Source organism: Saimiri boliviensis, chromosome 12 (genome assembly GCF_048565385.1).
Source record: "Saimiri boliviensis isolate mSaiBol1 chromosome 12, mSaiBol1.pri, whole genome shotgun sequence".
Classification (NCBI taxonomy): Eukaryota; Metazoa; Chordata; class Mammalia; order Primates; family Cebidae; genus Saimiri; species Saimiri boliviensis.
This window is the reverse complement of record NC_133460.1, coordinates 76316868-76461046: the sequence shown is the minus strand read 5'-3', so window position 1 is coordinate 76461046 and position 144179 is coordinate 76316868. Positions and strand designations below refer to the sequence as shown.

Below are 144179 nucleotides of genomic sequence, written 5' to 3'. Positions count from 1 at the left end.
TGTAAGCTGAGGATGATACCTGCCTCAGAGGGTTGGCATGAAGGTTAAGTGAGTAAATGCATTCTAAGTACTCTGGAACACATTCAGTAGCATTGTAATTACCCATAAATTAAATTAAAGGGTTGGTAGACTACTCTTGGGAAACCATCTGGGGGTGGGGTCTTTGTATGTGTGTTCGAGAGAATGGGTGGGTGGGTTTTTCCTGGACATTATAAAGTCAAATCCCAGACAGCATCTTCTTGCATTATATATGTAGTATATGCCTGTATATTGCAAATATTTTCAATATATGCCTATAATAGAAAAAAAAAACAAAACCCACCAATAGACAATATCATTATTACATATATATAATTAGTAATTCCTAAATACTGCTAGTATCCAGTCCTTATTCAGATTTCCCTGTCTCAATTTTTTGTATCCAAAATGTGTTCATTGGGATGGTTTCCTACTTTTCTTGAATCAGGGTGCTTTCAGTGCCAGAGGACCACCCTTCTGAGAGCCTTGCTTTTCATTCTGCAAACTGGCTGAGAGCAGCAGAGCACTCAGCACCCAAAACCACGGCGTGTGTGTGGCTGAAGACTGAGGGGACTGTTTTGTATCCTGGGTATTTACATCTGTGCAATAGGAATCGGGGCTTTACCTTGGGTGCCTCTTGGGTTTCTTCTTCTCCACCTGAGATAGATGAAGGTGATTTGTTTAAAGAGGCTTATTCTTGTGGAGACATCATCATAGCCTGAAAGCTCAATTACTCTTTATAGTTGGTTTTCAAATCAGAATCAAAGCCAAGCCCACACATTGTATCTATTTTATATTTTTTTCCCAATTTGCTTTCAATTGGTGATTATCTCCTTTTCTCTGATCTTTTTCCATGAATCATTTGTCCTATAAAGTTTTTACCTTCTGGATTTGGCTGATGACTTTCCCACAGTGTTGTGTAATTTATCCTCTGTCTTCTGCATTTCCTGCAAATTGATCCATTAGATTCATATTCTTGATTAATTTTTTTGTGTGAAAATAATTCAAAGGTGGTGCTGAGTTATATCAGCAGGCACATAGTATCTCGTTGTTTTATTTATGGCCAACCTGATCTCTTCGTTTAAAGTTCATAAAAAACATTCAGCCAGTGAACATCGCTCTCTAGATCATTTAATTAGAAGTTACACAATAGTGATTTTCTTCTTTCATTATAAAATGTTTATGTATGTTTTTCCATATTTGTGATTTTTTTCTTTTTTTTTTTTTAGATGGAGTCTCATTCTGTTGCTCAGGCTGGAGTGCAGTGGTGCGATCTCAACTCACTGCAACCTGTGCCTCCTGGGTTCAAGCGATTCTCTTGCCTCAACTCCCGAGTAGCTGAGATTATAGACATGCACTACTGGGCCCAGCTAATTTTTCAGTAGAGACAGGATTTTGCCATTTTGGCCAGGCTGGCCTTGAACTCCTGATCTGTCTGCCTTGGCCTCCCCAAATGCTGGGATTTCAGGTGTGAGCTACCATGCCTGTCCCGGTTTACTTTTATAACATAGTTTAATATCGTTAATCTTCCACTTATAGTTCTCTATTCTTAATTCTTAGTCCTCCATTATAGAGTCCCTATTGCTTTTCAAATATGAGCAATAATAAAATCAATGTATTCCTTTTCCTTTATAAACTTCTCATTCTCTTTCACCACCTAATTTTAGTCAATATTATTATTCTTAGTTTTTAATCTTTGTGCTGTGAAATGTGCTTTACCTCTCTTTCTTACTTGGATTGTCAGCTTTTAATGACATCCTTTTTGACTTGTTGAATTGTAAAGAAAAGGGCATCTGTGTATTTCTCCATTACCTACCACTCTGCTTTCCCTTTTCTTTCCTTGGTTAGTTGTATCTTTTCTACATTGTTGGAACACACAGTGTTTGCCTTCCTTTCTGTCACCTTAATCCCCACATGTTTTCTTCATAGACCTGTGGTTAAATGAAATCTAATCATTCACTGCCAGTCCTTTTATACAGTTTTTGTGCTCAGTATGTGATTCACATCAGTTGGTACTCCAGTATGTTCCTTGAGAGGGATCATGAGAATAATATTTCCTGTTTTTACATGTTCAAAACCACTTGCCTATTAGCTTTTTAACTGAAAAATAATTTGGTTGGTACAAAGGAATAGAATTTTTACCCTTTTCCTTCCCACCTTGCCTTCCTCCCTCCCTCCCTCCCTCCTTCTTTCCTTCCCTCCCCCTTCCCTTTTCTTCCTCCTCCTTCTCCTTCCTTCCTCCTTCCTTCCTTCCTTCCTTCCTTCCTTCCCCTCTTCCCTTTCTTTCTCCCCTTTCCCCTCCGTCCCTCCTTTTTTCCCTCCCTCCCTCCCTCCTTCCTTCTTCCTTCCTTCCTTTCTGTCCTATGTCCCTTCATTTCTCAAAACACTACTTGTACGGGGCTCTCAGGGCATGTAGGGGAAATTGGAAGTAGGGACGGTATGGGCAGAGAACTCATTGAACTGTGGCAACATGCAGCACACAAACACATTGTGGTTCTTTATTATTATTGTTATTTGAGACAGGGTCTTGCACTGTCACCCAGGCTGGAGTTTAGTGGCACAATCATAACTCATTGCAGCCTTGATCTCCTGGCCTCAAGCAGTCCTCCTGCCTCAGCCTCCAGAGTAGCTGGGACTACACTCATGTCACTATGCCCAGCTAATTTTTAAAGCAATTTTTGTGTAGAGTTGGGGGGGGGGTCTCACTATGTTGCCCAGGCTCGAACACCTGGCCTCAAGTGGTTCTCCCATTTGGCCTTCCAAAGTGCTGGAATTAAGGCATGAACCACCATCACCGGCCACATCCTGCTTCTTAAATGTTCCTCTAATAACCCTGTCACCCAGGACTTCTCACTGCTCTTTGCTACTCCTAGAAATCCTGGCCTCTTGCCATCTTGCCAGGTCCCCCATTTTCCCCTTGCAGCAGTGTCTCCCCATTCCTGTGCTCCTCATTGCCTCCTCTGGGGTTGTCCATAGAAACTTCAACGTCTTATATCATTAGGCCAGGAACCTAGTTCCTTAAGTTTGACTACTCTGCCTCAGCACCATGTTCTATGACTTCTTACTGCTGTGAGAAGACCCATCAGAGTGTTTTGTTAAAGTCAGAGTTCCTCACTCCCCAAGACTCCCACTTCTATATCCTCTATTGCTCTGAAACTATCCTATTCCAGGCCAGCACAATTGTTCACCTGGCCTATTGCAGTGGCCTTATATCTGCCTCCCAGATGCCATGCTGGGCTTTCTTCAGGCCATACTCTCCAGGCAGAGTGTTCTTTCCAAGACGATCATGTCACCACACCACTTGCCTGCTAAAAACGCATTAGTGGGGCTGGGTGCAGTGGCTCACGCCTGTAATCCCAGCACTTTGGGAGGCCAAGGAAGGAGGATCACTTGAGGTTAGGAGTTCGAGATCAGCCTGGCCAACATGGTGAAACCCCATCTCTACTAAAAATACAAAAATTAGCTGGGCATGGTGGTGGGCACCTATAATCCCAGCTACTTAGGAGTCCCAGGCAGGAGAATTGCTTGAACCCAGGAGGCAGAGGTTGCAGTGAGCCAAGATCGTGCCACTGTACTCTAGTCTGGGTGACAGAATGAGACTCTGTCATACACACACACACACACACACACACACACACACACACACACACACAAATCATCAGTGCCCGAGTGTCCTTCAGATAAGAGCACAAACCTTCAACATGCTCCCAAGGAAGGCTGTTCAGTTCAGGCCTGCCTGCTCCACACCCTCATCTCATGCGGGACTCTCTCTTGCTCTTGCCATCCACACTGATTTTCCTTTTGCTCCAGTGCTCCTGGTTCTCTCTAGTGGCCGGACCAGACCAGGGACTGGTGGTTGTGCCGTCTCCTACCAGCCCCTCTGTCCTCCCTCCTTTCATCTGGCCACCTCCCGCTCCTCCTCCAAGTGTCTACTTCAGGAGAATGTCCCTCACCTCTCCATGTTTCCTGTACTTTCCTCTCCCAGTGTAGGACTTACAACACTTACAATTTTTGTCTAATGTCTGCTTCCCCTGCTGGTGTGTGAGCTCTGTGAGGGAGGGACTGTTCAACAAGACTGTTGAACATAAGCGAGACTGCTACTGTCTTGTTTGTGACTCTTTCTCCAACTCTTGATACAGCATCTGGCACAAATAATAAATAATTATAAATGGAACTGAACATCTAAAAGAATGCTGTGACTGCCCACTGGTGCCATGGACACTGATGATAATGAGAAAATCCCAGTAACTCAGAAATGGAGTCATCACCCTTTTAATGAAATCAATAATGCTGCATTAGGCTGGGCGTGGTGGCTCACCCCTGTAATCCCAGCACTTTGGGAGGTGAAGGAGGATGGATCACCTGAGGACAGGAGTTTGAGACCAGCTTGGTCAGCATGATGAAATCCCGTCTCTACTAAAAATACAAAAATTGGCTGAATGTGGTTGTGGGCACCTGTAATCTCAGCTACTTGGGAAGCTGAGGCAGGAGAATGGCTTGAACTCGGGAGGTGGAGGTTGTGGTGAGCTGCACCACTGCACTCCAGCCTGGGTGACAGAGTAAAACTCCATCTTAGAAAAAAAAAATGCTGCATTACATTCAAATGCAGGTACCAGGATCCTGCCATTTCAAAGGAGAAAAAGAAAAAAAAAGTGCATTCAAAGCTGCCCAGCTGGTGCTTACAGAAACACTGCTCTGAGATGTTTCTTTCTCCACCCAGGAGAAAATATTTTTTAAGCTATGTTTCCAGAATTATACAGTTGCATGCGAAATGCCTCAGCTCCTGCTGATGAAGTGATTTCCGCATAAAACTGGCTGCCTTCCAGGAGGAAGGACGGGCTCCTGAGATACCTCAGAAAAAGATGAAAGAATTTCCAAAATAGCAGCTTAATGTTACCACATATGGGATTTTCAAACTTACAGCTGGTTAGAAAATCATTTCCAGCTTCAAACCATTTGAGTTACTGTCTCCATGGCTTCAAGCACCCAGAACTTCATTTGTCTCCTTGTTGCCAGGGGTTTCTCTGCCTTTTTCCTCCCCCGGCTGCTACCTTCCTGTTGATTATTTTCAGTCGTGTGATACTAGCATTTGACTAAGGGTCCACATAGGATATAAGCTCTATGGAGATGGTGCCACATCTGGGCCTTGTCCCTTTGGGCCTGAAAATAGCTGGATCTTAATATATAGTCTTGAATTAATGAGTCCCAGATCAAAAGGTTGTATACTAATCAAAAAACCATATGAGAAAGAATCATCCATTGATATAAAAAAGAACACTAATACCATCCTAAACCCTATATTTAAATACACTCACTCATGCCCATATTACACACACACCCTGTTTCAGTTACTGTTGCTGCTTAAAAAACCACCCCCAAACTTAGTGGCTTAAAACAACCTTTTTAAAATTATGGTCATAGATTGTATGGGTCAGGAATTTAGACAGGGCACAAAGGGTGTGGCATGCCTCTGCTGCATGACGTCTAGGACTTCAGCTGGGAAGACTCAAAGGCTAGGGTGACTTGACAGGTGGGGCTGGAATCATCCTGAGCCTCCTAAGCTGCTATGACTTGAAGACCAGGACTGCTGACGAGAGGACCTACGTGTGACCTCTCCGTGTGACTTGGGCTTCCTCATAGCATGCCAGCCTCTGGGTAGCTGGACTTCTTACATGGCTGGAAATGTTCCAGTAGCAAGATGGAAGCTGCATCACTTTTTATGACTCAGCCCCAGATGTCACGCAGGTCATTTCCTGCCATACTGTATTAGTCAAAGCAGTTCCAGGGCCACTGAGATTCAAAGGGAAGAGAAATTGACTCTGCCTCCAAATGGGGTCATGGCAAGGTCACATTGTAGAAGAGAATGTGGGACAGGTGATATTTTTGGAATCATCTTTGGAAAATACAATCTGGCCCACTCTCTCAAGCTTCACCTGCTGATAGGTGGTTAACCAACTTCACGTGTCAGATGCTGGAGGGTCAGACATTCAAATAACCTAAATCACCTGCAGTCAAGGTAATGTCAGGCTCATTTTGAATCTGTGTGTGTGTGTTTGGGGTTGGTGGGGGGGTTACGTTTTTGTTTTCAAGAAAGAGTCCCTGTCTTTTTCTTCTTAATCATGATTGATTTTGGCTTAGAAAATGATGTTTTTTATGCAGATATGTAGGCAAGATGAAACCAAAATTTCCTACCTGTGTTATTTATTAAGACTTTAATTAAATGTGCTGATATGGTTTGGCTGTGTCCCCACCCAAATCTCATCTTGACTGTTAATTCCCACAAATTTCCACATGTTGTGGGAGGAACTCGGTGGGAGTGATCGAATTATGGGGGTGGGTCTTTCCTACACTGTTCTTGTGATAGTGAATGAGTCTCACAAGATCTGATGGTCTTAAAAATGGAAGTTTCCCTGCACAAGCTCTGTCTTTGCTTGTCACCATCCATGTAAGATGTGACTTGCCTCTCTTTGCCTTCCACCATGACTGTGAGGCTTCCCCAGCCACTTGAAGATGTAAGTCTATTAAACCTCTTTCTTTTGTAAATTGCTCTGTCTCAGGTATGTCTTTATTAGCAGCATGAAAATAGACTAATACATGCACCTTGGGAAAAAAGGGCAAAAAGTTTGGGAAAAGTTTTATAAATGATATTTTCCCCTTAGAATTTAATGCATATTATTATTATAAAAACTCTAAGAAGTCTGGCAGTAGAGAAATCTTTCAATTTTATTTATTTGGGGCACCTACTGGACGGTCAGCAAAATATTTATTTCCACCCCTGGCATGACCTCTGATGAACTGAGGCTTTCTGGGCCTTGACTTCTTCATCTTTAAGGTGTGATTTGAATGTCTCTTTAGAATAACTTCGGTTGTAAAAGATGCCTAGTAAATGGTAGCTCTTATTAGCATTATTACGCTGGTCTGGCTTCTTTTGCAGGAAATCAACTGCCCCTCCATTCTTCCCCAGGCCTTCCCAATGAACAGAAAGCTGCAGTTTCCTCCTCTGTATTCTTTCTCCAGCCCCACTCCCCTCATGTGCCCCACTGACCCAGGTACAAGAAACCCAGCCTGCACCTTCTATAGCACCACATGCCTAGACTGAGGAAGGATCCACAAATGCCACTCTTCTTCAAATAGCCTACCTTCGCAAAGTCTCACCAAGTAAGTGGGACCATTTCTGTGAAGACAAGACACCTAATGAAAGGAAACTGGAGTGGAAGGTGCTTAATTCCATTTGCTTCACATCCCCCCACCCCCACTTCTCAGGCCCCAGAGCACTTTCCCGCCTCCTCCGCCTCCTCGGAGCAGGAGCTGCAGCCTCACTTTGCTCTGTCACAGCTGGGTTCATCCCCATCAAGGGGTTTACCAGGCAACCAGGGAGACTGCCACATATGCAAACAGTATGGTGGGGTGAGAGGAAGGTCTGTGGGGCACACCTGGAGCTGAGCCTTGAGGCTCGAGCTGATATATGGGGCTGGAGTAAACAGGCAGAAAGAACACAAATCCGGCTCTGGATACCTGGATGCCTGTCCAACTTTGCCCCTTCCTGGCTGTGTGACCCAGAGTAAGTCACCTGCCCTCACTGGGCCTTAGTTTTCCTCACCTTAAAATAGTGCTTGGGCAGGACTCTTACACACAGATGATGGATTAGTTTAATTTTTGAAAATAGTGTGGTATTACCTTCCAAGGCTGAGCATCTGCACATGCTATGACTCAGAAATTCCAAAAGACACCTACAAGAATGTGCAGAGCAGCACTTTTGTAATCGCACCAGACTGGAAATTATCTGAATGTCCATTTACTGTGGATGGATAAATATGTCGTACTATGTTCAGGCAGCAAAATACTATGTAACAATGAAAAGCTATGAGCTACAATTACATGCAAGATCACTGGAAGAATCTTTCAGACATGGTGTTGAGAGAAAAAGGTACAAATATTAATAGTTATATAAAGATCTAAACACAGAAAAATACCTCAATTTAAGACATTAGAAAAAAGGACAGTAGTTATCTTTGGGGTCTAGCATCTGCAAGAAGGTACAGTGGTGCTTCTAGGGTGATGTTTTGTTTTTTGATATGGGTGCTGGTTACTTAAACTTTATTAAAAATTTACCAAATAAAAATGTTCTGGGTGATGTGGGAAAAATCTCAGAAGTGGAAATTAGAGACCGGAGTCCTGTTCCCAGCTCTGCACCGACCATCTCACCACCTTGGGCAAGTCACTTCCTTGCTTTGGGCCTCATTTTCTAACACTTGTAAAATGAGAAAGTTGAGTTAGATGATATCAAAGGTCTGGTGGTCCCCAGGGCAGCTATCAGTTCCCTAAAACAACCCCAAATCAACCCACAGCGGTGTGCTTGTCATGCACATCACACATTAAGACAATTCTCCTTCCAGATCACTGACCCTAAGCAACACCGATTTAGAACCTAGAGTGGTCACTGAAGGTCCATTTACTCTTCCCATCAGTCTCGTGGGGTTGTTGTGAGGATCCAGTGTAACGGTGTATGGCAAAGATGCTGTGTAAAGTGGACGGAGATGACTTATTGTTGTATTACCATAACAGCTCTAAGGCAAGGTCACAGTCTAACTTGTCCTTAGAGTGACTGAATTGAGGAGTAGGTGTACTATTGATGATACCCCTGACTATTTGAACTTGTAAACAGTTTATTGGGAGAAAGTTTTAGAAAAACAGGCTGGAATTCACGGGATGACGGTAGGTGTTGAAATCAGTTCAGCAAACAGAAATTTCCACAAAGCCTTTGCAACATTGGGCAGAATGTTCTCTGGATGAAAGGGAGCAGGTGGCTGTGGCTGTCCTGTCTGTGGTCCCTATTGAGACCTTTATCTTGTGCCCCCACATAGAACATTTGGGATTTGGCCAGTGAGTGACACCTGCCAGTCAGCTCAGGCTGCATGAGCTCTCATGCAGTGATGTTTGCCAGTGTTTATTAAGTGCTTAATAAATGTCAGGGCCTGTGCTAATGTCTTAAGAGCTTGTTCCATTTAGCCCTCCTAATGGCCCTCTGAGTTGGGTTCTATTATCATTCCCATCGTATAGGTAAAGAAACTGAAGTTTGGAAAGGGCACATACTTTGCTAAGATTTGAATCCACATCTTCTGACTCCATAGCCCATGTTCTAGATCCTGCTGTAGCCCTTGGCCTCAGAGAATTTACACCAGGCGTCCCCAAACTTTTTACACAGGGGGCCAGTTCACTGTCCCTCAGACCGTTGGGGGGCCGCCACATACTGTGCTCCTCTCACTGACCACCAATGAAAGAGGTGCCCCTTCCTGAAGTGCGGCAGGGGCCGGATAAATGGCCTCAGGGGGCCGCATGTGGCCCACGGGCCGTAGTTTGGGGACGCCTGATTTACACTGTTGCCTCTGCCATGGAAATAAAAGTAATGCCTATTGAGCATCCACAAGAAGGCAAGCACCAAACACACAATTCCTAGGTCTTTGGGCCCTGTGAGGTTCAAGTGGGTGTTGCTATCCTCGCTTTATAAGTGAAACTGGGTTCCAACATGATAACAAGTACAAAGTCACACACAGGAAATGAACATTTTAAATCTGCTTGGCCTAGCCCGGGAGTCCTTGCTCTTCATCCTTCTGCCCTCCTGGTCTTCCCTGAGTTTTCACATAGAAATGATTGCTCCCTTCTTGGGATTCTGTGGCTCTTTTAGTCTCTTCTACAGGGCACACAACCATGAACTGTATGTGAACCAATGCATATAAATTACATCAATGGTAAAATGATATACTCTAGACTTATCTAGCACAAACTGACCTCATAGTAAAAAATAATTTACATAAGAAAATCGTATCTCCCTACTAGGTGGAAGGCTTTGAAAGGGTAAGGCCAGGGTTATTTCATCTTTGTGTTTTCTTTGTCCCCATGCCAGGGGAGCAGAAAAGACATGCTAAGTTGCATGGGGTTTGGAGCTGGACTATAGAGAACCTGATTGTAGAGTCCTGGGAAAGAATTTGGGGGGCTGAGACTACCAAGATGGATCCTGAGATCTTATCGGCAGAGGGTAGTGAATTGGGACAAAGATCTCAGTTGGAGGGAGGGTGGTAGAAATTCTAGTCCTTTGGGGATTAACTGCCTGGACAAGTACTTTGGAAGAAATAGGGAAAAGTAGTAGGGATGTGGGTGCAGGGAAAAGACATCAAAGAGGCTCCAACAGGTGATGCCAACTAGGAGTCATGGTGCCAGGCACTTCATAGAGACCCATCACTCTCACAGGTAGTCATGGTGCCAGGCGCTTCATAGAGACCCATCACTCTCACAGTTTTTTCTCTTTGGACTGCCCTTTCAGAGACACCAGGAAGACCGTGGCTTCACCACATTGCCCCTCCTCTGTCCACATGGTTTTTCCTCAGTGCTGTGCAGAGGCGTGGCTGGAGGCTTCAGGCATACTGAGCAGAGGCGGAAGGTAGATCATGGAGAAAGGGAAGGCAGAGCCCATCCTGATCACGTGATGCAGTGCTGGCCGCCCCACACTGAGAAGCCAGGGCTGCAAAGCCATCTGGCAAACTGTCTAGGGCCAGTAATGATACAACTACAGGCCAAGCTGTTGCAAGTTGACATGGCTCCAAGAGATCTTGAAAAGAGAAAGTGGCTTGATAAAGGTGAAGCTTTCTGGGGAACCAGGGTGGAGCCTAGTGTGGCCCTCACCAGGTATGTGTTGGGGCAGGTCATGCTCTTCTCTCCTGGAGCTCCTCCTGTAGCCTCACACTGAGGAGCTGGACTAGCTGGGGGACTTTTTCTATTTATTAGGGCTCTGGAATCTCTGAAGTTCTGCAAAGACGCCATGAGAGAAGTGAGAAGCTGGGTGGTAGGAGTCCTGAAACACTCACCCTCATTTCAGTGAAGCACCTCCTCTCTCACCTGCTTTCTGTGCTTAGTTGATCATGGTCCCTGCAAGACTCTCTCTTCCTGCCTGTGCTATCCATATAACTGAGGTGAGGGCTGAGCAGTCTTCCTCTCTCTTCTCCTTCTATGGATGAGTGCACACGCCACAAAATCACAAAGAAAGTTCACTCAGTTCTCTACTGTAGGTCTCAGTGATGTATTAGAAAGTTCAGCAGGGCATGGTGGCTCATGCCTGTAATCTCAGCACTTTGGAAGGCCGAGGCAAGTCGATCACTTGACATCAATGCTGTGCTGCTCACTAGTGCTGTATGTCCCCATGGCCAACATGGTGAAACCCTGTCTCTACTAAAAATACAAAAATTACCTGGGCGTGGAGGTGTACGCCCATAGTCTAAGCTACTCAGGAGGCTGAGGCAGGAGAATCACTTGAATCTGGGAGGCAGTGGTTGCAGTGAGCCAAGATTGTGCCATTGCACTCCAGCCTGGGCAACAGGAACAAAACTCCATCTCAAAAAAAAAAAAAAAAAAAAGTTCAGACTACGGGAAGGAATAAAAGGGCTTTGTCTAGAGGCCTCATTTGAGGGCAGCTCCACCAGTGTTGGCCCTGTCTGCCAGTGCATTGGGATGTCGCAGGTGAGCCAGCCAAGCAGTTTTCCCCAGGCTCCCACTTCTCTTCCATACACCCTTCTCTGCACCTACCCAGTGCCCTGGGCTAGTTTAGTCCCTCTTATAGTCCACTCCCCTAGACCAGGCCATCTTCAAGCCTTGGGAAGGGAAGGGAGTGCTGTGATGCTTCAGCTCACTCTGGGGCTGGAGAGGAGGGAGAAGGCTGGCAAGGTGGCCGGGGACTCAGGGAACCACTTGCTTTTTCATGTTTTCTTGCATATCCTGGATGGCTAAATGGAAAATCTGGTGAAGCAAAGGCAGTTACTCTCCTGAAAAGATGACCAGATCTTTCTGGGCTTTCTTTGTCCTAAGATCATCCATCACCTTTGCAATCTTGCTTACAAAGTTTCTGGTGTTGTGAACATTCCCTCCTGGGTGGTCCCTGAGTTCTGACTCAGCCTAGAGGGTCTGTGGTTTTTATGGGTTCCATCCTTCCTCAAAGCCAGCCTCTGATATTGGCCACAGTAAGACAGGCAAGAAAGAGAAGGCCTTCAACAAATCAACTTTCAGTGGCACAAAAATGACTTTGCCATAACTCCCTTGCATTTGCATATAGAAGCGCAGAAGGAACAAAATCCTTCTGTTGGAAAATAGCACCTCCTGAAGTCTCAGATCTTCCAACACTCCAACACTGCCATCACAGGTAGGATTTTAGGTGGAAGACCTGGGTGGGGACTGTCTCCCCATTTATCAAACACTGGCTTGTTAGCCAGTCGGGGAGTAGGGGCCTCCTTTTCCAAGGCCTTCTCTGTGCTTTTGGGTGGGATGAAGGACCAGCCCTTTGGTACAGAGGTTAGCTGATTGTTTCCCCCATCATTGTGTCCTTGAAAGGTGGAAATGATGAGAGCAGAACTCTAGACAGCTCTGGAGGCGCTGCTTTGGTTGTGAATGGAGGCTGAATCTGAATAGGTGCTCTAGTTCCTATTCATTTCACCCCTGTAGAGCAAAGCACATGCTTCCAGCTTTCAAGAGAATGAAGCAGCACAGTGACTGGATTCATATGGTGTCACTGGGATTCGAGTTTGTTGGAGACAAAGCTTGGTGACTTCCTGGGGACAGAGTTTGTTTCTAGGTAGTGAAAGCCTATTTTTTTCTGGCCCCTGGGGGTGTCACACAGAAGCAATCCTGTGCTGCTCACTAGTGCTGTATGTCCCCATCATCCTGTGTTGAATGCCCTGTCGTGGTTGGGGAAGACTATGGTGGCTGCACCAACACCAGCAAAGGGTGCTATGAGAAAGTGCTGGGTGGTGCCTCCAGGCTGGTTACCAGCTGGACTGCCTTTCTGCACAGACTCCAGGCCTTTGTGAACCCTGGACAGATGTCCTATCCTGAGCCCCTGGGTAGATCTCAGGCTTTTTATGTGACTCTTCCAGTTCATCTGGTGCTGGGTGGGTAAGGTAAACAACCTCGGTGATTTCTGGAAGCTGCTCCCACTTGTCGTCACCCATGTTCTCATTGGCCAGAACCATTCTGGGGTCTATGATCATATCACATTCAGTTCCATCAAGAGAATGGCCTGGTTGTAAAACTCCAACTTTAGGGAGCCAAGGCCCCCTAAGAAATTGTCAATACTACAGTGTTAACAAAGATGATGTGGCTTTGCAATGGTAACAGCCCAGCCCCTCAAACTTCTGATCCATTTGTTACACATGCATCTCTGAGCTAACTGCTAAATGCTCCCCATTACTCCCCACCGATCCCCAGTGTCCCAGTCCAAGGTGAAGAGAGGCATGAGTGGGCCATTACTGCACATCTGGGCCCAGTAAATTCTGAGGAGCCCCAGTTGGAATCCCAGGAAGGATCTGATTCAGTAGTTGACCACGGAGCAGCTGAGTGGGAAGAATGTGACTTTGGGAGCCCCACGCATCTGCCTTGAATCCTAACTCTGCTGCTGGCTAGCTGGTGACCTAGTTCTGGGCCTCAGGGTATGACAAGGGGGGCTTGTGTTTAGTGACCTCCAGGGTCCCTCCCTCTTGAAATCTTGGGGATTCTGCCCCGAGGAATAGGAACTGACCTATTTTGCCTTCATGTACTGAGTGTTTTCCAAAACAAAGTCTGGTTACTAATTACCTGACCTACATTCCCTGTTATTGCAATGGCAGGTGACATATCTGCACATTTCTAAGGAGGAACTGGAAAGGAGCTAATAGGAAGCACTCAGAGGCAAGGTCCTTAAGGCTCACATTGGTTGGGCAAAATTCTGAAAATTTGGTTGATGCTATTCTTCATCAATAAAAGGGGATTTTGGAAGATCCCCTTAGTCTTTAAACACAGATAAGCACTGTCCTAATATTTTCCTGGTTATAAAAAATAACATGAGCTTATTCTATGTGTTACATTGCAGACATGGTGGCTCAGGAAGCCTACTGCTGCCTTCTCCCTGCTTCCTCAGCCCCCAGGATAATGTGGTTAACAGTGGCTTATATTCTTGTGGGTATTTTCTCCATAGAAACAAACATATGAATCTATCATTTTATGAAAATGAGATCGCACAACACATGCTGATCTGCAGGTTGCTTTTTATACTTAACTGTGTATTTTGGACATTTGTCCATGTCTGTACATGCGATCTATTTTATTCCTTTTAATAATAAGACGTCTTAATGCATTGGGAAATCTAGAAAAGGGAGGAAACCATGAAGTATATAAAGCTTTTCTTTCATTTTAAATATTATTTCTGCTGTATTGGGAAGAGCAAAATATCTGAAATTGTTTTCAATATTTTAGATAGCATTTACATTTTAAAAATCACAGGAATGCCTGGTGCTTGTAATCCCAGCACTTTGGGAGGCCGAGGTGGGCAGATCACGAGGTCAGAAGATCGAGACTATCCTGGCTAACACAGTGAAACCCCATCTCTACTGAAAATACAACAACAAAAAAATTAACCAGGCATGGTGGCACGTGCCTGTAGTCCCAGCTACTTGGGAGGCTGAGGCAGAGGTTGCAGTAAGCTGAGATTGCACCACTATAATCTAGCCTGGGCAACAGAGCAAGATTCCATCTCAAAAAAAAAAAAAAAATCACAGGAATGATAGTTATACCGTTGTAGAAAATCAGTGAATACATGGGAAAGATTCAGTATGCTATTCTGACCATTCCTTATTATTATGTCCATTTTGTCTTCAATTCAACTATTCAGATAATAAAAAACTTTCTGTGGCAGGCAAAATACTGGCCCCCAAAAATGTTCATGCTTCAGTCTCCGGAAGCTGTGAATGCTACCTGATATGGCAACTGGGACTTTGCAGATTGGATGGAATAAAGGATTTTGAGATGGGTAAATTATCCTGGATGATTTGAGTGGGTCCAGTGTAATCACAGAGGCCCTTATGAGTGAAAGAAGGAGGCAAGAGAGATGATGACACTCTGTGGCTTTGGAGATAAGGGAAAGGGTCACCAACCAAGGCCAGTGGGCAGCTTCTGGAAGCTGGAAAAGGCAGGAAGCTGATTCCCTCCTAGAGCTTCCAAAAGGGAGGCGTCCTTTCCCATACCTTGATTTTAGCCAAGTAACATCCATTTTGCACTTCTCATCTCCAGAACTGTGGGATAATACATTCGTATAGTTTTAAGCCTCTGAATTTGTGGTAATTTGTTATAGCAGCCATAGGAAAAAATCCCACCTTCATTCATTCGTTTGGCATGCTTACAAATGCTGCATCTGAAACCATGAACCCATGGCACGTCTTGTGATTCTGGGTGACGAGAACTAACCAGGTTCTCCATATAACATGGTCCTCTGGGGGATCCAAAGTTGGTGTGTGGAAATCTTTTTAGGTTATCAAAATCAAAAAGAAAAATGACAGGAAGAGCCATTAGCTTCCAGGAGGATGCACACAGACCCTGGAAACCCACGGACTCAAGGATTTAGTGTGCCAGAAAGGAGGTAGGCTAGATATACTTAGCTTACTTAATGTTCGATTCATGGAGGCTCTGTGAGGTCCCTTGTCCAAGGTCACAGAGTGGGCTAGGGCCTGAGCAAAAGTTCTGTCTCCAGTTTTGTGATGGTTCCTTTTCTCTCCAGTTCTGTGATGGTTCCTCTGATCTTTAGTGGGAACATGATGGGACTTGCCACAGAGCCCATCAGCATTTTCTGTCAGTCACCCACTCTCTGCCAGGCTTCCAGTATGGGAGCCACTGAGGGGTAGCAGGTAGACAACTGGTGGGCCCAGATTTGCCCATCCTGGGGGGACCTTCATTTGCAACCTGCTTACTCCTCATTCACCTCAACTGGCAGCCTGCCAGTCTTCCTCCTCAGAATCACCAGTGTGTGTGTGTGTGGGGGGGGAAAGGGGGATGGTACCCCAATCTTGGTTCCTTGTGGGTCTAGATGACTGAGCACTAACCCAGGCAGTCTTCCTGAGTGGCCACAATTTGTATTTGGTTTGAATTTCCCAATGCCCTCCTTTGAAGGGTCAGAGCAGGGAGGGCTTGGCAGCTGCATCCTCAGCTGTGACGTGCACAGAGAGCTTTCCAACTTTTCCTTTGACCACTGGAACCTCAGAGGTGACAGTTGAGAAATAAAAGTAGGTCACTTGGTATAAAGTGGGGGATTTATTCCTAGATCTCCAGCTTTCTCTCTTGAACCAGGAAAGTGATCATAGGCTCTCGGCACCTCGGAGGTCAATGCGTAATAAACAAGAGCAGTTGTGTAACTTTTACTTAATAAATCACTGAGCTGTGATGAGGTGGGCTCTGGTTGGGGCTGTTCATACTCTCAAAGAAGCCCAGTTCAGCAACAAAATCTGGAGATGGAAGCCATGTTGATCAGACACCTCTGTCTAGGCACTTCACAGGCAATCTTGCTAAGGTTAGATACCTGGCATCCATCAGCCCTGCTCTGCTCAGGGTTCTATGGCATAAACACAAGGCTAACTGAAGGGCAAACTGTCTTTTATAGCATTCAACTCCCAAGTACGGGGCTCTTTTGTCAAATCAGTTTGGAGAATATGACCCAAGACCTTGCCTGACTGCTAGCTGTCGCCCAAATCTGCTTTCCCCTCTTCTTAGACAGACTCCTTTGCAGCAAGGTGTGGCTGTGGGTGGTGGACGTGTAGGTATGCCTCCAGACGGGCCTTGCTGCAGCAAGTGCAGTCAGTAAACAATTTCCTGCCATCACCTCCATCAGGGTCGGCCTCAGCTGCAGGGCTTCATCCACCTTGCCCAATATCACACCCTTCCAGGAGCCTCCTACCTCTGGGACCACATGAGGCATGGCTATTTTGGCCCCATAAAGGACACCTCCGGTGGGTAACATCCACGCTAGAGCTCCCCACTGGGCTTGTCAGGACTGTGCCATGGCTTGACTTCTCCTTCTGCCCGATTCTGTTTCTTCTCCCTTTCCTGTCACAAGTATTGACTCCCAGTACACTTTATGCACCCCAGATTTCATATTAGCATCTGCTCCTGAGAATGCAGTCTGCTCCTCTGTGTGACTGAGTTGTCTCTGACACAGTATGAGCAGGAGTAGTGTGCACTATTTTTGGGCCTGGCCCTTGAAACCTTCAGAGTGAATCCAACTTGCTTTCTCCTTCAGCCTGCTGAATATGGACTCCAACAATGCCCTGAAGCCACCAGATGGAAGTAGCCTGGTGATCCTGAGAAGCAGAGATGCCTCGCTGACCTGAACATCCTTCCAGAACCGTTAAGTGAGTTAGAAATGAACTCCTACTATACAAAGCCACTGAAATTTGGGCCTACTCACGCTTCTCTCCTCTCCTCATCTACCTCTCCAGATGCAATGGCAGGTCTTCTGGGAGGTGGGACATTGATCAGAACTGCCTGGAAGCTCACTACAACCTCTCACTATACCTAGGCTCAAGCAGGCCAGAGATTCCCAGAGAACTAGAGGGAAAAACAAAGCTTGAGGTGCCTTTTCTGTGCAGGATCCATACTTCATTAAAATGTGGCCAATTGCTACCAGGCTCTCATCAATAAAGAAGCAGCTGCCCTCCCTTGGGGGCAGGAGTTAGAGTGGAGAGAAAGTAAGTTCTCATTCTAACACTCCTTGAAGGAGAGGAAAATCAAAGGCCCGTCTTTTTATGTATGTCAAAGGTGGTATGCAGGAAGAGGAGCCATTTCCCCAACGATGGAATCATTCAATTCTTTCAACAGTTTGCAAAGAGATACATAATGTGAATGTATAGATAATATATATCAATAGATGGATTATAGATAGGTAATAGAGATGGTACACAGATGAGGATGATAGATATAGATAAATGATAGGTTAATATATACAGAGATGATAGGTTGGTAGCTGGATAGGTAGGTAGGTAGGAAATTGAGACTCAGAGATACTGAGGTAGGTTCTTATGGTCACATAACTTGTATGTGACAGAGGAGGATTCAACTCTAGGTCTCGTTTGACTCAGAAGCGGGATTCAGGTTGGGGGTGGTGACTGATGCCTGTAATCCCAGCACTTTGGGTGGCCAAGGTGGGCGGATCACTTGAGGTCAGGAGTTTGAGACTAGCCTCGACAACATGGTGAAACCCTGTCTCTACTAAAAATACCAAAAAAATTAGCCAGGTGTGGTGGCACACGCCTGTAGTCCCAATTACTTGGGAGGCTGAGGCAGGAGAATTGCTTGAACCCAGGAAGCAGAGGTTGCAGTGAGCTTAGATCACGTCATTGCACTCCAACCTGGGCTACAGAGTGAGACCCGGTCTCAAAGAAAAAAAAAAAAAAAAAAGAAGTGAGATTCAAAACCTAGCTTCACATCCTTTCTTCTGCTGAGGATGGCAAAGAACATGTTTCTTTTGCTCCATACACAGGGCTTCATTTGCCCGACATGATGTTTTTTTTTGCTTTTGTTCTATCTTATAATGTTAAGAATTCGTCTACTTATAGCTTGAATTTTGTCATCTAGTAGGTTTTTGTTTGTTTGTTTTAGGTGGGCATGTAAGGGCTGCATTCCCTAAATTCATGCATGTTCAAACATGTTTTTTCACTTTTTTGTTTGAAGCACAACTCAGATTGGTGCACAATTTCTTAATAACCCCTTTTCTCAGAACTCTTGTCATGGGTTTATGACAAGTTTTTGTGCTGTTTGGGAAAATTGTGGCATATCTGAAGGAAATGCATGAGAGCTAAGGTTGAACAAATTGGGCTGAACAGTTGAAAACCTTTCATCCCTGGCCAATGTGTTTTGACTTGGAGTTGTTGGCAATAGAAAACCATTGAGAGTTTCTTTTATTTTCTTTTTTCCATCAACTTTTTTTTTTTTGAGATAAAGTCTTGCTCCGTCACTCACCCAGACTGGAGTGCAATGGTGCGATCTTGGCTCACTGCAACCTCTGCCTCCTAGGTTCATGAAATTCTGTCTTAGCCTCCTGAGTAGCTGGGATTACTGGCACACACCACCATGCTTGGATAATTTTTGTATTTTTAGTAGAGATGGGATTCCCCATTGTTGGCCAGGCTGGTCTGGAACTCCTGGCTTCAGGTGATCTGCCCACCTTGGCCTCCCAAAGTGCTGGGATTACAGGTGTGAGCCACCACACTCAGCCTTTTTTCATCAACTTTAAGTTCCAGGGTACATGTGCAAGATGTGCAGGTTTGTTACATGGGTAAACTTATGCCATGGTGATTTGCTGTACCTAGGTGATTAACCTATCACCTAGGTATTAAGCCCAGCATCCATTAGCTGTTCTTCTTGATGCTCCTCCTCTCCATACCCCTCACACCAAAAGGCCCCAGTGTGTGTTGTTCCCCTCCCATGTGTCCATGTGTTTTCATTGTTCAGCTTCCACTTATAAGAAAGAATATGCAATGTTTGGTTTTTCTGTTCCTGTGTTAGTTTGCTAAGGATAACAGCTTCCGGCTCCATCCATGTCCCTGCAAAGGACATAATCTCATTCCTTTTTATAGCTGCATAATATTCCATGGTATATATATACCCTGTTTTCTTTATCCAGTCTATCATTAATGGGGATTTGAATTGATTCCATGTCTTCCCTATCGTGAAGAGTGCTACAGAGAACATACACATGCATGTATCTTTATAAAAGAATGATTTATAATCCTTTGGGTACATACCTAGTAATGAGATGTTGGGTAAAATGGTATTTCTGCTTCTAGATCTTTGAGGAATCACCACACTGTCTTCTACAATGGTTGATCTAATTTACATTCCCACTAACAGTGTAAAAGTATTCCTTTTTCTCTGAAACCTCACCAGCATCTGTTGTGTCTTGACTTTTTATTAATAGCCATTCTGACTGGTGTGAGATGGTATCTCATTGCATGTGTGTGTGTGTGTGTGTGTGTTTTTTTTTTTTTTTTGAGATGGAGACTCACTCTGTCACCCAGGATGGAGTGCAGTGGCATGATCTCAGCTCACTGCAGACTCCAACTCCCAGGTTCAAGCAATTCTTTTGCCTCAGCCTCCTGAGTACCTGGGGTTACAAGCTCCTGCCATCACACCTGGCTAAAATTGTTTTTAGTAGAGATGGGGTTTCACCATGTGGGACAGGCTGGTCTTGGAATTCCTGACCTCTGGTGATCTACCTGCCTCGGCCTCCCAAAGTGCTGAGATTACAGGCGTGAGCCACTGTGCCTGAGCTCATTGTGGTTTTGATTTGCATTTCTCCAATGATCAGTGATGTTGAGTTTTTTTTTCACGTTTGTTGGCTACATGAATGTCTTCTTTTGAGAAGTATTTGTTCATGTCCTTTGCCCACTTTTTAATGGGGTTATTTTTTTCTTGTAAATTTGTTGAAGTTCCTTTTGGACTCTGGATATTGACCTCTGTCAGATCATTGAGAGTTTCTGAGCAATGTGGTGGTGGGTTATATGCAGATGAGTTTGAGAGGGAAGAGACCTGTCACAGACGGGATTAGAGCTACTGCCAGTGATTAGATGGTCAAGAACTGTGAACAGATGTATGTGGTACTTTATAAGCGGGTACACTGTGGATACAGAATTGATGGGACTTAGCAACTACTTGGGTACAAAAGGGACAAGGACAAGAGAAAGGGTTGTTAAACAACAATGCCTCGGGTTAACCTGGGGTGAGCAGATAGATGGTGTCTTTTATAGAGCTAGAGTAGATGAGGAAGAGAAAGGGCAACAGGAGGGAGAGGAGGACAAGGGGAGAATATGAAACCTGAGTGGCTGCATTTTGGAGGAGCGGATGGAGCTTCCCAGAGGCTGCTGAAATCTAGAACTAGAGTTCAGAGGAGGTTAGGGTGAGGAACAGAGTAGAATTGGAAATAGCCCCTAAGTGTGTTGGATATGTCCAATATAGTTTCTTTCTACAGTGAAATCCTTAGCCGTTTTCTAGAAGGCATTGTGAAAACAGCCTCTGAAATTCGGTCCTACCAAACTTGTTTTCTTCCAGGCAGTGACAAAATTGCCACCCCTGAAGAGCAGGGGAATCCTGGGCTCCATGGCATCAGCCTGCTGTTTGCAACTGCATTTGATTCCACTTTTGTGTGTTTTCCCCTTTTTTTGTGATTAATATTTGCTAGAAATTTATTGATTTTTCAATTTTTTCAAGAAAAGTGCTCTTGGCCTTGTATCTCATTTATACTGGTTTTATATTTCCTCATTTAATTATTTATGGATACTTTTACCTTTCTTTCTCTTTTTGTTACCCATCCCCTTCCCTTGAATTTTTAATTTACTTGTTGATCTATTAATTTTATTTTTGGTAATAAAAACATTTCAAGCTATAAATTTCCCCACAAATACTGCTTTGTCTATATCTGAGGTAGTCAGATATACAGGTACTCACTGTCATGGTTTTATAAGTAGTCACTACTATAGACATAATTTCTCTCTTGACCCAGAAGAAATTATTTTGTATATTTTAAAATTCTAAGAATATACATAACTGCTTTTGGAAGGCAGAAAGAGAAGCAAAGGGAAGTAAATAAATTATACAAGGTTACACACCATTAAGTGTCAGATTTAGGACTAGAATCCAGATTGACTGACTTCTAGTCTAATCAGCAAGAAAATGTCTTCTCCACTTTCAGTGGAATGGTTCAAGCTTGGGAGTTTCTGGAAAGCCTCGTTAGCTGGGAGGGCATGTGAAATGGAAAACTGTGATGTTTTGAGTCAGACAAATGTGACTTCAAATTCTACCTGGGCTCCTTGATAGCTGTGTGACCTTGGGCAGGCTTCTAGGCCTGAGTTTCAACTCACTTCCCTGAAATATGGAGAAAATAACATCAATTTTATGCTGCTGTTGTAAAGACTAAATGAAAAGCAAAATCGTGTGCATAAAAGTGATCCATAAATATTTATCCCTGTTCCTTTAATTAATATCCTATAGATGCCTGAGGTACTGGCTAAAAATTAAGCAAAAGTAAAAGCATGCATAATCTGTGATAACAACTGTTAACAAAGTGCAATATAACCTTTTAGAACATACACATATGTATACACACAGTCATACATGCATGGTCTCATGCACATACACACACTCAAAATTTGGATTGTACCATGAAGCTATCCTGTAACCTGTTTTTTGTTTTTTTTTTTCCCTTCTTAGTTAATGCACAGTGGCCACCACCACTCACTGCTGCTTCCTTCAATGAATGAGCAACTTGATCACTGGAGGTGAGCATGTTGTGGCTCTGTGTAGTTTGGAGTGGAAAGGTAGCCTAAGACTGATGTGAACACAGAGCCTGGGGTGGGGGTTCAGAGGCATTTCCCAGAGGCTGAAACATTGAAGTTTTTTTTTTTTTTATCGTACTTCAGGTTCTGGGGTACATGTGCAGATCATGCAGGATTGTTGCATAGGTACACACATGGCAATGTGGTTTGCTGCCTCCATCCCCCTGTCACCTACCCCTGGCATATCTCCCCATATTATCCCTCCCCTACCTCTCCACCTCCTGCTGTTCCTCCCTTGGCCCCCACCAACAGATCCAGTGTGTGATGCTTCCCTCCCTGAGTCCATGTGTTTTTATTGTTCAACACCCGCCTATGAGTGAGAACATGCGGTGTTTGATTTTCTATTCTTGTGTCAGTTTGCTGAGAATGAAATTGGGATGTGAGCAGGTTTCTGTGAGTCAGGAAAACAGGCTATGAATTCAAGAAGAAACCACTTACCCACGCAGGTCTCTGGTTCATGACGCTGATTTGGTGTGTTTCACCTGCCCCATCAAGTCAAAAAGTCAGGCAGGATTTTACCTGAGTTTACTGACCCAGAACTGTGCTAGGTGCTAGGCAGGGACACAGGAAATACCTCTGCTCTCGAGCTGCTGATATGCACACATTTAACAATTACCAGTGTGAAAATACTACATCTGAGAAATGAAGATTAGTGTGAAGGGTATAAAAAGGATTTGCCTTTCAGCTAGATTTTTGTTTGTTTGTTTTGGGGGTTGGTGATGGTTCAGGATAAGGTTTGGCAGGGGAGAAAAAATTCTGGTCTGGGAAGGTTGTGGAGGGCAGGAGACTCAGCTGAGTTTGAATAGACAGGGAGGAGTTCATTGGTTGGAAAGGAACAGAAAGAAGACCACAGAAGGCACTAGGTTGAGCAAGCAGAGATGGCACTGAATGGGGTGTGTTCAGGAGTCAGTAAAGGACCTATCCTTTTGGAAGTTGGTATGAGAGAATAAAAATCAATTATGCAAAATAAAAGTGTAACTTATGCTACGCTTTGCAGTTAGAAGGTGGTGAAATAAGCACCAGATACATCTTTGATTTGTAATAGGGAGGCAAAGAATAAAAATAGAATTTTATAAAGATTAACTGTAGGGACCTTAGGAAAACTGGGAAAAGAATAAGTCTACAGACAGGGAAGTAAGTTAGTTATGAAGGGTTGAATATCTTAAACCACGGAGGAGGCTGCAGAAATTGAGTAGGACAGTGTAAAGATGAAGCGTGTTGACATGGATGTTAAAGAGAAGGTAAAGTCAAAATGAGAGCAATGTTTACAAACCAAAGAAATTAGAAGAATAAGATTGCCAGTGGCAGGAATAGACAAGGCAGGCATATTGAAAGTCTTATAAATGAGGTGGCCTATATAATTGGAAACACAGCACAAGATGGTGCTTGAGAAACTCTCCTGAAATAATTCTGTATATTTCCATTGTAATTTGTATATGTGTGCAAGTACACTTAGAAAAAGTAAAGTCTGGTTACAGAAAAACCTACCAGCTTAACTCAGTGGTGACTAATGCTTCTACTGTATGCACAAGTTTTTATAATCTCTAAAGTGCATGAAAACATTGAGTTGCATAATTGTCATGAAAACCCTTAGGAAATTTTCTTGCTATGATACACATTTAAGATTTCATAAGAGTCAGAATTACATCTGCTGCTTATGTTTATAAAGAATATGTGAATATGAAGCTGAGGATTAGCCTCCTGAAATATGGGCACTCAATAAACAAGTGTTAAACAAATTAGCAAACATTAGTGCAATGGGCATGCTTCTATAGGCCAAGCTGAAATGGAAGAGGCCATCTATTACTATCAACTTTTATAAATTTTGAAACACACACACACACACACATTATCTATCTGTCTGTCTGTCTGTCTGTCTATCATCTATCTATCTATCTATCTATCTATCTATCTATCTATCATCTATCTATCTATCTATCATCTATCTATCTTCAAGCTTGAAAGGAAGGGAAATAGTTAGATATGGGAAATAAGGAAGAAATGATAAGCCAGAAATAGGAAGCAAGTGCTGATATTAGGGTGATACATGATGATGAGCTCTCTAACGGATTTTAATGTCCACATGAGCTCAGAAGACATGTTGTAGGCCTCTTCAAGGTGAGGAGCCAAAACTAATTCTCTTGCATAAATCCTAGATCTACTTAGAAGGGTTGCTCTGTCTATGAAAAGAAGACAGAAGAACTCTACACATAAATCCCAACTGTGCCACTGTTAAGTGTGGGGTCCAAATTTACACAAGTGGAAAAGGAATTCTAATTGAAGAAGTTGTCATAAAAATCTGGAGGAAACCTGTTTCTGGTTGAGACCAACATGAAACTGCTTTGCTAGGCTACTTACAGTATTCAGGACACACAGGATGCCCAGAGGAAAAGATCATCCTTTAAACAGAAATGTAAAATTAAAAATTACAGATCACATAAGGAAATAAGCCACTGTGAGACAATGGAAGAACAAATAGAAAAATGAGTACTTCAAGGACTAACGAGAGTAGAACAATTTAAAAAAGCACATTAAACAAGTATGCCAAAATTATTAAAGAAAACTATATGAAGAAATGGTATGGAAAAAAAGAGCATGTGAATTTGAAAAGAAACCAAAATAATTTCTAGAAACTAAAAACTGGAGCTACTGAGATGAAAAACTCAGTGGGTCAGTCAAACAACACATTAGGTACAGAGAAAGAGATGGAAGGATTGAATGGGATGATTCAACATATGTTCAACAGAAAAAATTAGAACACGAAAAAGCAATAATAGTCAAAGAGGAAACAGCTGAAGAATTTTTCTATAATTGATGAAAGACACAAATCTATAGTTCAAGAACCATAATGAATCTCAAGTGGGAGAAAAAATACACACATACACATGTTGTCTTTGATGTTCTACCATTTTTTTTTGAAAAAAAAAAAAAAATCTTCAAAGTAGCCAGAGAACACTGTTTACAATAGCAAAGACCTGGAACCAACCCAAATGCCTATTGATGACAGACTGGACAAGGAAAATGTGGCACATATACACCATGGAATACTATGCAGCCATAAAAAAGGATGAGTTCATGTCCTTTGTAGAAACATGGATGAATCTGGAAACCATCATTGTCAGCAAACTGACATAAGAAAAGAAAATCAAACCCCACATGTTCTCACTCATAGGCATGTTGAACAATGAGAACACATGGACATAGGGAGGGAAGCATCACACACTGGGGTCTGTTGGCGGAGGCCAGGGAAGGCGCAGTGGGGGGGATGGGGAGGTTGGGAAGGGATAACATGGGGAGAAATGCCAGATACAGGTGACAGGGGAGGGAGGCAAAAAACCACACTGCCATGTATGTACCTATGCAACAATCCTGCGTGATCTGCACATGTACCCCAGAACCTCAAGTACAATTAAAAAAAAATCTTGAAGCCCCCCAAAAATAAAAAATTAAAAACTTAAAAAAAAGAACTTACTCATGTAACCAATTACCACCTGTTTCCCAAAATCCTATAAAAATAAAAAATATTAAAAGAAAAAATGTATAGATATGTCAGAAGTAAACATATAATTGCAAGTAAGAAGAAAAAAAAAAGTAGCCAGAGGAAAAAGAGAGATTACCAAGACATACAATTATACTAACAACAAAATCAGAGGTAATTGATTAATATATTAAAAACTTTAAGAGAACACAATCATCAACCTACAAATGTATGCTTAATGAATCTTTCATGAATAAAGGCAACAGTTACTTAAAATAATTTGCTACCAACCAACCCTCATTAAAAGAATTTCTAATAGATGTTCTTTAGGAGGAAGAAATTTGATCTCAGAGGTTGGTGAAGGATTATAGAAGAGGGAATGGTATGTGAAAAAACCATAAATGTATGGTTAAATCTAAACATCATCTACATAAAATAATAATGACATCTTATTTTATGGATTACATTAACATTAAAAATTAATAATATAATGAGTTTTCCTAAGCACTAGTTTAAGAGACATTATAATGCAAAGAATAGCTTGCATTTATAAAATATGTTAAACATATGGCTCTAATTGCCCAGTGTTAAAGAAATAAACTGAAACCTGACTGACTATATAATTTTAATATTTGAAAAATTTCATCTAGAAATTAATTTAATATAATACAGACTTGTACAAAAAAGGACTTAAAAACTTCTAATCATACAGACAAAAAATGACTAAGCAAAGATTTTAAAAAAGGAGAGGACATTTAAAAAATACTGATAAATACTGTGTAATGCTTTAATTTACTGTGGCAGATACAAAAATCAGGAATTCATCAACAGCTTACATATGTAAAAAAGTAACTACATGAATTTTCTAGCTTTTTAAATTAACAAAATGTAACAGTAGTGGTTTTTATTTTTTAAATGAGGTATTATTACACTGTAAACCAAAAACAGAGCATAAATAAAGGCAATGTGCAATTTTGTGATAAATGATTATAAATTTCAACTTAACAACAGATAACAAAAATTCTCTAGTTATTTATGGACTTTGTCATTAAAAAATTTGGCTTGCTTGTGTGGACTTCTTATTTAAAAGTGACACAGCAATGGATACACAAGCACATCATTAAACATGCAGACCAGGCCAACACAATTTTTCCATGAGTCATGTCTACCAAATAAAAACTGTTTACTTTTACTTAAAACACTTAAATCTGGTTTCTTATACATGATTCTCTTGTGCTTATAAGAGGTAACCTACGTTAAAAAGCTGATTTTCTAATTCAAGCAGTGTAAGAGAGAAGCAGTTTTATTTGCATACAGATTTCAAACAGAACAAAATGAAACAAAACCAGGATGCCTTTACTCACTTAGTCTTTCCAAAATTTGTAAGAAGAAATCCTCTTGAAATAATATACCCAAGTGGAAAAGCGGAATCACTTCCATCTCCAAGAGAACAGTAAACAAAGTAACTCCTTTTCCTCAAAGATTTGTGGGTTGGCTTCCGAACTGTTGTAGAACAAGCTGATTAGTTCCTTCACCCTGGAAGAATTCTGCTGGTTGGGTGCAGGAAGCATAGCAACAAAATAGCCTAGCTGAGAAAGATTTTGGGGAAAGTATTATTTGCACATGAACCATATGCTGGTACTAAATGCTGGTTTCATTATTATTGCAAATACAACTTCAGAGTTTTCTGAAGGAAAGCTGTCAAAGTATAGTAGCGAAGTCTTGGTTTGCTATTATTTCTACCATGCTAATAAAACTGCTTCATTTGCTGTAAATTAAAAAAATTTACTGTCTGACTTGAAGTTTATTTTTACATAGTACTTTATTAGAAACAGTAAAAAAAGGGTACTTTGAATTTATTATATTCAGAATCCAGTGAAAAACAAACATTTTGGCCAAAACTTTGAATTTTATTTTTATACCAAGTTATATCATTTTGACACAAATGTTATTATTGTATTCACTTTTGTCAAATGCTTTAACCTACCTTTTCAAAAATTAGTGTTTCGGTATAACCGGTGAGCAAAAAATGTAGATATAAGTCTTGTACATCATTCAAAATATTTATAAAAGCAGTTATATTCTTTTGTGCTTGTAACTGACATAACTGATCAATGAATATTTAGATTTCTTTTCTTATATCTTGACCCTTAAGAAGAAATGATCATTATACAAATATTACAGAGTACACAAGTGACTAGTTTACTGCCAATGTGCATGCAGACTAACAGCACTTAAAAGAATATAACCTTGAATCCAATTAGTCTGAAAATACTCTTGTACAATCATCTTTATACATATGTAAAAGCTGTGTACACATCTAAAACCCTGAATTTACTTTGTAAAAATAAATTTTTAGCAATAAATGGCACTATCAAAATCCCATTATTCTCAGGCTATTATGTAATTATTTACATGTTTTTCAGCAATAGCTGAAAAGAATCTTATAGGTCCCAAGCCAGTATATCAAAAAACCCTGTAAACTGCATTTGCAATGATACTGTGTTGTTTACTGCTATATGAAAATATGGCTACATGCCTTATGTTAAAGATAATGTAGCTGTTTGTTTTGCTACTGTGTGCTAGCAGTGTACAATCTGCCACTGGGTACAACTATACCATAAATTCATTCTTCACTGCACTTTGCTTTCCCAGTGGAATGCCTGTGACAAACTAGGTATAGAGAATGATAAAGTGCTATAAAAAATGAGGAACTGGACCATACCTGTCTCTGCCATGTGAACTTTTCCTTACTCAAGAAATATCTGTGTTTTTAGAAAATTATGCCTTTGTTGAACATACTTCATATTTGATTTTTTAAAAACTCAATACTTTAAAGTTGGTGAGCTTTGTGAAAGTGTTGAGACAGAAACATGAAAAGGCTAAAGGCACAGTAAGAGGGAAGTGAATGCTACATATAAAAGATTGTATTTCAAGTCTTCTAGGTTACTCAAGTCCAAAACCTTCTGAATTTGAAATTCCAATGATCAATTTCTGTTTCAGGTCTTTTTTGCTCTTGTAGGGGGGAAGGCAAAGTTGATTGAAGCAGGTATGGGCCACAGGTAACCTAGGGAAAAATTAAAAAACAAAAACAAAAACAAAAACTAAGTCTTAAAACACACACAAAATGACTGTTATGCAACTTTAAAAAAATACCAGGACACACACATTCAAATCTATTTCACTTTGTTAAGAGATGACTCATCCATTCCCTCACTGAACAGATAATTACTGAGTACCTAACTATGTATCAGGTACCACTCTAGACACTAAGGCTATGGTTACAGACAAGACAAAGACAATCAATGTTACCACCTTCTTGAAACTCATTTAAGAAGCATTTTGTTGGAGTTAGACATATGAATTTGAATTCTGCTTTTGCCACTTACTATCTTGTTTGAGTTGTGTAATATATCCAAATCCTAGTTTCCTCATCAACATGATAGGGTAAACCATCCAGTTAGGCTGTCTAATAACCTAATCAGGTTGTTTAATAACCAGGAGTTCCCAACCCCAGGGCCAGAGATGGGTACCATTGTCGGAGGCCTGTTAGGAACTGGGCCGCACAGCAGGTGGTGAGCATCAGGCCAGCCGAGCATTACTGCCTGAGCTTCGCCTCCTGTCAGATCAGTGGCAGCATTAGATTCTCATAGGAGCAAGAACCCTATTGTCAACTGCACATGCAAGGAATCTAGGTTGCATGCTCTTTATGAGAATCTACTGCCTAATGACCCGAGTTTCATCCAAAACCATCACCACCTCCCACTCTCCCTGCTCCTCCCTGGTTCTGTGGAAAAATTGTCTTACACAAAAACAATCCCTGGTGCCAAAAAGGTTGAAGACTGATGGTTTACAAGATTAAAAGAGTAATCTACACAAAACACCTAGCAGCTGAGGAGTAGATAATATAATGAATGATACTATATTCCAGTTTTTAGTATTAAAAAGTAATTTTAAAAAGATCATTCTGAGGACACTAGATGCCCCTTGATGCACATGTAACAATTATCTTCTGAATCCTTTTAGTCATCTCCTCCAACCCAATCCCTTTGGGCATCTCTTTCAACTATCTGATGATGTTGTTACCATCATTTAGGATTTTTACAGCTATCTTAAGACTCCTTCAGTCCTTATACACTTCCTAGCATCAGAACAGCTGTCAGAGAAGTCAATGTGTAAAAATGGGAATACACTACAGAAAAGGGAAAAAATTTTAAAGAAGTTTGTATGATTTAAAATTAAATTTTGAGCCCCCCTCCCATATTAAAAGACTTAAAACTATTAGAATCAGCATTTACTCAGTGTTTGGTCTATGATAAGTACTGAACTGAGTGCATTTACATGTGTTTTTTCCTTTAATTTAAGTCTCAAAGCAATCTAAATGTGGTTGTTCTCATTTTATTGGTGAGGAAAAATAGACATGTAAATATACAAGTAATCTGTTAAGGGATATAGAGCTGGCAAAGATATAGGCCCAATATTCAAACCCAGATTAGTCTGACTTAAAAAACTAGTGTTGTTAATATGTAAGATTTAACATTCTTATTTTTTATGTATCAGATATACATTTTATTTGTATGAAGTAAAAATATCATCAAATAACAAAGCAAAGGAAAAATGAAAATGCCAAGTCAGTTTTTTAGTATCATTTTTTCTAAAGTGCTCTTCTGTTTACAAGGTCCTAAGCTACACAACAACTTATGTTTATACAACTGTCTCATGCATCCATTCAATAACATTTCCTGAGTTATTTAAAACATTTGTTTTCTCTTCTTTCTGTTAAGGCTGAGCTTTCCAAGTTTATTTAATACCCGTCTACCTAGATACAAACTCTCTTAAAACTGGAAGAAAAGAATGTCAAGATTGTACCACAAGACCATCTTATGGAAATGTTTATTGAAGAAAACATATGTCCAGGATTATCTTAATCTATCAGGGGCTTCAGTAACATGTATTTGATGGAGTGCAGGACCAAATTGTGTATATCTTTTAAGCTTGACAGGATGATTTACAAAAGAAGCTGCTTACGGACAGGCAGAGATGGAAAAGGATGTAATTGGAAATTTGCTTTGCAATCTTGGCCAATCTACATTACACTCTACTAAATAATCAGGATAACCACAAAATATTGCCAAGGGTTCATGTCCTTTTAGGGGAAAAAGCATTCTCAATACAATTAATGACTGAAGATTACATTCTCCACGGACTCCATTCTAAGAGGCGGCACCTGGTCTTATGTATGAATTTAAAGTTGAAATCCTGCACTGGCTCATTGTGCCCATTATTATGTCCTCATTTCTTGGCCCTTTTCACTGATGCTATTCACTCTCTTTTCTGGACTCCTGTTATTCTGCTTCATTAACAGCTAATGAGTTGAGAAACAACATGTTTTTCCTCTTTTATTTTAGGTTCAGGGGTAAATGTGCAGGTTTGTTATATAAGGCAAATTGCATGCCATGAGGGTTTGGTGTACAGAGTATTTCATCACTCAGGTGATAAGTAAGTACCTGATAGGTAGTTTTAAAAATTCTTCTCCTCCTCCCACCCTACCCGCTCAAGTAGGTCTCAGTGTTTGTCATTCCCTTCCTTGTGCTGACATGTACCTAATGTTTAGCTCCCACTTGTAAGAATATGTGGTATTTGGTTTTCTGTTCCTGTGTTAGTTTGCTTAGAATGGAGCCTCCAGCTCCATCCATGTTGCTGCAAAGGACATTATCTTGCTTTTTTTTTTTTTTTTTTTTTTTTTGATAATGGCAGATAGTTTCTGTGGTATATATGTGTCACATTTTTTAAATCCAATCTTTGCTTTGTCAATAGTGCTGCAATGAACATATGCATGCATATGTCTTTATAATAAAATGATTTATATTCCTTTGGGTATATACCCAATAATGGAACTGCTGGGTTGAATGATAGTTCTGTTTTAAGTTCTTTAAGAAATGTCCAAACTGCTTTTCACAATGGCTGAAATAATTTACATTCCCATCAGCAGTGTATAAGCATTCCCTTTTCTCTGAAACCTTGTTAGGATCTGCTATTTTTGATTATTTAATATAATAATAGCCATTGTGTCCACTGCGAGATGGTATCTCACTGTGGTTTTGATTTGCATTTCTCTAACGATTAGTGATCTTGAGCATTTTTTCATATGCTTGTTGGCTGTATGTTGCCTTCTTTTGGAAAGTATCTGTTTGTGTCCTTTGCCTACTTTTTAATGAAATTATCATTCTTATTTAACAAAAATCCAGTGAATCTTCTATGGTGGGCCTTACAAGATGAATAGAAACTCCTCTTTCAGGTGGAGTGTTGTCCTTGTCTTTTGAGGCATACCATTATGGTGTTGGATTGAAATGTTCTATGTTTTTGATGGTCAGTTTTATTTAATATATGTGAGATTCCACTGGGAATCCCAGAGTTGTTCTCGATTCATGTTGAAGCCATGTTAGCTCATATATTCTTGAAATAATAATAATTATTGGGAAAGTTTGGAAATAATGTCACCTTTGTATTAAAATAATTAACCTTTTAAAATTGAAAGTGTTTTAAATATATTCTAAAATATTAATTTCTTTTAAGCAAATAAATCTATAACCTAAAAAAATCTCTTGAATTTTTTTGAAACTAGTTAGAACTTTTAATTCTTTTGAATTTTTTCGTTTTAGGACTTTAATTGTAAATTCTGTGTAGAAATTTTAAATTATATATAAATATTTTGTGTTTTAAATATAATCTTGATGATTATATAAATACTATTCAAGAAACAGCTATTGGACATTACCTCTGCCTTGAAGAACTAAATGATTCAGATATAAGGTACAATATGATAATTAGCACATAACTTCTACAATATATTTGCAAAACTTACTGAAGACATAGTAACATTTGGCTTTACAGAGGAAGTCAACATTAAACTGTGACTTTAATAGTGGTAGCTGGCACATGTCACATGTAAAGTGAACAACTGGAAAGCATGGAAAAAAAAAAAGGCATAAAGTGTATCTAAGGAATTAGCAAAACAGCCCGTTAACTAAAGCATGAGAAGAAATGAAAACTGGAAGGTGGCCTGGGGTAGAAGACTAGAGCTTTACTTTATAGGCTCTAGATTCTAGAACTTAAACTGGCAATAAAGTTGTTGCCCAGGGAAATATGATCTAAACAGTGTTAAAGCACATGAGTTTAATAGGATAAAATAAGCTAGTAATGAGATAAAAAGTAACTTTACCAGGGTCAAGGCAGTGGAAAGGCAAATAACAGATTCCAGTTTTAAAATGAAAGGAAGAACTGAGAGCTCTCAGGGAATGTTCAAGGTATGGGGCAGGAGAAAAAAATGATTATAATCAAAGTTATATCTATTCAAATTAGCTTTAGAAATGATAAGTTATTTGGGAAAAGGAGTAAGCTGATAAGCATTAATGCAGTTAACACTGCTAGAAAATAATTTAAATCCACCATCATCATCACTTCATATACAAAAAGCATGAGATTAAAAAAGATAAAGAGGACTAGTATTAGAGGCATTTCTGGTACTAATTATAGTATCCCTCCCTCCCTAGAAAAGAAAGAAAACTCCACAAACAAACCATATATTCCAACTTAATGATTTTCCTAAAAATAAAAAACACATTTCACTTTTAAATAAAAATGAATATTAGACAACATAATACAAAGTAGGTTCTAAAAGAGACAATGAAGCACTTATATGACCTAGCAAGGTAAAAAATTGTTAGAAATGAATTATTAGTATTAGTATGTCTCAAAAACTAGTAAGACAACTTTTATTAAAAATCTCTTATATTTCAAGGCCATGTTTACTCTGAAGATTTTTCTATGAAAATAACTTCAAATGAAATAAATCTCCTGATTCCAAATGTATTATTAGTAGTATTTGCAGTAACCCTCAGATTTAAAATAAAATTAGATCCAGAAATTTACCAGTTAGTAGAAGTTTCATTCTTTGAGATTTTAAAGTTCAAATCGGCCATCCCTCCTACAGGTACTCTGTCACTCCCTGTAGTAAAATGTAACAACTTCTTTTGAAGATCAAGAGGAAATCCAAGCACAACATCCCAAAAGTATCTAGAGAATACCAAAGGAAATTTACATCAAATGTCTTGATAAAAATCCTATAATAAAATAATATAAAGGAAGCTCTAAGGAAAAGATCTTCCTTAAACATACATATTATCCTGAATGTAAAATTAAGGAATGGTGAGTTTCTATATATGTATTAGACTTTTGACTAACATTATTATAATATTTTTATAAAAGTATGTAAGTAGTTCAGCAGTAGATAGTAAAGGAACCATTTTTCTCCTGTATAACTTTCAAGTCTGATTTTTCAACACAGTACTATTAAACTGTTATTTGTAAGGACAGCATCCATGAAATTCTAGGAGCAAAGTCATTTTTTTTTAAAGCAAAATCTCTATACTTTTGTAGAAATTTGTTTATGGAATTTTCTCCAAAGAGAGTGATTTCATATTAAAATTCTCATAGACTTTATAGAGATAAAATAAGAACGTGGAGTTCTCTAATATTTTGACTAACTTAATTGGTTCAAATATTGTTAAGTTACTCAAATAGATGAAGCACACTCTCTTCTGTTCCCTCTCCACATCCCCCCTATCAGAAGTATAAAGAGCTCACTTTATAGTTAAGTCCGTTTTTGCATAGCCATCATACTGAGTACTTCTCTGCAGAGCATACATATCCAGGTCAGGACTTCCACAGACCAAAATTTCAACCTCTTCAGGACGAAGCAGCTGCCAATAATTATCAAAAACAATAATTAAAGAGTGACGGTTTTAAGTGAAATTGTAACTATTTTCACTGGATCAAATCACAAAAGTCATGACTTCTCATAGTAAATCAAACCATTTTTGTTGAAGAAAAATCTCTGGGTATATTTTTCTTACCAAGGCAAGATGTTTTTGCTTCTGAAGTTTACAGATACTGTAAAATAGTAATTAGCAGTTTGCCAGAAAAACAAGCAAACAACTTTGCACAAATCCAAATTATTCTTCTCCAAAATCCTGCATGAAGCTCCAACATTTACTGATCTACCTACCTCCTTCCAATATCCCACACCTCCTGTGTGCACTGTAGAGTATGGGTACTTGGTTATAGTCTGTGTTGTGTCTCTCTTCCTTGTTTTTTCACCTTTTAGATGGGTTAGTCTACCGCCTATAGAGATTAAAGTTCTAAAAACAGACCATGCTATGCCATTTAGTTCTTATTTTCCCTCTGTCCACTCCCACAACTACCAGAGTGTCACAAACAAAACTTAACTAGAGCTTAATAAAGTGTTTCTTTATCAAAGGTATTTTCAACAGCAAACATATTAGAGTGGTTTCTCCAAAACAAGCTGGCATAATGTAAGCCACTTGCTTTTGCCACAAAGCAATTTCTATAGTCCGTTTCTCTCTCCCATAAAAAAAAAATTCAAAAGAAAGACCTTACTCCAATCTCTCATAATAAGAGATATTCTTATTAGAATATTATGATAATATTTCTCATAATAAAACTAAGGGAGATACAAGTGGCATGATGAAGTGTGCCCTGGGTAGCTGGGGTAACTGAAAGGTACCCTATGATACTTCTGACATGGTATTCTAAATAATAGCTGACCCATATTCACATGGCTAAGACAAGTCAGACCAATCTGAGTCTACCGTAACTCTGGAGACAAACCACTTCCTAAGGGTAAAAGGCAACTCAGAGTTGCTGAGGGAGCCCTGAGGTAGCAGGAAGCAGCTATACATAGTTCCTTAATTATTAAGGAGTTGTGGCTTTTGCCCTGGAGCTACATGTTAACTGTGTTGTGTGCCTTGTCCTTCAGTATTAAGATAAGAGTCCATGGACCCCTTTATCCACTCTACTTGGAGAAAGTTTGTAAAGCTCTAGAAGATGTTGTAGAAGGGGACAAAAAATGAACTGACTGAATTTTTCCCCTCTAGAAAATTAAGGCTGAAATAAGAGAACTATTTCTGTTATTAGTTCTACTTTTAAAAAGTAGAAAATATTTTCCATTTTAAAAGCTTATCTACTAAAATATTTAATAATTATTTGTTAACATGATAGTATTACAAAACCTAACTTAAAGCTTGATTTAAAGTTTTAAACTCACCATTAGGGCATTTGAAGCACACACACTATGAAATCCATAATAAAATGCAGCAAACTGCTTATAGATGGATTTGTTCAGAAGGAAGTCGGTATAAAGCTGTACATATTCTGAAAAGCAATTTTACATCTGTTAAACAGTAAAAGCAAATGGCAAATACGAATTCATTTTAATTAAAAATGGTATTAACTTGCCTTTCCTATTTTGATTGGTAACTGAAATTTTATCACCACCTGGCTTTAAATTATAGGACTTGATTATTCCAAATTCTTCTTGGAAAACCTGATGGGAGATGCCATCACACATATTAATAAGGTTGATATAATAACAGACTGATGAACAGATGTGTAAAATTTAAAAAGAACAGATTTTTCCCCTCCCTTCTAAACACATAAACTATAAAAAGTCTTAAGCTCTTGTAATATTAAGCTTCTTGTAATAAGAACAAGGGGTCATAAAAGAAATATAGGATTAAAAAATAGTGCCTTAATTTAACCCTGCCTATACAGTTAAATACTTTAATGAAGCACACAAAACTTGTGTGGTCATCTAGATAATATGTGAGTCTTTGGAGCTCTGTAGATCACTGTAATTTCCATTTCCCAAATATTGTAAAAGGAGTGGAAATGAGAGAGTTTTGGTCTGAACCATTAGTTTCTATTCCTAACTTCTAATGTTGAAGCTAGAGGAGAGGCTTACTTTTAGAAATGGAAAAGCTCTGAGAAAGTAACCAACTCAAGGGGATATGTAATTGCCTAGAGAGCCTGACCCTTAGTGAATTTCATTAAGCACTTTCACTGACTGCTCGTCTACACGTGTCTACTTTATCAGGTTAAGGTCCTTTAAGACAGGATTGTATGTATTGATTAATCCTTGTTCATCTTTTCTAACAGTGGGTATTTAATAACAAATTGCATTTGTTCATATATGAAATTTATAATTAACAGATAACGACATGCCCTTAACAGTACCTGAAATGTTGAATAGAAATCTTCTTCAACATTGCCTTCATGTGATAAGAGTTCACTTAATCCATGGGCCAACTCCTATAAAAAGTAATCTGTTATGACTTTTTCAATCAAATAGCATTAGCTAGGATAGTTAAGTGGCTCTTCTATAGCTCACTCATATGTATATAAAGATCATATTTGACATTTATTTTCCAGGGCACAAAATGCTTAATGAGTTCTACCATCCAGAAGCTAGGAAAAAATTCATTATGGGTCACAGATGGGGAAACTATCCAGTTGAAACTACAGGGGCATAACTCTGGGGTCTATTCTTAAGCAGCAACCTAAGCATACCTCTAATGTAATGTCCATCATAATTCACTGCTATCTGCCACATTGTTTATGAATTTGTAGTATTTCTATCAATTTATATTCCTACAAAAATCTGCTAATGTTTCAGGACTCATATGTTAAACATAAAACATACAGTTCACGCATGTGGATATATGAATATATGGTTCATGCATATACAGTGCCCCCCCACCACCACCCAAAGAAAACGTTAAGTACACTAAAAGAAACATTTTTTCTGGCTGGGTGCAGTGGCTTGTGTTTGTAATCCCAGCAGTTTGGGAGGCTGAGGCAAGCGGATCACTTGAGGCCAGGAGTTCGAGATCAGCCTGGCCAACATGGCAAAACCCTGTCTCTACTAAAAATACAAAAAAAAAAAAAAAAAAAAAAAAAAAAAATGAGCCAGGCATGGTGGTGTATGCCTGTAATCTCAGCTACTTGGAAGGTTGAGGTACAAGAATCGCTTGAACCCAGGAGGTGGAGATTGCAGTGAGCAGAGATGGTGCCTCTGAACTCCAGCCTGGGCAACAGAGTGAGACTGTCTCAACAAAAAAAAAAAAAAAAAGAAAAAAATTTTCTTACAGTATATTATAACTGAAATTATCCATAAAGATTTAAAAATAGAAAAACATGCAATATTTCAAAATTTTTTAATTTTTATGAAAAATTAAAGTTTTAAGTTATTAGAAAAAGGTAAATAACAGCATGATTAGAATGATTTTCTATATTTTACATAATGAATTTTCTATTCCTTTAAAAACTACAAATTTTCATACAAATCTAGGCTGGCATAGATTTGATATAACTGTCATCATTTAAAAATTATTAATAAAAACTATGTCATTGTTCACATAAAGAAACTAAGCTGAAAGGTTTAATAACTTATCCAAGCTCATGGAGCTAGCAAGTGGCAGAGCCTGGATTCGAATTACTGCCTCTCTGACGTCCAAGTCTATTCTACTGAGTTCTAAGAGCTTAGGAGCACTGCAAAGTGGGTGACAAGTCTCTCTAAAGGAGAAAGCTAGATGAAAAAGGAGATGAGTTATAAAGGTAGAAGAAAACCATATTTAAAAGTAAGAATAGCATTCAGAGACAAGAGACTGTGCGGGTAGAAAAAAGATGATTTAGCATTAAAGGATGAGATATTAATAACTTTATACTTACAGGCATAATTTGACATAAGTCGTCAACGGTAACACTGCAGATGCCTACTGGTATATTTTGATCGCTAGGAATGATGGGGGGGCTCAATAATTTCTTGTAACAGCAGGGAGGAAAACGAATATCCAAGGTGATGCTGTTATAAACAGCTAGTCCCATAAGCTATGCATACTAAATGTTAAGCATTAACATAAAATCCATGACAACAAATGAGTTCTGAATTATGCATCAGTCTATTTCTTGCATACTTTTTTCAGATTTAATGCTGACTTTCTAATTAGTCTCACATATTTCCTTTCCCCTCTTTCATTGTTTCCCCTTTATTTTACATAATATAATTCCTTGATTACAAAAAGTCACGTAAAAAGGAGTGGTTTAGTTGATAGTATTCAATGATTTCCCTAGAAAAGTTTATCTAAGATCACAACAGACAGCAACTTCAGACATGCCTGTAATTACTTAACATATAAAAAAAATTTTCTAAACTTAAACAAAGATGTTGGCAATTTTATAAGCAGCAGCAACGGTTTATTGAGTAGAACTCACTGCAGAATACTGATTTTGGAGATAGCCATTTTAGTGATTTTAAAATTAAATACAGACTATGTGTGAAGAGCTAAACTAAATAAACATATGGATATAAATATGCTATTGATAAATTAATAGGATAGATAATTTCCAACAGTAAAACCTGAAAGACTTGTTGTGTTACTTGGAGTTTCTCAGTGTCAAAGTTAAAAAGCTATAGGTGTTATAAATTTTGCTTAGGATTATTTATTAGTTATATGGTGAAATGTAACATTCATTTATGGAAAGAGGTTTTAGATCAAATTTCACAATATATCAACAGTCCATTATTATATAAAGTTATTAAGAAGTAATTCATTTTATAGGCTCATAAGGAAATCTAAACATATGGACTAGGTAAATTACTGAAAATAACTTTTAAAAATTGGAAGACCACCAAAATTTCAATTTGCTAAGGTGTAATGACAGCTGATAATAAAGCTTTATACTTCAAAATCATTGTATTAGAAACATAACACTGTCAGAACTACTAGAATAACACATCTTTGGTCCTGAAATTTTAAACCTGGAGATATATATGAAACCAACTATATTTTCTCAATGGTCATACCTGTTATTTCTCAAATTTCAGTTCCCAACCTCTTAGTTGACCACAATCCACTCTCATCTCACATTTCTCCGATATAGTATCATGCTTTTTACAGCAACAATTTGCTTTCTATAGGTTTTATATTTGTGTGTGTGATAAACACACATAATAATGAGAGTAGCAATTATAATTTTTAGACTTAATTGTTTAACTTGAAATATGGAACATCTAAACATGCTTAATATGCTCTTTTGGGTAATGACTAAATAGAAATGAATGTCTATTGCAAAAAACAATTAGCAAATTCATAATTTTATGTGTACTATCACTTAAAAATATCACTTAAAACTTTATTATAAATATTAGAATCAAAACATCACCCAAATCTAAATTGTGACATATGAATATAAAGCATGACAAACATATATGTATGAAAATTTAAGCAGGTCATAGTGTAGTGACAAACATCAATGATTAGGGCCTTCAATGAAGTTGAAACATTCCACAAATGATGACTGTAGATACTAGAATGTAAACAGGAGTCTCGGAATTGTTAAGTGTTATTCTTTTTGTGGAATTTAGCACTTTGGACCTTTAGATATGACAATATGTACAAAATTTCAAGCTGAGTTTACTATCTCAATGTGCGGTTTGTCCCCTAATACCCTTTCTTTTATTAATCTGGTCTCTCAATTTCCATATATATGCCTTATAATTTATTCCGACAGATGTTAACAAAGACAGACATTCAAAGATGGCTCGTCATTCATTTTCGGGTGGTATTTTCCATAACTTTCAGTGTGCTCATTGCTGCTCTGTAACAAGCCCAGCACAATTTAGCGGTTTTTATTCTCATCATTCTCTCAGCTTATAATGCCCCACTACTCTCATCAGACCTATGTTAATCAAATATAATTGTTCCATTTTAAAATCTCTGTCCTCTCTGGGAGAAATACATTGTGTATTTTCCTTCTCAGAACTCCTTAGCACTTACTGCCATATGGTCATTTAACTCTGAGAGCAGATGAAGAATTTCCACTCGGCTTTAAACCTTCTTATCTCCAGTGCTTGCTTATTTATTTACTCTTCCCTCCTTTCTTCCACAAACAATTATATTTCTTGGAATCTAAAAAGCTAATGTAAAAGGCATCTTGTCCAATCTCCTACCCAATGCAGAAATGCCCTTTACAATACACCTGATAGGAATCACGGCTTGCAAATGGACTTATAAAATTTAAAAAATACTATAAAATAACACTATATGCTTTAAATATTCTAATTCCATTCAATTTTTATGGAGCCTTCCTTTATGTTTCAGGATTTGGAGGCGTATTAAAGAGCTAGATTTAATTTCCCCAATTTCTATTCAGTAAACTGAGGGAAATGAGCACAAAGTAAAAGAAAAGAAAAAATACTTCATTATAAATGGAAAATACTTTGATTTTTTTAAAAAAGTACCTTAAATTAGTGATAACTTCAATTATATGTAAAATAGGAAAGAACCATTTTTATTTTGAGATAAGGTTTTCAGAAAAAATCAAACTCATTTCTTCAATTAATTAAATCTACTGACATATAGTGATATTACACATAATGAAGATTACTGTAAATCTAATAGTACATTTGACAGTAATATTTAATTTGGATAAAATGGTTAAAACAGTTTTCTAAAATACAGATAAAATCTTTAAAAATCTCTAATCTATTAGCACCTCCTAGTGGAAAATTTAAAGGATACAATTCCAACCAATCGGAATTCAGAATAGTTGTCACATTTAAAGCTGCTAAACCAATGGCAGTGTGAATCCTTGTGATATGTAAACATGCCTAAAAGAACACAAAAATAACTGTATTATTAACATGATTGATTTTAAAAATTAGTAAACATGTACAGGGCATCTCATCTATTAGAAGCTAATCAATTCAATAATAATTCTGCTATAAACCATCTTTCATGTTAAAATTTCAGATTTATTTAAGGGAATATGTATTTGCAAATCTCAGCAAATATAAATATATATATTAAATATATAGGGGGAACATTTTATTTTCTTGAACCAAGGATAGAAACAGGACAAAAAGAGAAACTAATCAGATAACTATAAAAATTAGTTTCACAGATTATAAATTATGATCAAAATTAATTCTGAGGATATCTGGAGACTTCAATTTATCACTGTCATCCCTATTTCCCATCACATACACATATAGAAAAGAAAGAAAGCTAAAGAATAAGGAAAACACTGAAAAGTCTCCTTTGAAAAGTTTAACAGATAGTAAGGATTATACAAGTAGTTTCTGTAAAATAAAAATTAAATTTCAAAGCCTTATTTTTCCTCCATGAATTCTTATTTATTAAAATGACCCATTAATGAAAGAGGCTTTAAATGTTACTATAGAGCAAACTATAGTTTTGTGTTTTAATTTGAAATGTTTTTTATTTCAATGACAAATTAAATTTTCATGCATTTGACTTATTCAGGAAAGATATAGATGTCTCCTCATAAATGTTTATTTTTAATCTTGATATGTTTTGTGTAGGATTCCCAGTAAGAAAATCAACAGATCATCAATCAAACAAGTTTTTAAAATGTAAATAACCGTCCTTAAACAATTATTCAACATTTATGATTGACAAAAAGTCTGCAAAATCATAGAGTAAGTTAAAAATAAGGGTGACTATTTGACTCTAACAATTATGAAGAAACATGGTTTATAAAAAGTATATTAAATACTTACCATAATCTGGATGAAAAATTTGGCGAATTAGAAGAAGGAACCATTCTTTAGTCAAACCACCCATATCCAAACCAGCTTCCCCTACAAATGTAACTTTCAACTTCTTTTTCAAGTCTGCTCTTTTCCGGGTTAGCTATTTGAAGACATTATACAGGCAGAGGAGAACAAAGAGAAGTGAAAAAAAGAATTAACTTTTTAAATCCTGGGAAATGTGTTAGGTAGCCTTTTTTTTTTTTTTTTTTTTTTTTTTAGATGGAGTCTTGCTCCATTGCCCAAGTTGGAGTGCAGTGGCACAATCTTGGCTCATTCCAACCTCCATCTCCCCGGTTCAGGTGATTCCCCTGCTTCAGCCTCCTGAGCAGCTGGGACTACAGGCGTGTGCCACCACGCCTGGCTAATTTTTTGTATTTTAGTAGAGACAAAGTTTGACAATGGCCAGGATGGTCTCAATCTCCTGACCTCATGATCCGCCTGCCTGGGCCTCCCAAAGTGTTGGGATTGCAGGCATGAGCCACGGAGCCCAGCCTTGGCAGTCTTTAACTTATTTGCAATGCTACAAAACTCCATCCATCCATTCATCCAATAAATCTGCCAAACACTGTGTGAGCTAGATATTCACTATGTTTTATAGATCAGGAAACAGAATTAGAGAGGTCAGGTACCTTGCCCAAAGTACTGCCTCCTGGTATCTACTGCCTTCAAATTTTTAATTTTGCACAACATAAGATAATTCATTTCTTTTTCTTTTTTAAACTCCCTGTCAATGCTAAACTTTAAAAAATCACATAGCTAGGGCTGGGTGTGGTATCTTGAGCCAGTAATCCCAACTACTTGGGAGGCTGAGGTAGGAGGATGGCTTGAGACCCTGAGACTAAGAGTTTGAGGCAGCAGTGGGCTTTGATTGTACCACTACACTCCAGCCTGGGTGACAAAATACAACTTGTCACCAAAAAAAGAAAAAAAAAATCACATAGCTAATCAGCCATTATCTTCTAATAACCATATATTAAGATCTAGCTGAAGCATTTTTATGATAATACATGAAAATGCAAGCAAAGTATGCTAGAGATGAATAGGCCCAGTATAATATAGGTCAGACCTCTAATTTTATATAGTCTGAGACCTGGAGAAGTTAAATGACTTGTTACACATATAACCAGTAACAAAGGTGGCTCTGGAATCTAGGTTATATACTAAGAAACATTAATTACTCATTTAAGTGTTCTACATCAAACCCTTTTCTGGGGCATTCATGAACTATTAATAAACATACAAACATGAATATAAGACAATTATGGATACAGACCTGATTTTGACTATGGTATCAAAATTTAAGGAAGGTTGGTATTTAACAAGATCTTCAAAAAAAATTTAAGGAAGCATACTTATTGGCATACAGAAATAAAAATAAGTTTACCAGGGCCTGTTGAGGGGTGGGAGGGCTAGGGGGTGGAGGGACTGGGGAGGAATAACATTAGGAGAAATACCTAATGTAGATGATTGGGGGATGGATGCAGCAAACCACCATGGCATGTGTATACCTATGTAACAATCCTGCACAAGTCGCACATGTATCCCAGAACTTAACGTATAATAAAAACAAAACAAAAACAAAACAAACAAAAAACAAAAACAAATAAACAGAATAATGAATCTAAAAAAAAGTTTACTAAGATTTTTATAATAAATCATTATAGAATTTTAAGCTTTAATTAATTAATATCATTTTGGAATAAATTATATACCTCATCAAGTGAATCGCTAACCAGATGTGTCCGTCTTACTTTCATATTTAGAAATAACATATTCATATCAGGTCTCTGTCTTCGAGATACTTTATCCACCAGACTTTGCTAATTAAATAAGAAAGTAAAAATTTTTGCTTTTACTTAGACTATAATTTCATTTAAAACATTTAAACACTTTAGTAAAAATAATTATTGTCTATGCCACTTCTTAAACAATTTTATAAAAATAAATTATACACATTTTGATTTGTGAAAATTATTATTATTTCATTTTGTAACAATGATAACCAAAGGGGATCCAAAGTGGAGGACCAAAAATCATTCACCTTTTATAGTAAAAAATGTTGCATCACAGTTTCCATATGTCTCATCTCTTAAATAGCAAAGTTTTCTGTTTAATAAATACAAATGTAAAATGGGAACATTTAAAGCAAGCTATATATTTATGATGATAAACCTGGACTTATGATTTTTTGGATATTGAATTTTCTCTAAAGAAACAATTAGTCCACTTTAAAAAAGTGACTTGTCAACATGTATCAAAGACCATAACAATGTTCATACCCTTTATCCCAATAATCCTTCCATTGAAAATTCTAACTTAGAATATATTTTATACAGTACAATGTTCATCATAGCATTATCTATAAAAATAAAACTTTAGAAATATCTTAAGTACATATTGAACTAATGAAATATAATACAGCTAGTAAAAAATAATGGTCATAAAAACTATGTAAATAGTACAAGGAAGGTACAACTGGTAGGAAATAAAATTGTGTTTACAATACTATTTCAACTGTGTCTTTTAAAGACACTAGAAAAAATATAAAAAGAAAATTTACTAAAATGTAATGGCTTTGCTTGGGCAATGGAGATATGAGTGACTCAAAATTCTTTTGTCACCATTTTTCAAAATATAGGCACTAAATATGTGAAAAACAACATATTTAAAAATATAAGGAATATATGTCATTTTTCATATAAAATCTACATGTTTATATATTTAAATAGTCTTAGACTATATCTCTTTTTGGTAAAAATAAAAAGTACTGTGCAGATTAAAGATAAACATTTTAGACATTTTAAATACATGCAGCAATTTGCTTTAATAGATAACATTTTAATATCATAAATCTACAATTTAAGGCTACTTATGATTTTGAAGATTACTATAATAAAATACTCTGATTCTGAGCCTTCTCCATTTCTCCAATATACAATGCTAAATGCTATTAACAGCCTTTTGCTTCTCTGTGTCCTCACTTATCAAAGAAGTCTGCATTTGTAGGACAGTGTCCTGTGTTGCAGACCGTTTTTCTGTTCCCAGTCTAGTTCCTGGGCACTGTCACATTGGAAATAACTAATAAACAAATTTATGCTAGGATGCTAATGGCAAACAAGGTTAGTAGCTACTCCTCCCATCAGGAATTCATATTTACTGGAAAATGCTCCAAATGAAAAAATAACCCAACAATGAAACAATTCTCGACAGTCTGACTGAGGAAATTATTTTAGGTTAGAAACTTCTTTTGTATATTTAAATTGTACCATTTAAGTTCTTGTTTACACTATTTGTAAGACTGTCCTTGTATCAAAATAGTCACCAGTTATTCATTCCAAGTGATATGGCAATTTACAAGTTAAAATGTTGGGAAACACCCATAAAAAGCGGAATGCTACTTGACTCTCAATGTCAAGTGTCTACTTATTCGTTTCCATGCTCTGCAGGAAACTGAGCCTGTAACAGTCTACACCTGCCACTCTCATTCTTTAAAGTAGAAAAATTCCACAAAAATATATTTGATATCTTAAGTGTGAGTGACAGAAAAAACTGCTTAGTCTTGCTAGTTTAATACAAACTAGCTCATTCTGTTATATGCAAAAGCACTGTAGATTTTTTACAACTATAAAAAAATCGTAGACCAAGTTGAAAAAAATATTAAAAAGGCGCATGACATTATATGAGTACAAGTAACAGAAAATGTCAGAGTAAGTAGCTATATAGGCTAATCATTGAGCCAATATCTACCCAAGATCAAGTAACAATTCTGGTGCTGAAGATACCTGTTTAAACTCATTCTTCAGGGGGGTAGTGTGGCTTTGGAATTCCCTTGATGGGCATAGGCAATAACATTTCTTCTAATATTCCCATATTCAGTATAAGATGACTTTGGGATATCATCAGTTAGTCAAATCTTTTGTCCTTCTCTGTGATAGAAAGAAATACTCACCTTCTGGGAACTGAATTACTGAAGAATAAACATTCTTATTTTTTATAGTATTTTGATTATAATTTATGCTTTAGGATTCTTTTTATATTCTTGAAAAAGATGGAAATCATTTCTTTTTACTCTATATTTCTTTTGCAATTTAAGAAGACCACAGCCAAGCTTCCTTCTTTTAAAATGTGAGCAATTACATCACACAAGCAGATGACTGAAATACATAATCACCTAAGCATATAGTTTAGAGCTCTAACAAAAAAACCTCATTGAATCTGATATTTATTAGATAAAGTACATAACTTTACTGTCCTGAGCTGAAACACAAGGGGTAGGGAGTGGTAAAAACAGACTGAGCGATAACTTCATACTGCTTTACAATTTGCCTAAACTCAGTCTGATTGCTATTTCCAGCTTCTGTGGGTCTCCCTGTCCTTTGGTTTCCTAAGAACCAATAAAACATCTTTCACATTCTTGGGACATATTTCTCAGTCCTCCAAGATATGCTTTTTGTTACATTTTCTACTTTTTTAGTAGTTTCTGATTTTCATTAAACCTATAAAATGTTTCAGTGGTTTGAGTGGTTTGCCTAATGACACTCTGTTTCACTGCAGCACTCAATGCTCTGCTGGTTATCTAAGGTTGGTGGTATGGTATCTGCAAAACGAGGTCCAACAAGCTCTCAGTAATATGAATCTGTGAGAAGCATTTACTCTTCCTACTATATTTGTAATATAATGAGAAGCTGATCAGAAGAGATGAGTTATCTTGTCTCCCAAATTGTTAATAGTTTTTAAGCGCTTTTTGGGTGAGTATAACACGAATTTTGCTTTTAACATTCCTGATTATGCTAGAACAATTCACAAGACATTTAAATTATTTATTATTTACTATATTGATTATAGTCAGCATAAATATGTTTTTATAGCTGACTTACCCTTGCGATGTTTATCATCTGTTGCTCTGAGTCTCTTTGAATAATGATTTTTTTTGCAGCTATAGAAATAACGAATGGGTACTGACAGAAGGAAAACCTGCTCAACAAGTGAAAAAAGAAAAAGCAAAATGGTGTATTTTTAGCAAAATTATACTAAGGGAATCTAAGGTACCCCTTGTAGCAATATAAAACATTACTTCTGAATTGTGTTTTACCATATACGAAATGATTGTATGTGCATCACTTCTTTTAATTCTCACAGTCATGTGAAGAATGTATCATTACTAGATGTGCAATCCCTTTATTCTCTGCAGAAGCTACATCAAAGTTTCTGAAATGTGTGCTAACCACTTACATTGTCTATACAAATAATTTCAATGTATATCATCACCTGTGAAAAACACGGCCCACACCAGAACCAGGAGGAGAAGTGTTGGTGAAATAGTACAGAAAACCCATGTGCTCAAAATTAATATAAGACTCCATCGTTATATGGCAACTTCTGATGTATGAGCTTTAGAAATGAAAAAAATCTAACAATAACTATAGTATATAAAAAGTAAATACATTTAAGACCAATAAAAAGAAATCAGAAATGTATGTTGCATTTAGCATTATATTTAATGGTGTGGTAATGGAAAACGGTATGTATTTGTAATTACAATTATAATTAAAAGTTACGAAAATAACCTCTCCTGGGCTAGAACATTCTATGCTATCCAAAAAAATCACAAACTACACAGAGATAAACGCATTTAGAAATAATGAATATGGCAGCAATGACACTTCAGGAGTTGGACTGCCATTCAAAGTAACTACAATGAATCCATCAGTTACAGCTGGAATCCATCTGAGCACAGTTGGGTGATATAACTGTGACCACTGAGAAAAAAGGCATTATGAGACAAAAGGATATAGCTTTAGTGTAAGCTGAAAATGAGATGGCTTTTACCGTGGGACAAAATTGTCAATAAACGTTAAAAGTTCTTCAGTATTGGTGTATAATTACTTTGAATCACTAATGCTAACAAAAAATTGGAAATAAAAAGAAAATACAATGAACTTAGTAAGATATGTATTAGTTTTATTATGTACTTTAGGACAGTGGTTATCAGTCTTTCCCTTGTTATGCACAAGAGAAATGATACTTTGTGAATGATACACTGAAATAAACAGATGAGGCTGCTCATGGCCAGAGTGACTTGCCATAGGGCTCCTGTCCCCTTCTAGGTTCAGGCTGGCTACCCAAAGGTTGAAGGGGTCCTAGTATTAAAACCCTAATGTAACTCATTCTTGGTATACCAGTGTTGCGGCACAATTTAGAGGAAGCTCTGCATTTTAAGATGTTATCACTGAAATATGCATAATAATTCTTGGAGTTTTGTGGTTGTATCAACAACATGTTATTAAAATGGAAGGAAAAAGTATCTTTGTAAAATAAAATTTGCCAAGAAACTATCCATCACACCGACCAGGGTCCCCAGTAATTAAATTCTTATTCAGTTCTGACTGTTCAGATGTGCAATGAGATGTGTCCAGAGGCCATTCTATGTTTCAGGCCATTTCTGATAAAGAGGGTCCTTGGAGAGTTTAACCAAGTTACAAACTAATCTGGGGTTTTGAGGTTACTTATATCCACACCATATCTCTTTACTCAGATTCCTCTAGAATTAAATTTAATCTCCTGAACATCTCATGGCCTGAGGAGAAATTATGTTTGGAATAGTCTTGCTAGTTTAATCCATACTAGAAGTATGGCTATAAAGTGCAGTGTATTAAATAATTTGGTGACTGTTTTACAAATCTATTAATTATTATGATAAATAAGCTCTGGTGAGGCCCTTTCTCTTTTCATATTGCACCTAATGGACAACCACTTTTTCTTACAAAAGAAAGGAGAAATGAAACGAATCTACGTGTGTGTCTGTGTGTGATCAATATATTAGATCAGGCATCTGCAAACCATGGCCCTCCGACAAATAATGGCCTACAACCTGTTTTTGTAAATAAAGTCATTTGGGACATAGACACAACTATTAATTTACATCCTGTCTAAGGCTACGTTTGTGCTAAAATAGTGAAACAGAATCTCTATAGCTTGTAGTGCTGAAAATATTTACCATCTCGTTCTTTACAGAAAAATTTTTTTGACCGCTGTGCATAGAATAGTAAGAGATAAGAGACTGCATACTAAGATAGAACCTCTCCCTTCTTGAAAAGATGCTATTAACCAAACCAAAACCAAATTATCATGTATATAAATTCAAAATGTAACAGAAAAAGAAATTACTTTAATAAATATAATGGTGTTTCAAGGCTATCTGAAATATATTTATACATTTATATGTAAAGGTATGTATAATTTATATAAACTTAAAATCTAGTCATTCTTTTGAATAGTATTTCATTTAGGTGGACAATCAAAGGAAATTTTGTTCATACCTGTGAGAGTTTCCAAAGTTTTGCCAAGTATGATATTCTTCCATGAGATCAATGTGATCCAATGTAGAATTATAGAAATCAGTATAGAGAATAAGGGGAGGGTGAACTAAATTGTTTGCAGTATCTGTAAAGATAAATTCTCACATAAAGACCTTTTCCAACATGCACAAGATTTATTCGAATTACAAAAACATCATTTTAATGTCTACTAGAGAGTCTTGACCTAGAAACTCCTTTTTAAATAACTGCAGCTCTAAATGTAAAGGGTAATTTTAAAATTGTGGTTTAAATGCAGCCAATAGTTTCTTATTTAAAAAAAAAAAAAACTTGTAGTGAGGATTACAATAGTACTAAAGGGAATATGCAGATGGCCATTTGCTCCCATTTCTGTGTGTTCTCTCCTAGGGGTCCTCAGTAGTTAATGAAAGTTATTTATTTATTTTTTTCTCAGAAATCACTACATAGAGCAGCTCATATGCACTTAATTGCCATAATACAGAATACTGCCCACTAAAAGGCATAAAGCTTTTTTCATGCTTACAAATTGTGAAATATATTATCAAAGTAGAAAATAAAGTATAACTTTTTCCTTCACACTTTGCAACTTTACTTTGTGTGATTCATTTTGCTTCATGTTTTTCACATTTTGGTGCTTTTTGTTCGTGATTTTACTATTTCAAAATGGCCAAGTGTAGTGCTAAAATGCTGTCTAGTGTTCTTAGCAAGAAGGTTGTGATGTGCCCTACAAAGAAAATATGTATGTTAGAGAAGCTTCTTTCAGGCATGAGTTACAGTGCTGCTGGCCCGGAGTTCAATGATAATAAATCAATGACTTCTATTAAATAAAGTATGTCTTTTAAAAAACAGTCATAAAGCAAAGTTATATATTGATTGGTTGACAAAAGCATAATGCTTTTTTCATGCTTATAAATTGTAAAATTTATTACCAAAGTAAAAATGTTACAACTATTTCCTTCAAAGAAATGATTTAAAATTTAAGAATGCCTCTATAGTCTTTTGAAATCCTTAAGAAATATCCCTAATATGTAACAAAAGAAAAGTAAAAAATAATAGAATAACAAAAACCTACTAAGTAAAGCCAACACTTTAGCAGCTGATGGAATCCACCAGGAACACTTTGTTATAGGTGGAAATTCTTCAGGCTTTGCAGGAAACAGGCGTAAAGAAATAAATTGCAGCAATCTCTCTACCAATTGTTTGAACCTCTTCTGGGACAATCTGGTAAAGATTTCAAAATAATTGCAATCAAAATTCACATTTTCTGTTTCCAAAATTATCTGTTAGATATCAAACTGCATCTTAAGCCACAACATTTTAGACATTCCCTTAAATTGTTTCTTAAATTGCTAAACATTTGAAAAGATTCAAAATCTTACCTTGAATATTGTCTTAGTTAAATGAGAAATAAACACCAACATTACTATAAAGTCAGTAACATTTTATTTTTAAGACTCAATATTCAGTCAGTCTTCATTATTCATAGATTCTATACGTCTACATTTGCCTACTTGCTAAAATGTAATGGTTATTTCCCAAATCAATACTGTGTTTCCATGGTCATCTGTGGAGACGTGAAAAACGTGTCTCCTGACATGCACATTCCCAGCTGAGGTCAAAGTTATGTTCTGCCTTGTTTTAGCTCAATAATCTCTCTTTGCAAGTGTCCTTTATGTGATCCATTTAGCTTCATGTTTTCAACATTTTGGTCCTTTTTGTTGGTGATTTTGCTATTTCAAAATGGCCAAGAGTAGTGCTAAAATGCTGTCTAGTGTTACCTATAAGAAGGTTGTGATGTGCCCTACAGAGAAAATACGTATGTTAGAGAAGCCTCTTTCAGGCATGAGTTACAGTGCTGCTGGCCCTGAGTTCAATGATAATGAGTCAATGACTTCTATTAAAGTGTGTCTTTAAAAAAACACTCATAAAGCAAAGTTATATATTGACTGGTTGATAAAAATGTGATCACAGGCTCACAGGAACCTAACCCTGCATTTTCTCTTGAAGAAATGGTTCTGTATTTATTAATTCTATGTTTGTGGTGACTTTATAGAATATAACTACTATGAATAATAATTTACTATATTTAAAATATCTTTTGGAAATATTTTGCCTTTCTAGCTTTTATCAGTCATAGAGAAGTCATTGTTCATGTGGGTATAGTTCTGTGAAAAAAGTATTATGCTTTTACAAATTGATATTGATGGCTAACCTATATTTTACAATGACATTTTTTAGGTAAGGAGAAAGCACCATTTAAATAATGGTAAAATGTATGAATTTATAGATAGAAAATAAAAAGACATACATTAAAATAGTAGTGTCTGAGCAAATCCAATTGCCATCTTTGAGAGATATAACAATAATAGGAATGTGCTATAAAAAAAGTGAAGGCAGCAGACAGAAATTCTCAACAGCTTGTGCAGATTTTTCATTACCCTTTATATAGTACTAAAGTAGATTTTTATAATTGGCTTCTGAAGCACTGTGAATATAAGCACCATTTCTAACAACCTGAAATATTTAAATATATTTTATTGTAAAATTACTAATACCAAATTTAAAACTGTGAGACTAAAAAAGTTCTTAATATCATAGAATGATTTACTTTTTAAACCAGTGAACTAGGAAATGATGGTCAGCTTCCACTAAGGTAGCTATCTGTCGTAGCAAGTGAGCATAGATGACATACGTAGATGTGTTATTAAACTGAGGATTCTGAAAAAGATATTAAAGATAATTGTGTTAAAATTCTGTTAACATGTAAAAGGAAAGACACTAAGCTTAATAAGTGGTAAATTCAGGAAACAAACTTTGAGATTATAAAATAACAATAATCTATTTGTTATTTAACAGAGACTTTCATTTACACTGTGGCTATACAGTGAAAAGAGTGTGGGCATGGAGATAATACAGATCTGAGTCTGAGGGCTAATTCTACCACTTAGTAGCTATGTGTCCTTAGGCATATTCCGTACACTTTCATTCTCAATTTCTTTATCTGAAAAACGGGAATGACATTATCTATCTTAAGGGTTATTTTGAGTATTGAAAATGTATATAAAGCACCTTCATAAAAAGTGCCTTCATAAATGATACCAATCACTATCATCCAATTAAAAGCATAAAATCTGGGTTTTCCTTGATTAAAAGCTAGAAAAATGAAGTAAGAGCTGGTTGTGAAACTTTTGCCATTGTAAATGAGTTAGCCTCATATCTCACAAAGAACAAGGGGGGAACCACATACAGCTTCTGACAACTCTTAAATGATAAAGGGACACTGAAGGAATACTTGTAAATTAAGAAAAACTTCTAGTTATGTTTCCAAAATCTAAAATTCTAGCACAATGTACATTTCAGCACATCATGGAAAAAATAAATACTATTGAAAAACACCTCCTAAAATTGTGAAAAGTAAGAGAGGACCATGTGTTTTTCAAAACTGAGAGAACAACTCAAAATTTGGGACCGACTTTAATCGATAACTTCATCTGGTTATGGTTCTTGAGAAGAACAAAATATAAGCAGAACTTATGGCTGATTAATATACTCACCTAAAATCTGAGCTCTGAGTCATCTTTCTAGCTTTTACTATCCTACATATCTTTGTTTCTTTTTTTTGTAGTTTTGAGTTTTGGCTCTTCTCTTACCTATTTTCCCTCCTTACATTTCTCTTCTTAACTACCTGTTGGTCATTTCCCCGCCCCCGCTTTTCCACTTTTTCCTTTTTCTTCTTTCTCTACTTTCTCTATCCCTACCCTGCATATTTTCTTTCATTAGACATATTAATATTATAATACCATAATATTGTACTAAACACTATGCTTAATATAGTTTTCCTTACTTTTAAATGAGATAATAATATACATGGACAACTTTTATAAATTGTAAAGAATAATGTAAATGTATTACTAGTATGTTAGCTATGGTAATAATGTATTTCTTCCTCAAAAAATAATAAAAAGTAAAAATTGCTTTTCATTTGTCTCGATCTTACTTTTTTAATCTATTAATCTGTATCTATCAAGAGGAAAAAGTTCATCACCTTTGCTTTACAGCAAATTAAAAAAAGAACTCTTATCTTTCCATGAGAATTCTAACTGAAGTTACTGAAAAATCATAGTGAAATGAAAAACATACTAGAAAGGAAAATAAAAGAAAGTCCTGAAGCCCATTAAAACTAGTTACAAGAAAGAGGTTTGAATGGAGGAGGAGGAAGTGCTTCCATTCTGTTTGTTTCTGAATACTCTGGTGGGAACTAAATCAAAATTTTAATCTCACATATAATTTAGCTTCTGATTATTTATTTGTTATGGCTTTAATCTTCTGGTTACAGGTAACTGTAATTCTAAAAAGAATCAATAATGTTGCCTAAAATGATACTTAACATTTAACATCATTTCAGATACACATGCAGAGATTGAGATCTGACTTAGACAACTTCAACGAAGTTCTGGTTCTCTTACCTGTAAAAGTATAAAATATGCTCTAAGATCATCTCTTGTTCGTGGACTGAAAAAGAAACGAATAATTTATTATGGATGAATGTTTAATCTCATAGCATCTAATTTAAAAAGACCAATAAATGTTTCTATGATGACTTAGTTGAGAAAAGCTAAAAACTAGGCTTAAATTAAAATGTATTATTATTGAAAAGTGACATGTCCATAATATGCTGGGAACACAAGTGCTTCCGTGCCTCTCCTAGGCTGGTTCTGAAGATAGCTAAAGACAGCTAAATAGGCTATAACATTTTGTGAGGTAAATATGATTAAATCTGGAAGTAGTTAGGAGTGTAATAAAAAAATCATCAATTTTAGAATACTTAGGTTTTTGTTTTAATAAAGGATAATCTTTACTTAAGAACATTTATATATTAAAGAAAGAAAATATGCTTGTGTTTATAGGTCCATTCCTAAAGTGATATAGAAATGTCTGTAAATCAAATCATACTTTAAATGTATCTAGTATGCTTCCAACTGAAAGAATAATGAAAAGTAATTTTTCCATCTTAATATGAATTCTCATATTATCAGATTTGACCAAGAACTTTTGTTATTCCCAAGGCTAATAAGTGTTTCTTGCCTGCTCAAGATATAATTGGTAAATTCTCACAGATATCTGGAAGTAACTTCTTGAATTAAAAATGGTTCACCTCTATGACAACCAGATGCAATTCATGATTCCTAACTGGGTCCTGGACTGAAAAACAAAATCCAGATATTAAAGCTTTTGTTATTATCTATGCTGTTGAGTGTTTCTTTCTTGCCCACTCAAATCTATTTGTACATATCATCTTTGCCTCTAAGTAATTTCCTATCCTACCTAGAACTTTATAATCTTGCCAAGGTCATTTATGCCCACATAAATTATCAGGCATGTATGATAAATTGTATGAGTAGGTTTGATTTATTAGAATTTTTTAAATGATATTTTTACTATAATACTCATGAAGCAATTAACCTCAGTTTGGTCTTAACTCTTCAGTCCTCAGACACTTAACTGAGAAGTAACAGGGCTTTCTTCTCTTTGAGGCTAGTAACTGATTTTCTGAAACATGAGATATAGGAAAATATAATACAAGAAGGTCATTATAATGCTTGCTTCTTATAATAAGCAAGAGTTCCTAACAGAAAAACAGGCAAATCTGCAATTAAAAAAAGGCAAAAGTACATGGAAAACTTATAAAAGAATAAATAAAAATAGCAAACAAATGATAAAATGTTAAGCTTATTGGTATTAAGGAAAAGTACATAAAAATGAGATTCCCTTTTCATTTATCAAATTAGGTAGGCCCTCTGCTGTTAGAAGTGTACATTATCAAAACTGCTTTGTGAAGAAATCTGATAAAATGTATTAAGTGTCTTAAAATGTTTACACTGATACAGTAATTCAATTTCTAAAACAATTTACATAAATGCTCAGAAAAGATTTTTGTACAAAATGTTCACTGTGGAAGTATTCATATAGACAACCATTCTTAGAGAATGGTTAGGTAAATTACAATACATTCCTATTCTAGGTTATTAGTCAGACATTAAAACTGGTTTGAGAAGGAAAATGCAAACAAATTACTAGAGTAATAAACTAAGGAAAATACCATTAAGTTAAAAGTCACAAGAAACTATACAGTATGATTTTAATTGTTTTAAAAAGATGACTAGAAAAACACTGCAAAATATTAATATTTTTTACTTTCTTCTTCTTTTTCTTTCTTTCTTTCTTTTTTTTTTTTTGAGACAGAGTCTCACTCTATTGCCCAGGCTGGAGTGCAGTGGCATGATCTTGGCTCACTGCAACCTTTGCCTCCAGGACTCAAACAATTCTCCTGCCTCAGTCTCCTGAGTAAGCAGAAATTACAGGAATGTGTAACCATGTCCAACTAATATTTCATTTTTACTAGAAATAAGGTTTCATCGTGTTGGCCAGGCTGGCACTTTCTTCTTTATACTTCTCTGACTTCTCCCTATTTTCTAAAATAAGCATGAATTCCTTTCAAAATCAGAACAATTAAAATATTATTAAAATATATATGGTACATGTAACATTACGTTTAAGAATTCTACTTAGGTATTATTTATTTTTCATTATTTTTTCTTTTTTTTCTCACCACTAATGAGGAGGTATTACTTTTAAACTAGACTTAATATGAACATTTGAATTATAATTAATGGCATTACTTTGGCTTTAATAGAAGTTATTATTGAAATAATATACTTTTAATATACATGTACTTTTAAAAGTACATTTTTATTTTATGCATATTCATGGTTCAAAACGTTATCAATTAAATTGCCCATGATTCCTTATATAAGTATCTAATATTTAGTACTGAGAGAAAAAATACTTTAATAGCTGGCCTTATGTGTCCTTCTATTAGAAATAAGAAAAATTTTGCTCTGGCTACCAGGAAGCCCAAGGCTAAATTTAATGCTCATTATTTCAGTTAGGTTACTGATGTAAGTACCCATTCCATTTTTGTTATGCATATATATCTGCATAGAAAAAACTTAACATAAAATTTTTTTTTTTTTTTTTTTTTTGAGACAGAGTTTCCCTCTTGTTACCCAGGCTGGAGTGCAATGGCGCGATCTCGGCTCACTGCAACCTCCGCCTCCTGGGTTCAGGCAATTCTCCTGCCTCAGCCTCCTGAGTAGCTGGGATTACAGGCACGCGCCACCATGCCCAGCTAATTTTTTGTATTTTTGGTAGAGACGGGGTTCCACCATGTTGATCAGGATGGTCTCGATCTTCTGACCTCGTGATCCACCCGCCTCGGCCTCCCAAAGTGCTGGGATTACAGGCTTGAGCCACCGCGCCCGGCCCATAAAATTTAAAAGAATTCACAGATCTCTTTATGCTCATTTCCAGGTCCTACTGAGAAGTCACAGATCTCAAGTTATACAGCTTTGTTGTAAATGGCTTATAATTCCTTTCTCATCTATGTTATTATAACTCAACTAAAATCTTTTCTGAGAGTAAAACAAATATACATATGTTAAAGATATATAAGTTAGACATCTATACTGATTAGCTAAATATTGAAAATATTAGTTTACCCTTTCCATTCCCGTAACAGGCTGTTAATGATTCCCTTTAATACTGTCTTCTGAATGTCTTGAGGCTGTAGGCAAAAGAAAACAATAAGGTAATTAGGATTATCTACTTAGGTGATGTTGATATGTTAATTATATTTACAGATCTGCTTCAATAGTTAAAATCAGACTTGAAGACTTGGGACTGACACTTATAATAGTATTGATTTTACATTTATAAACTCTAGAGAGCATCAATGACATAAGATTACAATATGAATATCCCTGGTATGTGTAGTGTACAACATACACAAACATATATGGTGATGGTTGATGACCAACAGAATTTTTACATAACTGGAAAATAAATTTCACTTTTCCTGACTTGACAGGATAGAATAATGAACATGAATCCAGGAGTAACATGTTTACTAATATAACATTACACTATAGTTTAATAATCTCGATACTAAAAATCTTATTTACTATCAAACATCCCAAGAATAAATGAAAATAAAATACATCTAGATAATACTTTAGTTTATAATAGTATAGAAGCTCCATTAACAAGAAACTTCAAATAATCAGTAAAATTTGTGTCATGTTGTTATATGAAAGTGGCAAATGCCAATAAGCATATATATGCCTTTATTTAAAACAACCATTACTTCCAAGACCTGTCAGCACTCATTCAGCCTAGCTCTATGTCATATACACATATACTTATATATATTTAATATATCATTCCTTTCTCTTTCTCTGCTTACAGTAACCCTGCACACCCAGAGAGTACCCCTGCTCAACCACTTATTTACTGTTTGCCCTTGAGCAAGGGCAAAATTTCTCAGGAGAAAAATCAAACAAATGTGCTGACTGGACATACTTTAAGGTTATGACCACAAACCTCAAGAGGACACTCAATACCACTGATAGTCCCGTATTTCTCTAGTTCATTTACTTCTCTACACTTCAAGACAACTGTATTTCAAACCTTCTTATACCACAAATCTCTTAACACCTTCTTCCCAGCATTGTTCCCAGTTATGACCTTGCTACATACTTTAGTGAGAAAGCAGATGCACCCAGATAACAGATGCACTGTCTCAGTGTAATTTCTACCAATTTGCCTACAACTGCACTTGACCAAGGCCAACCCCTTCATTTGAGTCCTACATCCCATCCCCTCCCATAACCTTGTTAAGGACATGGTTATTAAAGTTTTTTCTTGTCTCTCCTGTATCATCCATTTCTCCCTCTCTACTAAAATATTCCTATTAGTAATAACAACGCAGACTAACATCACTGGCAAAGATTTGCCATTCTTCTCCACTTTGCTCTATGCCCTTGGAGGCTGACTCTGAAGGACTACATCAACTAGACTCCTTTGCCTTCTGATTGGGTTCAGCTAATAGAAAGCACTAGCAGAAAAGAAAAGAGAGTGAAGTTGGGGTATTTGTTCCCTCAGCTCCCCACCTGCAGGGTCACCATGGGATGGTTGTCATGGGTTGGCTGTGTCCCTAGAGTGAAAATCCCATCTCCTGTAAAGCAGCCCTCCCACCCACAGCTCATCTCTAGATTCTCCCCTGGGGTACTGTGCTCTCCTTATGGTCTCACTTACTCTGCTAACAACTTTGTAAATAATCTAAGTTACCAATTTGAGTGTGTGGTCTGTTTACTACCAGGACTCTGACTGATATATTGCTTTTATTTAGAACATCTCATTTGGACCATTCATGTACTCTTCTAGCTACCACCTCATTTCTCTGCTTCTCTTCATAGTCAAAGTTCTCAAGAATTATCTGTACTCACTATCTCTTCTTACTGTCTTTCAACTCATTCCAAATAGGCTTATTAAAGTCTTACTAAAGTCTTCAATTATCTATAGCTTATGAAAGACAATGGTCAATTTTCTGTCCAAACCTTACAAAATGTCTCAGCAACATCTGACAAAGTGGACTACTCCTTTCTTCTTTAAACACTTTGATCTCTCCTTTGCTAATGCCTTATCCATCTAATTAAATGGCAACAGCACCCACTCAGTTTCCTTTCTTGCCTTTGAGTGCCACATTCAGTGTACTGGAACTTTTACTAGCTCTACTCCATAATTTATGAGTCCAAACATTACTCATTATTTTCACTGCCAAAATTGCTAATCCAAATATCAAATTTTGCTTTAACTACTGCAATGCCTTCCTAACTCCTTTCTCTTGACACACTACAGACCACTTTCTGCTAAGCATCTAGAGAGATCTTTCTTAACTATAAGTGATCCCAGCTCAAAATTAATCAATTTCCATTACAATACAATCAAACTCACATGGACATATGCAGTCTGATCTCTTACCAACTTAGTGTCTCCTTTCTCCCTAATTCACCATGCTTTAGTCACACAAGTCTTATTTCTGGATCTTCCAATTGTGCTCCCTTCTCAGGGCCTTTGTATTAGCTGAAACTTCTGTTAGTTCATACAGGTATGAACTACTACATTTGGCTAGCTTTTTCTTCTACACCTTTGGAAGAGTTCAGACCATCTGTCTGGCAGATTATTTCTTAATTGGGGGTTTCTGCTAATTTCTTAGATTTGATTCAGGTTATGCATTTTGGAAAGGAAAACTCATAATGTGTCCTCAGTGTATCACATGAACAAGCACATAGTGTCGGTTTAGTGATTTATTTAAGATAATGAGTGAATCAATTATTACTATCATGGTTGCAAATCTTAATTTTCTAACTTTAAATTTCTTCTACATTTATTCAAATTTTACTGAGTTTTAAAAATTTTTAATTTTTGTGGGTATATTATTTATGTGGGTATATATATAGGTTATATGAGATATTTTGATAGAGGCATGCAATGTGTAATAATCACATCAGGGTAAATAAAATATCCATCACCTCAAGCGTTTGTTGTGTTTCAAACAATCCAGTTACACTCTTGTAGTTATTTAAAAATGTACAACTAAATTATTTTTTACTATAGCCACCCTGTTGTGCCAGCAAATACTAGGTCTTATTTATTCTATTTTTTGTGCCCATTAACTATCCAACCTTTCCTCTGCCTTCCCCTCAATTATCCTTCCCAGCCTCTGGTAAGCATCGTTCTACTCTCAAGCTCCAAGAATTCAATTGTTTTACTCTTTAGCACTCATTGATAAGTAAGAAAATGTGATTCTGGTTTTTCTGCACCTGGCTTATTTCACTTAATAAAATAACCTCCAGTTCTATCCATGTTGTTGCAAATGACAAGATCTCATTTTTTTTTAAGGCTGAATAGTTTTCTATGGTGTATATGACCTATATTTTCTCTACCCATTTGTCTAAATGGACACTTGGGTTGCTTCCAAATCTTGGTTATTATGAATAGTGCTGTAATGAAAATGGGAGTGCAGATATTTCTTTGATATATTGTTTTCCTTTCTTTTGAATATATACTTAGGAGTGGATCATATGATAGTTCCATTTTCAGTTTTTTGAGGAACCTCCAAACTGTTCTCCATAGAGGCTGTATTAATTTACATTCCCACTAACAGTGTATGAGGGTTCCCTTTCCTCCACATTCTTGCCAGCATTTGTTAATGCCTGTCTTTTGGAGAAAAGTCATTTTGACTGGGGTGACATCCTATCTCATTGTAATTTTGACTTGCGTATCTCTGATGATCCATAATGTTGGGCACCTTTTCATATGCCTGTTTGCCATTTATATATCTCTTTTGAGAATTGTCTATTCAAATATTTTGCCTATTTTTGATAGGATTATTAGATTTTTAAGTTATTTTTTCTAGTTATATTTTCTTGTTATATTTTTATTAATCTTTTTTCAGGTGGGTGGTCTGCAAAACGTTTTCTCTCATTCTGTGAGTTGTTTCTTCATTTTGTTGATTGTTTCTTTTTCTGTGCAGAAGCTTTGTAACTTGATGTGATCCCATCTGTCCATTTTTGCTTTGGTTGCTTGTTTCCTGTATGGTAGAACTCAAGAAGTCTTAGCCCACTCCAATGTCCTGCAGTTTCCTTTTAGTAGTTTCATAGTTTGAGGTCTTTAAGCATTTAATGCATTTTGATTGGATTTTTGTATATGGAAGGATATGGGTCTACTTTCATTTTTCTGCATAGGGATATTGTTTTCTCAGCAGCATTCATTGAAGAGACTGTTCTTTCCCCAAAGTATGTACTTGAAACATTTGTCAAAAATGAGTTCACTGTTGACATCTGGATTTATTTGTGGGTTCTCTCTTCTGATCCACTGGTCTATATGACTATTCTTACACCATGCTGTTTTGGCTACTATTAAGTCTGCAGTATAATTTCAAGTCTGGTCATGTGATCCCACCATTTTTATTCTTTTTTATTTTTATTTATTTTTTATTTATTTATTTTTTTTTTATTGCATTTTAGGTTTTGGGGTACATGTGATGAACATGCAAGATTGTTGCATAGGTACACACATGGCAGTGTGCTTTGCTGCCTTCCGTCCCCTCACCTGTATCTGTCATTTCTCCCCATGCTATCTCTTCCCACCTCCCCACCCCCCGCCCCTCCCCCATTTCCCCCCAATGGACCCCAGTGTGTAGTGCTCCCCTCCCTGTGTCCATGTGTTCTCATTGTTCAACACCCACCTATGAGCGAGAATATATGGTGTTTGACTTTCTGCTCTTGTGTCAGTTTGCTGAGAATGATGGTTTCCAGGTTCATCCATGTCCCTACAAAGGACGTGAACTCATCGTTTTTGATGGCTGCATAATATTCCATGGTGTATATGTACCACATTTTCCCTATCCAGTCTATCATCGTTGGGCATTTGGGTTGGTTCCAGGTCTTTGCTATTGTAAACAGTGCTGCAATGAACATTCGTGTGCACGTGTCCTTGTAGTAGAATGATTTATAATCCTTTGGATATATACCCAGTAATGGGATTGCTGGGTCAAATGGGATTTCTATTTTTAGGTCCTTGAGGAATCGCCACACTGTCCTCCACAATGGTTGAATTAATTTACATTCCCACCAACAGTGTAAAAGTGTTCCTATTTCTCCACATCCTCTCCAGCATCTGTTGTTTCCCGATTTTTTAATGATCGCCATTCTAACTGGTGTGAGATGGTATCTCAATGTGGTTTTGATTTGCATTTCTCTGATGACCAGTGATGATGAGCATTTTTTCATATGTTTGTTGGCCTCCTGTATGTCTTCTTTTGTAAAGTATTTGTTCATATCCTTCGCCCATTTTTGAATGGGCTTGTTTGTTTTTTTCTTGTAGATCTGCTTTAGAACAGAGGCCTCAGAGGAAATACAACATACCCACAACCATCTGATCTTTGACAAACCTGACAAAAACAAGCAATGGGGAAAGGACTCCTTGTTTAATAAATGGTGTTGGGAAAACTGGCTAGCCATGTGCAGAAAGCAGAAACAGGACCCCTTCCTGACACCTTACACCAAAATTAACTCCAGATGGATTAAAGACTTAAACATCAGACCTAATACCATAAAAACCTTAGAAGAAAATCTAGGCAAAACCATTCAGGACATAGGTGTAGGCAAGGACTTCATGACCAAAACGTCAAAAGCAATGGCAACAAAAGCCAAAATAGACAAATGGGACCTAATCAAACTCCACAGCTTCTGCACGGCAAAAGAAACAGTCAGTAGAGTGAATCGGCAACCAACAGAATGGGAAAAAATTTTTGCAGTCTACCCATCTGACAAGGGGCTGATATCCAGAATTTACAAATAACTAAAGCAGATCTACATTTTTATTCTTTTTACCTAGGAAAGCTTTGGTTATTCTGGGTCTTCTGTGGTTCTGTATAAATGTTAGAATTGTTTTTTTTATTTAGAAAATTATTTCTATTTAGAAAAAACAATTCTAACATTTATGCAGAACCACAGAAGACCCAGAATAACCAAAGCTTTCCAAGATCAGTGGTATTTTGATAGGAACACGTTTTACTGTTAAAAAAGCCTTTCTTTGCTCTTACATTTATTTATATATTTACCTCCCTAGCAATAATGTACTTATTGATTATCAATATGGATATTTAATATCAGTATGGATCAGATACTTATTGTACCTAGTCAGTTATAATTCATTATTGTCACTTTTTAATAATTTGCAATTAAAAAATTATTTTAGGTTCAGGTGTACATGTGCAGGTTATATAGGCAAACTGTCTGTCATGGGGGTTTGGTATACAGATTATTTCATCAACCAGGTAATAAACAGTATACTTGATGGGTAGTTTTTTGATCTTTACCCTCCTTCCACTGTCCACCCTCAAGTAATCGCCAGTATCTGCTGTTCCCCTCTTTCTGTCCATGTGTACTCTGTTTAGCTCTCTCTTGTGAGAACATGCAGTACTTGGTTTTCTGTTCCTGCATTAGTTCGCTTAGGATAATAGCCTCCAGCTCCATCCGTAATGCTGCCAAGAAAATGATCTCATTCTTTTTGTGACTTAATGGCATTCCATGGTGTATATATACCACATTTTCTTTATTCAGTCTAAAGTCAATGAGCATTTAGGTTGATTCTATGTCTTTCATATCTTTGTTATTGTGAATAGTGCTGCAACAAACATGCATGTATGAGTGTCTTTATGGTAGAATAATTTACATTCCTTTGGGTATATACTCAATGATGGAACTGCTGGGTCAAATGGAAGTTCTGTTTTAAGTTCTTTGAGGAACCGCCACACTGCCTTCCACAATTGCTGAACTAATTCACGTTCCCAATAGCAGTGTATAATTGTTCCCTTTTTTCTACAACCTCACCAGCATCCACTGTTTTTTTACTTTTCTTTTTGAACTTTTATTTTTTAGGTTCAGGGGTGCATGTGTAGGTTTGTTATATAGGTAAATTGCATGGTGTAAGGTTTGGTGTATAGATTTCATCATCCAGGTAAATAAGCATAGTACCTGATAGGTAGTTTTTCTGATGGTCTTCTGCCTCCCATCTTCCATCCTAATATAGGCCCCACTGTCTCTTGTTTCCCTTTTAGGTTTCATATGTTCTTGTCGTTTAGCTCCCACTTACATATGAGAGCATACAGTATTTGGTTTTCTGTTTCTGTGTTGATTTACTTAGGATAATGATCTCCAACTCCCTCCATGTTGTTGCAAAGGACATGATCTGATTCTATGATCACATGGCATCCCATGGTATACATGTACCACATTTTCTTTATCCAGTCTACCACTGATGGGTATTTAGATTGATTCCATGTCTTCACTGTTGTGAATAGTGCTGCAATGAACATACACGTGACATGTGTCTTTACGGTAGAACAATTTATATTCCCTTGGGTATATACCCAATAATGGGATGGCTGATTCAAATGGTAATTAAGCTTTACACAATGGCTGAACTAATTTACATTATCAGCATTGTATAAGCATTCCCTTTTCTCTGCAACCTCCCATTTTTTGACTTTTTAGTAACAGCCATTCTGACTGGTGTGAGATGTTATCTCATTGAGGTTTTGATTTGCCTATCTCTAATGATCAGCAATGCTGAGCATTTCTTCACATACTTATTGGACACATGTATGTCTTCTTTTGAAAAATGTCTGTTCATGTCCTTTGCCCACTTTTTAATGAAGTCATTTGCTTTTGCTTATTAATTTATTTCAGTTCTTTATAGATTCTGGATATTAGACCTCTGTTGGATGCAGAGTTCGCAAATATTTTCTCTTATTTTGCAGGTTGCCTATTTACTGTGTTGATAGTTTCTTTTGCCATGCAGAAGCTCTATAGTTTAATTAGGTCTCAATCACCAATTTTTGTTTTAGTCACAATTGCTTTTGGCATTTTTGTCATGTAATCTTTGCTAGGCCTACATCCAGAATGACATTTCCTAGGTTATCTTCTAGGCTTTTTAGACTTTCAGTTTTTATATTAAAGTCTTTGTCTTGAGTTGGTTTTGTATATGGTGAAATAAATGGGTCCACTTTCAATATGGACCCATTTTACATATAGCTAGCAAGTTATCCCAGCACTATTTATTGAATAGGGAATATTGTCCCTATTGCTTGTTTTCGTCGACTTTGTCAAAGATCAGTTGGTTGTAGGTGTGTGTCATTGGTTCTAGGTTCTCTATTCTGTTCCATTGGTCTATGTGTCTCTTTCTGAACCAGTACCATGCTGTTTTGGTTGCTGTGGCTTGTAGCATAGTTTGAAGTCAGATAATATAATGCCTCCAGCTTTGTTCTCTCTCTTTTTTAGGATTGCCTTGGCTAATCAGACCTTTTTTTTTCGTTTTATATTAATTTTAAAAGTTTTTTTTTTTCTAATTCTGTGAAGAATGCCATTGGTAGTTTGATTGGAATAGCATTGAATCTCTAAATTGCCTTGGGTAGTAAGGCCACTTTAATAATATTGATTCTTCCTATCCTTGAGCATGGAATGCTTCTCCATTTGTTTGTTCATCTCTAATTTCTTTGAGCAGGGTTTTGTAATTCTCATTGTTAGTGCTCCTTACCTCACTGGTTAGCAATACTTGTAGGTATTTTATTCTTTTTTGTGGCTATTGTGAGTGGAATTGTGTTCTTGATTTGGCTCTTAGCTTAGTCACTGGTATATAGAAATGCTACTGATTTTTGTATATCGATTTAGTCAACTTTGCTGAAATTGTTCTTCAGGTCTAGGAGCTTTTAGGCAGAGGATATGGGGTTTTCTAGGTATAGAATACTGTCTGCAAACATTTGACCTCTTCTCTTCCTATTTGGATGCCTTCTTTTTCTTTCTCTTGCCTACCTGCTCTGGCTAGGGCTTCTAGTAATATGTTGAATAGGAGTGGTGAGTGGGCATCCTTGTCTTGTGCTGGTTCTCAAGAGGAACACTTACAGCATTTGCTCATTCAGTATGATGTTGGCTGTGGGTTTGTCACAGATGATTCCTATTATTTTGAGGTATGTTCCTTCAATGCCTAGTTGTTGAGGGTTTTTAACACGTAGGGAAGCTGAATTTTATCAAAAGCCTTTTCTGCATCTGTTGAGATCTTCATGTGGTTTTCATGTTTAGTTCTGTTTATGTGATGAATCACATTTACTCATATGTGTAGGCTGAACCAACCTTGTGTCCTAGGGATAATGCTTAATTGATCATGGTGGATAGCTTGTTGATATGTCGTTAGATTCAGTTTGCTACTATTTTGTTGAGGATTTTTGCATCAATGTTCATCAAGGATACTGGCCTAAAGTTTTCTTTTTGTATGTGTGTGTGTCTCTGCCACACCCAAAAGGTGATTATCAAGATGATGCTGGCCTCACAGAATGAGTTAGGGAAGAGTCCCTCCTCCTCAAGTTTTTGGAATAGTTTCAGTAGAAATGGTGACAGCTCATTTGTACATCTGGTAGAATTTGGCTCTGAACTGACCTGGTTCTGGGCTTTTTTGGGGGTTGGTAAGCTCTTTCTTACTGATTCCATTTCAGAGCTCATTATTGGTCCGTTCAGGGTTTCCATTTCTTCACGGTTTCATCTTGGGAGGTTGTATGTTTCCAGGAATTTTTCCATTTCTTCTAGGTTTTCTAGTTTGTGTGCATAGGGGTGTTCATAGTGGTCTCTGAGGATTTTTGTATTTGTGTGAGGTAAGAGGTAGTGTCCCCTTTGTAATTTCTGATTGTGTTTATTTGGATTTTGTTTTTCTTTCTTTTTTTTTTTTAAACCTTCTCTGCATCAATTGAGATAATCATGGGGTTTTTGGAATTTTGTTTTTCTTTATTACCCTAGCTAGTGGTCTGTTAATCTTAGTCTTTCAAAAAACCAAATGCTGGATTTGTTGATCGTTTATATTGTCTTTTTATGTCTCAGTTTCCTTCAGTTCAGCTCTGATTTTGGTTATGTCTTGTCTTCTGCTACCTTTGGGGTTAGTTTGCGTTTCTGTCTATAGATCTTCTAGGCGTGATATTATATTAACTTGAGATCTTTCTAAAATTTTGATGTAAGCACTTAGCACCATAAACTTTCCTTTTATGCTGCTTTAGCTGGGTCCCAGACATTCTGATATATCTTTGTTCTCATTAGTTCAACAAATTTCTTGATTTCTGCCTTAATTTCACTGCTTACCTAAAAGTCATCCAGGAGCAGATTGTTTTATTTCCTTATAATTGTATGCTTTTGAGTGTTTTTCTCAGAATGGATTTCTATTTTTATTGTGCTATGGTGGTTGGTATGAATTCATTTAAGTTTGCTGAGAAATGCAAAAGAACGGAAATCATAACAAACAGTCTCTCAGACCACAGGGCAATTGAGTTAGAACTCAGAATGCAGAAACTAACTCAGAACCGCACAGCTTCATGGACACTGAACAACTGGCTCTTGAATGTTGACTGGATAAACAATGAAACGAAGGCAGAAATAAAGATGTTCTTCGAAACCAACGAGAACGAAGACACAACATACCAGAATCTCTGGGACACATTTAAAGCAGTCTCTAGAGGAAAATACATCGCAGTAAGTGCCCACATGAGAAGCAAGGAGAGATCTAAAATTGAAACCCTAACATCAAAATTGAAAGAGCTAGAGGAGCAAGATCAAAAAAACTCGAAACCTAGCAGAAGATAAGAAATAACTAAGATCAGAGCAGAACTGAAGGAGATAGAGACACAAAAAAACCTTCAAAAAATCAATAAATCCAGGAGCTGGTTTTTCGAAAAAATCAACAAAATAGACAGACCACTAACCAGATGAATAAAAAAGAAAAGAGAGAATAACCAAATTGATGCAATAAAAAATGATAAAGGGGATATCACCACAGATTCCACAGAAATTCAAACCATCATCAGAGATGATTACAGACAAATCTATGCACATAAACTAGTAAACCTGGAAGAAATGGATAAATTCCTGGACACTTGCCACCTCCCAAGCCTAAACCAGGAAGAAGTTGAAACCCTGAATAGACCAATAACAAGGTCTGAAGTTTAGGCAGCAATTAAGAGCCTACCACCCAAAAAAAGCCCAGGTCCTGATGGGTTCACAGCTGAATTCTACCAGACATACAAAGAGGAGCTGGTACCATTCCTTCTGAAACTATTTCAAATAATCCAAAAAGAGGGAATCCTTCCCAAATCATTTTATGAGACAAACATCATCCTGATACCAAAACCCGGCAGAGACTCAACAAGAAAACCTTCAGGCCAATATCCATGAAGAACATAGATGCAAAAATCTTCAGTAAAATGCTGGCAAGCCAATTGCAACAGCAAATTAAAAAGCTTATCCACAATGATCAAGTAGGCTTCATCCCAGGGATGCAAGGATGGTTCCATATATGCAAGTGTATAAACGTAATTCACCACACAAACAGAACCAAAGACAAAAACCACATGATTATCTCAATTGATGCAGAGAAGGCCTTTGACAAAATTCAAGCCCTTTATGCTAAAAACCCTCAAAAAACTAGGTATTGACAGAATGTATCTCAAAATAATAAAAGCTATTTATGACAAACCAACAGCCAATATCATACTGAATGGGCAAAAACTGGAAGCATTCCCTTTGAAATCTGGCACTAGACAAGGATGCCCTCTCTCACCACTCCTATTCAATATAGTACTGGAAGTTCTAGCCAGAGCAATCACACAAGAAAAAGAAATAAAGGGTATTCAATTAGGAAAGGAGGAATTAAAATTGTCTCTATTTGCAGACGACATGATTGTATATCTAGAAGACCCCATCGTCTCAGCCCCAAATCTCCTGAAACTGATAAGCAACTTCAGCAAAGTCTCAGGATACAAAATCAATGTGCAAAAATCACAAGCATTCCTATACACCAATAACAGACTTAAAGAGAACCAAATCAAGAATGAACTGCCATTCACAATTGCTAGGAATAAAATACCTAGGAATACAACTAACAAGGAACGTAAAGGACCTCTTCAAGGAGAACTACAAGCCACTGCTCAATAAAATAAGAGAGGACACAAACAGATGGAGAAACATTCCGTGTTCATGGTTAGGAAGAATCAATATTGTGAAAATGGCCATACTGCCCAAAGTAATTTACAGATTCAATGCTATTCCCATCAAGCTACCAATGACCTTCACAGAACTGCAAAAAACCACCTTAAATTTCATATGGAACCAAAAGAGAGCCTGCATAGCCAAGTCAATCCTAAGCAAAAAGAACAAAGCAGGAGGCATCACACTACCGGATTTCAAACTATACTACAAGACTACAGTAATCAAAACAGCATGGTACTGGTACCAAAACAGAGATATAGGCCAATGGAACAGAACAGAGGCCTTGGAGGCAACACAACATATCTACAACCATCTGATCTTTGACAAACCTGAAAAAAACAAGCAATGGGGAAAGGATTCCCTGTTTAATAAATGGTGTTGGGAAAACTGGCTAGCCATGTGCAGAAAGCAGAAATTGGACCCCTTCCTGACACCTTACACTAAAATTAACTCCAGATGGATTAAAGACTTAAACATAGGACCTAACACCATAAAAACCCTAGAAGAAAATCTAGGCAAAACCATTCAGGACATAGGCGTAGGCAAGGACTTCATGACCAAAACACCAAAAGCATTAGCAACAAAAGCCAAAATACACAAATGGGACCTAATCAAACTCCACAGCTTCTGCACAGCAAAAGAAACAGTTATTAAAGTGAATCGGCAACCCACAGAATGGGAAAAAATTTTTGCAGTCTACAAAGGGCTGATATCCAGAATTTACAAAGAACTAAAACAGATCTACAAGAAAAAAGCAAACAAGCCCATTCAAAAGTGGGCAAAGGATATGAAAAGACACTTTACAAAAGAAGACATACATGAGGCCAACAAACATATGAAAAAATGCTCATCATCACGGTCATTAGAGAAATGCAAATCAAAACTACATTGAGATACCATCTCACGCCAGTTACAATGGTGATCATTAAAAAATCTGTAGACAACAGATGCTGGAGAGGATGTGGAGAAACAGGAACACTCCTACACTGTTGGTGGGAGTGTATATTAGTTCAACCATTGTGGAAGACAGTGTGGTGATTCCTTAAGGACCTAAAAATAGAAATTCCATTTGACCCAGCAATCCCATTACTGGGTATATATCCAAAGGATTATAAATCGTTCTACTATAAAGACACATGCATACGAATGTTCATTGCAGCACTGTTTACAATAGGAAAGACCTGGAACCAACCCAAATGCCCATCGATGATAGACTGGACAGGGAAAATGTGGTACATATACATCATGGAATATTATGCAGCCATCAAAAACAATGAGTTTGTGTCCTTTGTAGGGACATGGATGAACCTGGAAACCATCATTCTCAGCAAAGTGACACAAGAGCAGAAAATCAAACACCGCATGTTCTCACTCATAGGCAGATGTTGAACAATGAGAACACATGGACACAGGGAGGGGAGCACTACATACTGGGTCTGTTGGGGGAAAATGGGGGAGGGGGAGGGAGTGGGGAGGTGAGGAGAGATAGCATGGGGAGAAATGTCAGATATAGGTGAAGGGGAGGAAGGCAGCAAATCACACTGCCATGTGTGTACCTATGCAACAATCTTGCATGTTCTTCACACATACCCCGAAACCTAAAATGCAATAAAAAAAATAAAAATTTGCTGAGAATTGTTTTATGGTTGATTGTGTAGTCAATCTTAAAGCACGTGTCATGTGCAGCTCAGAATAATGTGTATTCTGTTGTTTTCGGGTGGAGAGTTCTATAGATATCTGTTAGGTCCATTTGGTCAAATGAGAAGTTCAGGGTCCCATGTATCTTTGTTAGATTGTCCCTCAAACATCTAGTACTGTTGGTGGGGTGTTGAAGTCTCCCACTATTATTGTGTGGTTACCTAAGTCTCCTTGTAGATCTCTATAGAACTTCCTTTGTAAATCTAGGTGCTCCTGTATTAGGTACATATATATTTGGGATACTTAAGTCTTTTTGCTGAACTGAACTCTATACCATTATGTAATGGTCTTGTCTTTTTTGATAGTTGTTGGTTTAAAAAGTCTGTTTAGTCTGAAATTGCAATAGCAACCCCTGCTCTTTTTTCTTTTCTGTTGTTCTTGTTAGAGCTTTCTCCATTGCTTTACTTTGAGCCTATGGAAGTCACTGTATGTGAGATGGATCTCTTGAAGATAGCATATAGTTTGGTCTTTCTTCTTTATCCAATTTGCCACTCTGTGCCTTTATGTGGGCATTAGTCTTTTTATATTCCTGTAATCATGTTGTTAAGCTGGTTATTATACAGAATTTGTTGTGTGGTTGCTTTACAGTGTCAATGGTTTATGTGCTTAAGTATGTTTTTGTAGTGGCTGGTAACAGTCTTTCCTTTCCATATTTAGCACTCCCTTAAGGATCTCTTGTAAGGCAGGTTTGGTGGTAACGAATTCCTTTAGCATTTACTTATCAGAAAAGTATCTTACTTCTCCTTCAATTATGAAGCTTAGTTTGGCTGTATATGAAATTCTTGGTTGGAATATCTTTTTGTTAATAATGCTGAATATAGGCTCCCAATCTCTTCTGTATTTTACGGTCTCTGCTCGAAGGTCTGCTGTTAGCCTGATAGGATTCCCACTGGAGGTGATCTGCTCCTTCTCTCTAATTGCCTTTAACATTTTTTCATTCATTTTGACTTTGGAGAATCTGAGGACTGTGTGTCTTAGGGATGGTCATCTTGTATATTGCAGGAGTTCTCTGAATATCCTGAATTTGAATGTTGGCCTCTTTAGTGAAGTTGAGGAAATTTTCATGGATGATATACAAGTAAGTTTTCTAAATGACTTGCTTTCTCTTCCTCTCTTTCCAAGATGTCAGTGAGTTGCAGATTTGGTTTCTTTACATAATCCCATATTTCTTGGAGGCTTTGTTAGTCCTTCTTTAGCTTGGTCAATTCTGTTATTAATGTTTGCAACTGCATTCTATTTTTTTTTTTTTTTTTTTGAGATAGTGTCTAACTCTGTTGTTCAGGCTGCAGTGCGGTTGCACAATCATAGCCCACTGCAGTTTTGAACTCCTGGGCTTAAGCGATCCTCCCACTATAGCCTCCCAAGTACCTGGAACTATAAGCATGTACCACCACACCCAGTAAACTTTTAAAAACTTTTTTTGTAGAGATGGGGAAAAATTTGTGAAGTGAGTTTTTCAGCTCTGTCAGATCAGTTTGGTCCTTTTTAAAACAGCTATTTCATCTTTTATCTACTGTATCATTTTATTGTATCCTTTAGATTCCTTATATTGGGCTTCTACTTTCTCCTGAATCTTAATGATCTTTGTTCCTATCCATATTCTGAATTCTATTTCTGTCATTTCAGCCTGGTTAAGACCCAATGCTGGGGAACTAGTGCAGTCATTAGGAGGTGAGAAGATACTGGCTTTCTGATTTGCCAGAGTTCTTGTGCTGCTTCTCTCTCATCTGAGTGAGCTGACATTCCTTCAGTTTCTGCAGTTGTTATCCTTTGAATGGGATTTTTTTTTTTTTGCTTGTATTTTCTTTGATGCACTTGTGGGTTTGATTGTGCTATAAAGAGGGTTCAGTTGAATGGCTTTGTTTCTGGAAAATTTTAGTGGGCCAAGGCTCAGCTTAGCACTCCTGGGCTGTATACACTGAGCCCTTGGCTTTGTTCTCTGGCCCTTCAAGGTTAGGAACCTATTGTGCCAAAAGGGCTGAGGTCTTCTTGGTCCACTGACAATAACTCTGATAGGTGGTGCCAGAAAAAAACACCTCATTGGGGTGGTTGGATCTGTGCTTGCTTGCATGTGCCAGCAGCCACTCAGAGCTGTGTGGTGGGATGCATACACATCAGCTGGGGCAGGCTTGTGGCATTGCTGCATGCTCTTGAGCTGGCTGCAGTAGTGGTACAGTATGTGTGGGGTGCTGGTGCGGGCAAGGATGCTGGCCTCTGTGCACATGCATTTGTACTAGCAGTGGTGGCAGCATGGGAGTGGAGGGGGGTTTGAGTTGCTAGTGTCCGTGTGCACATTTACAGCAGCAATTGTGGCATGATTGGGTGCCTGCATGCCAATGAGGGAAGCAGTGTGTACTCATGCAGCAGTAGCATGGTAGGGTGCACACACCTACTGATGCAGTGGGGAAAAGTGAGGTCCACTCACCCACAAACCTTGGAAAATTGGTGGGAAGGTGACTGTGGACAAATTCACGCTGGCAAAGCAGTGCAGGGGAGGTGGTGATGGGGGAAGGTTGCAGGTAGGGTGGTGTGTGTTGGTGGTGGCCACTCTGCTGGACTCTATGACAGTCAGGAGTGGTCTGCTGGTGAAGGACCTGTGCCCCAGGAAGTAACCTGGTTAGGCATTGAGGGTGCACTGCAAGTGAGTGTGGCCAGGCTGGGGGCCTGGGAGAGGCCAGCAGTCAGAGAAACACTCAGATTGGTTAGGCCACCCTACTCTGTCCAGGTCTGACAGTCATCTCAAGGGTAAAGTCTCCTAGAGGAGAATGGTGGGTCTTGAGAGATGGGCATCCCTGGCCATGCTCCACTGCAGATGTTCCCATACCAAACCATCTGGGCTCCACACAGGCTGGAGTCCTGTCCCTACCACCTGTGTAAGCAACTCTCCTGCTAGCTCAAGTGTCCATGGGGGTCATGCACTCTCCTGTTGCCAGGATTCTGAAGGTCAGTGGCAAGAGCAGGCTGCTTCTTGACTGTTCAACTCACCCTTTCCACAGGAATTGCTGGGGGTCGTTAATAAGTTCCAGTACTTGGTAGCCCCACCCAGGTTTCCCAGCTCCTTCTCCCTTCAGCCCAGCATCTATGTCCTCCATCTGTCTAATCTCAATGCCTTCTCTCTGAAGATCTGCTTGGAGTGTGCCAGTCTTCCTGATGTCCAGTCTCTGGGTGGCAGATGTTCTTCCTGGATGCATCTAGTTGGCCATCTTGGCTGCACATCTCCATTATTGTTTTTTTTAACAGCCTTTAAGACTAGCTTCCTTCATTTAGCAATATGTATTTAATGTTTCTCCATGTCTTTTACACCCATTTGGTATCTCATTTCTTCTTATCACTGAATAATTTCCATGATATGGAATGTACCACAGTTTATCCCTTCACCTATGGAGGGACATTTTTGGTAATTAATAAGGCTGCTATAACCATTTGTGTGCAGGTTTTTGAGTGAACATAAATTTTTAACTCATTTGGGTAAATATGTATGAGTTTAAGTGTGGGATCATATGGTAAGTCTATGTTTAACATTGGAAAACAAATGAAAATACAATCTATCAAAATTTGTGGGACATAACAAAAGCAGTGTTGAGAGGGCAATGTATAGCACTGAATGAATACACTAGCAAAAAATCTAAAGTTAATCTTTTAAGTGCCCGCCTTAGGAAACTAAAACAAAAGAGCAAATTAAATCCAAGGTAAGCAGAAGACAAGATATCATAAAAATTAGAGAAGTCAATGGAACTGAAAAAAGGGAATAGAGAAGATCAACATGACCAAATTATAATTTTTTTGAAGAGATCAATAAAAGTGATAAATCTCTAGCAACACTAATCACAAAAGAAAGTGACAAAACATGAAACTAAATGAAAGATCATTCTCACACTGATTCTATGGACATTAAAAGGATAATATAGGACTATTATGACTAACTCTATGGTCATAAATTTCATAACCTAGATATGTTACTGAAAAACACCATCTACCAAAATTAATATAAGGAGAAACAGGTAATCTGAATAAGCCTACAACTATTAAAGGTACCAAATCAATAATTGTTAACCTTCTAAAACAAAAAACACCAGGTCAGATGGCTTTAATGGTAAATTCTACCAAATATTTAAGAAATAAATGATACTAATTCTTTACAATTTCTTCCAGAAAACAGAAGCAAAGAGAATAAATTCTAAGTCATTCGGTGAGGCCAGCATTACCCTAATACTCAAACCAGAGAAAGACATTACAAGGAAGGAAAATTATAGACCAATACCTCTCATAAACGTAGATGCAAAAAATCCTCAACAAAATATTAGCAAATTGAACCAAAAATATATAAAATTATACAACACAACCAAGTGGGATTTATTTCAGTTTATGCAAATCTAGTTCAACATTTGAAAATAAAGTAATTCATCACATCAACAAGCTAAAAGAGAAAAATCATGTGATCATATCAATAGATGCAAAAGAAGCATCTGATGAAATCCAATACCCACTCATGATAAAAATTATCAGCAAACAAGAAATAGAAGTGAACTTCCTCAACTTGATAAAGAACATCTATTAAAAAACCTACAACTAACATCATAATTAATAGTGAGATACTAGATGTTTCAGGTTCATTTTGTACTTTCCCTGCCTTGGTCTTAGAATTAGCCATTTCTCTAGGGAGCTATTTTTTTTTTATTTTTTATTTTTTAGTGTGAAATGGTATTTAGAAACCAAGATAAGTACAGTGAAGTACTTATTGCTACATTGCTACTGGCACATTATTGCTGTAGTCCCTTTCAGTGCACAGGACTAGAACATACACACTTGCATGCACACACGTGTATCTACATCTATTAAAAACCATGAGATCATTACAATGCATCCAACTCGAATTCAATTCCCAGAATTGTTTTTAGCCTCCCTCATCCCATATTTGTATCTCTCTTTTCTAAAATGGGAAACCTGACTCCCAGAAACATTGATATATTTACTTATTGGTTTAGTTCAACAATACATAGAATGTAATTTCAGAATTATTTGTCTATACCACTGAGGGGGAAAAAAATCCCAAACTACCAAGAAAAGTTAAAGATCTAGGATTACGTAAAGTACTATGTATAAAAGTTTTTCAGTCGAGGTTTTGAAAATATGGTTATAGTATTCATTCAAAATATAGTTAGGGTTAATTATTTTCTGTCTGTATTTCACTTTAGGGATTTTCCCCTCATGTCTGTAGATTCAATGTTTTAATGTATATAAAATATTAATATTTCAAGTCAAAAGAACTCAGAGAGGACTGGTCCATGCTGGGGTAGGCTGAGTGGCTGTCATGTGGGTTATGCCATGAGGCCTCATGCCAACCATGGCCAAGCTCTTGGTGCACAGGTAGCAATGGTGTGTGCTCCAACTGCAGCTGTGTCAGCATGTTATGATAGTATCCAGTACTAGTCTGGCTACCAGAATCCCCAACAGGAAGAGAAATACTCAAGGCTCTGCAGCACAAATGATGGCTACATTAGTCTTTTGTCTACAGAAAGCCCTCCTGGCCAGTCTCGGTGGTTGATACCTCTAATCCTAACAGTTTGGGAGGCCAAGCAGGAGGACTGCTTGAGGCCAGGAGTCCAGGACCAGCCTGAGCAATATAGTGAGATAAGGGATAATTATCTTATACCTTGTACTTATCTCTACCTTCAAGTTCCAATGGAAGACCTTGGTAAAATAAAGTATCAGCATATGTCCATCTGCAATATTTTTTATTTGCTTTCTTACTGACAGCAACCAGGAATTTTTTAAGCTCAGAGTAAGTGTTCAAAATGTGAACACTTTCTCTGTTTACCAATCCTTGGCCAGCTCTGATTTGGTTCACCAATAGTTTGTTCAGCAGATAACTTGGGTCATTCTGGCCTTTGTAGATTAAGATGTTCTGTATGTCATCCCTTTAAGAATTGGACTTTTGGCTGTTTCCTAATTAAAAAGATAGGTAAGTGGTTATTATTGAGAATTTATACCCTATTGCTAGCAAATTTGTATTATGATGTTGTTTGCTAAAGATCATAGACTCAGCCTGGATCCCTTGAGGACTAGATTGCCTTAGGTTGATTCTGTTTCCTAGTTTGCAAAAAATGACTTAAATTCAAAAGAAATTAAAATTTAAAAAAAAATTAAGTTCAGAGAAGTATACTTAGGAATGGAATTATTGGGTTAGGGAATATGCATATGCTTAGTGTTAGATCATGCCAAATATTTTTCCCAAAGTGGTTGTACCAATTTATACTTACATCATCAAGGAATGAAAGTTCCAACTGTTCCACAATATTGCCAATATATTAGGTAGAGTTTTTGAACAATTTTATTAATTTTGATGGATGTGTAATGTTATTTTCATTTCTTTAATGACAAAGGATGTTTATATTTAATAGAAAAGTACTTGGGGCCAGGCATGGTGGCTCACGCCTGTAATCCCAGCCTTTGGGAGGTGGAAGCAGGTGAATCACCTGAGGTCAGGAGTTCAAGACCAGCCTGACCAATATGGTGAAACCCCATCTCTAAAAAAAAAAAAAAGTGAAGTACTCATATTGGAAATAAGACAAAGAGGTCTGCTGTTACTACTTTTATTCACAATTGTGAAAGAGGTCCCAGTCAATGCAAATACATGCATATATCCATATAAGACACAAGAATTAGGAGATAAAACTCTCCTTTTAACAAATGACAAGACTGTATAATACTGGTGTATTATTAGAATTAAGGGATGAATATAGCAAAGTCACTTTACTCTTGAATATAGGTTTGAATTGTGCAAGCCCACTGATGTACAGATTTTCTTTTACCTCTGCCACCTGAGACAGAAAGACCAACCCCTCCTCTTCCTCAGCTTACTCAGTAAGGATCAAGACCTTATAACAGTCCACTCCTACTTAATAGATAATAAATATATTTTCTCTTCCTTATAATTTTCTTAATAACACTGCCTTTTCCTTAGCTTAGTTTATTGTAAGAATACAGCATATAATATATGTAACATATAAAATATGATAACTGTTTATGTTATCAGTAAAACTTCTGGTCAACAATAGGCTATCAGTAATCAAGTTTCTGGGGAATCAAAAGTTATACACAGATTTTTTTTACTGCATGGGGGTTAGTGCCCCAAACCCTCACATTGTTCAAGGGTCAACTGTATTCAGATAAAGATAAAGATATGAAAGCAGTTCCATATATTAGTCACAATTGGAAAATGAAATTATAATAGCATCAAAAAACATGAAGTACCTAGAAATAAATGTAATGAGAAATGTGTAACACTTCAACCCAGAAAACGACAAAACATTACCAGGAGAAATTAAAGAAGACCTAGGTATCTAAAGGGATACAGTATGCTTATGGATTGAAAAGATGTCAATTTTTCACAAATTGATCTACAGCAGTAGGGTTCTCAAAATGCGGTCCCTGGGTCAGAAGCATCAACATATCCTGAGAACTTGTTACAAATGAAAATTCTTGGGCTTCACCCAAGACCTATTGAATCTAAAATTCTGTATTTTAACAAGCCCTTCTTGTGATTCTGATGGAGGCTAATGTTTAAGAATCACTGATCTACAGATTCAATGTAATTCTAATGTAATTAAATAACTTACCTCCTTTTGCTGAGTAAGTAAAGCATGACTTTAGCATGTCTTTCTTAAAAATGATTGGATATAAAGGCATTTGCTGCTTAATTCATAGTTAAAAAATAAAAGAATAAAATAACTTTCTGAGAATTCCAGCTACATTTACTATAAGATTGCATCAGAATTTCTAAGGTAATTATGTTATAAGGTGGTTTTTACAATATTTGTGTGACTGCTTTTGAAATACAGAAGAGACAAAGAATTATACTACTTGCATGTTATAATACTTACAGTATTAATTAAGGTATCATATACAGCATTCACAAATTTAGTATTAATCCCAGAGTCTTCAATGGTATTAAATGAGGCAGTGGCATCTTTCTGCAAATTCAATTTAAGACTTAAGTATATTCAACATTTTAAAGACTATTCTTAGTATTATTTGAACCATACTATTCCTTCATAATTTCTACCATTTTTTAGTCTGATAATTAAAGAGAACTGTTAGACAAAACTCCTGAAAATAAAAAGAAATGTACAAAGATTATTTTAATAACTTTCTTTTTTAAAACTGAAACAATGGAGTTAAACATTAGAGCAAGTAAAAACAGTATTTAAGGGCTGGATGCAGTGGCTTACACCTGTAATCTGAACACTTTGGGAGGCCAAAGTGGGAGGATCACCTGAGACTAGGAGTTCAAGACCAGCCTGGCCAACATGGTGAAACCCCATTTCTACTACAAAGAGAAAAATTAGCCAAGTGTGGTGGTAGGCACCTGCAATTCCAGATACTCAGGAGGCTGAGGCATGAGAATTGCTTGATCCTGGGAGGTGGAGGCTGCAGTGAGCCGAGATTGCGCCACTGCATTCCAGCCTGGGCAACAGAATAAGACTCCGTCTCAAAACAAACAAAAAACCCTCCTAAAAAAACCCATATACTTATATAATATTTGTAATATTACATAATTGTATATACTGTATAATTTCTGAAATCAATCTATATGCGTGTTTAAATCAACACTGAGTAGAAAATGAGGTAAATTTATTGTATCATTTTTGGAAAATTGAAAGCTAAAAGTGAAACGAAAAATGTGGTTTATGTATAATTACCTTAAATGCAGCATTTAATTCTGGGAAAGAATCAAATGTTGTTAGATAAAAATCATGTACTGCTTTCCAATCTCCTGATGACTTAACTTTTTCTACATCTTCCCTAAAATGAAAACATACATTAACCATATTTATATAGAGACATATTCAGATAAATTAGCATTACTTTTTAATAAGTGTCACCAAACATGCAATACAAAATACTGAAAACAAATAAAAGAAATATGTCCCAGTTAGTTAATATAGTTTATGGATTTATAATTCTTAATTGGAATAAGATACTAATCCAGCTTCAACTTTCCCATTTATTTATTTTTTTAAAAAGATAATCCTTAACAAGTCTCTTTCAATGATCACTCTTTCCTTCCCTTCATAGCTAAACTTCTGGAGACTTTGTTTACATTCTGTCTTTATCATTCCCACTTAGTCCTCAAATATGCATTTGGATTTTTTTGAATGGTGACATAACTTTTATAGTATATGTCACATCATAAATGAACTCTTATTTTTAAAAATGGTAAGTCTATTATTTAATTGCCACTTTTATCTCTTTTTGCCTGTTTTGATTCACAGACTCTTACTTAGTGTTTCCTTTATTTTGCTGCAGCCTATCTAACCCTTACCTGTTATTCATACATTTATTTTCTTTCACTGTCAACCTGAGATATCTAGTCTTTTGAATCTCTACTCTTGGCTAATACCTTATAATGATCATGAAGTTAAATTAATTTCTCAAATAAAGACATTAAATTATACAAAGTGCTGACATGCAGATGACTATACATTTACATAGTAAGTTGAAACTTACTGAAAGTCTTTCATAGTTTTGGTCTGGATAGGAAGAATACATTCTGGAAGGACTGGGGCCTTCACTTCAGATGATGATGCATCCATAGAGATACGCTGTTTTTGTCTAACATCAAGGCTAATTGGTGGTTGGTCTCTCACTGTGAAGTATAAAAATATATTCAAAATAATGAATCATTAAACTTTTCCAAATTATAAAACACAAGATTAACTGAACATGAACAGAACACAAATGAATTACTTTGTATCACATTCACTTTGAGATTAAAGAAAAACCAACCATCATGAAGGGTACTTACTGGAGGGCTTATTCGCCCACTCCCCTACTTCATTCACAACACATATTAGGCTGTATCTTACATTGATGTGTACAGTTAATATAGAGCTTCTTCCCTTTTTCCCTTCTCCCTCAAAATTGTCTGTCAATGTAATTTAGCATTTCTTTCTTCTCCTCTCTTCCCAAAAGCCACCTTTCAGGGATTATTTCAATGAGGCTCAATGTTTTTAGTGTTTATTAGCTTTTTAAATGCAGTCACTATTATTATAAATCACACATTGCTTAACGATGAAAACACATTCTGAGAAACATGCCAGTAGGTGATTTTGTCACTATGTGAACATCATACAATGTACTTACACAAACCTAGATGGTATAGCCTACTATACACCAAGACTATAATGTATAGCCTATTGCTCCCAGGCTACATATCTATATAGCATTTTACTGTACTTTATTAAGTACAGTAACTGTAATATAATGATAAGCATTTGTTTATTTAAACATATGTAAACACAGAAAAGGTATGGTTAAAATATTGTATTATAATCTAGGGGACCACTGTCATATATGTGGTCTATCCTTGACTGAAACATCATGACTGTATATGCACTTATGTCCTCTATAAGTCTTATAATTTTGATTTCTGAAAACAGAAAAGTATTTGAAACATTATTAGATTATTCTGTTTATATAATTTTGTCATTTCAGGAATGTTATATGAAGGAAATCATACCTATGTAACCTTTTCATATTGGTTTTGTTTTACTCAGCATAATTTTCTGGAGATTCATCCAAGTTGTTGCATATACAGATAGTTCATTCCTTTTTATTGTTTAATAGTAGTCCACTATATGGTGTACCATGGCTTATTTAACTATTCAACCATTGAAGGACATATGTTTTTAGCTTATTTTAAGTAAAGCTGTTAGAAACATTTGTGTAGAGGTTATTGGGTGAAACAAGTCTTCATTTCTTTGAGGTAAATGTATGGCAGTTACATGTTTAGTTTTTTAACAGACTGCCAAACTTGTTTTCCAGAGTGGCTGTACCATTTTACATTCCTACCAGCAATATATTAGTGATCCAGTTTCTTTATATCCTCACCAGCATTTGGTGTTGTCACTATTTTTCATAGTTGTGTAATATGACTGTGATTTTAATTTTCATTTTCCTAATGGTTAATCATGTTGAACATCTTTTAATGTGCTTAGTTTTCACCCATATATCCTCTTCAGCGAAATGTCTCTTTATATCTTTTGCCTGTGTTTTTTTTTTTTTTTTTAATGACAGAGTTTCATTCTTGTTACCCAGGCTGGAGTGCAATGGCGCAATCTTGGCTCACCGCAACCACCGCCTCCTGGGTTTAGGCAATTCTCCTGCCTCAGCCTCCTGAGTAGCTGGGATTACAGGCACGCACCACCATGCCCAGCTAATTTTTTGTATTTTTAGTAGAGACGGGGTTTCACCATGTTGACCAGGATGGTCTCGATCTCCTGACCTCGAGATCCACCCGCCTCGGCCTCCCAAAGTGCTGGGATTACAGGTTTGAGCCACCGCGCCCGGCCTTGCCTGTGTTTTAACTGGATTACTTACTTTTTTGCTGTTAAGTACTGAAAGTTCCTTACATAGTCTAGATAATTGTTCCTTGTCATATATAAGTAGTTTGCATGTATTTTCCTCCACTTTGCACGCACCACCATGCCCAGCTAATTTTTTGTATTTTTAGTAGAGACGGGGTTTCACCATGTTGACCAGGATGGTCTCGATCTCCTGACCTCGAGATCCACCCGCCTCGGCCTCCCAAAGTGCTGGGATTACAGGCTTGAGCCACCACGCCCAGCCCCTATAAATTTTTCTTTTATGGATTATATTTTTGGTGTCAAGTCATAAGAACTCTTTTCCAGCCCTAGAGGCCAAAGATTTTTTACCTATGGTTTTATTTTTTTTTCTAAAAGTCCAATCATTTTACATTTAAGTCAATTATACATTTTAACTTAATACTTGTATTAAGGTGTGAGTTTTGGGTTAATGTTCATTATTTTTTGTCTATAGATATCCAATCACTCTGGCACCATTTATTAAAAAGGCTAGTTTTCCTCCACTGAATTGCGTTTGCACTTTGGTCAAATTACAACTGTGATTATTTGTGTGGATCTATTTCTGGGACCTCTATTCGGTTCTACCAATTCTTGTATCTCTCCCTCTACTAGTATCTCAGTATGATTATTGTGGCTATATAACAAAAATCAGTAGACTGATTCTTTTAACTCTATTCTCTAAAAGAACCGTTTTAGCCATTCTAGTTCTTCTGCCTTTCCAGGTAAATATGAAAACAATCTTATCTATATCAACAAAAACAAACAAAAAACTTATGGGAATTTTCACAGGAATTGCATGAAATTTGTGTATGAATTTGGGGAGAACTGGCATCTTTACTACAATAAGTGTTCTAATCCATGAACACAGTATGCCTTTGCACTTACTTACATCTTAATTTCTTTCATCAGCGTGGTATAATTCTAAGCATACATATTCTGTAATGTTTGCTGGATTTCAAACATTTCAAACTTTTGCTTTTTAAGTCATTACAAATGACATACATTTTTATTTTAGTGTCCACGTGTTCACTGTTAACATAAAGAAATAGAACTGATTTTGTGTTTATCTTGTATTCTTCAACCTTACTGAACTCACTTATTAATTATAGGAAGGTTTTTTTGGGGGAGATTTTACGGGATTTTTTTTTTTCATAGACAGTCATGTCACCTACAAACAGGGACAGTCTTATTTCTTATTTTCTAATCTACATTTAAAAAAATTCTTCTTGCCTTCTTATATTGGCTGGAATTTACAGCACTGAGTTGAATAAGAGTAAGAGCAAACATACTTGCATTATTCCCACTCTTAAAGGGAAAGCACTAAGTCTAGCCATTAAGAAAAAGGGTAAGCTTTTATCAATATAAGGGTACTCCCTTTGATTCTTAGTATGTTGAGTAAGAGTGCTAAGAGCAGACATCCTTGCCTTGTTCCTGACCTTAAGGTAAAAGCATTTGGTCTTTTCACAATTATAGAAAATGTTAACTGCAGGATTTTTCTAGATGCCGTTTATCAAGAAAAGGAAAATATTCTCTTTTCTTATTTTTCTGGGAGTTTTAATTTTTTCATCATGAACAGGTGTTGGATTTTGTCAAATGATTTTACTGCATGGAATCATTCCCAAGCATGTTAGTATGGTGGATTACATTAATTGCCTGGAATGACCTTGCAGTCATGATGTGTAACTTCTCATATATTGCTAAATTTTATTTGCTAATATTTTGTTAAGGATTTCTGCCATCTATATTCCTGAGGAATACTGATCTGTAATTTTCTTTCTTTTATTTTTTTTTAAACTATCTTTGTTTGGTTTTGTAATAAGTGTAATACCAGTTTGTAAAATAAAATAGAAAGTGTTCCCTTCTCATCTATTTTGTGGTAGAGATTGTACAAAAATGGTGTTAATTCTTAAAGCATTTGGTAGAATTCTCCTGTGAAACCATCCGGATGTGAATATTCCTTTTTGAAAGTTTTAAAACTAGAAACAATTTTCTTAGTGGTTATAGAACTATTCAAATGAACTATTTCAAACTAGAGCTGCAATAGCTTTTGTTTTTTTGAGCAATTGGTCCATTTCATCTGAAATTTATGTGTGTAGAGTTGTTTGTAGTATTTCCTTATCTTTTTTGATGTTTACAGGGTCTGTTGTAATATCTCCTATTTCATTTATGATACTGATTATCTATCTGTTTTTGTCAGTCTTCCTAGAGGTTTGTCAATTTTATTGATCTTAACAAAGAACCATTTCTTTTGTTTTATTGATTTTTCTCAGTTTTTTTTTTTGTTTGTTTTCAGTTTGACTGATTTTATCTTTATATCTCCTCCTTCCTGCTTGCTTTGGGCTGATTTTCTCTTCTTTTCCTAGGTCCATGAGCTAAAGGCTTAGATTTTTGTTTTGAAACTTCTCTCCTTTTCCAATATATGCATGACTGCCATAAATTTCCCTCTCAGCATTGCTATAGCAATATCCCACAAAATTTTGATATATTTTATTATATTTTTATTTTCATTCCATTCAATCCATTTTTTGATTTCCCTTGAGACTTCACCTTTGAAATTAATTTGAATTTCCAAGAATTTTGGAGATGCTCTTGTTATTTTGTTACTGATTTCTAATATGATTACAGTCAGAAAACATACTTTGCATTATCTCAACTCTTTAAAATTTCAGAGTTGTTTTACGGCCCAGAATATAATCAGTCCCATTGGCACTTGAAATGCCATGTGTATTCTGTTGGGTAGAGCGTGCTATAAATGTGGATTAGATCCCGTTGGTTGATAGTGGCACTGAGTTCTTTTACGTACTTGTTGATTTTCTATCTAGTTTCATCAAATATATACTTAGAGTTGGAGACTTCAATACCTATTTGTGGATTTTTCTGTTTCTGCTTTCAAAGGTATTTTCTCCGCATCTTTTACATCTCTGCTGTCTGATGTGTATGCATTTGAAATCACTATATATTTTGGGTGATTATCCCTTATATCATTACATAATGTTCCTCATCTGTCTCCATGAATTTAATTTGTTCTAAGCCCACTTTATCTGATACTAATATAATTTGTTTCCTTTGATTGATGTTTGCATATTTCTTCCTCTATCCATTTGCTTCCAACCTGCTTATACTGTTACATTTGAAGTGAATTTATTATAAATAGAATACAGTTGGGTCATATTTTTTGTTTACTCTGACAGTATCTTTCATTTAGACTATTTACATTTAATGTAATTTTTGATAAGGTAGATCTTAAATCTGTGATTTTCTTTTCTTTTCTCTCTGTTTATCATTTCTGTTATTTTTATGGCCTTTGCATGTTAAAAATGTTTCAGAATTCTCTTTTGATTTATATATAGTGTTTCTGAGAGGTTTCTCTAGCTATTACCTTATAGATATATAATTTATCATAGGCTACTCATATCATTTTACTAGTTGGAATGAAGTATAGAAATCCTACCCTCCTTTGCCTACCCCTGTTTATAATTTTCTTTTTGTGTGTGTGACAAGGTCTTGCTCTTTCACTCAGGATTGGGTGTGGTGGTGTGACCACAGCTAACTGCAGCCTCAAATGCCTGGACTCAAGTGATCTTCCCATGTCAGCCTTCTGAGTAGCTCGGACTACAGGCATGCACCAACATGTCTAATTTTAAATTTTTTGTAGAGACAGAGTCTCGCTATGTTCCCCCAGGCTGGTCTCAAACTCTTGTCCTCAAGCCATCCTCCTGTCTTGACCTCCCAAAGCACTGGGATTACAGGTGTAAGTTGCTGCGCTCAGTCATAATTTTCATTAAGTATTTCCTTTACATACATTTAGAACCACGCCAGTGTTACAATTTTTGTTTCAACTACCAAATATAATTTAGAAAACAATAGAGGAGAAGGAAAGTCTACTGTATTTATCCATACTTTTGTTCATTGCTTTCTTTCGTCTTTCCTGATATTTCAAGGTTCCTTTTTTTGTTTCCTTTCTGTTTACAGAACTTCTTTATTCTTTTAGAGTAAATCTAATGACAACAAATTCTTAGTTTTCCTTCATTTGAAAATATCTTGATTGCCCTTCCCTTCATTTCTGAAAAACATTTACATCAGGTGTAGGATTCTGCATTGATAGTCCTTTTAGCATTTGAAAAATCCAGTAGCATATCCTTCTGGTAGCCTCTATAGATACTGAAGAGAAATCCGTTATTTAAATTGCTTTTTGAGGGGCTGCCTCTGGTGGGGGCCTTTTTGCTAATAGGGACTCTGCAGAGTCCTGAGGTGATGCAGGGCATCACATGGTGAGGGGGCTGAGTGTGCTAGCTCATAGCTCTCTTCCTCTTTTTATAAAGCCAAGTCTTATTCCCATGATAACCCAGATTCCATGAACGCATGAATGAATTAATGTATTCATAAGAGCAGAGCCCTCATGACCCAATTACCTCTTAAAAGTCCCACCTCTCAATACTGCTACACTGGGGATTACATTTCAACATGAATTTTGGTGGGGACAAATACTCAAACGACAGCATTCTCTTTAATGTGTCAATTTTTCCTGGCTGCTTTCAACATCTTTTTGTTGGTTTTCAGTTTTGACAGGTTTAATTATGATGTTTCTTGCTGTGGATTTCTTTGGATTTCTTCTGAATGAAGTTTGTTTAGCTTCTTGAATCTGCAGGCTTATGTCTTTCACCAAATGTAGGAAATGTTCAGTAATTATTGGGTTATGTTTGCAGCCCTACTGTCTTTTCCTCTCATTCTGGGACTCTGATAATAGGAATATAACACCTTTTGTTATAGTACCAGAGGTCCCTGAGACTCTTGATATTCCATCTATTTTCTATTGTTAAGACTGAATAATTTCTATTGTTGTCTTCCATTTCACTGATTCCTGTCCCCTCCGTTCTGTGGTTGAGCCCATCTACTAAGCTTTTTACTTTGATTGTAGTATTTTCTCAAGTATTAACACTTCTAAATCAACAGAACCATTAATCTTACAGATTTTAAGTTCTACAATGGAATATACATATATGGAATTGTCATACGCTAATGTAATCAGGGTATATTTTCAACTATGCAAACACAGCCATATCAGTAGTCACAGAAGTAACATAGCTAATAAGGTCTTCTTACCTTCTTTACCTGCCCTCATATTCAAGCATCTACCCTTGACTCTATCATCAACATTAATAAGCAAAGATAAATTTCATTAGTGTTGGAAAATATTTTAAACTTCCATATTAGAAGACAGCATACACATGCTAATTTTTTATACAACAGCAATGGTTTCCAAACTTTACTGTAACTCAAAACAACCTGCAGAGCTTGTTAAAACTTTAAAACATAGATTACTGGGCCCTCCCCAAAGTTTGTGATTCAGTAGGTCTGGAGTGGGGCACAAGAACTTGTATTTTTTTTATTATTACTAAAGTTCTAAGATAAATGTGCAAGGTACAGGTTTCTTACATAGGTATACACATGCCATGGTGGTTTGCTACATGCATCAATGTGTCACCTACATTAAGTATTTCTCCTAATGCTATCTCTCCCTTAGCCCACTACCCCACAAGAGGCCCCAGTGTGTGATGTTCCCCTCCCTGTGTCTCACTGTTCAACTCCCACTTATGAGTGAGAACATGTGGTGTTTGGTTTTCTGTTCCTGTATTAGTTTGCTGAGAATGATGGTTTCCAGCTTCATCCATGTCCCTGCAAAGGACATGAACCCATCCTTTCTTAAGGCTGCATAGTATTCCATGGTATATATGTGCCATATTTTCTTTATCCAGTCTATCATGATGGGCATTTGGGTTGGTTCCAAATCTTTGCTATTGTGAACAGTGCTGCAATAAACACATGTGTGCATGTGTCTTTATAGTAGAAAGATTATTATAATCGTTTGGGTATATACCCAGTAATAGGATTGTTGGGTCAAATGGTACGTCTGGCTCTAGATCCTTGAGGAATTGCCACACTGTCTTCCAGTTCTAAAAAACAGTGTAAAAGCACTCCTATTTCTCCACATCCTCTCCAGCATTTGTTTTTTTCCGGACTTTTTAATGATTGCCATTCTAACTGGCATGAAATGGTATTTCATTGTGGTTCTGATTTGTATTTCTCTGATGACCAGTGACGATGATCACTTTTTCATGTTTGTCCCATAAATGACTTCTTTTGAAAATTTTCTGTTCATATCCTCCACCTATTTTTTTAATGAGATTTCTTTTTTCTTGTAAATATGTTTAAGTTCCTTGTAGATTCTGGATATTAGCCCTTTGTCAGATGGATAGATTAAATTTTTCTCCCAATCTGTAGGATGCCTGTTCACTCTGATAATAGTTTCTTTTGCTTCGAAGAAGCTCTTTAGTTTAATTTGATCCATTTGCCTATTTTGGCTTTTGTTGCCATTGCTTTTGGTATTTCAGTCATGAAGTCTTTGCCCATGCCTATGTCCTGAATGATACTGCCTAGGTTTTCTTCTAGGGTTTTTGTGGTTTTAGGTCTTATGTTTAAGTATTTAATCCATCTTAATTTTTGTAGAAGGTGTAAGAAAGTGGTCCAGATTCAGTTTCCTGCATTTGACTAGCCAGTTTTTCCAACATTTATTAAATAGAAAAACTTTTTTCCATTACTTGTTTTTGTCAGGTTTGTTGAAGATCAGATGTTTTGTTGCTGGCTGGTTGTTGTGCCCATTAGTTGACTCAGTTTCTTCATTGTGTCTTTGGTCTTTACCATCTGGTACATTTTTGCAGTGGCTGGTACTTGTTATTCCTTTCCATGTTTAGTGCTCTGTCAGAAGCTCTTGTAAGGTAGGTCTAGTGGTGATGAAATATCTCAGCAATTGCTTGTCTGTAAAGGATTTTATTTCTCCTTCACTTAAGCAGCTTAGTTTGGCTGGTCATGAAATTCTGGGTTGAAAGTTCTTTTCTTTAACGATGTTGAATATTGGCCCCCACTCTCTTCTGGCTTGTAGGGTTTCTGCCAAGAGATCTGCTGTGAGTCTGATGGGCTTCCCTTTGTGGGTGAGCCAACCTTTCTCTCTGGCTGCCCTTAGCATTTTTTCCTTCATTTCAACCCTGGTGAATCTGATGATTGTGTCTTGGAGTTGCACTTCCTGTGGATTATCTTTACGGTGTTCTATTTCCTGGATTTGGATGTTGGCCTTGCCTTGCTAGGCTGGGGAAGTTATCCTGGATAATATCCTTAATTGTTATCCAGCTTGGATTCATTCTCCCCATCACATTCAGATACACTGATCAAGCATAGATTAGGTCTTTTCACATAATCCCCTATTTCTTGGAGGCCCTGTTCATTTCTTTTCACTCTTGTTTTTTTCTAATCTTGCCTCTCGTTTTATTTCATTGAGCTGATCTTCAATCTCTGATATCCTTTCTTCTGCTTGATCGATTTGGCTATTGAAACTTGTGTATGCTTCACAAAGTTCTCATACTGTGTTTTCAGGTCCATGAAGTCATTTATGTTCTTTTCCAAGCTAGTTATTCTAGTTAGCATTCTGGCTAACCTTTTTTTTTCCAAGGTTTTTGGTTTCTTTGCATTGGATTAGAACATGGTGCTTTAGCTCAGAGAAGTTTATTACCCACCATCTGAAGCCAGCTTCTGTCAATTCATCAAAACTCATTCTCCCATCTTGTTTTGTTCCCTTGCTGGTGAGGAGTTGTGATCCCTTGGAGGAGAGGCATTCTGGTCTTTGATGATTTCATACTTTTGCACTGGTTTCTTCCCATCTTCATGGATTTATCTACCTTTGATCTTTGAAGTCGCTGATTTCTAATGGGGTCTCTGAGTGGGCATCCTTTCTGCTGATGTTGAAGCTATTTCTTTTTGTTTTTTAGTTTTTCTTCTAACAGGCCCCTTGGCTACAGGACTGCTGGAGGTCCACTCCAGACCTTGCTTGCCTGGGAATCACCCACAGGAGCTGCAGGACAGCAAGTATTGCTGCCTAATTTTTCCTTTGGTAGCTTCATCCCAGAAGGGTACCTGACAGTTGCCAGCTAGATCTCTCCTGTATGTAGCATCTTTTTGGTTATGCAGGGGTGAGGGAGTTACTTAAAGAGGCAGTCTGTCCCTTGTTCTGCCTGCAGAGGTGCTGCTGGCCTGCCATGGGCTCAGTCCAATTGCCATGTAAGCTTCCTCTGGCTTTTGTTCACACAGGTAAGATCAGCTATGGCAGACGCTCTTCCCCCCTTCTAGCTTGATCATCCCGGTTCAAGCTTGAACTGATGTGCTGCCTGTAAAACTCTCAAGCAAGAGGGCTTCAGTTTGCTGGCCTTAGTGGAGGTGGGATCCAACAAGCTGTATCACCTGTCTACTGCTTTCAGCTCCCTCTTTCTGGCGAGTGGGAAGTTCTATCCTGCAGGCTCTCTCAATACTAGTCAAATCATCTGCCCCGATCTGTGCCAACAACCTGCAGTGTCAGCTGCAGCTGCTGCTCAGATTTGTGCTAGTAACTCGTGGAGATTTTCAGCCTGGCAGCAATCTCCTTTTCTGTGGGTTCCAAAGGCCATGGGAGAAGTGCAGTATCTGAACCAGAGTACCAGAGGGGAAGAGTCCCTGATCCTCCGTCCAGTTGCACTTCCCAGGTGGGGCACTGCCCTGCTCTGCCTTGGTTTGCCCTCCTTGGGCTACACCCAGTGTCCAACCAGTCCCATTGAAATAAACCTGGTACCTTGGTTGGAAATGTGGAGATCGCTTGCCTTCTGCATTGCTCTCGCTGGGAACTGCACTCCAGAGCTGTTTGCATTCAGCCATCTTGGCGGAAATCCAGTCTGTGTCTTTTAACTGGGGGCATTTAGGCAGTTTACAGTTAAGGTTAATATTGTTATGTGTGAATCTGATCCTGTCATTATGATGCTAGCTAGTTATTTGGCTATTAGTTGATGCAGTTTCTTCAGTGTTGATGTTCTTTACAATTTGGTGTATTTTTGCAGTGGCTGGTACTGGTTTTTCCTTTCCATATTTAGTGTTTTCTTCAGGAGCTCCCGTAAGGCAGGCCTGGTGGTGATGAAATCTCTCAGTGTTTACTTGTCTGTAATGGATTTTATTTCTCCTTCGCTTATGAAGCTTAGTTTAGCTGGATATGAAATTGTGTTCTTCAAGAATGTTGGAATACTGGCCCCCACTCTCTTCTGGCTTATAGAGTTTCTGCAGAGAGATCTGCTGTTAGTCTAATGGGCTTCCCTTTGTGGGTAACCTGATCTTTCTTTCTGGCTGCCCTTAACGTTTTTTCCTTCAATTCAACCTTGGTGAATCTGATGATGTGTCTTGGGGTTGCTCTTCTCGAGGAGTATCTTTGTGGTGTTCTCTGTATTTCCTGGATTTGAATGTTGGCTTGTCTTGCTAGGTTGGGGAATTTCTCCTGCATAGTATCATGAAGAGTGTTTTCCAACTTCGTTCCATTCTCCCCATCACTTTCAGGTACACCAATCAAATGTATGTTTGGTTTTTTAAATAGACCCATATTTCTTGGGGGCTTTGTTCATTTCTTTTCATTCTTCTTTTTCTAATCTTCTCTTTAGGCTTTATTTCATTAAGTTGATCACCAATCTCTGATATTATTTCTTCCACTTGATTGATTCAGGTATTGATACTTGTGCATTCCTCACAAAGATATCATGCTGTGTTTTTCAGCTCCAGTGGGTCATTTATGTTCTTCTCTAAACGGGTTATTCTAGTTGGCAATTCCTCTAACCTTTTTTCAAGGTTCTTAACTTCCTTGCATTGGGTTAGAACAGGCATCCCCAAACTATGGCCCGTGGGCCGCATGCGGCCCCCTGAAGTCATTTATCTGCCCCCCCCGCTGCACTTCAGGAAGGGGCACCTCTTTCATTGGTGGTCAGTGAGAGGAGCACAGTATGTGGCGGCCCTCCAATGGTCTGAGGGACAGTGAACTGGCCCCCTGTGTAAAAAGTTTGGGGACGCCTGGGTTAGAACATGCTCCTTTAGCTCAGAAGAGTTTGTTATTACCCACCTTCTGAAGCCTACTGCTCTTTATCTTTCAAACTCATTCTTCGTCCAGTTTCGTTCCCTTGCTGGTAAGAACGTCTGATCCTTTGGAGGAAAAGTGGTGTTGATGCTGTTTCTTTCTGCTTCTTTTTGTTAGTTTTCCTTCTAACAGTGAGGCCCCTCTACCACAGGTCTGCTGGAGTTTGCTGGAGGTTCACTCCAGACCCTGTTTGCCTTAGTATCAGCAGTGGAGGCTGCAGAACAGCAAAGATTGCTGCCTGTTCCTCCCTCTCAAAGCTTCAGAGAGGCACCTGCCAGATGCCATCCTGAGCTCTCCTGTATGAGGTGTCTGTCGATCCCTGCTGGGAGGTGTCTCCCAGTCAGAAGGCACGGAGGTCAGGGACCCACTTGAGGAGGCAGTCTGTCCCTTATCAGACCTCAAGCACTGTGCTGGGAGATCCACTGCTCTCTTCAGAGCTGGCAGGCGGTAACATTTAAGTCTGCTGAAACTGCGCCCACAGCCTCCCATTTCCTTGGGAATAATTTTCACTTCTAATATGTTCCCAGGTGATGCTGATGCTGCTAGTCTGCACAACATACTGAGAAACACTATTCCATGGTTTCTGATGATATAGAACAGTTTATTAAATATACTTCAGTTTTATAGTTAATTTTATATCCTTCGTTAATTATGGAAATACCCAATTTCTAGTAATTTGTACTATAAACACAAATTGGACAGAGGTTCAGTTTATAAGTAAGTGAAATTGAGGGAATGTGTTCTCTTTCCGGATCCATGAGGAGGTGTAGTTTTAAGGGCAAGAATTTCCCAGCAGCATGCCCCCCTCCCATCTCTATCCATCCAGGAGATTTAACAGTTTACGTTTGAATTTTGTGGGCATGGGAAGAAACTAAAAGTCAATCACTCCAGCAGAAGTTCTAAGAATCTACTATCATTGGCCCAGCATCTTGGGGAAGGTGGAAATTCCTCCCAGGATAAATTCCCCTGCTCCTTCACCCACACCAGATTTCCAGATCTCTGGAATCCCCTCCCAAATGGTGGGAGCTGCCTTTCCCCTCTGGGATTTCCTCTGTGGAATTCCCTTCCATGCTCTTCATGGAAGTCTTTCTCTTCTTCTCTTTTCTCTACCTAAATAAAATCACCTTTCTGCAACACTTCTTGGGTCCGATATTTACTGTTTACAAGCCTATGGTGCACCTGCAGTGGTCCCATTGCTTATTCTTTAAGAGGTTGGAGACCAAGAATCCACAGAATTCTCTCGGGGGAGCTGTGCCTCACCAGCACCCAACAAAAAACCCAGTTTACAAAATTAGATATCTCCACAAATGACTTCTTATAGATTATACCTGGAAATCTTTATTACAGGGAAAGAAAAGGGCATCTCAGCAGAAAATATATAAATAATAGTCATCTCCTCTCTTCAACATCAGTTGTATTACTATGATCTTTTGTGGTTCCTCTATAGTTTTTCTTCCTCTTCACCAGGCTTATTTACCCTTTCTTATCCCTTCCCACACACTTTTTTCCAACCTGGCTATAAGCACCTACAATTAAATACAAACAGATTCATTCAAATATAAATTAACTTATTCACACACAGAACATATATACAGTTTTATACCCACTCATTTTATTAATACCATGCTGAGGTAGATGAGTGAAATTTGAATTAGTAAGAAAACTGGATTTTGGCAGAGCCTGAGAATGGGCAGATTCTACATAAGAGAAATAGTAATTCCAAGGCCAAGAGGAATATAGGGTAAGATTAGAAACCAGAAGCCCAGATTGGATTTATTTTTAATTGAAAAGGTAACTTAAACTGAAGAGTCATGCAGAATCTGAACACACTATGTTAATGGAACATGAATTAGAAAGAAAGGCAGAATCCTTTGCTCAGATTAGTGAATGAAAACCAAACTACAGGATGCGACATTCAGCTATTAAGAAAAATAACAGATCATAGCTGTTCTCAAGTCTCTGAATATCAAGGCATTGTTTCCAGAGACAGGCTTTCTGCCTGCTCTCACAGATGGTTATTAAAATATAATTCAAAAGGAGAAAATCAATAACTATGATGACGAGAGACTAATTAAATCTCAAACTGACATTATAAATAGAGGCAAATCTTTGTTCTATCATGTGCAAACTTTTCTGCGATATAGAATACTGTAATACAGAGAACAAAACAAAAATATACTTATCATTGAAAAATCTATCATTTAACTTTCATTCAGTGAATACTTAGGAACACTGTGCTAAACTGATAAGCAGTAATCATTTTCCCTTTCTTTTAATATACTGTTGCCAATTTTAGTTGGTTGCTTAGAAACATTAAGCAAAACACTAGAAGCCAACATAAGAAGAATAAGGGCTGTGGTGGGGGTTGCCAATATATTAAAAAATGTGAAGATCAGAATATAACTATATATAAGAGTGCGAGATTATTAGCCAAATTTTGCGAGCTCACTGTTTTCATTGGCATCACAACTCTGGTCGGAAATTGGGAATATGAAGCTTTCTACAACTAGAGCCATGAAAACAAAGACTGACATTTTAAATTGGCCATGTGATTAGGAGATTGATAACTGTTCCTGGTTAGCCAGCATAGATGGCAACAGCGGTTTTGGAGGTAAGTAAGAGTCTTTATGGAGACTGGATATTCAGGAGGAAGAACCTGGGTTTCCCTTCCTTATCCCTCTACTGCTACAGAGGAAGAACTGATATAAAAAGGTTTGCTGCTGGATACATGTTCTTGCAAAATGCTTTACCTTGAGTTTCATTACAAATAATTTTTTTTAAGATGGACTTCTGCTGTTGTTACCCAGGCTGGAGTAGAATTGGTGAGATCATGGCTCACCGCAAACTCCACCTCCTGGGTTCAAGTGATTCTCCTGCCTCAGACTCCCAAGAAGCTGGAATTACAGGCATGCACCACCATGCCTGGCTAATTTTGTATTTTTAATAGAGATGGGACTTCTCTGTGTTGGTCTGGCTGGTCTCAAACTCCCGACCTCAGGTGATTCGCCTGCTTTGGCCACCCAAAGTGCTGGGATTTTATAGGTGTGAGCCGCCACCCATAGCATAAATAATTTTTAATTAAATAAGTATGGGACTGGTCCTATTGCTGGCTGAGCTGTGAAATTTCTTAACTTTAGTAGGAAACCTGAAAGTCCCTAGGGCTCAGTTTAGACATTATAAAATGAAAGAGGAGGAGTGGTTGGCAAGATGGTCAAATAAGAACAGCTCTGGTCTGCAGCTCCCAGAGATATGAACTCAGAAGGTAGTGATTTCTGTATTTCCAACAGAGGTACCTGGCTCATCTCACTGGGACTGGTTAGACAATATGTGCAGCCCACAGGGGGTGAGTCAAAGCAGGGTGGGGCATCACCTCACCAGGGAAGCACCACAAAGGGTAGGGGAACTCTCTCTCTTAGCCAAGGGAAGCCAGGAGGAACTGTGCCCTAAGAAATGGTACACTCTGGCCAGATACTATGCTTTTCCCACAGTCTTCGCAATCCACAACCAGGAGATTCCCTCCAGTGCCTACGCCACTAGGACCCTGGGTTTCAAGCACAAAACTGGGTGGCCATTTGGGCAGAAACTGAGCTAACTGCGGGAGTTTTTAAATTTTTTTTTTATTTTCATACCCCAGTGGCACCTGGAATGCCAGTGAGGCAGAACTGTTCACTCTCCTGGAAAGGGGGCTAAGACAGAGAGCCAAGTGGTCTAGTGAGCAGATCCCACCCCCACAGAGCCCAACAAGCTAAGATTTAGTGGCTTGAAATGCTTGCTGCCAACACAGAAGTCTGAAGTTGACCTGGGATGCTCAAGCTTAGTTGGAGGAGGGGCGTCCACCATTACTGAGTCTTAAGTAGGCGATTTTTGCCTAACAGTGCAAACAAAGCCTCCAGGAAGTTCAAACTGGGTGGAGCCAACCTCAGCTAGGCAAAGCGGCTGTAGCCAGACTGCCTCTCTAGATTCTTCCTCCCTGGGCAGGGCATCTTTGAAAGAAAGGCAGTAGCCCAATCAGGGGCTTATAGATAAAACTCTCATCTCCCTGGTACAGAGCACCTGAGGGAAAGGGCGGCTGTGGGGGATTTCAGCAGTCTTAAATGTTACTGCCTGCCAGCTCTGAAGAGAGCAGTGGATCTCCCAGCTCAATGTTTGAGGTCTGATAAGGGACAGACTGCCTCCTCAAGTGGGTCCCTGACCTCCGTGCCTTCTGACTGGGAGACACCTCCCAGCAGGGATCGACAGACACCTCATACAGGAGAGCTCAGGATGGCATCTGGCAGGTGCCTCTCTGAAGCTTTGAGAGGGAGGAACAGGCAGCAATCTTTGCTGTTCTGCAGCCTCCACTGCTGATACTAAGGCAAACAGGGTCTGGAGTGAACCTCCAGCAAACTCCAGCAGACCTGCAGCAGAGAAGTCTCACTATTAGAAGGAAACTAACAAACAGAAAGGAATAGTAGCATCAACTTCAATAAAAAGGATGTCCACACAAAAACCCCATCTGAAGGTCACCAGCATCAAAGACCAAAGGTACATATATCCACGAAGATGAGGAAAAAACAGCACAAAAAGACTGAAAATTCTAAAAACCAGAACACCTCTTCTCCTCCAAAGAGTCACAACTCCTCAACAGCATGACAACTCCTTGCCAGCAAGGGAACAAAACTGGATAGAGAATGAGTTTGGCGAATTGACAGAAGTAGGCTTCAGAAGGTGGGTAATAACAAACTCTTCTGAGCTAAAGGAGCATGTTCTAACCCAATGCAAGGAAGCTAAGAACCTTGAAAAAAGGTTAGAGGAATTGCTAACTAGAATAAACCGGTTTAGAGAAGAACATAAAAGACCCGATGGAGCTAAAAAACAGAGGACAAGCACTTCATGAAGCATACACAAGTATCAATAGCTGAATCAATGAAGGCAAAGAAACGATATCAGAGATTGAAGATCAACTTAATAAAATAAAGCATAAAAACAAAATTAGAGAAAAAACAATGAAAAGGAATGAACAAAGCCTCCATTTTATGGGAGTATGTGAAAAGACCAAACATATGTTTGACTGTTGTACCTGAAAGTGATGAGAAGAACAGAATCAATTTGAAAAATACTCTTCATATTATCCAGGAGAACTTCCCCAATCTGGCAAGACAAACCAACATTCAAATTCAGGAAATACAGAGAATGCCACAAAGATACTCCTTGAGAAGACCAATGCCAACATACATAATTGTCAGATTCATCAAGGTTGAAATGAAGGAAAAAATGTTAAGGGCAGCCAGAGAGAAAGGTTGAGTTACCCATAAAGGGAAGCCCATCAGACTAACAGCAGATCTCTCTGCAGAAACCTACAAGCCAGAAGAGAGTGGGGGGCCAATATTTAACATTCTTAAAGAAACAAAATTTCAACCCAGAATTTCACGTCCAGCCAAATTAAGCTTCATAAGTGAAGGAGAAATAAAATCCATTACAGACAAGCAAATGCTGAGAGATTGTCACCATCAGGCCTGTCTTATAAGAGCACCTGAATGAAGTACTAAATATGGAAAGGAAAAACCAGCAGTAGCCACTGCAAAAATACACCAAATTGTAAAGAACACTGACACTGTGGAGAAATTGTATCAACCAATGGGCAAAATAACTAGCTAGCATCATAATGACAGGATCAAATTCACACATAACAATATTAACCAGCTACAAACTGGCTAAATGCCCCAATTAAATGACACAAACTGGCAAATTGGATAGAGTTCAGACCCATGGGTGTGCTGTATTCAGGAGACCCATCTTACGTGCAAAGACTAGGCTCAAAATAGAGGGATGGAGGAATATTTACCAAACAAATGGAAAGCAAAAAAAAAAAAAAAAAAAAAAAAAAAAAAGCAAGAGTTGCAATTCCACACTCTGATAAAACAGACTTTAAACCAACAAAGACCAAAAAAGACAAAGAAGGGCATTACACAATGGCAAAGGCATCAATGCAACAAGAAGTACTAACTGTCATAAATATATATCCGCCCAATACAGGAGCATACAGATTCTTAAAGCAAGTTATTAGAGACCTACAAAGAGACTTAGACTCCCACATAATAATAGTGGAAGACTTTAACACCCCACTGTCTGTATTAGACAGATCAATGAGACAAAAAATTAACAAGGATATTCAGGACTTGAACTCAGCTCTGGACCAAGCATACCTAATAGATATCTACAGAACTCTCCACCCCAAATCCACAAAATACACATTCTTCTCAGCACCACATAACACTTATTTTAAAATTGACCACAGAACTGGAAGTAAAATATTTCTCAGCAAATGCAAAATAATGGAAATCATAACAAACAGTCTCTCAGACCACAGTGCAATCAAATTAGAACTCAGGATTAAAAAACTCACTCAAAATCGCACAACTACATGGAAACTGAACAACCTGCTCCTGAATGACTGCTGAGTAAATAAGAAAATTAGGGCAGAAATAATTAATTTCTTTGAAACTAATGAGAGCAAACACAATGTACCAGAATCTCGGGGTCACAGCTAAAGCAGTGTTGAGAAGCAAATTTATAGCACTAATTGCTCAGAGGAGAAAACATGAAAGATCTAAAATTAACATCCTAACATCGCAATTAAACAAACTAGAGAAGCAAGAGCAAATGAATTCAAAAGCTAGCAGAAGACAAGAAATAACTAAGATCAGAGCAGAACTGAAGGAGACAGAGACACAAAAATCCCTTCAAAAAAATAAATGAAATCAGGAGCTGGTTTTTTGAAAACATTACCAAAATAGTTAGACCACTAGTCAGACTAATACAGAAGGAAAGAGAGAAGAATCAAATAGATACAATACAAAATGATAAAGGGGATATCACCACTGATCCCACAGAAACACTAACTACCATCACAGCACACTATAAACATCTTTATGCAATTAAACTAGAAAATCTAGAAGAAATGGACACATTCCTGGATACTTACACCATCCCAAGACTAAACCAGGAAGAAGCTGAATCCCTGAATAGACCAATAACAAGTTCTGAAATTGAAGCAGTAATTAATAGTCTACTAAACAAAAAAAGCCCAGGACCAGACAGATTCCTCACCAAATTCTACCAGAGGTACAAAGAGGAACTGGTACCATTTCTTCTGAAACGGTAATGATTAAAAAAAGGGGGACTCCACTCTAACTCATTTTACAAGGCCAGCATCATTCTGATACCAAAACCTGGCAGAGGCACAACAAAGAAAAATTTCAGGCCAATATCCCTGATGAACATTGATGCAAAAATCCTCAGTAAAATACTGGCCAACCAAACGCAGTAAGCACATCAAAAAGTTTATCCACCACAATCAAGTTGGCTTTATCCCTGGAATGCCAAGCTGGTTCAACATATGCAAATCAATAAATGTAATCCATCACATAAACAGACCCAATGACAAAAACCATGATTATCTCAATAGATGCAGAAGAGACCTTTGATAAAATTCAATACTTCTTCATGTCAAAAATCTCAATAAACTAGGTACTCATGAAACATATCTCAAAATAAAAGAGCTATTTATGACAAACTCAAAGCCAAATGGGCAAAAACTGAAAAAATTCTCTTTGAAAACTGGCACAAGACAAGGATGCCCTCTCTCAACACTCCATTTCAACATAGTATTGGAAGTTCTGGCCAGGGCAATCAGGAAAGAGAAAGAAATAGGGGTATTCGAATAGGAAGAAAAAAAGTCAAATTGTCTCTCTTTACAGATGACATGATTGTATATTTAGAAAACTTAGTCATCTCAGCCCAGAATCTCCTTAAGCTTATGATAAGCAACTTCAGCAAAGTCTCAGGATACAAAATTAATGTGCAAAAATCACAAGTATTCCTATACACCAATAATAGAGAGCCAAAACATGAGTTAACTCCCATTCACAATTGCTACAAAGAGAATAAAATACCTGGGAATGCAACTTACAAGGAATGTGAAGAACCTCTTTAAGGAGAACTACAAATCACTACTCAAGGAAATAAGAGAGGACACAAACAAATGGAAAAACATTCTACGCTCATGCAAAGGAAGAATCAATATTGTGAAAATGGCCATACTGCCCAAAGAAATTTATAGATTCAATGCTATGCCCAACAAGCTACCATTCACCTACTTCATAGAATTTAGAAAAAACTACTTTAAATCTCATATGGAACCAAAAAGTGGCCCAGATAGCCAAGACAATCCTAAGCAAAGAGAACAAAGATGGAGGCATCATGCTACCTGACTTCTGACTATACTACAATGCTACAGTAACCAAAACAGCATGGTACTGGTACCAAAACAGATGTATAGACAAATGGAAGAGAACAGAGAGCTCAGAAATAACACCACATATCTACAACCATCTGATCTTCAACAAGCCTGACAAAAACAAGCAATGGGCAAAGGATTCTCTATCTAACAAATGGTACTGTGCAAACTGTCTAGCCATATGCAGAAAACTGTATCTGGACCCCTTCCTTACACCTTATACAAAAATTAACTCAAGATGGATAAAAGATTTAAATGTAGGACTTAAAACCATAAAATTCCTAGAAGAAAACCTAGGCAATGTCATTCAGGATATAGACATGGGCAAAGACTTCATGACTAAAACACCAAAAGCAATGGCAACAAAAGCCAAAATAGTCAAATGAGATCTAATTAAACTAAAGAGCTTCTACACAGCAAAAGAAACTATTATCAGCGTGAACAGGCAACCTAAAGAATGGGAGAAAAATTTTATAATCTATCCATCTGACAAAGGGCTATGACCAGAATCTAAAAAGAACTTACACAAATTTACGAGAAAAAAACAACCCTAACAAAAAGTGGGCAAAGGATATTAACAGACATTTCTGAAAAGAAGACATTTATGCAGTCAAAAAACATGAAAAGAAGGTCATCATCATTGGCCATTAGAGAAATGCAAATCAAAACCACATTGAGATGCCATCTCATGCCTGTTAGAATGGCAATCACTAAAAAGTCTGGAAACAATAGATGCTGGAGAGGATGTAGAGAAACAGAAATGCTTTTACACTGTTGGTGGGAGTGTAAATTAGTTCAACTATTGTGGAAGACAGTGTGGCAATTCCTCAAGGATCTAGAACCAGAAATACCATTTGACCCAGCAATTCCATTACAAGGTATATACCCAAAGGATTATAAATCTTTCTACTATAAAGACATACGCACACATATGTTTATTACAGCACTGTTCACAATAGCAAAGACTTGGAACCAACCCAAATGCCCATCAATGATAGACTGGATAAAGAAAATGTGGCACATGTACACCATGGAATACTATGCAGCCATAAAAAATGATGAGTTCATGTCTTTTGCAGGGACATGGATGAAGCTGAAGACCATCATTCTCAGCAAACTGATACAGGAACAGAAAACCAAACACCGCATGTTCTCACCCATAAGTGGGAGCTGAACAATGAGAACACATGGACACAAGGAGAGGAACATCACATACCAGGGCCTGTTAGTGGGTGGTGGGCTAAGAGAGGGATAGCATTAGAAGAAATACCAATGTAGATGATGGGTTGATGGGTGTAGTAAACCACCCCAGTATGTGAATACTTATGCAAAAAACCAGCATGTTCTGCATATGTATCCCAGAACTTAAAGGACAAAAAAAAAAAAAAAAAAAAAAAGAGGATGGCTTAAGTCAGTCATTCCTAAGGTTTCAAAAAAGAACTTCAAAGGCCACCTCAGGGGAATGGGGCTGAATGAATAGGTTTACTCAGAGTAACTCAGCTTACTATAATTATGCTCTAAAAAATTGTATTTTTAAGTGTTTTGTCACAATCAAAAACAAAACAAGTTTAAAAACCATTTTTAAAAATTGCTTTCATCTCTACACTATTCAAGAACAAAACGGAAAAGACTTATAAACCTACCAAAAAGTTTTAAAATTCTCTAATAGTGTAACCTATATAATGACCTGTAATAGTAAAATTCAGCATGTATAGAAATTTACAATGTATACATTGTCTATTATAGAAAACTGATTTTTAATTATGAATTTCTGCCTTAGAACACAGTATAAGAAAATTTCTAAAACAAGCAAACAAAACAAAACTAAAAAAATAAACAACCAACCAAATAAATTTGTCCTCTTTTTCTGGATCTACATTAGGTTTATAAATTATTTTATACTCCCCCCAACAAAAGATGGAGTCTAATTCTCCTCCCTTTGAATATGAGCCATCCTTAATGACTCCTTGCTAATCAACAAATATGGCAGAAGTGAAGCTGCATGATGACTAGGTTACTAAAAGGCAGTAACATTTGTGCTTGGCTCTCTCTTTCAGGATGTTTATCTTTGGAATTCAGTCATCATGCTGTGAGGAAGCCAAGGAGCCACCTGAAAAGGCCTTATGTAAGTGTTTCATCTAGGGTCCAAGCCTGGAGTCAGCATCAATCAGCAGGCAAAGGAGTGAGCAAGCCTTGAGGTGAGTCCAGCTTTCAGTATTCAAGCCCCCTCAGCTAATGCTCAGGAGAACTATGGTGAGCTGTTTCCATTGATCCCCAGAGAAATTATGTATTTGTGAATAAAATAAACATTACTGGTATTTTAAGCCACCAAGTTTTGGGGTAGTTTATTACTATACTCAATAGATACTTCAACATGTATAAACATAAATCACATAATCTCTCAGAATCTCATACTCCTTATCTGTTAAACAAAGAAACAAATGCAGGCTTTTTGGGTTAAGATGGCAGACCGAGCACATTTAATTCCTCCTGAAATTTCACTGGAACTACAGTAAAAGGTTCTGTTGTTTCAAAGGTATAAATCTATAAAGACAAACAAAACAGGTGAAACAGCCAGAGCCTCAAAGGTAAAAAAATAGAAGGCAGAGATGTCAGTGAAAATGGGTTTAGTAGACCTGAAACAGCTAAATACCAAGCCCCAATAAGGAAAGATGAAAAGTAACTTGATTTACACTGCTGAATTCTTAAAGGGCACAGAATCAGAAATGGGAATATAACGGGGGAGGCAAAAATTAGAACTACAGTAAAAACTAAAGTAAAAGCCCCCTAGATCTCTCCCTTGCCACTGTATAACTATCCCTCCTCCATCCCTACACAAGCAGAAGTCTGTAAATTCCTACTATTTGGAGGGGGTAAAACAGAGGTGTTTTGGACTAGCGAATGCCAAACACAGATAAGGTTGTAAGAACTATACCAAGACATAGGGGCAGTAAACAACTAATTACTGAATACTAACCGATTGACCAATCAAGAGAGGCTCCCAATCTCCTTCTTCCAACAAACAGAATACTTACCCTGCCCCTCCCTTGGACAGAAGATTAGAAGACACTTTCATGGGGAATCTGATTAGGCTAAGAAGAAATAACTGAAGATACGGACATCAGGGTTCCCTAGTCAACAGGCCACTCATATCACCTCATAATAAAGCTATGGTCAACAAATCTTATTTATGTCTCACCTTTGAATTATCCATTTCAGTTCCCTACTATTAACCATGAGCAGAAAATCAGAGACTACCAAACTTCTGATGAAAGCCTCCAATATGGAGGACAGAGACCAAAACAGACAAAAGCAACGTGGAGGAATCAGAAACCATGCAGGAAGAAGAAAAAAATTTTAAACCTATTACTAGCTTTCTCAAAGGAATAGAAGATAGTACAACCATGAAATAAAAGGGTACCATTAAAAAGAAAGATTCAGAGGGGAAAAAATTATTCACAATTAAAGGCATTATAGCAGAAGTAAAATATTCAATAGAAAAGTTTTGAGAAAATTCCCTAAGTCATAAAGCAAAGGAGAAGGGAAATACAAGTAAAAATGTAGGAAAATTAGGAGTCCAGAAAGTCTGGCTTTTGAATAATAGGAGATTCAGAAAGAAAGAATAGAAAAAAACAGAGGAGAGAAAATCATCAACAAAAGAATTCAACAAAATTTTCTGGAACTTCAGGACATACAGCTGCTAGACAAGTATATAGCAGCACAAGGGATGAATACAAACCCACACCAAGGCACAACACTGCAATTTCAAAACCTCCAAGGCAAGAGATGGCTCAACAAGCTTCCAGAGAGACAGATACAAAGGTTCTAATATCTGATTCAAAGGAACAGGAATCACAGTGGCCTGGGGTGAGAAGAGCACTCCATACAGACTAGAATGAATGGCCTGAAATTTAGCAATGTTGACACCTGTCATCACCAAGACCCTGACTGCCTTTGTACTCTTTTTTTTTTTTAAAAAAACTAAAGATAGAATGTATAGGTGAGCCTACTTCTTATTCCTGGCTTGCCAGGGGTGTCATGAAGTCCCTGCTCTCTTCTTTCTCTGCTGACACAGCTGAAGACGTTCAGTTCACCTCACAGATTAAACCTATAGTACTCTTGACAGTTGGAGGGCTCTTTCTGACAGACATCTAATAGTCTCAATTGTAGCTCTGCTAGATGTCCCAAGAGGTGTCCTTTGTTTCTCAGGACTCATTCACACAGAGGGAACTATAAAAATGGGAACAATAGTTAACCTCTGGACAGAAGGGTGGGGCAATGTGATAGGGGGGGGCTCCCTGGGGCTTTTACAGTACCAGTAGTGCTCTTGAGTGCTGAGTTCTTGGGTTTTAATTTTATTATAAAGATGTATGGAAATGTTGGTTGTCATCTTCTGCATGTGTAACACATTTTGGACTTTTAAAATGTGTGCCATCAGTTGAGATAAGAGTAATGTTCCTGCCCTATCATAATACCTTCCTTCACAATATATATACATTGTCATAACATGTATTGAACTTCCTAAGACATAGGATTAAATATTTTTAAATGCTTTCATTCATATCTTTACAACTTCATAAGGTAGCTTCTTTATTATCCAAATTTACAAATGAGAAAATAAACACAGAGAGGTTAATCACATTTTCTAGGATTGTACAGTTTGTATGTTATGAAGCCAGAATTCAAACCCATCCTGAAAAGCTACAAAATCTGTGTTATTCTGACTGTTGAACAATGCCAAACCTTATACTATGTTTAAAAACAAATAATAAAATGAAAAACTAAATTCACATGGGTGTAGGAGCTAGTAAACTGTAAGACATCCAAAGAAAGAAAAAAATATTCAACAAGTATCAAGCAAAATCAATATATTAGGAAATTAACCATTTAAATCATAAAACTTAGAGGTAAATGACACTGTACAACTCAACATGCCCAATTTCCTCATTCTACAAATGTTCAGTCACGATAAAAAACAAGAGGGCTAAGTTATCTGTTTAAGGTCACACTGGCAGTTATAGGTAGTAGTTGAGTCAAAGACTCAGTTCTTAACTGACAATGTGTGAGTCCAGGCATGTAATAATAAATGAGTTACAATTTGAAGGATCCCTGTATCAGTTTAGTACTTTGGTACTGCCTATGACTACTTTAATAGTGGCAGGCAGCTGAAACGAGGAAAGACCAGAATGGATTAGTCATAACAAGGGGTGTTTACATCATTGTCTATAGGATGACTTTTCTGAACATTTGGCAAAAAATAAAATCGAAGGTGGGAGAGAGAAAGGAAGAAAGATGGGAAAAAAAAGTCTGACTCACAGGACTTTAGCCATCAGAGCCAAATAAAGCAAATACATTCATTAGATTTTGGAGATGTACTTCTTAGTAAGTTCAATGATGTATGTGTTTGTAAAACTGTAATAAAAGCATCAGTGAAATGTTCTTTTATGAGGCTAGTTACAAAAACTTTTGAAAGTCTCCTCTCTAGAAAGTTTTCTTTTATGAAATAGATGTCTTAATCTGGACATATTTTACAGAACTTATCACAGCCTTGAGATCGGTTTGATATTCCAACAGGGTAAACATGCCAGAAACCCAGAAAAAGTGCCTTCCATTCATTCATTACCTCATTCAATAAAATATTAACTGAGTATAGACTACATGTACCACATTTTGGGTCTTTAAAACAAACAGATGGATTCAAACTGAAGGAACTGTATATGCGTTTACTCCTGGACCCAACAACCCTACTTCTAGAAATATCCTATAGATACACCTGCAGATGAACAAAGTGATACATGTATAGTCATTCATTGTGGCATTGTTTACAATAACAAAATAATGAATACAACTCATTTCTTTTAATAGGAATCTAAGTAAATAAATCCAGTTTACTTACCCCAGTAGCAATGTACATCCAATATATTCCATCTGATGGAATATATTTGTAAAAAACAATAAAGCTTTTCATGTACTGATACAGAAAGATACCTAGAATACATGAACTGAACAAAAAGCAAGGTTCTAGATGATGTATACACAGTTACCTACGAAAGGTGGAAAATGAGAATATTTATTTATATTTGTTTGCATTTGCCTAAAAAAAAAAACAACAGGAAGGAATACAAGAGACAACAGAAAAGACAGTGAAAGTGAGATGTCTGAAAGGTATTTATTTTTACTTTTTTCATTTTTGAAAATGTGTTACCTATTCAATAAAAAGTTGAGTTTAATATAAAAAAGAAAAAATAACTCTTCCCATAGGAAGAGCTAAGAAAAGTCAAATCCAAGTTTACCACTCCGACCAAGGGAAAGATCTGAGAGATTTAGTCTAAAATCAGTCCATTCTCTAAGGAAACCTGTAGATAGAGTTATCTGGGCCTTGAAAATACATCTTCTAAGGTAGGACTCCTAATGTGGCAAGTCCTTTGCTTTCCCCAAATGGCAAGCCCTGTGCCAGGTTTCGTCTAACAGCTGCCCCTCAAGTTGCTCTTAGAGAAACTGTGAAAATATGGTACTTGATCTGTGAATATCACAGGACTCACACACAGATCCCATTGTTACTTCAGCTGAAGACCACTTGTTCTTCCCTGGCTATTTTAGAGTGACAAAGATCACAGGATGCTTTTATCCAAGGTGAGTAAAAACTGCAGAATTCACTATGTCATATCAAGGTTCTACTAAACTCATGAAATGAGTTGAGCTGGCTATGAGCTTGCTCCTAAGGTAAATGTCAGAGTTCATAGCTACTCTTTTCTGAACTACCTAGACTGCAATGATATTTTTAAAAATTTGGGGAAGAATTGCTTCATTTCTTTTAAAGATATTCTGTGCTGCTTAAAAATGTTTCAAGTGTGAAAGGGGCATCATAATTTTAGAAAGATACAAAAGTGTTAAGAGAGGATGTACTGCTAACCTCCTCTCCTCTATCACTTACCATACAGGTTGTTTCTCTGAAGATGTATCACCACTAGCAGCTGCTATAGTAGGTAAAACTCCTACACTTTTCACATCTTTTTAAAAGGACAGCCAATTTGACAGGCATATCTAGTCATGTGATCCACAAGGAGCAAAGGCATTCCTCAGCTGTAAGGTGAACCCACGCTGGGTTTTTGCAGTTTCCCTAATACCACTTGAAGATGAGACAGGGGAAACAAGCTGTTAGAGAATACCCAGCATAGGTCCTGCTACCAAAGACGAGGGAGGAAAGCTGTAATAACTGCCAAGAATGAGGCATCTTTGAGAAAACACTCTTACTGGCAAGTAAGAGTGGCTTCCCAAGAGATCAAGTAATTATAAACATGCTTACATTTGGAAGATGTAGCCTAACTTTCTACTCAATAAAAGAATTACTTCCACAGTGCCCCTAACAAATGAACTTCATGCCATACCTGAATTGAGGTGGCAACCAGATAGAACATCTAGGATAATTCAGTACCAGGAGTTCTAATAAGATAAAGGAAGTCTGCTAAAAGGTCTACTCATCTAGAGTGAAACTCACATATGCAAATATCCCAAGTTCAGGTTGGGGCTAAGTCCAGATTCCACAAGACTGGCACAAATGAGAGGGAAGCAGACACCTGAGATACAGATGAGGTAGAAGCTCAAATAAGTGGACCATATTCAGAGTCAATATAGCCACTCAAAAACTTGTAGGCATATGAGTTGGCAAACTGACTTCAGAGATCAAGATATTAGTACAAAAAGAACGGAGTAGACAGAAATCAGAGTGTGAACTCAAAGGTGCCTCCTTGGGGCAATATTGGCATGATGGAGGGGTGTGTGTGTATGCAAATAAATAAAAGGAAGTCATCAAAAGCAAATGTTCAAAAATGAAGTATTACAAACACTAACCTTTAAGAATGTAGAATAGGTCTAGCACTAGCTTAGAGTGTCAAACAGAAAATCTCTGTGTAAGAATAATTTATACCACATGCAGCTTATGGACATGGGTAATTTACCAGAAACTATGCCCTTAAATATTTCTAGGTTTGTTTCATTTGGTTAGAATGTGAGGGGCATTTAAACCTTTCAAGGTTTGTCTTGTTACAAGGTGAGGGGCACTTAGAAGTATTTAAGTAATGTACATTTCCCTGTGGTAAAACAGTATAGAGCTACATAAAGAAACATTAATAATACATACAATTTTACCTCCCTGAGGAAACTATTAACAGATTGGTGAGCACCCTCCTATGCTCAAATTACAAAAGGTTTCGCTGCACTTAAAAACACTGGAGTCATATTCTACCTATAACAATGTAACTTACTTTTTTTTACTTTACAATGTATTGTGAACATTTCTCTTAGTCACTTTATATACATATCATATTAACATAACTGAATTATGTTAATCTATATTGCAAATACTGTGCCGCTATTAAGATGTTAAGATAAATACTGTGCTGCTATTAAGATAGCTGCACAGTATTTGCAATATAGATTAACATAATTTAGTTAACTAATCTAATTAGATTGCTTCAAATATCACTACTATAAATAATGTACATGCTTTCCATTTATCTTTTTACCTATGTTACATCTCTATAATACTTATGGTAAGCTTTTCCATTCAAACTACCTTTTGGTCTTTAGATAATAGTTTTATAGTTTTCTCCATATAGATTTTACACATTTCTTTTTAGGTTTATTTCTAAGTATTTAATATATTTTCCATAAAGTCTTCTAATTGATTACTGCTTTAATATGAGATATCAACTAAATATTTGCATACATACATTTATATAATAGATATATAAAATATATACGTATATTTATTTTTTAATAATGCAGCCGCCTCTCTAATCAAATTTGTTTATTATTCACGAGTTTTGTATTTTATTCTCTTACTCTAGGTAACAATCACCTAAAAATAAAGATTTTGCTGTTTCCAGTAAATATGTATACAGCTTCTTTTTGTTGTATTAACTAGACCTATCAGAACAATGCTGTATAATTAGTGTCTACTTTTTAAATAATTTAATAATATACTTTCAGCCAAAATATATTTAAACATTATTTACCATTCTTGATGTTAGGGAAAACAAGATGTGCAGGTGAACTTTTGTTTTCAGCGGCTTCTTTCTTCGGGCTAACAGCTGAAATAAAACTGCTGAAAGTGGAAATCTGGCCTTTGGCTCCTCTGTCCAAACCCTAAAAACAGAAAAGTTAACATTGCTATTTAATTCCTACTACCTATACTTAAATTATTTTACTGCAAAAATCACAAACATTTATAAGAGACTTTAATTTGATGATACGTAGATAATAAAAACGTATATAAATTTAACTTACCTTTTCTAGGACTTAACTGCAAGGGCCTTATCATCTAACCATTTACAAATTGAGAAGTTTGGAAATGGGAATAACAGTACCTATCTTACAGAGTTATTGTAAAATTTAACGGAAATAATGCATATAATTAGCATTGTTCCTTGCACATTGTACACCCCCCATTAATGTTAACTACTATTTCAACTATGTATTTAAATAATACTATTTTTGTGACCTCCATAAATGTTATTTTTAATAAATAGCATGCATGTGATTCTTTACAGGCTGATTCACTAAAGGCTATCCTCTCATGCGATGCAACTTTATAGGTTCGGGTAAAAAGATAACCCTTTAGAGTTTATTTTTTCTAAACCCCATGATTGGGTATACCAGCTTCATACGTAGTGCTAAGCACTTTGGGATCCTTAGGCACAGGTAACAGCAATCTTCTAAAACACAGAATCTATCCATTAACACATCTTACACGAAATAGCAACTCTATAAAATTCACAGTACATATTTAATTAATCAGTACTTTGTAATTATAAATAAAATCTTTACACATAATTTAAAGTGCAAGATTAAGCTACAGAGCTGCCTCAGAGCTTATTCTCAGCTCTCTGAGATCTTTTTATACTATGTTCCAGCTTCCAGGTGCTCAAGAGAATATAGTAGTTAACTTAACACTACTTTTTAATTCTAAAGGTAATGTCTTCACTTCCACAGTAGAGGAAGAGTTTTTTTTTTCATCTCCCCCAAATTCACCTGAATGATTGCCATTTACCTTTCCAGAATTCACTCATATAACATAGCAGAAGCATTTATGCTCACTAAATTCCCCATTCTCTTACAGTTAGGTAGGGCCATCTGATTAATTCTAATAGGCCACAAGTGGAAATTACATCTGTCATTTCCGGGTCAGAAAGTATCAGTGCATTTAAGACTGGGGCAAAACTCTAGCTCTTCTCTGTTTTCAACTGTGGCAACCATCCAGGCTGAGTTGTTACAGCATCTTAGCTTGGGTTCTTGAGTAACTATGTGAAACAGAGCCAATCATGACCAATGTTAGACTATACCATTTGCAATGAGAAATGTTAACAGTTTTCAAACACTGAAACCTGGGGCTAATTTATAACTGCAGAATAGACTATCATAGCTTGCTTCTGAAGATTTTTCCAGTGTTCAACATTTCTACAAAACCAATCATTCTCATTTATTCTTGTAATTTATTTAAATTGTTCCACTGAAATTATAATCATTCTAATATTGGTCTTTCATGCTGAACTAGAAATTCATCACAGAGATTGTCATACAGTGAATCTTGTGCATAGGTGCTACACTTTAGAGTAAAAATTTTTTTTAAATCCGTATAAAAGAACCCAAAGACAATACATTTCAGATACTATACACATAGAATTAAAAAGTCTCCAGAATTAAGAAACTTTTAGAAATTAGTTAATTCCTTTATTTCACAGAAAGAAAAGTGGAACTATCTGAGACTGACCTGAAGTGACCTAATAAGCATCAGAAACGAAATGGGCACTAAATGGGAACCTGAGGGACACTTCCATGAGTAAAGTAAAGAAATATAAGCATTTTTTTGGTGTGACATCTTTGTTTGTTCATAGATTTTACTATAATTTGTTTTGTTTTTGCTTGCCACTTGATTCTTGGCTAGATTTCAGCTCAGTAATGTCTGGGTTTATATTTCTGTGTTAGGACACAAATTATTTATTGAGTACTTGTTATATACCTCCTACTACGGTAGCTTCTTTAGTACATTATAACATTCCCATATGTATTTACACCCCATTTTATAGATGGGGAAATTGAATTACCATGCCCATGTTCACAGAGCTGATAAATGGGAAGCCAGGTTTCAAACTCCAGTTTGAAGGACCATGAAATCTGTATTCTTAACACTTATATTACAGTCTCTCACTTTAGCAGCTGCCACTAATTAAGGGCTTACCATGTGACAGTAGGTGTGTTAAACACATCAGACATTTTTCACAGTAACCCTTTGTGGATGATGTAATCTCTGCTTTTATGAGTTAAATTTAATTGCTTTAGTAAGAGCAAGTCACTTAACCGAGAAAATTACATAAGCAGAACGAATTGTACTTTAGGGAAACTTCTGATGTCCTACGCCATCCAGGAAAGCCTTTAACATTTTCTTCTCTTTTCTTCCCCCTTCCTTCACCTTTTCTTAATAAAAGGAGGTCTCAAAGAATATTGCTTATCTCCAAATAATAAAAACTAAAAATTCAATTAAGTTTTTCAACAACTATCAGTTATAATGTCTAGTGGATTTATAATGTAGAGTCTTAAAAGAGAGAAAACTGAAAAGAGAGGTAAGACAGAGATACACATTATCTTTCTATAAAATAGTAAATTATGTAATTATATAATATTGGTAAATTAAAGCAATTTGTTCAAGTATACAAAACTAGTGTGTTGATGAGGAAAATGAAATCTAAACAGGTTACATATTTGAAAAAGTAAATCATTCCTTATTACATATATTAGGATGCTTAAATAAGAATTTTATTAATGACTGGAGCTAAGTTTGCATATTTGTATGTTTTGTTCTATCAGAAAATCTTAATAGTGGGAACAAACGCCAAACTGGACACACAAATTTGAAAGTTATAAGAAAGTAAACAATTTGTAAAATAAGGTTAGTTATGCTTATATAATAAATGGTCCCTCAGCAACAGACCTTTGTTAACTGTAAATATCCACAATAATTTAACACATGAAGGGAATTTTTTCATTGGCAGCTGTCATGAATGTTATCTAAGACTAAGCAACAGTAGAACTTGGGAAGCAGTGCAACTGGAATACAGAATCAGAAAGGAAGAATGGTCTAGCAAGATATGACTAGAAAGGTAGGTAGTGGCTGTATTGTGAAGCCTTCAGGCTACAGAGTATAGATTCTATCCTGCACGGAGATAGGGAAAAAATCACTGAGGACTTCTAAGCAAGAAATGATATGATCATATCTATATTTTAGAAAAAAATCAATATGGTAGCAAGAAATGACATGATCATATCTGTATTTTAGAAAAAATTACTAAGGTAGCTAAACCAGGCCTACTGGGAGAAATGAAATTTGAACAGAGATAGTAATAACAGGGAATGAAGAGGAATGGCAGCCTGGGCCAGGCAATGACCAAATGTTAACAGCTATTTCAGGTGTAAGTCTGAAGCATAATGAAAATGAACAAACCCTCCCATCAATTAGAAAGTCAATGAAATGCAATGTAAAATGCTTTCTTCAAATTTCAGAAGAATAGGCATATTCTGACACCCTCACTGTATAGAAGAGGGCATCTTTGAAGAAAATTCTAGACTGGGTTCTATCAACATGCTTTGTGAGTAACTATAAAAAGGAACCAATGCTCACTAGGCAAAAGTATGCTTTGCATGAAAAAATTATAAATTTTTATAATAGGGTTATTGTAATGTAGCAACAGAAACCTGCAACAAGCTTGTCTAACCCACAGCCCACAGGCTGCATGCAGCCTAGGATGGCCTTGAATGCAGCCTAACACAAATTTGTAAACTTTCTTAAAACATTTTTTAAAAATTTGTGATTTTTTTTTTTTTAGCTCCTCAGCCATAGTTTGTGTTAGTGTATTTTATGTGTAACACAAGACAATTCTTCTTCCAGTGTGGCCCAGGGAAGCCAAAAGATTGGACACACCTGATAATATAAGGAAAGAACTGTGGGAAATACTGGCACGTATGATGTGAGCTGGCAAAGGAGATTAAAAATGAATGACCAAAGAGATAAGAAATCCAGAAGAAAGTGATGTGTTAAAAATAAGGCAGGATAACGTTTCAAGAAAAAAATGGTCAATAATGTTAAATAATAAAGAGTAGTTAGGCCTAAAATGTGCCTGAAATGGGCAATTATGAAATCTTGAGGACAGCTGAGACAACAGATTTAGGGTAATGGTAGTGGCAGGGACTATAAAAATAAATTGACAAATGAATGGGAAGTTAGAAAATGAAAGCAATGAGCAGGGATGGCTCAGAAGCTTTACTGAAGAGGAAAAAAGCCTGAAGAGGGAAGAATGCAAAGGTTTGAGGGAAAAGCTGCTAAGCACATTATCATGGCTGCCAAATCTAATGTCCCCTTCTATTTAAACTGCCCACTCATGGTCCCCATAGCATTGCTATTATTCTTTGTGCAGGAATGGCTGTGGATTAGGGCAGAGGCAAGCACTCGACCAAGAGGTAGCCCATCTGCAATTAGAGTAGCCATATATTAGTTGGCTTGGCATGTTGGACATTGATGCTTCCTAGTAAGACAATCAGAGGTCTTTCCAGATTTTAGAGGAATACAGAAAAGACTGATTAGCTAAGAGACAACAGCAGAGGCACAAAAAACAGCCAGTCTCTGTTCCTGTTTGTTTTCTGGTTCCAATCCATGTGTGTCATTCCAATAAATTCTCTTTTGCCAAAAGGAGGCATAGTGGACTGATTTTCTTTCTTTCTTTCTTTTTTTTTTTTTTGTAATCAGAAAAGCTTAAACAACATAAAAAATCCTTGGTCTAATAAATCTCTTGTTTGTAAAATAATTGTGTTCTTGACACTTTATATTTGAGATGACATGAAATTAATCATGGATACTTTCACGATTGATATATTTAAGTAAATCTTCAAAACAGCAGTTGCCCCACATCAGCTTCCACAAACGAAATCTTACAACTTAACACTTTCATGAGAAAAAAAAAAACCAGGCATCATTTTTTGCAATGGCAAACTGATTAATACTAGAGAATAAAATCAAGAAGTTATTGGGTATTAATACAACACCAAACTCCAGACTACACTAAACGTTGAAGAACATTACTTTACAAACCTTCTGAAATTTGGATCACAGCTATTACATCTGGCTTGGTGAGAAGTTTAGTAAACGTTATCTATGTGTCCTACAGAAGAACACTAATGGTGATGGCCTGGAATGCGGCCAGCTTACATACAGTGGGCTGGGGGTGTTGAAGACTAGAGTAGCAGGATACTCAATCAGCTGTTCCAGATTGAAGAAAAGTACAAAGAGACAACATAGGGAAAAACACTAAGAATTAATTGAGGGAAAAAACTACTCAACATATTTAAACCTGGCATAATAAATAATAGACCTGATTCTCTAGGCAGAGGCTAACCATACATTTATTAAACTCGAATTCAATAAACACTGCAAACAGCAGAAAAATGTTATGTAGTAATTATAATAACTAATCAAAAATCTTACTTCACAAGTACCTTACATGGGCTTCAATGATCTTTTTGATGATACAGTCACACAAATGATATGTAAAATTATAGTATAAAATAATCTCAAAATATTGAAATACACAAATACTTGGAGTCCCTGTTCTGCTATTAACATAGTTAAATATTTACAACCTTATTTTAAATTTTATTTGAATACATGAGTTCCTACTTTCAACCTTTATTGAGGAACAGGCTGAATCTTAAATTTCCTATTTCTCCATCATATTTTTCTACCAATGGCAAAAAGCAGAATAACCATGGTTTTCCATAATTGTTCCTGAATTGACTAACAAGTTCTACTATATTCAAAATTCTGGTAAAATTTATTTTGATCATCTTCTCTACTCCAAAAGTTGCTTTAGAAGACCAGCATTTTTCTTCACATTCTACGCAATTCTTGAAAAAGGAGTAAGTGCTGGCTGTTCCATCATGAAACACTTTTCGGAATTAAAATATTTTAAATTGAATGGCTATGTCTACAAAATTCACCCTTTAGTCTCAATGAGGCCAGAAATCTGTGACGCATATAAAAACTACTTTTTCAAAAGAATGAGTGGCTTCTTGAGATACTGAGCAAAGGTTATTATGTCAAAAGACTGAGAAAAAGAAGTGTATTTATATGTTTCAAATTAAAACAGAAAAATTTAAGAAATTCTGCTTTACCAATTTTTAATAAACTGACCGAAACTACCAGTCAGAGCCATCCTGGAGCCAACAATATAACTTAGACTCTACTACTAGGTCCTGATACTGGGTAAAGATATTTTGTTTCTCTTTTTCTATTTTTCACAGTTCCCTGTTAGAATGGTAGGTTATAAAATCAGAAATGCTAACTTTGTTCTACGTCCTTCTACTAAGATATGAAAAATCAGCTACTTTCAAGGTGCAAACTTCCCTCCCAACCTACATAGCAGCAGCCCAAGTTGGTTTAAGTGATACAAATCATATCTTTAAATGGAGACTAAGAAATAAGGATGTGGATTCTGAAACAAAATTTTGTTCCGGCCCCGCACTGCCAAAAAAATCAATGCAATTGATCATAAGATGGCTGAAAATTAGCCCTAAAAACATTAGTCCTAAAGCTCAGAAATTTCAGTGTTCATTTATCATTAGGAAAGCAAGGTGGCATTAGAGATTTTATTCATTTATTTTATTACATAGGAAAAGATAAAAATACATGAATACATTAGGCTTACACAGTAAAATACTACTTTCAAAATGTGTAATTTGATGCAGTCAAAATTTCTCAACCAATTCAGAGTCTTGTTCTTTTTTTTTTAAACAAAAACATCTAGAAGAAAACTAAGTTAATTTGAAATATATTAAGCAGACTCACATTTCAGACTGACTTTTCAATTCAGCTGAATTGGTAAAATCTCAATAATTTCTATTTTTAAAAGGCATATTCATTTAATTGTTCATTTCAAAAAATGTTTTTGATAGCTTACTAGAATGTCACACAGATATCCTCCAAGTTACACATCTCAACTTAAGAACAAGTAGTTATTAATGTAGCTCATCAGTATAATATTTTACCATACAAGAAGGGATTCTTCACTCAGAGTCAACTATAAAACTATTTTTTTTTTAAAAAAAAAGGAGAAAAAATAGGGAAATCAAAGCTTCTTAGAGCTTTCTCAGCTCCATCTACTTCCTCACTCATCTTCTGTTGATCTTTCTCTACTCTTCTTCATCTCTAACTAAAAATAAAGTTAATTTCCAAACACTATGCCAAAAGTTGCTACTTAGCAATAGTAGCTGTAAACCTTTTGAAGGCTCTTTCTTTTCCCCTTCAAAAGAAATTAATACAAACTGAGACATAAGTCAGCCCGAAAGAGTTCAGAGAGTGTATGACATCCCTTAATTCTGGGGGGTTGGGAGGGACAGGATAATAACTCTGATTTGTGGGGGACAGTGTAGGGTCAGACAGGTTTATAAAGGCAAAAGCAATACATACAGGGCCTGAGGCTTGATATAGAAGGCTGTGGAAAAAAAGAACTAAATCCACAGGACAGGAGTAGGGTAGAAAGGGCTGGCTGGCTTACAAACAGCTTTTCAGCTACAGATGTTGGTTTGTAAATACAACCATGTGTCTCTTAACTATGGGGATATTTTCTGAGAAATGCTTCGTTAGATAACTTTGTAGCTGTGCAAACATCACAGAGTGCACTTACACAATCTACATAGTATAGCCTATTACACATCTAGGTTATATGATATAGCCCATTGCTCATAGGCTACAAACACCTATAGAGCATGTTACCATACTGAATACTGTAGACAACTGTAACAATGGTAAGTGTGCATCTAAACATATTTAAACATAGAAAAGGCATTAGACCACCTTCAGATTACGTGATCTGTCATTGACTGGAACATTGTTATGTGACACATGACTTTAATAATCTCATGTAACACTAAGTGCTTACTTCGTACAAGGTTTTTTCCTAAATGTTTTATGTGTATTAATTTAGACTTTATTTCTACCTTAGGAGGTAGGTTCAAGTATTATTTTCCCCATTTTATAGACAGACAGTTTCAAACAGCAAAGCAGCAACACATTTGACTTTTTTGGAGGTTCTCTGATTCACAATGTATACTGACCACTTTTCTCCAATCGTTAAATATAGTTATAAATTATTTGTGTCCTAACGGGTTATTTAGGAAGGGGAGAATAAGCAAGCAATACATTATGGCTTTGTAGTTTAAAAAAAAGTTGATAAAGAGACTTTACAACCCACTCAAACTTAGAGGCTTGCTGGGTATGTATTTATACAGCCATAGCCCTCTCTTTTTATGTCTTAAGTCTCTTGGACTATTTTTCTTCAATCAAACTGATTTTACATATAATTTAATGATTTATTCATAACAAAAAAAATCAGATATCCTGGAACAGATCTTTCCTGTAATTGTTCCATCTCTAGGAACAAAAATTTGAACAAATTTGTTACTGGACGACATGCTTTTTTTCAAACTAGAAATACTGCTATAACTGCAGCTTCTTTGTACCACATGGCCCCTATTACCTATGACCACAGATACAGAATGTTCAGAATTGGGCAAAGAACATGAGCCAGAAACGTCTCAGTTATAAAGCAACCTCTGTCCTTGACTAGCCATTTTACTCTTCAGCAGGGTACACATAACGTGCTCAGATTCCTTTTCTGTGAAGTGGGAAAATATCTTCCTCAAAGGGTTGTTGTGATTGCTTTTGGTTGCATTATTTAACTAAATAAAAGAATACATGACAAATGTTTAGCACAAAGTAGGCACACAATAAATAGCTATTATTGTTGTAAACACTTATTTTGTATATTTGTAATATCTGTAGTTTATTAAATTACTTAAAACATCATCACCATAGCATTCATTCTTTCCTGTCTTACCTCTTGTTTAGAACATAGTAAACAAAGGGCACAAGATTTTTCATATAAGATTGTTCCAAATACCTAGCTGGGCATATTGTTGTTAAGTACACACACGTACACACACACACACACACACACACACACACACACACTTTCTCTTTCTCTATTTTGCTCTCTAATTTGGGATGCTGTTGACCTCATCTGGAAACCTCAGAATCCTTTTCGTTTATTAATCTTTCTTCTCTTTCATTTCTGCTGTCTAGTTAGGTTCCATATCGTGTGTATGCTTACATCACTTACACTCTGTCCCATGGCCACCACCTTAGTGGATGCACTCATCACCTCAGGTATGAGCTACAATGCTCCTTCCTTCACTTTCTTCCTCCTTCCTCCTCTAGTTAAACTATACACTACCACTGATTTCATTACGTTGTTCCTCTATTTCAGAAATTCCAATAGCTTCCCACTAACCACAGAAAAAACTATCTAAGCTTCTCTGCCTAGTGATCTGGCTCCAACCTGCATGCAATGTTTCTTAACTCCCACAAGTTCCCAGCATGCTTCCATTGGGTTCGCTTTATTATTCGCTAATTTTTCCCTTTAAGCCTTGATCATGTTGTTTTCTTCACTGGATTACTTTGCCCACTTTCTTCTGCCTATCCAAACCCTGTCATTTTTCATGGCCAGCCAGCCTAAATCATTACCTTTACTTCAAGGCCTTTCTTCACAGTTCTGCACACCGTGATCTCCTTTCTCTCATCTCTGATAGTACAAATTGTTTCTATGGCTCATTATAGCTTTTACATATTGCTTTGCTTTTCATGTGTTAACCCTGTATACCCTGAGGCAGATACCATTTTTTAAAACCTTGTTTTTGCATTTTTTGTAGCACCTAGCACAAAGCTAAACATAACAGATGTTCGATAATTCGTAGTTACATTTTGTCCCAGGGACTCCATCAACCCCATTTATATGCACCTGATAAGCAAACTTCTCATTCTTGTTACTGAACTTTCCATCAAATCCTCCCCACACAACTTAAGCTCACCCTCAAGCTCTTCCCCTTATTTTTCATTATGGGCTAGCATCCCTTTAAAATTCTCAACTAATTTCCTCCCATTTCTCTTCATCTCCCTGACCTAAGTCAAATCTAGCTCTTTCTGGAACCCACTGTACTGGTACCCTATCCCATATAGAACCTCTCTTTTCTGTTCACCTGCAGGTGTGGAAGTAGACAGTCAAATTCATCCTCACAGCCCCTGTTATTTCTGCCCCACCTCTGAGCATTTTCTTCTTTCTCATTCACCACTTTTTAAAATATTTGTAATACATCAGTAATTAATTTATAATAATCCACTCCAATCCATCAACCTCAGTAATTTAATAGTCATAACATCAGCCCTTCATAACCATACACTACTTCAAATTCTTTATTCTGCTTGACTCCATGGACTTTGCATCACCTCTCCACAGCAGCAAGGCCAAGACCCAAACACTGAAAGTCTCTGAGGGCTCTATCTTGAGCCTCTTGAACATCTTTAACTAGAACCATGTAACCTGCCATTTCTTTTAATTACCCACCACGCCTGATTTCTGCTGTGTCTTGTCCACTTAATCCGTGCCCGTGAGCAGTCCATTTCAAATGCTGCTCCACAAACTAAGCAGATTTGGGAGAGGGTAGTTACAAAATACAGATTCCTACGTCTTGCCCGTGGAGCTATTAACTCAGTATATAGAGTCTCCAGTTTCAATCTTAGTATACCCAGGGAATTAAATTTAAAAAAGATGCCTGAACAACATGCCCAGAAATACTGATTTAATAAGCCTACATTTGGGCCTGGATAATGATGGCTTTAAAAGTTCCTCAGTTAATTCTACTGTGCATCTAAGGTTGAAAACCAGTACTCTAGGGTGAGATGCAGGACAGGACTTTAACGTGCTACCAAGGTAACTCTGTGGCCAGTCAGGTTTGAAACTTCTGTGTTAGGCACCTCCTGACTCCTGGAATGGACTTTCTTCATGCTTAGGTAGTCTTAAGATAAAACACGTTGGGACTGCCCTTTCCAGCATTCTTTTTCCCACCCCTGTTACCTTTCTGTAAACATACAGGATATAACCTAAACTCTTCAACCCTTATTGGGTCACTGTAAACTGATCTTCTATTTATTTTAGTAAGCAGTCACATTCAATTGTTTCCACATTCTCATAAATGTGATACAATGATTTTCTGAAAAAGCCACAATTATAGGGTCATGAATTGAGTCATAAACACAAAGTAGACAGGTAGAGCCATAAAGCTGGGGCAAAAAGGAATAATCACTGGAATGTCTCAAAGAAAAAGTTACTGATGACAAATAGGTTCATAAGTAAACCTCTAGGAGCTCTATTTAATCTACAGGAGGCTGAAAAACAACTAAAGAGGCCACATGCTGTCTTTCCCTGCCCACCTACTTCACACACCAAGACCTTCTTCCCCTCCCCACACATACCATAGCCTTCTCTAGCGGCTGTGAAAGTCCATCACCATCCCAGTTCTCCTAGATTTCTGATTCTTTCAATGCACCAAGGACCAAGCATAGATTGTCTATACTTAGGCTCTTCACTGCTATAGCTCTGAATTGTAGCTTTGAAGTCTCTCTTTGACACACACACACATATTCTGCCACAGATCCTGTCATAAATTCTGGTGTGTGTGTTTTTTTTTAGCTGTCATAAAAAATCAGTGGTACTGACTCCAAAAGACTTTATAAGGCACAAGCGAGGCTGAGGCAGAATGACTTGAAACCGGGAGGTGGAGATTGCAGTGAGCCGAGATCGCGCCACTGCACTCCAGCCTGGTGACACAGCAAGACTCTGTTTCAATTAAAAAAAAAAAAAAAAAAAAAAAAAAACCTCAAGTTTTTCTATGTATCTTTATCCTCTTCTATTCTAACTTACATCTTTCCAAAGTTTATTTCGAGATTCAAATTTTTTTCTTGAATATATTCTCTGTCTAGCAGTACAAGTCCATAATCCTCTATTTACAATTTCAAAGTCCTATAAATTCTTGAAACTGAAATGCTTTTGCAATTCATTTGGAGGCAAAAACATGCACCTGTCCTGAACTGACTTGACGCTACTGACTTTGTTCCCTTTAGCATGAACACATACATTTCACTGCAATTATTAATATGCTTGATTAGAGAGAACTGGCTAGACCCTTACTGTGGGTATTAAATAACATACATGCACTGAATTACCTTTCTAAAATCTGAAAAACTTGAAATCCCAAAGCAGACTGTAGACCCATATCCGCACTCGCAAATTTTTATTCCAAAATGGCATTTTTTCAGTTACACTGAAATAAATAGGTTTTTGGGAAAGCATTTGCTTGAGGACCTAAACCCACTCATTTAACTGTTTCTATAAGAACATGCATTTACTGTTTTAAACAACCAACTTAGAAATGAACTGCTGGAACTCTGTGAGTTAAAAACTTCCTACAAAATATCTGAAAACCTGAGGTATTGGCATCAAGAATCAGGTTTCCAAACAGCTGGGTGACAAATTCCTTCAAAGCATTTCCCAGGGTAATCCCTAACCCCAGCTCTAATCTACCTATCAACTGTAGCTACCCTTTTAAATGTGTATCATTACTGTCCACAATTTGCTGCATTGATTTAACTTAAAGAGCTTGTTTTAACAATTTCCAGCTATCACGGCCCTCAGACATTTTTAAAAACCTACCGAATCCAAACATTATTCCTAACACCAATACAGTACTTAACGAAGAGTGAGCTATTTTGGTAAGTTCTTAGTCATTTAAGAGGGAGGTTTTAAGAAATGAATTGCAAGTAGGAATAAAGAAAATGTATAATGTTCACTAAACTTTTACTATTTTGTCATACACAACTGCATGACAAGTCATGATCTTTAAATATATCAAAGCAAACTTTCAAAAAGTACTTAAATATTGTGTCAAAATAAAAAACTGCAAAATCCGAGGTTAATTTTTTTTAAAATTGTGCTTCAAATTAACCAGTCACAACCACCAGTAAAAATAGGGAAAGTGGGGGAGGGGGCTGTCCCATGACATCATCTGGCAATATGTAGTTTGAAGCCTGAGAGCGCTCTCCAAATAACCCTTAGGAAGATACAGCTGGGAAATCATCCCTGTCAAGCTTAGATAACTTGAGTTTAAATAAAAGGTTCAAAAAGCCTCCCCCAACCCGAGTCACATGTCTGTACCATATGAAAAATAAAACCATCACTGATGCATCTACCTCCCACTACCGTGACAGCAACGGAAAGGTCACAATTAAGTGGAAACTCGCCGCAGAGCCTGTTTAATCTGAAGGGGAAGGGAAAGAGAAGCGAGGAAAAAAGACAAAAATCTGCGCGCCTCCAAGGCAGGCAGGCACCTCTGTGGAAAACCCACTCCCTCCTGCTGACACCTATGCTCATCCAACAGATCATGCCGATTCAAGACGCAGATCGCGCTCTTAACAGAAAGTGGGGGCCCAAGCCCTAGAAAATAACCCAAACACACAGCGGTACCGACCACCCCCAACATCTCCCGACGGAGGAAGGTGTAGCTCCCGAAGTGTTCGGGGATGTCCACGAGGCACAACTCTTTATATTTCGGCCCAAGGAAGGGCGGCCTGGGTGCGTCTTCCTGCACTGCCCGGGCGCCCCCAGGGGAGACGCGGGCCTCCTGGAGCTCCTCGCCCGGCCGCCGTCCCTCCCGACTCCCGCCGTCGGGGCGCCAGGCGGCCCCGGCCCAGCACCTACCGCGGTCGCGCCAGCTCCTGCCGACACGATGGGCGGCAGCTTCTCGCGCTCCGGCTCCTTCCCTTTCCTCTCCTCAGGCGCGGCCGCCGCCACCACCAGCGGAGTGGCGGGCGAGGGTACCCGACCCGCCTCACTCATGTCGGGCCGGGCGGCGGGAGCGCCAGGCGGCGGCAGCGCCAAGTGGCGGCGGCGGCCTCACTGTAGCAGGGGCTGGCGTTGCTGCTGCCGCCGCGGCCGCGAGAGGGCTCTGGGCCGCCGCTACCAGCCGCCGCCGCCGCCGCCGCCGCCGCCGCCACTCCGCCCCCGCGCCTTTGCGCGCGAGCCCGAGGCCGCGCGCCCCCACGGCCACCCCCGCGCGCGCCTGCCCCGCGGACGCGGCTCCCCTCCGCTTCCACGGGTTTCTTGCTCCCGCCTCCCCCGCCCGCCCGAGGCTCGCGCGACGCGGGTCGGGAGCGCCGGCGGTAGCCGCCCTCATCAACTCTGAGAGAAGGCGCCGCGGTCGACGCCCGGCCGCCATGTTGTTTGCAGAGTGTCGTCCGAGATGACGAGGAGGGGACTCCCGCACGGGGGCAGCGCAGGAGAACCTGGACTAGGGATGGGCACTGAAGGAGACGAGCCGAGCCCTGCAAAGGGTTGGGCGGGGATAGAGTGTCCGAGTGGTTCCAGGGCGGGCCATAGGCACAGACTACCCTTCACTGACGGCCCCGGCCTGCGGTGCCCGGTCCCGCGGACGAGCGCCCTGCGGGGCTGGGCTGCTGGCCTTTTGCCTTCTCCCAGGCGCCCACAAAGCTGTCCGCCTTTGGGCCTCTGCCCTCTTATTCTTGCCCGCCCTTTTGAGCCCAGGAGAGGCGGCCCTGAGCCTGCGCAGCCTGAGGAGACAGCCCGTCCCGCTCAGCGACCGACCCTTTGGTACGAGCCTCGAGGGCCTCAATCCGCCCCGGCAAAGCCTGGAGGTGGGGAGGAGTGCGACGTGGTGGGCCCCACCTTCCCTCTTCCCCCACAGGATTGGACGGCCCGGCCGCACTTTCCCTTCCGGTTCCTCTTGTCCCTCTTTGACTGCCAAATCCGCCTCTCCCTTCCCGTTCCCACGCAGCTGCGTTTTGCTCTCTCCTCGCAACCCTTTGCTGCCTCCTATCCATCCCTTCTTTGTTCCTTTCCGTTTGTTAGAGATGTACGTACCCAAACCCTGCTGCACTGTCCTCAATCAAATCATTAGAAATAGGAGTAAGAACTTGAAAGCCGAAGAAGAGAGTTTTTAATTATTGAAATTAAAATATCCTCCACCTCCACCACGACACCTAGACACTTTCCCTTCCTTTGCTGTCGCCCCCTCCTTTTCCTTTTTCTCAGTCTACTGGAGCAGCGGAGACACCTGCTGATCTAGAAGGGAGAGAGAAGAATGTGCTATATTGCCTATTAAAAGCAAGGAATTTCGATATTCAGGTCTATCAGATTTTTAATCCGTGCCTTCATTATTTTATTTGAGGTGGACTGAATTTTTAGATTAAGAGTAGTACCTAGGGCCAAATATAAGAACCAGAAATATCTCTGAAACAAACCCAAAGATGATTTGGGAATATCTATTGTTTTACATAATTTGGAGTTATTAGTAAAACTAAGTACTAGTTATGGTGCATATGAGATGAGGTTGCATGTTTTTCAGACCCACAATTTGTAACAAGTAGATCTGAAACAAGCAATGTTGCCTTCTAAATTATGAAATCTGACTCTATAGAAAGGCTTTCTACTTTAATATAGTTGCTGTTGCTGCCTATTGTTAATTAACAAAAGGTATGGACTTAGTGCCGTATAGTCAGCAAAAAGTATTTCATTACTAATTAGCATTGGAGGGAAAGTGATGTATCCAGGAATTACTTTGAAGCATCCTCCTTCTCCTTTCTATTAATATTTTTCTTAAATTCTTTTTCAGGATTTTCTTTCCTTTTTTACTGAAATGCTCACCCCAGAGAGGAACATACCATTATTTTCTGCTTTAACAGGTCTGTATGCTGATCATTCATACAGCAACAATTCAACTGTTATTTTATAAAATGAACCCTTTATTTTAACTGCAATTTCATATATTCTGTGCTGCTAAGTCTAGGTTGATAGAACAAATGCTAGAGGGAAAAGTATCCTCTTTCCTATTGTTTTCAACTAGATTTAGTAATTTGCTATAAAAATGCTTGGATGAGAAACCACTTGGATAACAGACCTTCTGCTTTCTTTTTTCATGTGTGAGACTAAATAAAAGTGTCTGTACATGTAGTCACATTCAATAGAACAAAATGCTTAAATATTGGCAAAACAAGGCAAGTCAGAAATGTTAATTTCTGCTACTGCACCAGAGTAGATAATAACCCATTTCTTAGCAAATTCTCTGAGTAATTAACTTCTGAGTTCTGTGTATAAAAAAAAAAAATTTGTTCATGTTTCCTTTTACTTCTTGTTAAATAAATGTCCTCAATCACACCACCTCATCCCTCCCTCATACATGGTCCAGGAGGGAGTTGGAGGGTGGGAATGGGGCCTGCTGGAAAGCTGTAGAATGATAGCTTTGGGGGAACTTGTGGTGTGCTTGAGAGACACATTACCAACTGCCATCAGTGTGCTTCTGGAGACCCAGAAGGGAAAAGAGAGTGTTGTAAAGCAGGACATACAGAGAGCTCTGGCCATTCTGTACAGAGATATGGAGGAGGTGATTTTTAGCTATGCCAAGTGTCAGAAGTGCAACAGTGAGGGTATCCAAGTATAAACTCATTCACTTTGGAAAAACTAGGAGTGTGGTATGAGAAGCATATCATGTTTCTAAGTCCGGATGGAAAACCTGAGCTCATTAATTTACCTATGGGGAATAGGGTTTTGCAGGGTGGGAGTGGAGGTTAGAGAACTCATTATTTCCCTGGAAGAAAAAGAAAGACAAAATTGCAAGGTAATGGAAGGTTGAAATTATAGATAGCTTTTATTTTAATTACATATAGTAATACTAATGTAGTAAACAATAGCAAAATAGGTGCACAGGTTACCTAAGAATGGTTTATACCACTAATACCTTAATTTTGGAAGGTATAGCCATGAAATAGTGCAACTTATTTTTTTTAAAAAGACATCTTTTGTATATTTCAACTGAGTGTTGTCCTAAAGTAAACTTAGGGAAATATACTTGTTTTATCTATGTTGCCCTTATTAAAAAGGTTGTTAGAACTCTTTCTTAGGTGTAACGATTGTGGATTTTTTAAATTACTATTTAAAAAATAATTTGGCTGGGCACAGTGGTTCATGCCTGTAATCCTAAAACTTTGGGAGCCAAGGAAGGTGGCTCACTTGAGGTCAGTAGTTTGAAACTAGCTTGGCCAACATGGTGAAAGCCTGTCTCTACATACAAAAAAAAATTAGCTGTTTGGTGGGCCCCTGTAATACCAGCTACTGGGGAGGCTGAGGTAGGAGAATTGCTGAACCCGGGAGGCGGAAGTTGCAGTGAGCTGAGATCACACCACTGCACTCCAGCATGGGCAACAGAGTAAGACTCCATCTCAAAAGAAAACAAAACAAACCAAAAAAATCTTTTCTTTATTAAAAAAAAAAAAAGATGCTTTGTCATTACAGAAAAACATAGAAAATACAGATTAGTGGAATGAGTTAAACTTAGATATTCACTAAGACCTTGCTCTGTATCTTTACAAATCTCCTGTATCTACACACACACACACCACACAGTGTTTCTTCTTGTTTTATAAAAATAGAACACACTGAAAGACTGTTTTGAATCTTTGTAACTCATAACTCATTCTTTAGAATAACCCCAGTGATGTGATAAATCTTTAGAGGATGTTTTTTTAAAATTGCACAATGTTATACAGAGCCAGGACTGAAGAATAAAGTGAATGATCATCAAGCTTTGTATTTTTAATCAGACTTCTCTTGAATCTGTTCTCTGTCTGCATGCCCATTGCCGTTGACCTAATCAAGGCCTTCAGCATCTCTAACCCTGATTATTTCCATAGCCTGGCAACTGGTCTTGCCTTCAGTTTCTTACCTGCTCTAACAGCCACCAGAATGACCTCTTCAAAATATATAATTTCTTGCCAGCGCTTTGTTTTAAAATTCCGTAGTAGTCTTTCAAACCCTTTATGCTAAAAATTTGCCCCCTAGTGTGGCATTCTCCTGAATTCTTTCAAAAGAAGGCATTTTCTTAATATCTTAAATAGAATCATTCCTTTCTTTCTGCTCCCAGATCATGTTGTATATACTTACTTTTATATACCTATTACAGTACATCTTAGTTATTTGTTTCCCTAATAAGTCATGGCATAGATGGGAAAGACTGTGTCTGATTACTCCGAGTCCCCACTACCTGGAGTGTGCTATTGAGGGTGAGTGGAGTGTGCTATTGAGGAGGCACTCAGCAAACTCAGAAGAAACGAAACAAGATGTTTTCTTGAAGTGGTTTGTACAAGGGCTCTCAAATCTTTTCCAAAGATAAATTATAAAAATGCCCTGAGTGATGGACTAGACTCATTCAGATGATTTGGTCTTGATACTGCTTCTTTAAAATCTTAATCTTCTAGAGCAGTGCTATCAGTAGAACTTTCCATAACAGGAGAAATGGTCTATATCTGCACTGTCCAATATGGTAGCCAATTGCCTCATGTAGTTATTGGGCACTTGAAATGTATCTATTATCAGAGGAATTGAATTTTTAATTTTAGTTCACATTATGTAAGGTATATTTTAACAGCCACATGTGACTAGTGGCCAACATATTGGACAGTACATTTTAGAGCTGCATCTCAGCTGTAAAAGATCAAGTCCAAATTAGTGGCTCACTAATTAATGAGCCTCATTGTATCTTAACCTCATTGTTCAGAATATATGTAAACAAATGTTCACCAAAGTAATGAGAGCAGGTTTAAAAGAGCTCTGATAAAAGCCTAAAAGGCTAAACAACTTCTTCCTTTTTTATTGTTTCTTTTTTAAATATTGTTTTCATAGGAGATTGCATTTGTTGGTGAAACCAAATTTATGACGTGACTGTATGTGTTTTCAAGTTGGTTTTGGATGTCCTCTTTAGATATTTTCAAAGGAAATGGTAATTAAAAAGTTCTAATTAGTGCTAATGCTAGTTAAAGAGTTCTGCTTGATAAACTAGTTCTATAGAAATGCCACATGTGAAATATTAATAGTCTAACCTGGATATATTTATAACCCTTTTAAATTTAACCCTAATTTTACATTTGTTTTCTGCACAAAACCAAGAAAAACAACAAAACAAATCGCATATCAGAAAAATCCTATGCGTGACATACCTATTTAAATCGTTCTTGAGTCTGAGTTAACTTGTATATTCTAAAGCCGCTGAAGTCATCCAGACAAGTCAGAATGGCATATATTGCTATACATCTTTAACTTTTGTCTTGCTAAGAGTACCCTGATTTAATTTGGCATAACTGTATGCTCAAATGAAAGTGATTTCTTTTCTGGACTTTCTTGTGGCTAGGGGTGACCATATAACATTATTCTAGCCAATGAGGTGTATGTTGAACATTTTAGGGAAAGTATTTGCTACCTTTATTCTTCCTGAAATGAAAATATGATATGAATATGGTGCTACAATCTTATAACAGGAGGCTGCAAACATGAGGATGAATGTCAAAACATTAAGGACAGGGTGATGGAGAGAGAGAAGGAATCTGGAGCAGTCCTGAAATTGTAGAACTGCTAAACGCGCTTTGACTGCCCATATCTGCATTTCTTTTTATGTGACACAAATGAATCCCTATCTTGTTTAAATCCAAATGAGTTCTTCTGTTATTTACAGCTAAACAATTCCTGTCCCACTTAATGCATGCACATATGTGCACATGCATGAGTGCACACACACACACACGCGCGCGCGCACACACACACACACACACACACACATATAAACCCATAGTATTTTTTTGTCTTAGTTCATTCCCAAACTTGTCAGTTGGTTGAAATTCTACTGGTTTAACCTGTTGTTTCAGGCACAACTTTAATTAAGTAAAATAGCTATCTTCTTATCTTAATTCTATGATTTATAATAGTTCAGGAATTATAGTAACCTTTATAAAAACATGAATTTTCTTCTTCAGAGTTAGAAAAGATGCCTCTACACTTCGATTCAAAGTATTAGATTAAAATTAGGAATTCTGAAAATTGGCTTTAGTCCTGGCTCTTCCAGTTTTTAACTAATTATGTAGTTTTGGCAAAATCACTGTATTTGAATTAATTTGCTTAACCTTGTATGAGTGTTGTGGAAAAAAGTGAAAAAGCATGCAACAGTGCTTTGTGAACCATGCTGCATTTTAGTGAATCCAACTTAATGAGCACTGCTGGGCACTAGAGACTGTGCTAAGTACTTTCCATGGATTTATTCATGTCTTCTCAGAAATCTGCTTTTAGTATTGCTATAGAGTAGGGACTCATTCCCATTTCATAGATGGGCAAATTAAGGAATTATTTCTAGTAAACTGTTCAGATTCATCTCTGTACTCTCCACAAAGCATAGACTAGCTGTTCGATAAATATTTATGGCAAGAATAAATGTTCATTTTGTTTATTTTGCTATCCTATAATTGTGTACCATTTAGGACATTATAAACCCAGAGTAGATTTGGCCACTTAATAAAGGACTGCTATTGGAAGCCTACTCAGCACCTCCCTGTTGTCCAGCATCCTAACAGAACATTTTCTTCTAGAGATACTGAAATAATCAGCTATTACTGAGGCGAAAATCCAATCTAAGCATCTTTGGGTAATAACATCTCTGCCTTTAGAGGTTTTTAAGGACATATACAGAGGATCCCTAGTCTTTAGCACACTTCCTGGCCCTCAGGCTCAACAAATATTATCGAATGGGTGAACGTTAAATGCTTCACAGAGACTGCTTTTGGGGACTTGGCAACTATTAATATTATTTTATAATCATGCTTTGATCAGTAGGATGCATTCTGGAAAGATTTTAATAATTCTTGTATTCTTTAAACACATCAGGTATTGGAGTTGATTTACTTTTTAGGTTTTTTTTAGCTTTATTGACGTATAATTGAAAAATAAAAATTGTATAGATTTGAGGTATACAATGCAATGTTCTGATATATGTATATCTTGTGAAATAGTTACCACAATCAAGCTAATATTTCCATCACCTCCTATAATTACTTTTGTGTCTGTGTGTGTGGTGAGAGCATTTAAGACCTACTCTCTTAGCAAATTTCAAGTATACAATATATTATTAACTCTAGTCACCATGCTGTTCATTAGATCTCCAGAACTTACCTGCTATGGTTCGAATATGTCCCCTAGAGTTCATATGCTAGAAACTTAATCGCCATTGTAGCAATGAAACTTTTAAGAGGTGAGTAGGCCATGAGGGCTCTGTCTTCATGTATGAATTGATGCTGTTATCGCAAGAGTGTATTTGTTATTACAGGAGTGGGTTCGTTAAAACCACTGTAATATCATGAGAGTGCGTTTCTTAATAGAAGAATGAGTTTAGACTTCTTTTCTCTCTCTCTCTCTTTCTTACCCTTCTGCTTTCTGTAGTGGAGTAACTTAGCAAGAAAATCCTCACCAGATGCTGGCACCAGAACTTTGAGCCAATATATTTCTGTTCTTTATAAATTACCCATTCTGTAGTATTCTGTGATAACAGCACAAAACAAAGGCATTATTTGTCCTGTATTACTGAAATTTCCTACTTTTTAACCAACATCTCCCCATTTTTCCTGGCTCCCAGGCCATGGAAACCACCCTTCTACTCTCTGCTTCTATGTGTTTAACACTTTTAGATTCCACATATAAGTGAGGATCCATGCAGTATTTGTCTTTTTGTGCTTAGCTTATTTTACTTAGCGTAATATCCTTTAGGTTCATCCTTGTTGTCCCAAATGACAGGATTTCCTTTTTTAAAGGCTGAATGACATTTCTCTCTCTCTCTCTCTCTCTCTCTCTCTCTCTCTCTCTCTCTGTGTGTGTGTGTGTGTGTGTGTGTGTGTGTGTGTCCATTTATTCATCCCTGGACAATTAGGTTGATTTTATTTCTTGGCTATTGTAAATGCTGCAATGAATATGAAAATGCAGATATTAAGATACTGATTTCATTTCCTTTGCATGTATATCTATTAATAAAAGTAGGACTGTTGGATCATATGGTAGTGAGGAACTTCTATATTACTTTCCTTAATGGTTGTACCAATTTCCATTCCCACCAACAGTGCATAAGGGTTCTCTTTCCTCCAAATCCTCTCCAACACTTGTTATCCTTTATCTTTATTATAATATATAGCCATTCTAATAGGTGTGAGACAATATCTCAATGGGGTTTTGATTTGTATTTCTCTGATGATTAGAGATGTTGAACATTTTAAAATATGCCTGTTAGCCATTTGTGTGTCTTCTTTTGAGAAAAGTCTTTTCAGATCCTTTGCCCACTTTAAAATCAGGTTACTTGTCTTCTTGCCATTGAGTTGTTTGAATTCCTTACATATTTTATATATTAACCCTTTATCAGATGCACGGTTTGTAAATAATTTTTCCTACTCCATAGGTTGCCTCTTCACTCTGTTGATTGTTTCCTTTGCTATGCAGAAGCTTTTTAGTTTGATGCAATCTCATTTATCTATACTTGCTTTTGTTTCTTATACTTTTGGGATAATAGCAAAAATTCCTTTCTAAGACCTCTTTCGGGAAGCTTTTCTCCTATATTTTCTTCTGGTAGTTTTACAATTTCAGGTCTTACATTTAAGTCTTTAATCCATTCTGACCTGATTTTTGTAGATGGTGTGAAGTAAGGATCTAATTTTATTCTTTTTTTTTTTTTTTTTTGAGATGGAGTTTCACTCTTGTTTTTGGCTGGAGTGCAATGACATGATCTCAGCTCATTGCAACTTCCACCTCATGAGTTCAAGCAATTCTCCTGCCTCAGCCTCCTGAGTAGCTGGGATTACAGGCATGGCCACCACTCCCAGCTAATTTTGTATTTTTAGTAGAGAAAGGATTTCACCATGTTGGTCAGGCTGGTCTCGAACTCCTAACCTCAGGTTATCTGCCCACCTTGGCCTCCCTAAGTGCTGGGATTACAGGTGTGAGTCACTGCACCTGGCCTAATTTTATTCTTCTGCATGCATATATACAGTTTTCTCAGTACCATTTATCGAATAGATTATCCTTTCCTTGTTGTATGTCCCTGCACCTTTGCCAAAGATTGATTGACTTTAAATGAGTGGATTTATTTCTGAGGTCTCTATTCTTTTTGATTGGTGTATGTGAATGTTTTCATGCCAGTATAATACTATTTTTATTTACTGTAGCTTTGTTAGATATTTTGAAATTAGGTAGTGTGATGCCTCCAGCTTTGCTCTCCTTGATCAAGATCACTTTGGCTATTTTGATCTTTTGTGATTTCATGTGAATTTTAGGATTGCTTTTTCTATTTATGTAAAAAATGCCATTGGAATTTTGACAGAGATTACATTGAATCTGTAGATTGCCTTGGGTAGTTTGGACATTTTAACAAATGGCAAGTTTTCTTAATTTCTTTTTTGAATAGTTAATTGTTAGTCTACAGACTAATAATGTTGTGTGTTTATTTTATATTCTGCAACTTTACTAAATTTATTAGTTCTAACTTTTTTGTGGAGTACTTAGAGTTTATTACACACACTGTCCCTTATGATGGTATTATTTATGAATTTTGACTTTACAATTGGTTTATTAAGATATAATCCCATTGTAAATAGAGGAGTATCTGAATTATGATGGCTCATCTTATGATTTTTCAACCTTTTGATTGATGTATTGGGACATAACGATGTATTCCAACTTAGAGATTTTCAACTTATTATTGGTTTATTGGGATGTAACCACATTATAAATTTAGGAGCATCTACGTGTAAGATCATGCCACCTCCAAACGGAGAAAATTTTACTTCTTCCTTTTCTATTTGATGACTTTTATGTTTTCATCTTGTGTAATTGCTCTGACCAGGACTTCCAGTACTATGTTGAATAGAAATGGTAAGAGTGGGCATCTCTTGTCTTGTTCCTGATCTTAGAGGAAAAGCTTATAGCTTTTCACCATTAAGTATGATGTTAGCTGCGTGTGTGTTATATATGGCCTTTATTATATTGAGGTACATTCCTTCTATACCTAATTTGTTGAACATTTTTATGATAGGAGGATTTGGATTTGGTCAAATGATTTTTTTTTTGCATCTACTGAGATGATCATATGATTTCTATTCTTCATTCTGTTAATGTGGTATATCACATTTATTGATTTGCATATGTTGAACTATCTTTGCATCCCAGGGATAAATCCCATTTGATCATGATATATGATATGTTAATATGCTGTTGAAGTTGGTTTGCTAGTAATTTGTTGAAAATTTTTTGTGGCTATGTTCATCAGGGATATTGGTCTGTATTTTTCTTGTAGAATCCTTGTCTGGCTTTGACATCAGGGTAATGTTGGCCATAAAATGAATCTGGACGTGTTCCCTCCTCTTCGATTTTCAGAAAAGTTTGAGAAAAATTGGTGTTAATTATTCTGTAAAAGTTTGATAGAATTTACCAGTGAAGCGATCAGGTTCTGGGCCTTTTTTCTTGGGAGGTTTTTGGTTGCCAGTTTAATCTCCTTACCTATTATGGGTCTGTTCATATTTCCTACTTCTTCATGTCTTCAGCCTTATTAGGTTGTATGTTATAGAAATTTATTCATTTCTTCTAGGTTACCCAATTTATTGCTATGTAGTTGCTCATTTTAGTTTCTTATGATCATTTGTATTTCTGTTCTATCAGTTGTAGTGTTTACTCTCTCATTTGTAATTTTATTTATTTGAGTCTCTTCTTCATTAGATTTGTCATTCTTACCTTTTCAAAAAGTCAACTCTCAGTTTCGTTATTTTCAATAAATTTTTCTTGTCTCATTTTATTTATTTTTGTTTGGATTCTTTATTTCTTTCCTTCTGTTAATTTTTGTATAGTTTGTTCTATTTTCTAGTTCCTTGAAGTTTAAGGCTAAATTGTTTAAGACCTTTTTTTTTTTCTTAATATAGGCAGTCAGCACTACAAATTTCCCTCTTGGAACTGCTTTCACTATAAGTTTTGGTATATTGTGTTTCTATTTTTGTCTCAAGATTTACTTTTAACCTTTTAAAAAATTTCTTCTTGAATCATTGGTTGTAGAATATGTTAATTTCTACTTATTTATGAATTTTTCAATTGTTTTTCTGTTATTGATTTTTGGTTTTATACCATTGTGGTCACAAAAGATGATTTCAATCTTATATTTGTTAAGACTTATTTTGTAGCCTAACATATCTATTTTGGAGATTGTTCACAGGACATGCACTTGCAAAGAATACGCATTCTACTGCTGTTGGATGGACTATTCTGTATATATCTGTTAAGTCCATTTGGTCTGTAGTGTTGTTCAAGCCCTCTGTTTCCTTAGTGATTTTCTGTATAGATGATATATCCATTATTGAAAGTGGGGTGTTGAAATCATCTACTATTATCAAATTGCCATATATTTATTCCTTCAGGACTATTAATATTTTGCTTTATACATTTATATGCTCTGATGCTAAGCACTTACATTTTATAACTGTTATATTCTCTTGATGAATTGACTCCTTTTTCATTATATAATGACCTTGTTTGTCTGTTGTTACAGTTTTTGACCTATAATCTATTTTGTCAGACATGAGTATAGCTATGTCTGGCTCTCTTTTGGTTACTATTTGCATGGTATATATCCTTTTCCATCTCTTCACTCTCAGTCTGTGTGTTGTCCATAAACCTAAAGTGAGTCTCTTATGGGCAGCATTTGGTTGGATCCTGTTTGTTTTATACAATTATTCAGCAACACTATGTCTTTTGATTGGAGAATTTAATCCATTTACAATTAAATGAATTATTAATAGTAAGGACTGACTACAGGTTAAGTATCCCTAATCTGAAAATTCAAAATCCAGAATACTCCATATCTTGAAACTTTTTGAGGGATGACATGATGCTCCAAGAAAATGTTCATTGGAGCATTTTTGAATTTTGGATTTTTGAATTAAAGATTCTAAGCTGGTATGTGTAATGAAAATATTCTAAAATAAAAAAAAAATCTTAAATACCTCTAGTCCCACATTTCACATAAGGGATACTCAACCTATTTGGTCATTTCGTGAATTCTTTTCTGTTTTTAGTTCCTTTGTTTCTTTCCTTCTCTCTTGCTGCCTCCATTTGCTATTTGATGATTTTCTAAAGTGATATGCTTTAATATCTTTCTCTTTTGTGCAATAACTACAGGGTTTTTTTCCTTGTGAATACTATGAAACTTGCACAAGATGTCTTATAGTTATAACAGCCTACTTTAAGTCAATAAAAGCTTAACTCTGACTGCATACAAAAACTCTGCACCTTAACCTCTCTCTCCCCTGCTCGTAAGTTATGTTATTGATACCACAATTTACATTTTTTTGTTGTACATCTATTAGCAAATTATTATTGCTGTAGTTATTTTTAATACTTTTGTCTTTTGACTTTTATACTAGAGTTAAAATTGATTTACACACACCACATTACAGTATTAGAGTATTCTGAATTTGCCCATATTATTATCTTTATAATATTTTTTACTTTTGTAAATTTTAATGTTACTAATGATAATAATGTTACTTTCATTTCTGCTTGAAGAACTTTCTTTAGCATCTTTTATAAGTCAAATGTAGTAGGAAGGAAATCCCTCAGCTTTTGTTTGTCTTTATCTCTCCTTCATTTCTGAAGGACAGCTTTGCCAATAGTATTTCTGGTTGAAAATCTTAGTCATATTATTCTTTCAGCACTTAGAAATGTGATCTCACTCTCTCCTTGCATGTGAGATCTCTGCTGAGAAATCGACTATTAACCTGATTCACTGAAATTCCTTTTATGTGACAAATTGCTTTTCTTTTGCTGCTTCAAAATTCTTTCTCTTTGATTCTTGACAATTTGATTATAAGGTGTCTCAATGAATATCTCTGTATGTTTAATCTATTTAAAGTTCTTTGGGCTTGGTAAAGCTGGCGTTTCCATCTACATATTTGGCAAGTTTTCTGTCATTATTTCTTTAAGCTTTCTTCCCTCTTTCTCTCTCTTTGCTTCTATTTGAGTCTCTCATAGTGCATATATTGGTTTGCTTGATGGTATCCCATAAGTCCTGTAGACTTTTTTTATTCTTTTGTTGTTGTTGTTCCTCTGACTGAATAATTTCAAGTAGCCTGTCGTTGGGCTCACTGATTCTTCTCTTTGATTTTGTCAGCTTGTTGAAACTTTCTTTAGAATTTTTCAGTTGCATTATGTTTCTCAGCTCCAAATTTTCTGTTGGATTTATTTTGGTGTGGCTTCAGTCTCTTTGTTGAACTTCTAATTTTGTTCAAGAATTGTTTTCCTGATTTTGTTTTGTTATCTATCTGCATTTCTTTTGCAGTTCACTGAGCCTCTTTAAGACAATTGTTTTGAATTATTTGTCAGACAGTTTGTAGATTTCTGTTTATTTAGGATCAGTAACTGATGATATATTTTATTCCTTTAGGACTGTATGTTTGCTTGATCCTTTTGGCCTTGCTTTGGTGTCTGGCATTTGAAGAAGTAGGCACATCTTTCAGTCTTTACAGACTGGCTTCAGCAAGGAAAGTACTTCACCAGTCAGCCCATCCAAAGATTCTGGGTGGGCTGACTGAAAGGGTTTATTGGTGGGCTTCATGCTAGAGTCCCCAAGTGATCTGAACTAGTGACTGTTTTCATGGGTGGATGGGCCTGGTGCTTCAATACACGGAAGCTGGCCTGTTACTAGAGTCTACTGGAGTGAACTTAGCGACTAGATCTGGGAGGATGGGCCTAGAGCTTGGCTCCATGAGGCCAGGCCTGGAGTCTAGGCTTGTAGGGGCTGGCCTGATGCCTGTGTTAATGGGGGCTAAACTGGCACTGAGGCAGGCCTTGATTCTGAGTCTGTAGAGGCTGGCCTTTTGTTGGGGCGGGCTTGGAGCCTGGGTCCTAGGAGTCTCAGGTGGCCAGTGTAGCCCTAGTATTCTCTGGCGCAGGCCTCGTGATGGGGTTTGCAGTGACATTTGATGTTCACTGAACTCTCTTTCCCCGCTCACAGAGGGCCTTTCTATCCAAACTACACTACTCAGGCTACTACTGCTTGGGGGTGGAGTGATACAGATAATGTGAAACTATCCTTTCTACTCTCTGCAATGCATCCTTCCCCATTTCTATGCTCCACTATGTGCCATAATCTCTCAACTAGATTTCCCGGCTATTGTGAAGGCATTCTCATGTATGGATGGTTGTTCAAATTGATATTTCTGTGAGGAAACTAGTGCTGGAAGCTCCTATTCTACCATTTTACTGATGCAGCTCTGGAGTTTACTTTTTAAAGAGCAGGCAAATATGAGATTGATTTCCAGTATCACTATTTAGGCAAAGGCATTAATACTCCTGAGATGCTAGAGAAAGTTATTCAAACAGAAATGAAGATTTACTCACATGGTAAATCTACACACACACACACACACACACACACACAAAAGGAGGTACTTTAAGCCTTCCTGGGGCTACTCTGTTATATTTTTCTTCAAAGGAGTCTGATGTACTATGTTATTTTATCAGCCATAGGATAAAATGATCCTGTGGCATGAGAATTGCCCACATGAGGACACCTTCCAGGATGTCAGGGAGTTCCTGGCTTCATGGTCTGTGCTAATGCAGTCTAATGATCAACCAAAGGAAAATCCCAAATGTACAAGTAAAAAAAATCCAAACTGTTAACACAGGCTTAATGTCACCTACTTTTATGTACAGCTGTATAAGTTCAAAAAAGCTATCCTATGTGTATATACAAAAGTTGTTTATACACAGGTCTGTACATAAGGGTCTATACATTTATTTCCTCAGAACCCTTAGATGCCTTCTCTTGGTGAGGACACCAACACTTCCTTCTTTGATCCTTCTGTTCAGTTCAAAGGAAATTTTCTTAGTCACAGAATGCTAAATGGCACTAAAATATCTACTTCTACAATATAAAAGTGTTAATATATTAGTAACGAAGCTCATAGTGAAAGTCAAGAAGTTCCATGATTATCTTGAAACTTATATGCTTTTATAATTTGTACTGATCATAAACCTCTATTGGAAACACATTTCTAAGGAGAAATCTGAATTCTTAGTAATGTCCACAATAATTTATATTGTTAGATTCTTTTGTTTATTGCTACTGATGAGACATTTGTCTATAAGCCCAGAAAAGCTAGGCTGAATGTCAGTGCTCTCTGCTATTTCCCACTATAGATATTGTGCCACTGAAAGTTTTAATTTTAAAAGGTTTTTTGACCAACTTTTTCAAATTGACAAAAAGTAATGTCATCAATTGACTAACATTATTGATCACTCACTGTATATTAGACCACATATTTGACTTGGTTCCTAGGATATAAGAATTAATGAAACTATCCTCAAGAAGTATTACAGTACAGTGCAGTGGTCCTCAAACTTTTGTATGCAGCAGACTCACTTGGGTAGTTTATTAAAATTCATACTTTTAGACTTCCCCCAGAGACTAGGGCTGTCAAATTGAGAAACTATCAAGGGAGAATAAGGGGGACGATGGGCTTCATATTCTATAAGAAGGGTGCTCCCTGAAATGTGATGTACCATTTGTGTGAATGTAGAGTCTGAGAAATATCATGGGCTTTGTGATGTCTTCCCATCATCAGTTTCTCCATTTTTTGGTTTATATACATCCCCATCCAGTATGCTTTAGGAGAAGATGTCTCCATGTCTGCTTTTAAGAGGGCACATGGCTCAAAGTAAATCAGTGCAAGCACGTCTCTTGAGTGATTCACTCAGAAATGGGAACTTGACCTAATTCAAGTTAGCAAGAGATGAAGTGTTTTTCCGGGAACGTTTAAGTCAGGCTGCTTCTTTCCATAGAGAACTTGCAGGAACAAGCTCTTCTCTCTTCCAAGATGTGGTGGAGCAAGCAAGTTCCTAGGGAACTGGAGATAGTTCTCTTCAGAATGAAGCTGAAACCATGGAGGGCAGAGAGGAAGAAACAAAAGGAACCAGATGTTTGATGACATTGATGAGCTACTGAACTCCTTTGACTCATTTAGTCCTCTTTATTTTAAGAAAGAGTTTGAGTTTTATTATTGTTGTTGTTGTTGTTATTGTTGTTACTTGCAACAAAACAAGTCCTAGCTGGTATGGTAACTTAGGGAGTGGGCCCAGAAATCCTAATTTTTAGTGATCTATTCCGGGTGATTCTGAAGCAGATGGTGGTAGATCTAGTCTAATATGTTTTGCCAGAATCATTTTCAGAGAGTAGTGGTGTTTGTTTCCTCCTAATCTTAGTTTTGAAAACTTTTAAGGAAAACCCATAGGTTAATTACAACATTTAACAAAATTATATTTAACGAATGGTACTTTAACGGATTGAGTCGTTTGTCCGTAATACATCTGACAGAAGTAAATGCTTTTGGAACTTAAAAAGTCCCAGCAGTGACACCAATTTTATATTTTTTATCTGTTGAAGTGGAGAAAATGGGCTTTAAGTAATCATTACTTAGTGAAAATTGAACGGTCATCTCAAATCGTCCATAGTCAGATTTGAAAATATAAACAAAACTAAGTTCCTTTACTCTTCAACTCCACACAAGTAAAAATGCTGCATAAAATTGATAGTATGATTATCATCATTTTACCCTTTCAGATGTCAGCTCATCCAATTCATCTATATTCTGTTGATGAAATAGTTAAATATTAAAAGTTAATGAATGCCAGTTAGAAATGGATCCCCAAAATGTATTATTAACCTATATCTTAGAGGATTACGCATAAAAATATTTTATAAATGGCAATTCTTAAATATTATTAACGTTAATTTAATTACTATTCAGTTACTTGAAGCTGCTCATTATATCTGTGATTAACCTTATACTTTTCTAAAGATATGATGTTTCATAAGGAAAAGACATAAAGAGAAAAAGATTAAAATAATCTTAAAATAGTCTCATAAAGGGCTGGGTGTGGCGGCGTATGCCTGTAATTCCAACAATTTGGGAGGCTGAGGCGGGTGGATCACTGAAGTCAGGAGTTCGAGACTGGCCTGACCAACATGATGAAACCCAGTCTCTACTAAAAATAAAAAAATTAGCTGGACATGATTGTGCAGATCTGTAATCTCAGCTACTAGGGAGACAGAACCAGGAGAATCACTTGAACCCAGGAGGCAGAGGTTGCAGTGAGCCAAGATCCCTCCACTGCACTCTAGCCTGGATGACAGAGGGAGACGCCATCTCAAAAAAAAAAAAAAAAAAAGGAAAAAAAGAGAAAATAAGTCTCATAAAATTCCAACCTCTCTTTTATTATTATTTTTAAATTTTATTTTATTTCTTTTGAGACAGGGTCTCATCTGTTGTCCAGGCTGAAGTGCAGTGGTGTGATCTCAGCTCACTGCAGCCTCTGCATCTTGGATTCAAGCAGTTCTCCTGTCTCAGCCTCCTGAGTAGCTGGAATTATAGGCACCTGCCATCATGCCCGGCTAATTTTTTTATTTTTACTAGAGATGGGGTTTTGCCATGTTGGCCAGGCTGGTCTCAGACTCCTGACCTCAAGTGATTCACCTGCTTCGGCCTCCCAATATGCTGGCTTATAGGCTTGAGCCGCCACACATAGCCCCAACCTGCACTTTTAAAAGACCTTCATTCTATTAAATAAAATTATGTTATATGATTCTACAACCCTTATCTGTGGCATGGATCTGAAATCTTTCTGTTTGACAGTAAGAGACTCTTAATGATGGACTGCTTGAGGCAAAAATTCCACTGGTTAATACACTAGGCAGAATTTCTGAAATAATCTCCCAAGATGTTAGATCCAACTACCCAGGCCCTCTGTTGTGATGAGATTCAGTCCTGTGATGGTATGGTATTATATGGCATAGTTGACCTTAAGATAGGGAGAATATCCAGGTGGGCCTCATCTAATCAGATAGGCCCTGAAAACAGAAATGCATTCTCTGGCTGGCAGCAGAAGTCAGAGAAATTCTCAATATGAGAAGGGCTCACTGTGTCATTGCTGGATTTGATGATAGAGGGAGCTACCTGAGAAGGAATATAAATGGCCCTAAGGAGCTGAGAGAGAGGTCCCTGACTGACTGCCAGCCAGGAAACAGGGATCTCAGCCCCACAACTGCAAGGAACTGGATTCTGCCAACAACCTGAATGACCTTATAAGTGGGTTCTCTCTAGTAGAGCCTCCAGCCTTGTGAGCCCCTAAGTAGAGAAACCAATCACGTCTACCTGGACTTCTGACCCACAGAACTATGAGATTATGAATGACTTTTTAAAAATTAATTAAGTTTGTGATTTTTGACACCACGGTAAAAAACTAATGTAGTCAGAAAAATTGTGACCAAAATATTCAAGGTAGAAGGAATATCAGAGAGCTTCTATCCACTGGTGTCCTTGACAAAGAATGTCCCTAGACACAGTAGACAGTATGAAACCCAAATTCTTTCAAAGCTTTAAAAAGCCTAAATTAAGTCATATAATTATTAATCAAATAGTGCTTCACAGACCTGCTTCACCTTGATAAATAATCAAGTTGCTTTGTTTTTATCCTTACTAGAATGTAAGCACCACTTAGGCAGGGATGTTGACTCTTCTGTTTACCATTATCCTTAATGTCAAGAACAGAACCTGATAACCAGTAGGCATTCAATAAACAAATACATAATTAGGGCCAAAACTGTCATCATCAGTATTGTAATGACACATTATTCAACTGCCAACAATTACTTATGCTTGAATTCATTAGAGATAATAAACTTCTGGGGGGGACTTTCAAGATGGCCGCCTAAGAACAGCTCAGGACTTCAGCTCCCAGTGAAAGTGCAGAGGGTGAGTGGACGCCGCATTTCCAGACGAACTCTTATTGCCCACAGACCAGGAGATACCCAGGCAGAGGGGTCGCCAGCGTCGCAGTCCCAGCCGGTGCGGCTGTTTTGGCCCCCGCGGGGCTGATTCCGCCCGCGCGGCTGCTGTGACCACTCCCTGTTGCTGCCGTTCTCCGTACAAAAGCCACTGGTCTGGGAGCCCTCTTAGCTGGCGAGCAGAGCCTTGAGACGGCAGAGCTGCCCATTCATCTGAAATAGCGAGTCAGGCCAGGAGATTCCTAGGCAAAAAATCCGCCAGGAGCCGGCGCCGCGGTTCGAGCCGACTCCGTGAGTCGCAGCACGGGAGATCCCGGCGCCTTTTCAACAAGCGACCGGAACGCGGGGTCGTTCAACTTAAAAGAAAAGACTGAGTCAGGGAGCCAGGTGATCAGGCTCGGTTGGTCCCACCCCTCCACCCCCAACAACAACGAAAACAAAAACAGTAATTGGAAACCCTCTGGGTTGAGCCCTTCAAACCAAGCACAGCTGAACCGGGACGGTCCGGCTCGGTGGGGGAGGGGCTTCCGCCATTACTGAGACTCTCCACCTCTACGGAGGCAGGCTGCCGTTGCCGAGGCAACCCGCCGTTGCCGAGGCAACCTGCCACAACAGAGAGAGTCCGCCATAACAGAGGCGGGGCCACCATTGCCCAGACAGTTCTAACTACGCCCATATAAAAAGGACTACAGGGAAGAGCTCAGGGCAGCTGGGCGGAGCCCACAGCAGCTCAGCAAAGCCCCTGCGGGCAGGCAGAGGCTAGGCGTGCTGCTAGCTGGGCGGGTCCGACCTGAAAAAAAAAAATCAAAAAAGGCAGTAGTGCAACGGAAACTCATAAAGCTCCAACTCCCTGGGACAGAGACAGACAACAGGTGGATAAACCCACAAAAATGGGTAGAAACCAGCGTAAAAAGGATGAAAACTCCCGAAACCAGAACACCTCTCCTCCTAAAAGTGATCACAACTCCTCACCAGCAAGGGAACCAGACCGGATGGAGAAGGAGGGTGATGAAATGACAGAATCAGACTTCAGAAGATGGGTAGTAAGAAACTACAATGAGCTAAAAGAACATGTTCTAACCCATCGCAAAGAAAATAGGAACCTTGAAAAAAGATTGGACGAACTGCTGACGAGAATGGACAGCATAGAGAGGAGAATAAGTGAATTGATGGAGCTGAAAAACGCAACACGAGAACTTCGTGAAGCATGCACAAGCTTCAACAGCCGAATTGACCAAGCAGAAGAAAGGATATCAGAGGTCGAAGACCAACTCAATGAAATAAAAAGAGAAGGCAAGAACAGAGAAAAAAGCGCAAAAAGGAATGAACAAAATCTTCAAGAAATGTGGGACTATGTGAAAAGACCTAATCTACGTCTGATAGGTGTACCTGAATGTGATGAAGAGAATGAATCCAAGCTGGAAAATACTCTTCAGGATATTATCCAGGAAAACTTCCCCAACCTAGCAAGGCAGACCAATATTCAAATCCAGGAAATACAGAGAACACCACAGAGATATTCCTCAAGAAGAGCAACCCCAAGGCACATAATCGTCAGATTCACCAGGGTTGAAATGAAAGAGAAAATGCTAAGGGCAGCCAGAGAGAAAGGTCGGGTTACCCACAAAGGGAAGCCCATTAGACTCACAGCAGATCTCTCAGCAGAAACCCTACAAGCCAGAAGAGACTGGGGGCCAACATTCAACATCCTTAAAGAAAAGAACTTTCAACCCAGAATCTCCTATCCAGCCAAACTCAGCTTCATAAGTGAAGGAAAAATAAAATCCTTTGTGAACAAGCAAGCACTCAGAGACTTCATCACCACCAAACCTGCTCTACAAGAACTCCTGAAAGAGGCTCTACACATATAAAGGAACAACCAGTACCAGCCACTCCAAAAACACACCAAATGGTAAAAAAGCAGCAACACAATCAAGAAGCTGCATCAACTAACCAACAAAACAGCCAGGTAGCATCAAAATGACAGCATCGAATTCACACATAACAATACTATCCCTAAATGTCAATGGACTAAATGCCCCAATCAAAAGACACAGACTGGCAAATTGGATAAAAAGCCAAAACCCATCAGTGTGCTGTATCCAGGAAACCCATCTTACATGCAAGGATACACAAAGGCTCAAAATAAAGGGATGGAGGAAGATCTACCAAGCAAATGGAGAGCAAAAAAAGGC

General features: G+C 37.5%; 1 protein-coding gene across 2 annotated transcripts; it reads right to left on the bottom strand.

Moving 5' to 3' along the window:
• Positions 1-26891: 26891 nt before the first annotated feature.
• HECTD2 (HECT domain E3 ubiquitin protein ligase 2) lies at positions 26892-124354 on the bottom strand. Of its 2 annotated transcripts, none has more exons than XM_074382569.1 (21): positions 124170-124354; positions 109314-109443; positions 80172-80310; positions 79364-79466; positions 78545-78634; positions 57036-57100; positions 53943-53988; positions 52085-52194; positions 50549-50697; positions 49459-49582; positions 47017-47113; positions 43852-43959; positions 42107-42239; positions 41106-41194; positions 38254-38412; positions 36760-36834; positions 35983-36070; positions 35792-35898; positions 34312-34427; positions 33598-33741; positions 26892-28732 (listed from the first exon to the last, which is right to left on the bottom strand). In XM_074382569.1, the coding sequence occupies exons 3-21, from the start codon at positions 80255-80257 to the stop codon at positions 28612-28614; spliced, it is 2010 nt and encodes a 669-aa protein (XP_074238670.1). In that variant the 5' UTR covers positions 80258-80310; positions 109314-109443; positions 124170-124354; the 3' UTR covers positions 26892-28611. The 2 variants fall into 2 exon arrangements, with proteins under 2 accessions (XP_074238670.1, XP_010331589.2); XM_010333287.3 differs by lacking the exon at positions 124170-124354 and adding an exon at positions 122991-123287.
• Between the last annotated feature and the right edge of the window lie 19825 nt (positions 124355-144179).

Coding starts and splice junctions, on each gene's coding strand:
- HECTD2 (XM_010333287.3), bottom strand. CDS start 123,128: ATGAGTGAGGCGGGTCGGGTACCCTCGCCCGCCACTCCGCTGGTGGTG. Junction 109,444..122,990: donor CAGGAGCTGGCGCGACCGCG/GTAGGTGCTGGG, acceptor TTCTGTTTTTAG/GGTTTGGACAGAGGAGCCAA. Junction 52,195..53,942: donor CATATTTTATACTTTTACAG/GTAAGAGAACCA, acceptor TATCTTTTTCAG/AATCCTCAGTTTAATAACAC.